General features: G+C 42.1%; 4 protein-coding genes across 5 annotated transcripts; 2 read left to right on the top strand and 2 right to left on the bottom strand.

Moving 5' to 3' along the window:
- Positions 1 to 42891: 42891 nt before the first annotated feature.
- On the bottom strand, positions 42892 to 45327 carry LOC306962437 (uncharacterized protein). Its single transcript, XM_079555562.1, has 2 exons — positions 44869 to 45327; positions 42892 to 43030 (listed from the first exon to the last, which is right to left on the bottom strand). The coding sequence occupies exons 1-2, from the start codon at positions 45308 to 45310 to the stop codon at positions 42933 to 42935; spliced, it is 540 nt and encodes a 179-aa protein (XP_079411688.1). The 5' UTR covers positions 45311 to 45327; the 3' UTR covers positions 42892 to 42932.
- A 10398-nt stretch (positions 45328 to 55725) lies between these two features.
- trpm5 (transient receptor potential cation channel, subfamily M, member 5) lies at positions 55726 to 102973 on the top strand. The gene is made up of 24 exons (XM_079554674.1): positions 55726 to 55810; positions 55973 to 56153; positions 59637 to 59803; positions 62785 to 62962; positions 65697 to 65761; positions 67701 to 67886; positions 74983 to 75082; positions 75624 to 75742; positions 76681 to 77022; positions 77161 to 77307; positions 82574 to 82697; positions 87221 to 87366; positions 88851 to 88963; positions 89046 to 89144; positions 90663 to 90921; positions 91171 to 91289; positions 93703 to 93835; positions 94887 to 95061; positions 96415 to 96583; positions 98796 to 98974; positions 99252 to 99384; positions 100700 to 100772; positions 100857 to 100947; positions 102817 to 102973. The coding sequence occupies exons 2-24, from the start codon at positions 56018 to 56020 to the stop codon at positions 102930 to 102932; spliced, it is 3369 nt and encodes a 1122-aa protein (XP_079410800.1). The 5' UTR covers positions 55726 to 55810; positions 55973 to 56017; the 3' UTR covers positions 102933 to 102973.
- A 3758-nt stretch (positions 102974 to 106731) lies between these two features.
- Positions 106732 to 121143, bottom strand: traf6 (TNF receptor-associated factor 6). Of its 2 annotated transcripts, none has more exons than XM_079554715.1 (9): positions 121107 to 121143; positions 113335 to 113669; positions 112757 to 112907; positions 110188 to 110346; positions 110043 to 110114; positions 109094 to 109171; positions 108217 to 108522; positions 106784 to 108118; positions 106732 to 106753 (listed from the first exon to the last, which is right to left on the bottom strand). In XM_079554715.1, the coding sequence occupies exons 2-8, from the start codon at positions 113664 to 113666 to the stop codon at positions 107516 to 107518; spliced, it is 1701 nt and encodes a 566-aa protein (XP_079410841.1). In that variant the 5' UTR covers positions 113667 to 113669; positions 121107 to 121143; the 3' UTR covers positions 106732 to 106753; positions 106784 to 107515. The 2 variants fall into 2 exon arrangements, with proteins under 2 accessions (XP_079410841.1, XP_079410840.1); XM_079554714.1 differs by lacking the exon at positions 121107 to 121143 and adding an exon at positions 120904 to 121078 and having other exon boundaries at positions 113335 to 113666.
- A 2271-nt stretch (positions 121144 to 123414) lies between these two features.
- ttc17 (tetratricopeptide repeat domain 17) lies at positions 123415 to 143887 on the top strand. Its single transcript, XM_079554672.1, has 25 exons — positions 123415 to 123607; positions 125097 to 125186; positions 125289 to 125458; positions 127056 to 127167; positions 127256 to 127387; positions 128324 to 128433; positions 128516 to 128663; positions 128862 to 129001; positions 130007 to 130167; positions 130267 to 130379; positions 130662 to 130811; positions 131176 to 131291; positions 131378 to 131531; positions 131743 to 131814; positions 132061 to 132285; positions 133628 to 133847; positions 136432 to 136551; positions 137202 to 137485; positions 138555 to 138708; positions 138780 to 138900; positions 139149 to 139308; positions 141535 to 141618; positions 141725 to 141844; positions 141974 to 142117; positions 143621 to 143887. Exons 1-25 carry the CDS (start codon positions 123434 to 123436, stop codon positions 143750 to 143752), a joined length of 3606 nt encoding a protein of 1201 aa, XP_079410798.1. The 5' UTR covers positions 123415 to 123433; the 3' UTR covers positions 143753 to 143887.
- The last annotated feature ends 292 nt before the right edge of the window (positions 143888 to 144179 follow it).

The following is a 144179-nucleotide window of genomic DNA, read 5'->3' as shown; positions in this document are numbered from 1 at the left end:
GCCAAAACAGGTGAGCACTTGGATAAATACGACAAACGTTTGTGCATTTAAAGAGATTATACAGAGTTTAAAAATGTTAAAATTATGTATTTTCCTCCCCCTACATCAGGGGTAGGCAACTTCAGGCCCGGGGGCCCAAATCCGGCCCTTCTGCTAAGAACCTGTGGCCTTCAGGATGTTTTTTTTTATGATTTTGAAGATGATATTATGACACAAATGAGAGATCAAATGCCTGTGAATACTCTTAAAATGTGTGAAATACAGTCAATTCTTTATAAAGTCTTCAAACAGAACCTGAATGATACTTTTTTCGATGCCTATACAAAAATATCCGTTGTTTCAAAACAGAAAACGAACAATAATGTTTGGAAGATTTGCAAATTTACAATATCGGGTTCATCTCCAATGGCAATAAATGTATAAAAACTGGGAATAATTTGGGCCAAAATGTGGCTCAAAATAAGGAAAAATTGTGTGAAGAAATGGGGCAAAAATAAATGGGGAATAGATTGGGGAAATATAGAAAATATAGTAATCAAAAAATTGGGGAAAACAACTAAGTCACTTCCTTTAATGCTGTCCCTTGACCAACAACATCAAAACAGTACCCCCCCCCCCCCCCCCCCCCGGTAACTAAATTTAGATACCAATAGAACCTAATCTTTTTTCCCTATACCAGACTATCGTTTTATGGTAGCCCTAATCGTGTACATACAACGCTGGCATTTGTAGAAAATGGTGCTTTACATTGGGTTAAAATTGGCAGGTCCGGCCCTTGGTCTTTTTACAATGAAGAAAATCGGCCCTCCACCAAGCAAACTTGCCTATCCCTGCCCTACATGTTCCAGCCGTGTAGAATGAGCCCAGGCCTGTTCACCACAACTGCCTCTAAAATCCTGCACTGTCACTCAGAAAGTTGTTACTTCGGGTTCGAATTGCCGTCATGCACGAGCTTAATATAGAACCTGCAGTTACATGTATGACCTGAGGTGGCAGTAGTGAGTATAAAATGGCCAACTTGCATCTAATCTCTTTAAGCTCGAGTGTGCATTCTCCCTCCTCCAAATCATAGTGTCGTTGGCGCACCCCCCCTTCGTCCTCGAGGTTGGAGCGCTTTTGACCGCCCTTTAGGCTGTCAAAACACCCCCAAAACGCTGTATAGAAACCCAGCTCACGTGGCGGTATCTGGGCCAGATGAATGATGAAGATGTGGACAATAATGGCCCGATTCCACCAGCTCTATACCCTCCTCTGCTCCACTTGGTTTGTCCCTACTCTACTTCGCTTGGTTGTGTTTCCATTACTCTGTAGAATCTGGTACTGTATCCATGCATGGCTGTATCCATGGAAACAGTACCTGCTTGGCCTGGTTGGAGCCAAGGTAAAGTAGGTACTAAAATAAGTACCATTTAACGGTAATGTGGGCCGAAACACTTCAAACACAGGTAGAGCAGATTGTAGGGTAGAGCTGTGCTTCCCAACCAGGAGTTAGATTTAATTATGTTTTTGCAGTAAAAGGTTTGACTTTGAGAATATTTTAGCCAAGGCCGTGGGAACCCAGGGTGATGAGGGCGCTACAGCACCCCCTGGTGGATCGTCTATGCATTACAAGCAATATTAAATAAATTGGAAATAAGCAAAGAAATAGCATTTTTTGGGGCAATCTTGTCTCTCAGCACCCCCTAGCCAAAATATCTTCCCACGGCCCTGATTTTAGGGACATTTTGAACATAACACTGTACTAAACACTGAATAATTTATGTTTAGTTGCTCATGTTGTTAAAATGTTGGCAGGATCCTCGAGTTAGGGGTACTCGGATATCACTGGGGTGGAGTATAGTAGGGTAGGTGGAACGAGCCTCTAAAAGCTGTCTTTTTTTTTGCCTTCCTCCTCCATTTCTCCATCTTTTCTGCCCCCTGCCTTTGTCACACCTGTCTTTGTTTCTTCTCTCTCTTCTGTTCCCTTTTTCTTTCATTTACTCCTCTCTACCTCTCTCTCCCTTCCTCTTTCTTCTTTGTTTTTTTTTTCTGATTTGTCCTACATAACGTCCTTGCAAATGTTGTATTAAAACAGAGTCTCCTCTCTCCTGTCCCCTTCAGCAAGGCTTCTGACAGTGAAAGGACGCGGTGAGCTGCTGTTAGTGTCCACACATCCGCCTGTGTTTTCCCCTCTCACCTCATTATCCCACGCCCATGTGCACCTCCTCCTGTGTGCCCCCATTCAATGCACCGGTCACTACACAACACCTCCTCAGCATTCAAAATGTACTATAGCCTTTCACTAACCTGTTCATAAGACAGGTTTTAATCCTTTTGTCGTTATCATTATGGATAACATCTGTTGTAAGTAATAATGAGAGTTTTATTATTATTTTGTGCGTCATACAAGGGGGCGTGGCCTAGCCGAGGGAAAGAAATCACGATGTTTTACAATCTTTAGCTGTTTTCTGGCAGACTATGAATATCTTTATCACACACAAGTAAAGTCAAGTCAATTGTCTAGTAGAAGTGGGGGAAAAACCTGGCACTTAAGCTAGCATTAGCATATGTAGCGTAAAGCTAATGTCAGCCTCCTGGTTTATCATTGTCCGTTTTTTAAGTATTTATGGGCTGTTGAACCACCTTGCTCCATGTTTTTTGTATCTTTGTTTGTTGACCTCTTAACCCCCACCTGAACCGAGTGCATCTTCTCCAGTTTGGCTTTACCCAAGCTCTAAAAATTTCTTGAAAAAAACGTCAAAATAGCGAAGAAAACAAGGTGCAAACGAGAATGAAAAAGCACAGCACAAAAGCCTCAAAAAGTAAAAAAATGGGACAAAAGTGTTATAAAATACTCAAGGACAAAATGTAGATTGTAGCTTTCAAATGAGGCTTTACATTGGCCTGAAGTCTGTAAGCTCCAGTCGAGAAGCTTTAAATTTGCATAAAGCCGAACTGGAGAAAAGGCACTTGGTTAAGGCGGGGGTTAACAGGTTAAGCAATGGTGGAGAAATGGGAAAAAGTTTAGTGTTTTTTCATCTTTGTTTCCCCCATTTGGCCGCTTCAAGCATGACCATGTATGGGCAGTTCCAAAGATGTCGTCTGAAGGAAAGTTCCACAGAATTCTGACTCACTCATTTCTCATTAGAGTAAAAAAAAAATGTTTACCTCTGTGTTTGCCACTTCCTGTCTGTCCAAAAAGGAAGTGAAAACAGAAAACTGGGTAAAATATTTAGCAAAATCTTTGTGTTAACTATGTTCTAGCAAAAATGTCCAACTGCACTTTATACATCCGTTTCCAATGACATCAGGCATGGTTCCATTTTGAATACCGAAGTAGAATTATGCAGTACTACAACATGTAACAATATCTCTACTCAGGAAATAAAAGAAAGACAGCTGATTGACAGTGGCATTTTTATGTACTTGTAATCATTGCTCAAGAAGACAACAGTTAAAAGACGGCTTCCAAAGAGCGCACGTTTATGTGAAATAAGGTGGCACAGCAGGATTTACTAAAGATCTGCTTCACTCCTCAGACTAAATAGACACATCAAAGAGGAAACAGAAAACCTTTCTCTGTGATTTTTACCGTTTGTCATGTCAACAGAGTCTCAGTCTGAGTCCGTTTTTAAGCTGCTCAAGACAATAGCATGCTACCGGCTAGCAACTGCCAACCATTGACCGTCGATTCAATCAACTGCCAATGGCTTCAACACGATAAACACGTGTGTGGCTCAGATCTACGAACACTGAGGAAATACAACAGTAACAGCTCAGCTCTGACCTCAGTCACATGTTGTAGCCAAGGCCAGATGTTTGGAGTGTGGTTCAGGGCTTTCTCTTGCAGAGGCTTATCGTGTTGAAGCTAAATGCTAACCAGTAGCATGCTAACGTCTTAAGCAGCTTAAACACTGACTGACTGGTGTCTCTGGGGCCGTGTTTTTTATGATTACATAAAAATGCCACTGTCAATCAGTTGTCTTTCATTTATATCTTGACTAGAGATATTGTTGCATGTTGTAGTACTGCATGATTCTACTTTGGTATTCAGAATGGCCGCCATTACAACAAAAGTGACATGACTGAAAGGCATGTATAGGAACTATAGGCGCTATAAACAGTGAACAGTGTTTATAGCGCCTATTTATTATTCTATTTGTGCTATTTAATAGAATAATAAACAAGCATTTACTTGTTCAGCAGTGGGGTTTTTTTTGGTGAAAAGTAACTCTAAAAACATGTCTCATAATTGGAGATGCTGCTGCTTTGCTTTGACTTGTTTTGACATTAGATTCTCCTCATCTCATTGCAAAATAGCATTGCATTAACTAGCTCATCCTTAGGAGCATGTTTGTATCGCTGGCATGTGTGTTTATGTTTTGAGTTAATGTCACAGTGTAAAACCTCGAATGTTCTGCAGGTTTTAACTTTAATAACTCAATCATATTTTGCACAAAGGGAAAATACATTTCTGAATGTGACTTGCTACACAGTAACTATTGTAACCATAGATTTCCACATATATGAAGTTGATATTATAACTTAACTAAATTACATTAGAAAGATATATTATTGTTTTGCTCACATGTTATTTCTAATTTTTCACAAATCCCCTGTGTTTGGTCGTCGTGGTACTTCGGTCTTGCCTCGAGCTGTGCAGCTGTAACCCATATTTATCATGTGTCCAGAGCCGGAGCAGTCGTGGCCCTCACTCGGCTCTGTGCAGTTCAACATATCAGGTAATGGCTCCTCCAAGGACACACATGTACTGCAAACTACACCAACATACAAAAAATACACGAGCTCAGCAAAAACAAAGCCTTACGGGGGCTCATCTCTCACCTCCGCATCATCAAACAGACCTGTTATAAAGTCGTTTTCTTGCACAAAAGAAATAAATGGCCCTCACTCGGTGTTTTTGAAGTCCATAATTCATCACCAGACCTGGTCTGAGGCGTTTTGCGCTCAATGTGTGTTCATCACGGCGCCATCAATTTATTAGCAAGGTTTGACAATGAGCAAAACGTCCAAGGCAGATTTTTGTTTCTGCAAGTCCCTATTTGTAGCATACAATTTTGCTAAAATTATTTCTTATTTTAACACTTGACCAAGTGACTGATCATCATCATCATTATTTATTTATTGAAACAGGGACAATGTACAGAACCATTAGTCGATGATATTCATGATTTTCATGGTCGTTATTGTAATTCATACATTTTGTTTTTAGAATCAAGTTGTGAAAGTGTAATGCTGTTAATAGGAAAAATGGCTCCTGCCCACTGGGTTCGGTGACATCATCACATTCTAGAACCTGCAACCCAGCAAATTTGTAAACATTCTGAGCTTAGCTGGAGCTTAGCTGGAGCTAGATTCCCGTCTATTTCATTGTAGCTGTTGTCATAGTAACGATAAACAAATGTCTAACTGTTGTTGGACTTTTGTCCGATAAATCTTATTTTATCGTCTCAAATGTCATTCCTCTTGTTCATGATCACTTCCTGTCTCCAGCTGATGTCACGGATGATGTAAGCAGCGAAAGGGTCTATTGTTGCGTTCATGGGGTGCTCGGGAACTCGGGCGAATGACTTCCCCAGTTGGGGAATTCACGTGAACGCTCGCTGGGGAACTCGGGTCAAGACGAGCTTCTCGACTTCCGCACCTGACTGCAGAATTCAGCTGATTTGTTCTTTTATGGTCTAATGTGAGCGTTTCACTTAAACACTGCTACTTTTTTGAGCTGTCGTCATCCTCGTAGTAACAAATCAACATTAGTAGAAAGTAAATGTAAGTGTTTGTTTTTTTTAAACAAACAATCTAATGTTTAGCTTTTGAGATGATAACACATTTAAATGATTATCTCAGCTCAGCGCTAATCAATGATAAAAGACTGAGATTTGATGACATCAAAATCCACACTTTCCCCACATAAAAACCACATGAACACAAACCAACTGGGGACAATGACGTCACATCTCCCAGTCCACATGAACGCACCATATATCACTCCACTGCAGCTGTTTCCATAGTAACGATAAACAATTGAGCTGGAACTAGCTTCCGGTAAAACTGATTAAAAAGTGAAATGACTCCTGCCCGAGACAAACAGGCCCCCAAAGAACAGACCCTGGTATTCTGATAATGGACACCTCGTTGTGCATATCCCTAATTTAGCGTATACTAAAGCTGAAACTGAACTCCACTACAAAAAGCAGTAAAAGTAAAAATCATTTTGTAACGATGGACAATGATCATAGCACAGTCTAAGACATTTTTTAAATGAAATGCAGTTAAAGTTAGGTTGTGCTGTAGGGCTAATGAACTTTACTTCTGCAGCATTTCAGATCATGTTAATAGATTTCACTACAAAAACCCTATCAAACCAGAACACAAGTTAATTGAACCAAAAGTTCCATACCAAAATGTTCCATTAAAACCACGTGTACCGTTACTCCCGTAATGGACATCGAAGTGATGTCTAAGTCAAAATAAATTCACGCATCCACTGTGGGCTACCCTGGGTGTGGAGTGCTACAAAAGCAGAACTTAACCAAGGTCTAAGCCAGTACAAACCCACAGCTAAGAACTGGTCCAAGCACCAAAAACTGTCAAGGAAAAAAAAATCGAAGTCGAACTGAAGAGGACAACCAAACTTTGTAAAACCGGGTGTAAATTGCACAATTTTGGCCAAAGATTTCAAACAGGACCAAAGACGAGCTGCCGACATCAGGCAGTGATATTTTGAAACGTTGGTCGCAGAGTGAACCATCCTCTCGCTGTGACTAGATTTCTGTCAAGTGTGAATATCAACAAAAATCCAACATCAGCACACCACTAGTCACAAGCTTTCTGGAGCCTGATAGTCGATCCACTTTCTGAACCATCGCAGGGAGGAGAAAAGTGCAGGCTCGAAATGTAACAATCCTCTCCTCCTGCAAAAAGTCTTATCAGACGAACAAAAATCATGCAGTTTACTCTGGGATTTAGACACTCCTCCAATGATGAGTTGATGTTATATTCACAGAAAATGTTCATGTTTTCAGGGAAGAAGACCCCCAGGCTGCTGGAGGTCCCGCCCCCGGACACGCCTCTGCAGAGGAACGGCAGTTTTGCAGATGATCTGGACGTGGAGCCAGCGAGAGACCCTGGCCTGGTCCCGGCGTCCACCGTCTCACAGTGAGTGGACATGGGCATGACATACTTTACAATGATGGACATCTCAGACACAGACTATTACAGTGATGGACAGTGCAGACACAATACAGATACAGCGACTGGGGGCTGAAACACTCACGGATGGGCCACTCCGAACACACTGTGGAGTTAGATTTTCTGTGTGTGGGGAGTTTTGATTTTCTCACAAGAGCCAGAACCGTTTTAGAGAAAAAAGTAAATGTTATTTTTTCTGACTGGTTTTGTGACTAGATTTGTGTATAAACTAGATGTTTTCCAAAGTCTGGAGCATCACAGCCTCTTATCAATTCTGAGATCACACGCTCCCCCAGCAATAGTACAAAATATAGTTTTAAAGGGGCTATACAGAGTTTAAAAATATTACAATTATATATTTTCTTCCCCCTACATCAGGGGTAGGCAAGTTTGCATCACGGAGGGCACAATTGTAGCCTAAAGTTAAGAACCATTTTCTGCCAATGCCAATGTTTTACATCAGTGGTTCTAAAGTGGTCCGGCTCCGAGACCTGCCATTACCTTAATGACAAGGTGCGACTCAAATAAAACTATAATTTGTCATATATCGTATAAAACACCACTCATGTTTTTTATTGAACAAGAAGAGCATTAATTCATAAGTATGTCAAAAAAATAGTCTCAAGCCCATTCCTGTGCGGAGTTATGATTTTTTTTTAAATTACCAGAATGCTCACTCCAGCCACTAGGGGGCAGATTAAATAAGAATAAAAGGAAATAATTCCACAGGTGTCCAGCAGAGGGCACTGACATAAAAAGAAATCAGGATATAAACAACACATTGTGTGACTTGCAAGTGGGAAATGGACAGTGCCCCTGGGCAGCTGTGGCTACAATAGTAGCTTTCTACCACTGAGTGTGGAGTGAATGAATATTGACTACAATGTAGCAGAGACTTGAGACACAGGCTTGTAAAGTGCAATAAGTGTGAGCCGTTTTCATGAGGCTACAGTCCATGGCTCTTTATTATTCATTTATTGAAAAAAAAGTCCACATTTTTTATTTTGGAGCTTTTGTTTATGGACCCCGGCGATACACTCCCCATATACAGTATTATACTTATATCCCGATATAAGTTTGAGTTACTGTTGGCGCGGCTCCAACTCAATTCAGGCTTCTCATGTGGCCCCTTATGAAAATTAATTGCCCACCCCTGCTTTAAATCGTTAGCCACATAGCATAATTGCCTAAGTCATTTTGTATTGTTAAAATGGCAATAAGAGAAAAACAATGTGTTTCCTATAAAACGTCTTTTTACAAGTTTTCAAAAATCAAAACAAAAATGAGTTAGGCAATTATGCTATGTGGCTAACGAAATGCTTCTTTGTATTTTCCTGCATTTTAACTTATTTTCGTGGCGCTTTGAGGTCTGTGTGATCAATTCAAACACTTCAAACACAATAGCGGTGTGATTTATTTTGAGAATGATCTTTCTAAATAAGTTTGTGTCGGCTAAACTGTGTGAATAAACAAGTCTGACAGTAAAATTGGTTCTGGCTTTACACAGTCTTGCAGGAAAAAGGAAGCTGAAGAACTGTGTCGCTAAAGTAAAGTGTGATTCATTTTGATTCATGTTTTTAATCTCACTAAACCTTATGTAATTAAGTAATAGGAATTAATTGAAAAAAGTCCCTGCCCTAATAATGTATATACATATCGTATCAGCAACTTAGTATCGTGATACGTTTTGGATTGCGACAAATATGTATCGTCCCAGCCCTAATAATCATATTGTTATGATATGTGTTGTATCTTGTACCAGCCCCATAAGTAACTGTTTGCACTGATTCAAATTATGCATTGAATTTCATTGCGAGTAATGATATAACTCAAGTTTCTCGTCATCCGTTACAACAACATCAACATTGACTTGGCAGTTTTCATGATAAGGAGCTCCTTATTTAAAACATTGCTCAAGATCTAAGACTCGGGTCAAGTTTGCAGAAAGAGCTCCATCAAATGCAGAGATGGGTAGAGTAGTCAAGAGTAGCTTTGTTTGTCTGAGGGGAACGACCTGGAGAACCGGTCGGTGATCATGGACTTTGTGGACTGGCGCGACCACCTGTGCTTGAACACCAGTAAGACGAAGGAGATGGTGATTGATTTCACAAGGAAGACACTACTGCACACACTGCTGAACATCCAGGGGGAGGACATTGAGGAGGTGGACAGTTTCAAGTTCACCTCAACAATAAACTGGACTGGTCCCACAACACCAAGAAGGTCTCCACTACGCTGCCGTGTGCTGGGCCCCGGGCAGCACAGAGCGGGACAAGAACAGACTGAACAAGCTGGTCAGGAGGGCCAGTTCCGTCCTGGGCTGCCCCCTGGACTCTGTGGAGGAGGTGAGGGACAGGACGGTGTTAGTCAAGCTCACCTCCATCATGGACAACACCTCCCACCCTCTGGACGGGACTGTAGAGGAGCTGAGCAGCTCTTCCAGTGGCAGACTGAGACACCCTCAGTGCAAGATAGAGCAGGGCCTTCATCCTCACTGCTGTCAGACTGAACAACAAGACTGTGAAGTAACATGTGCAATAGCCACTATGTGCAATAATCACTGCATCAGCGCCACTTTATTTTCTGTATTAGCATCACTTATTGACAACCTGCACTAGGATTGTAACTTTGCACTGTCAATGCTGACCTTGATATCTACTTTTCATCGTCTATTCTAATCTTATTGTATTTTTTTTTTAATTCTATATGTTTTAGATTTTCTTATTGTTTATATTCCTGCCCCTTAAGATTGTTGCTCCGGCTCATTGTACATAATACCTTCTATGCTACTATTTGCACATTTCCTGTCTTTTTGCACACTCATTGTGAGATCAATAAAGGATTATCTTATCTTAAAATAATTTACTCAAGTAGAAGTACATATTTAGAAGAAGAACAGTTGCTTCCAAAAGTTAATCAAGTGCATGATTCTGGGTAAATGGAATATGACCTGCCTCTGAAGACTTTCCTTTCTCTACATTAACCCAGCTCAAAGTCTTGTGCGAGTTCTCCTTTCCTCTCTTTGAACCTCGACGTTTGCCTTTGCTACTTTGTATACGCTCTCCGTCCCACTGGCAGATGTGCTGACAGTGCCCCCGGTGGCCTGGCTGTATCCTCTTGGCGCAGGGTCGTGAGTGTTTTGATGTGGACAGTTTGTCATCAGAGCGCGGTTCACAGATGGGAGCGCGTTTCCTCAGAACTTCCACCACCTGCTGAGGTCACCCACTGTCTGCTGCTCACATCTGCTGTGAGCGAGGGCTGCCCGAGTGGAGCCGCGGCGCTGCCTGCTGAGAGCGCAGAGCGGAAAGTTTGCAAGAGTGAAATGTAAAAACATGGTAATATGAAATTCAGCGCTGTGCTGTTATTGTACATGACAGTTCATCTTCATCAGTTCATCCCTGCTGTGTGAGCCCTCGCCTGGGATTGGGGGACTCATTTCAGCCTCTTTCCTGATTGGCTGCTGCTTCCCTTTACTCAGCTTGCTCTACTTCCTCTAGTGAGCCCCTTTCGTGTTGGGCTTCATGTCGCAGTTTAAGCGTTTGAGGCAATTACGCACCCGTGTCTGGCAGAGCTTGTTCTGTGGTTGGTGGTCACGTCTGTGAATCGCTCTGTACTTAAATAGAGTTTAATTAATTTCACTCACATTGCCTCAGAATTGACCTGATGAGAAATAGCTAATTCGGCCAAAGAGGTTAAAAACTGCTGCCTCATCATTGTCATCGTGGCCTATTATACTTTTAGGATGTGGACTCACATTATCTGAGTTCATTCTGTCTCTGAAGGTTGCATGTGCACACAGTCTTCTGATATGAGCAAAGATATTCAAGGTGCCTCAATAAAAAAAACATGCTGAGAGAGCAATTGAGTTATGAAACCAATATGTCTACTTGTGCAGTCGCGTACCACTGCATTTTCAAACCGAAATGTCCACACAGTGTTCGTTACATAAATCCCTCTGGGTTTTTTCCACATCTCCTATTGCATCTGACGTCCTGATAACATAAAATGCCTGTGCCCAATTAAACAGGTCTCTAGTGTCTGCTCACCCTGAAGTTCGGATAAAGAGTAAAACAATAGTTAGTCGCATTTTGGCCTGAGCCCATTTATTTAGGATCATTTTGCATATACTGTAGGCTGTTTAAAGTCTATGCAGAGCAAGATTCTTTACAGACTTTTTATTCTTAAATTATTTATTTGTCCATCCTATCACAGTGTAGGATGTGCACGCAATGTCATAGCATTCCTTTGTGGCAATATTGAGTTATGAGAGTTGTGATAATCAGTGGTGTTGTTTTCAATGTTTTTATGATGTTGCTGAAATTCCATTAGAAAAGAAGAAACAGAAGTGCCCAATGATATTAACTATGTGTTTCTCTTTTGAAGGTTAACAATTGAATTTCCTCATGGGACAGTGATTTTAAAACCGGTGAGACCGCCCTATCCCGACATCAGGGTCATACATAGGTCTGTACTTTTTTAATTGTTCAGGGCAGCTGTTTTTAAAGGCGCACAGTGTAACATTTTGGATTCGACTGTTGCCAATACAAAACATGCTCCTATGACCAGCTACTTTTTGGAGCTTTTAGCCATGTTGTTGTGCTATTTCCTTCTTGTTTTTTGGCTTCATTCATGCAGTTCTCAGCAATCCTCCTCCTGTTTGCACCAAAAGTTATGAAGAAGGAGCTCTTTCTAACCTACTTTGGACACCTTCGATAATGTCATGGACAAAAGCGCGTTTGGCTACGAGGACTTTATTCAACCATACTAAAGAAGAGGCCACTCGACAGAAGTTGGAATTTCTTTTCAGGATTCACCGACTATCAGCCAAAACAGTGTTTGTCTGTGACTGTCTCTTGATGGATGTTTGGTGAACCTTCACCAGAATCAAAGTGGATTCACTTTTAGTCTCATAACGTAAACATCCGATGGACCAGAGCGGCGAGTCAATCAAAACGTGTGTTAGCTTGTGTGTTAGCCATTTAGCCATTTATGAAGCTGTGTTGCAAATGTCAACTCCTACTGCATCGTGAAGTAACTTCATTTTTCACTGGTATTATATTTCTACTACTGCTGAAGTTGTTTGAGCTGTATGAGAGAGGGGGGCCGGAGTTAACTGAATCCAAGTGTTTTGTCTTCGAGGTTTGAATAAGTGCTCCATAGTGGTTGTGGTACAATATATCACATAAATGCCTATACTTTACTTTGGAATGGCTAAAATAGCATGATACAGATCCTTTAAAGTTCAGTCCATGTCGACCGGGAATCAGTCTGGAAACAGGACCTAATCGCTTACATCCCTGGATCTTCACCTGGTGTCTCTCTAAGGCACTACTTTTCGCAGATTATTGGACATTTTATTTGTCCATTGCGGTCAGATGGGAACACATTACGCGGCGCCTATGAAGGAGAGATTGTCATTGTTGCACGCTCATCAAACACCTGTTAATAAAAGTCAACACTTCTTCAGGTGTGCCTTTGCCAAACAGCGCGGTTAAAGTTCCAAAATAGTCCCATTAGCAGTAGGTGAGCTCTGTGCAAGAGAGAGTGCGGAGAGAGGAGCGGTGCAGACAGGTAATGCTCGGGGGGAATGAGTCTGGAGTTACTGTGGAAGACGGTGTTGAGCGGTAAGTGAAACAAATGGAGCGACAGGAGCACCCGTGGGACCTCCGTGCACACATACTGGGGTAATGAAGCGGGGGGGAGTTAGCATGCAGCTGTGCGCTAACAGTGAGCCAAAACACTTTCAGTTCTGTTCACGCGGGGAGTAAGGCACGTCACGACTGTTTTATTCATGACGGCACTTCTGAGAGTCGACAAAACATGACTGGAGGCTTCAGTGTAATATTAGCTCTGTACTAGTTTGTTTCCAGTGAGGGTCGGGGGAGATGGAGACCTGATGATGGATGGAACGAGGGTGGAAGTGGGTTTTTGTAAAAAGATTTTACCTTTCTCAAATGACACGATGATGGAAGAGGAGAACATTTTAGTTTTTATTTGACCTTTTTTTCCACAATGAAAGTCTCCTTTGATGCTTCTGAAGTTACAGTTTTCTCAATTGATTTAGCCCTAAATGTCAGTGACTGTGCCAAGCCACCAACTCATGGGCATTTTTGATTATGAGGATGTTTTGTATTGTTTAGATAGCTGTGTTGGTACTTCTCCGCTGTATAACCTGCCTCCAGCACTTTCCACTGCTCTGGCGTTTCAGATTGTTCGTTCTGCATCTAAAAATTCCTCACCAAATCTCTATGGAGTTTTGAAAAATTCAATAGCAAGAGTTTAAAGGCATGCCAGAGGCAAACCAGCGATATGTAGTTACTACTGACAGTAGTGTGGGTATTGTACGAGAGAGAAAATACCAAATCAAATCTTTTTATAAGTTTTGGGTAAATCTTGAATTTATGATTCATTTCATTTATTTGATAAGTTAAAGGGACTATGTGGCGTTTAAAAATGTGAAAATGATGTATTTTCCTCCCCCTACATGTTCCAGCCATGTCCTAGTGTGTAGAATGAGCTCAGACCTGTTCACCACAACTACCTCTAAAGTCCTGCACTGTCACACTGTTTTACTTCGGGTCCGAATTGCCGTCATGCATGCTTAATATAAAAGGTGCAGTTACTTGTATGACGCTTTAGTTTTCTTTTTAGATTCCCCAGATCTAAGTCCTGTTTCTGTTCATCCACAGTTTACCTGGACAGACAGGCCTCAGAAAACCAGTCACTATCTGGTGTTTAAAGGAATAGGCCACCGTTTTCACATATTGAACTTATACGACTTGATGTGTACCTGTTTGGTCTTTGTGCGCTCAGTTACGCAAATATTGTTAGCATTTAGCCTCTCCCAGCAAAGGTATAGCTCCAAACTGGGGTGAGTTAGAAGCTACCAACCTGTTCCACGTTTTCCCTCTTTAAACACACCTACGTGGGCCTTTACACGATCCAAGTCTTGTTACACAAAATTAAACATGTCGATTTTCTAAGCGGATAAAAAGGGGAACTATAGTGTGAGGCGTAATAACACCTGTAGTACTTTGACGATATTACAGCGCGGATGTCGAAGTACTTCAGTAATAGAAAAAAACATTGAACAAGAATAACTGGACTCTTCTGCACTAAATGTATGACCGGCTATTTAGGATACATTAATATAAACCACTCACACAAATTGATCTGATCCTTACAATTTGTGCTAAATGTCTTCAGATATTCCTCAACAGCATTTCATAAACTAAAAACACTTGGCCACTGACTCCAGTGTTTATTTTATTAGGCTACGTTAGGTGATCCAACCATGGTTTCTGTCCCAGCCTTGATTAGTTACTGTTAGCACTAGCATGCTCCCGCTAGCTTTAGCATAGTGTTGCTAGCCACGGCTGTCAAATATAACAAAACTAACTTGCATGTCCATATTCACTTAGATTTAGTTAGTGAAAGTTGTGTTTTTAAAGCGGTGAGAGCCAAAACAAATCGGTTCAGTGTCAGATATTTGTAGATACCCGATATTGTATTTTTCCGGGTATTGGCTCCCTCGGTGTGACCACCATTAGTTTTAAAACTTGGACCTGTCTCTTTGCCACATTTAAACCCATATAAGGCAAGACAGTGGCTTGTTACAAAGAAACTCAAGAGTGGCCAACTTCTGCAGACGGATCCCCAAACTCATTTTCTGTGCTGTTCTTGTCAATAAATCAACTCTTGGACAAGCGCTTTGGAGTTTTTACGTCTACTGTGAGTGTTCCCCTCCTTCAGCTGCCCAAGAACAAATATCGGCCAATAAACCGGGCCTGATCGCTGCGGAAATCAGATCGCAGGAATAATCATTTCCCCGCTTGTCTTGCATTGAGCCTCCTCGTGGAAGTTTGACATTACTGCTCTGAAACATTGAGTTTGCAAAGTCGGCCGCTAAAGCCATGCAATAAAGCCTCAGTAAGTGCCAGAGTCAAACAAATAGATCAAATCTGTGCTAACAAGAACAATGCGATGTGACTGGACACTCTACCCTGTCGTTTATTGATTTAAACAAATCCCGTACAAGCGTCGAAGATGAAATATGACAGACAGTACATTTATCCCACAATGTCGTTCTTGTGTGGCATTTATAAAGCTCGTAAACCCGGTGCTCACAAACAGATCTAGACAGATTTGTGAACAATATTTGAGCGAAATGGGTCTGTAGAAAATGAAACGCTTATAAAATGGGAGCAAAAACAAAAGCGTTTACATTTTTGTTCAGTGTTGAATGTCTATGAGTTCCCACTTACAGTTCATTAGTGAGAATTCAATCCCCTTGACCTTTTCTACATTGTGTTATATTACAGCCTTACTCATAAGTACATACTGCAAGTAAGTCAACCCAAGCTTGGCTCATCTGCATTTGGGTTATTTTTCCCATTCTTCTCAGCAGATCCTCTAAAGTTCTGTCATGTCAGATAGGGGGCGCAGCTGCACAGTGAATAGGTGTGTTTAAGATGAGCCAGGCTCTGCAGGGGAGGGGTCAATACGTGCACAAACAGCTGACTCTGTTTTGATCAGAAACGAGTGGCCCCGACGCTCGGCTGCTCCTCCTCCTCTTATCTGAACAGACATCTTCTTTGCCGAGGCTGTTTTTGTCCAACACATAATTTTAAACAAGTTGTTTGAGCAGAGTTTTATTATCAATTTCGATCTTGAGCCTGAGGGGCTGTTTATTCTTTGCACAGATGATGAGACGAATGTCTGGTGTGTGGGAGAAACAGAAATGTGTTCACAAACTTTTAAAACAGTTTAGAGACCAGTCATAGTTAGAGAGCTTTTATAGACAGGTCTGTGCCTTTCCAAATCAAGTCCAATCAACTGAACTGTATAGGAACATCTCAAGGATGATTATTGGAAACAGGATGTAACCGAGCTCCGTGTTGTTATAGCAATTATAGCATTATAGCAAAGGGAGAGAAAACTTATGTACATGTGATATTTCAGCCTTTGATTTTTATTACATTTATTTTAAAAAAAACAATCTTTGTCCTGAGGCTATGAGGTATTGTGGATTATAGATTCTTACTCAAACTTTCTTAAAAAATGTTTACACATAAAACAAAATGCATGTTTTTTTTTAAACATGTTTTACATATATATGACTAAAACCCATCCATCCAATGCCTTAATGTTCGGCACAGCCCAGTGAGGCAACTCCTGTTGTGATATTGGGCTATACAAACCATTGATTGATTGATTGATTGACTGATTGACTGATTGACTGATCGATCCATCCATCCATCTTCCACTTTTCCGTTCCCGGCATTGCACCAGCCCCTATGGCTCCTCCTGCAGGTGGTGGGTCCACAGAAGGCCAGCCTCACGATTCTAACCGGGCCTGTTGGTCTCTCATAAGGAGCTTCCGAACCGCTCTTTGTCTGACCCGTCACCTAGGACCTGCTTGTCCTGGGAAACCCTACCAGGGGCACCAAGCCCCCCACAAAAGAGCTTCCAGGATCATTTCGGTGCTCAAACCCCTCCACCACGATAAGGTGGCGGGTTCTAGGGGGGGATGACTTAAACCATGCATTTTTCTGTAGGGTTCTGTACATGCAAAGTGCCATTAAAAAGTATGTTGTGATTTAACATGAAGGAAAAATAATCCTTGCATTATTGACCCAGATAGAGAAAATATGATTTTTTCGTTTTTGGTTCCTACCACTACGCCACTCACTTTGCAACACGGCTGTGACTCCACATGCCCAAGAACTGGGATGTTCAGAATTTGTTCAGAAAGTTTTGACCACAATTAACAATTTCAACTCAAAGAACTTTGAGTTATACCGGACATTTTCAAGTTGTAGATTAAGGTGTGTTTTGTCCTTCATATATTGTAACGACAGATATTTGTGAGAAAAAAGACTGATCATGAAGCCTTTTTATCGATGGTGAAGTTGCAGCTCTCTTTATCATGGGAAAATGTGGGTACAGCCTTTTTAAACGCGGAGTGTAGGACGGTTGTGAAGCCGTAAATGAAATATGCCATTTCATTTAAACACAGCATTAATCCCACAGCATGCTAGACAGTAATCAAGCTGCGTTTGAATTTTCACCAAAAGCCTGAAGATGCGCTTAATACCCGGTTTTAACTGCGTAGCCACATTCCAAAGTAGACGTTCTCCGGCTAACTATGTGATGGAAAATGGCTCCTAATGTCTTTCTGTCCATCTCGGCGTTGACGTCCCAGCATGTTGTTTTGGTAAATTGCAGAAGATTGAGGTAATAGCCAGGATGGTCCTCTCTGGCCCAACACAAACAGAGCCATGCGCCGGTGTGGGGAGATTGGCTCTGCCTTCAGCCCTAATGCATTTCAGCATGGCATCTATCAAAGCGGCGGGAGGCAGTCTGTGGTGAAGATATGCACCAGCTGCTCAGCGCAAACACGTCCACGGAAGCTTTGCTGACGCTGTAGTTCTTCAGACCATCCATTAGCCAAAATATTATTCGGACATGCATCCCAAAGTAAAGTATAGGCATTTATATGATATATTGTACCTCTGCCACCAGGGAGTACTCATTTTTGTGAGAAATATAAGCATTTTTTGGGGATGTTTTTCAAACCTTGAAGACAAGACGCTTTGATTCAGTTAACTCCGCCCCCTCTCTCCACTCATGCAACTTTAGCATTAGTAGAAATATAAATGTCACAACAATAAGTGAAGTTACTTCACAATGTAGTTAAAAGGAGTTAACATTTGCTACACAGCTTCATAAATGGCTAACACACAAGCTTACACATGTTTTGATTGACTCACCGCTCTGTCCCGGCCGCTCCACTTATCGCTCGGTAAGGAAAAGAACAGGTGTCCAGAGTAGGTTAGAAAGAGCTCCTGCTTCTTCACAGCTTTCGGTTTCCTCTTCCTGTTGACACTATGAGGTCAAACAGGAACGGCACGGTAGTACAGCGTTAGAGCTCATGCTTCACAGAAGGTCCGGGTTTGATTCCCACCAAGGACGGGGCCTTTCTGTGTGGAGTTTGCATGTTCTCCCCGTGTCTGTGTAGGTTTCCTCCAGGTACTCCGGTTTCCCCTACTACTAAAAACATGTACAATAGGCCAGGATTAGTGAGTGTGTTTGAGAGTGCATTCCGGTGTGGCTTGTTCATTAACTTGCACTGTCCCGACCAAATAAACCAATAAACTAAATGTAAAAAACGTCATTGCTTAGATTGCTTAGAAATGCGTGAATGAAGCCACAAATCACTCTGGGGGTGTTTTTGATAAGAAAAGCGCATTGCAACAAGGCTAAAAGCTCCAGAAAGTCGATTATGCAATATATAGGACCTTTAAAGCCCATAGACCTGCTCAGAATGGGCATCTGTCATATGTCCATGTTAAATCATTTCCATTTTATTTTGTAACATGCTCAAATTTGAATCTTAATTTGTTTCCTAAAAATCTAATATCTGTGCTGCAGTTATACATTCAGTAGCAAATACATGTATTATAAACAACCTAAACTTTAAACCTATTCCATTGCTCTTTGTCATATTTGTGCTGTTTTTAACATTCAACCACTGTGATAAAGTTTTCACTGGCACATAGGCCTCTCCAGACTACTACCCTCTAGAGATCTGCTCCCACATCAATCCTGAATAAAACTTGAAATTGATTTGTTTTGATTTGTATTTTAATGAGAGAGTACTTTATGTATGCGTTCCTCCTATTTAAAAGTTGTGTCACGTCCCGCATTAGCCCAAGTTCCTGACCCACAGCTCTGTTATCATTTTGTCCCATTATCAGCTCAAACGTCGCCTGTAAAATCGGACGTGAAATAAACAACTTTCCCCTCACCTCTTAGTTTACTCCACCTCCACCCGAGAATCTCATGACAAGCTCTATTTTGTTGTGTTTTTCTATTTTCTTTGTTGTCTTTGCTGCGTCCCGAGTCTCGAGAGAGTCCAGCTGCTGTGAACAGCCGAGTGTGACTGCCGTGAGACGGTTCTGAGGCCCCGCGTTTTCACAGGAGCTCAATTCTAACGTACCGCAGAACAAAGCTTTTACAGAGCGGGGAGCAGGGGAGACGAGTGCAGGTGCTTCTTTTCCGATACCAGGCTGTTCAAATAGACCCATTTTTTGCCATCTGACTTCCACATTGTATTCAACAAAGAAAAGAACTGCTTTACTGGTGCGTCTTCTGACCGGGAAGTTTATGGGTCGATCCGGTGTTCGGCATCTTTGAGTTTGACTTTTTTAAACCAACTGGAGAAAGCGACACTGGTACCTGTTCATTTTTATTTTTATGAGTGGAAGCAACTGAGCGATGCCTTTTCCCAATCCAAAAGCATGTATTTTGGGCCATTTGCTCATCTTGCACTGGAAGATTTTATTGTCTGCGTTTTCAGTCTCAAAACCCCAAACTGATTTGTTTGGGCTCAGGGGAAATCAAAGGAATAAGTAATCAGGTTTCTTTTAAAAACACATCTGAAGAAATGTGTAATCAGTCAAAAAAAAAAAAGTCCTGACTTAATGTTTCTATGCTAATTGTAATGCACCTGATTTGTTGTTTTCTTGGGTCTTATCTCAATTATTCAATTCAATGTGGAACTATGTCATATTTTTATAATGAGAATGGACTCCAGGAAGAGTAGTCCTTGCTTTGGGTAAAGACTTAAAGGGCCTATATCATACAAAATCGACTTTTTGGAGCTTTTAGCCATGTTGTTATGCTATTTCCTTATCAAAAACACCCCAGAGTGCATGTTTTTGGCTTCATTCAGGCAGTTCTCAGCAATCCTCCTGAATCCTGCTCTCTGAGTTGTGACACTCAGAGCACCCCCTGAGCGTCTGAAAAGATGATGAAGGACGTCTGTTCTTTTTTCTTACCAAACGATAATGTCACCGAGAAAACAAAGCGCGTTTGGCTACGAGGACTTTATTCAACCTTCGCCAGAATCAAAGTGGATTAAAGGAATAGGCCACCGTTTTTACATACTGAGATATGTTCTTACCTAACCTTAGCCGAGTTAATATATACCCGTCTGGTCTTTGTCCGTGCGCTCTGTCACGCAAACGGAGCACATACGCAGCCTCTCCCACATGTCATATAGCTCCAAAAAAGCTCACGATAGAAGCTACCAAGCTCTTCCACGTGTTCCCTATTTAAATAAAGTTACGTGAAGTGTTTTTTATGCAAAGTATATTTACACAGAAATGTAGCATGTCGGTTTTATAAGCAGATAAAAGGGGTAGTATAAAAAGAGGCGTAATGATACGAGGAGCATAACGTCCGCGCAGTAACTCCTAAAGACTTCCCCCGCTCACTTCCGTCAATAGAAGCTGCGTGACTTGTAGAGAGCCTTTTACAACAAGCAGAAAATATATTTCCGTAAAGTGCTTGCGCATTCCTACCTCATGGTGGAGGTCCTGAGTCCTGTGTCGTCGTCCGGGGTGAGTTGGAAATCTGTGAAACATTACTACACTATATACTTTCTGCTTGTTATCACAGCCCGGCACGATGCACGTTGCAAGTTATCGACGCTTCTTCAACTGTTCTCTGCTAGCTCTCTACAAGTCACGCAGCTTCTATTGACGGAAGTGAGCGGGGGAGTCTTTAGGAGTTACTGCGCGGACATTTTGCTCCTCGTATCATTACGCCTCACAATATAGTACCCCTTTTTATCTGCTTATAAAATCAACATGCTACATTTCTGTGTAAATATACTTTGCATGAAAACACTTCACATAACTTTATTTAAATAGGGAACTCGTGGAAGAGCTTGGTAGCTTCTATCATGAGCTTTTTTGGAGCTATATGACATGTGGGAGAGGCTGCGTATGTGCTCCGTTTGCGTGACAGAGCGCACGGACAAAGACCAGACGGATATATATTAACTTGGCTAAGGTTAGGTAAGAACATGTCTCAGTATGTAAAAACGGTGGCCTATTCCTTTAACTTTTATAACCAACGCGAGTCCCATAATGTAAACAGCTGATGGAGCGGCCAGGACAGAGCGGTGAGTCAATCAAAACGTGTGTTAGCCATTTATGAAGCTGTGTTGCAGCTTCAACAGCCAAGTGTGGAAGCAAAAGTGTGCTTTCGTTTATGGACCCCAGCGATACACATATACTTTTGGCCCCCAGCGAAAATTACGTGGAGTCCCCTGATGTAGGGGGATGAAAATACTTTGTTTTAAACTCTGTATAGTCCCTTTAAGTTAACACCATCCTCTGTTGCCGGGCAGGCTGACTGAGTCCCACCGCAGAGCCATCCGCGTGGTGCAGAAGATGCGCTATTTCGTGGCCAAGAGAAATTTTCAGGTGAGGATTAAAAGCGAAGCCAGTTCTTTTTTTTCTTTTTTTTTTCAATTATTGCGCCTGACCCTCCGATAATGGATTTTGTTTGGATAACTGACAACGCAATTTCATTTTCTCCCTAAACATGATGAAACCAGCAAGCCCGTAAGCCGTACGACGTGCGGGATGTGATCGAGCAGTACTCCCAGGGTCACCTCAACCTCATGGTGCGAATCAAGGAGCTCCAGAGACGGTATTGTGCCCCTAAAAAGTCCAAAAAGCTCATTCGCACATGCAGGCTATTCTAATGACGAGTAATGCTGTGGCGTGTGTGTGTTTCTGCAGCCTGGACCAGTCTCTGGGAAAGATCTCGCTGTTCCAAAGCAGCTCAGGTAAGAACTAATAGGTGGGGATGACACATTAGAACGGATTGTAATTTCAGATGGAGGGAAGGGGATATAAGCAGGGTTCCACATTATCAGGGGTTGGTAACTTAGACCAGATCATAATTTAGTCACTTTATAAATGTCTGAGAGTATCTTAAAAGAAGGCGTTTAATGCCAGTACTTAACAATATTTGATATCAAATTATTCATTTGCATAATGCAGTACTAATGAATATAAGACAATGATGTTTTTGTTTTAACTTTGTCATGTCGAAAGAGGATCCGCACAGCAGTCGGAGCTCCCAATGTTTTATTCACAACATATCAAAATTGTGCCGCATGCTCTTCATCAGATGTGAAAAAGTGATAGAGACACACCTGTATTTAGCGCCGAACGCTGGGCGGATCTGTTCATTTTTGGATCCAGCTCACAGCTTTATTCGGATGTGCGTGTTCAGTTCTACTGAACTATTTGTTTTAACTTTACCCATCTCTAAAAAGGGGTAGAGAAGGTTATACGAGCTGTTGTTCTTAAAGCAGGGACAGTTTTGTTTGTTTTATACGGTAGCATTATGGTAGAAGTTTGCAAAAAGATGGTGAACAGTCAAACATCTGACCGACCTGCTCTGATGCAGCTGAAATGTCCGTTTGTTTAATAATCCAACATCTGCAGGAGCTGTCAGGTCTTTTCTGCTCATGATTACAGCAGCACCGAGAGGCTGTGAGCGTGAGTCGTTCAGTTCTGGACTGTAAACTTAGTTTTAAAGTTGCAGTTTAGCAAATAAACGTAAGTCTCAAAATGTTTACTTTGCTACATATCTTATTTATGCTGATTAATGTGTGTTTCACACAAGATTAATGAGATTTCCGTATCTCACTGAATGCAATCAGCGCAGCTTGTGGTCTATGGTGGAGGGGAGTGAGGGGTGAGGGGGGAGAGCCAGGTGAGGGGAGGGGGGTGCTGGTGGAGCAGAGCAGGATGGTTCACTATTCCACCTGCTGATGAAAAAAGGTCAAATAGACATCGCTTAAGGCAGCTTTAAGTTGTCCTTTAGTTTGTCTTCTGCATTTGACCCATCCTTCGATGCCACTGGGGCAAACCTTCAGGAGCCGTGGGCGACCGCAGGGCAGCGCCCGGAGCACCATCTCCAGATGTGGAGATTGAGGCTAGTGGTCACAATCACCTGGTTGGAGAATTAAGCTATTGTGCATGTTTTTGGTTGATGGGGAAACCAGAGCACCCAGAGGAAACCCATCCAAACTCCACAAAACGCCTGCACGGTCCGGGAATGCAACCCGGGAACTTCTAAAGCACTAACCACTCAGCCACCATGCTGCCAATATATAAACTTAAACATATAAAAAATGTATTAAAAATAGTGAGAAAAAGTTAAATTCAACAGCTGTAAAACAAGCAAAGCTGTGTGAGATATCTCTGATAAGTGATCATTTCACTTATCAGATGTGTTGAATTGACTTAAGATTTTACCCACGCAATAGTGAATAAAGTAATGATGAAAACTCATCTTTAATCATGAAACTGAAGTCTTGACAGTGTGTTTTTGCATGTGCTTGATCTCATGCCTAAACATCACTGTTTTTGAGAGAAATGACTGAAAAAAAAAGAAAAATGAACAAACACATTTAATTTTCTTGGTGAAAGGTCTACACTTTTCGCTTTGATCTTGAGGCTTCTCGTGAGACATTTTAACTGACAGCAAACGTGCCCGTGGGATTGATTATTACCACTTTTTAATTGGAAAAGAAACATTAACGAGAAAGTGTGTAAAAAATAAATCTCTGTTTTGAAAGTTAGCATAATTTCTTTTCCTTCAGTTCCACAAATGCCGGCTCTTGCTTCTCTCCCCAAAGGAACATGTTCCAGGTGATATTGTTATTCGCTTTTAGGTATTTAATAAAGTCAAGCTCAGTCTCGATGAAAGGTGAATCTTCCACCCACTTTGTAAGATCAGCCTGAAAAGCTCAAACTACGGTACTTTACCTGAGATCTTATCATGGAAACAATGATCATCATAAAGGGCACTGTGTTGTACATATCCTGTTATTACTCGTGTGCTTATGTCTGTCTTCAGAGCGGACAATGGACAAAGGCAGTAACTCCATCGGCTCCCGGCTGCACAGGATGGAAGAACGGGTGAGAAAACACACCGTCATTTCTATAAGCCGGTACTTTGTTCACACGCTTTGAACCTTGCAACGATGCGGCTAATGTATAGATTTTTACTCAAGATAAGCCGAATGCCCATCTTGGGTCGCCTGTTGCATTATGGGTAATGGAATTTCTTTTGGCTACCAAACAATATTGATAGGTAGCGTAAAGCAACGAAGAAAGCTCTGATTTGGACCGTTTTAACCGCTGGAAAGTTGGTGATTTAAAGAGACTAGATGCAAGTTAGCCATTTTATACTCACTACTGCCACCTCAGGTCATACATGTAACTGCACCTTCTATATTAAGCTTGGGCATGACGGCACTTCAGACCTGACAGTGCTGGATTTCAGAGGCAGTTGTGATGAATATGCCTGGGCTCATTCTACACATTAGGACATTGTTGGAACATGTAGGGGGAGGAAAATACATCATTTTAACATTTTTAAACTCCCTTTAAAGTGCTTTTGTCGTCACTGTGGAGCTTTTACAATATTAGCTTAAAGTCTATTTTTACAACCTCGGCTGCGTACGGAGACAGACAGAAAGAACTGAACGGCCGTTCATATGTAGAGATGCTTCAAAAGTGACGTCCAGTCCTTGTTCACATAGTTGTAATAACGATGTGAGAAAAATATTTCTGACCCTTGAAGGCGACTGTTGGACAAAGTCCAGGGTCTGAAACTGTGGCCTCATGTTGCTGACATTCAGCACATTTAAACTGGAATGAGAAATAAAAACATAGAATCCTTCTTTTTTTTGTCAATAAGGAGGTGGACAGTAAATGAAATCGTTGATTCAATTGTGACCAGAGATCCACATACAAACATAGGCTATGCCATCTAAATGTACTTTATTTGTTTGTTTGTTTTTACGAGTGATCTGATGGTACAACAGAGCTAATCGATCGCTAATTTGACAGACGGAAATTTACCCACTATATTTAATATGGTCCGCTATGATCCGCTATGATCCGCTATGATCCGCTATGATCCGCTATGGTCCGCTATGGTCCGCTATGATCCGCTATGATCCGCTATGATCCGCTATGATCCGCTATGGTCCCCTATGATCTGCTATGGTCCGCTATGATCCGCTATGATCCGCTATGATCCCCTATGATCTGCTATGGTCCGCTATGATCCGCTATGATCCGCTATGATCCCCTATGATCTGCTATGGTCCGCTATGATCCGCTATGATCCGCTATGATCCCCTATGATCTGCTATGATCCGCTATGATCTGCTATGGTCCGCTATGATCTGCTATGATCCGCTATGATCCGCTATGCTCTGCTATGGTCCGCTATGATCCGTTATGGTCCGCTATGGTCCGCTATGATCTGCTATGGTCCGCTATGATCCGCTATGATCCGCTATGATCCGCTATGATCTGCTATGATCCGCTATGATCTGCTATGGTCCGCTATGATCTGCTATGATCCGCTATGATCCGCTATGATCCGCTATGGTCCGCTATGGTCCGCTATGGTCCGCTATGATCCGCTATGATCCGCTATGATCCGCTATGATCCGCTATGATCCGCTATGGTCCGCTATGGTCCGCCATGATCCGCCATGATCCGCCATGATCCGCCATGAACCGCCATGATCCGCTATGATCCGCTATGATCCGCTATGGTCCGTTATGGTCCGCTATGGTCCGCTATGATCCGCTATGATCCGCTATGATCCGCTATGGTCCGCTATGGTCCGCTATGGTCCGCTATGATCCGCTATGATCCGCTATGATCCGCTATGATCCGCTATGGTCCGCTATGGTCCGCTATGATCCGCTATGATCCGCTATGATCCGTTATGGTCCGTTATGGTCCGCTATGGTCCGCTATGATCCGCTATGGTCCGCTATGAACCGCTATGATCCGCTATGGTCCGCTATGGTCCGCTATGATCCGCTATGATTCGTTATGATCCGCTATGATCCGCTATGATCCGCTATGATCCGCTATGATCCGCTATGATCCGTTATGGTCCGCTATGATCCGCTATGGTCCGCTATGGTCCGCTATGGTCCGCTATGGTCCGCTATGTTCCGCTATGGTCCGCTATAGTCCACTCCTGCCTACGGAGCCTCCGTCCTGACTTTTCCCTCGTTTTCAAGATATTGACAACATAAATATTTGCAAGAAATGTCACTTGAGACTTAAAGTCTTTAAACCGTAATAACCGTAAGTCTTATAGTTCACAGTTATGACTCAATACACTTCAGTGTTCTCGCTCCGCCACCTGAACTCGCTCACACATTTCAATGGCGGAGTGGTTTGTTTGGGCTGAAATGAGGAGCCTGATTGACCCACGCATGCACAGTCGAGATGGGCATTGAGCTTATTGTGTCATGTTGTCAATAACAATGCACCTGGGTCCAAAAACACGCGGCTATTTCTAATGAAAGAGCTCCACGAGGTATCTTTTAGACGTGCCCAACTTATCTGCAAAATAACTCACCCTATCGCTGTCTTCCCCAAGGCTCTGCCCGCGGGGTTTACAGCACACCGGGCCGGGAGCAGCAGGATGCCCTCTCGCATCTGTAACATGGATTCAACCTCTCTCTTCTCTGAAATATTATGGAGGGACAAAGCAGAGTGCAGGCTAAATTCATCAAAAGTCAGCCTCGAGCGATTCACCGCGGACCAGGCTCGGTGAATAATACAATTGAATTGATAAACTTTAACACACTTATACAAAAGTAAATGTACCTGTAGGCCACTGTTCTCTTGGAATATTTCACTATACACAAAGAGAAACGTCCTGTATTTCCAACAACGTGGACACCTGGGGCTTATATTCAGAAAAATGATGGTATATGGATAAAGCAGAGCAGAGTTTTAACCCTCAAGCATTTTTAGTTTGTCGTTTCAATTCTAATTTAACAGAGCAAAAGTGTGCGGATGTGCTGCAGTGACCATCAGGTGGCGTTGGTGATATAGCCCACGTGAGTGATAAATGAGCGGTGTCCAGGCCTAAATGAGCTGCACACAGTCACTGCCTTGAGCTAATGACCACTGCCTCCTCATTAACCTCAGCGGCCACTTTCGCTCGTAGACATTTGTAGACATGTGATAACATCGTGCCGTCTCCATCTATCAACAATCTCCAACTTCCAATCAGGGGAATTGAAATGAAATGACCTAAATGTCGAATAAATGGAGCGGGAGTGACTCCACTACATTGTAATGAAATGTCCTTCCCACTTAACCTATGTGAGAACACACTGCGTGCACAATTATTAGGCAAGGGAGGTTCATTGTACCATAATGTTATTTTTCCAAAGAGTTTAAAACTGAAAGGCTGTAATATGCTGTTTATATCCAGATCTCTTGTTGTTATGTTGGTGCCCTCTGCTGGACACGTGTGATATTCTTTCCTTTTATTAATTTAAGCTGCCCTCTAGTGGCTGGAGTGAGCAAACTGTTTTTCTTTAAAAATCCATAACTCTGCACAGGAATGTGCTAGATACTTACTTTTTTTTTTGACATGCTCAGGAATTCATGCTCCTCAAAGGGCCACATTAAATCATCTCATCATGTGGCCCACAAGCCTTCACCTTGACACATGTGTTTTAAAAGAACAGGACACCGTTTTTACATACTGAGATATGTTCTTACCTGAGCTTGGACAAATTGATACAAACCTGTCTGGTCTTTGTGCCCGTGGAAGAGCTTGGCCGCTTCTAACTTATAGGAATACATTGGGAGAGGCCAAATGCTAACAACATCTTTGGTCTTTTTGCATGACTAAGGGCACACACACAGACCAGACAGGTACACATCAACTCGTCTAAGCTCAGGTAAGAACTTATCTCAGTATGGAAAAACAGTGGCCTGTTCCTATAAACCATTCATGACCCAGTCTAAACATTTTAGCTTATGATCAATAGTGGTTGTGTTTACACTTTTCTCACATTGGCGATGTCTGAGCACTGCACTTCTGGATTCTTCAGGTCAGTTACAGCTTCTCAAAATGGTAGCACTAGTAGATAATGGATTCCTTGGTGGTTTCACGCTCGATTTTTCTTCTCTCTTTGAAAGCTACTTTGCGTCTTTTAAGGGTCTATCTCACCGGAGGAGAGTTGCGGAGACGTTATCGATGCAATGTCTCCGCAACTCGGACTGATTGTGCATATTCGAAGGGCTTACCTCACTGGTCTGGAGACTAGTTGGAGACTAGAGTCGCCGCTAGTCACGGAGACACATCCAAGAGGTCTTGGCAGTCTCAAGCAGCTGGCAACACTATTTGTGAGACTTTCAAGATGCCCCTGCAATGTCTCCCGTACCTGTCGGAACCTGTTTGTTTCCACCGAGACTACCTGGAGACTCGCCTTATCTCCAGGGTCTTGGAGACGTCTCCATGACCAGCGGCAACTCGAGTCTCCAAGTAATCTCCAGGTTCAGATTGTCCCTTTACTGTCAACTCACTTCTTGAGCCTGTTAGTGATTGGCAACAAAACATCTGATGGTTCTGTGTCCCGTCCCAATATTTTTGGACATTTCGAAAGGGCTGCACCAGCTTTTAACAATTAGTGACTTTTCAGAGTTTTTCAGATGTTTTTTCCCGTTGTGTGAGGAGAAGCTGCATAACAATTCTGCACTTGATTCAGAGCTTGGACCTGCTCTGGCCACACTTCCTCTCATTACAAACATCGTCATCACCGGGGAAGCGTCAATCCAACAGCCTCTCAGTTTTACACCGAGTTTGAAAATAGCAATATAGTTAAAAAAAAAAAAAAAAAACTCACAGCATGGCACCAGAATAATTGAGTTTCTGTTTAGAATGAAAATGACGTGAGTGCGAACCCTCTATTGTAAGTTCAGTTTTATTGCTGATTAGTCTGAGGACGTTTGAGGTGAGGCAGGATTTTATTTCATGCCGGCAGCTAGTTAGGATGGTGTGGAGGTGGGAAAGCTGTAAATGTAGAGCTTGGTGTCATCCGCGCAGCAGTGAAAGTGGATGTGATGTTTTAAGCCATGCTTCGTAGCTCACCACAAACTCAAAAGAAACAAACCGCTCAGGAAGTTTCTGTCAAAGCCTTGATTAGGTCGCTTTATTTGTACCCATAGGTGAATTTGTCTTGCAATTCTTGTCAAGCATTCATCAACACCACATTATACACAAATAATAAAATAAACATCAGCGCTCCAGACACTAAGATTATGTGCCTTTGCTAAAGATACCATCAAATTTTAAACTGTTAGATCATAGTAATAAAGATAAAAAGCCGCCCCAAGGACGATTAGATCCTGGGTTGTTCATCAGGGAAATGGCAGCAGAAATGATTCCTATGACATATGGGCATAAAAAACCTGTGCCCAGAAGGAAGCAATAGCTCGGTTCTGTAAGGAAGAATCTCTTTGGTAATAAGGGAACACAAACTTGAGGCAAAAGTAAAATCCAAAGTAGTAGCTTAACCACAATGTCTCGCAAACTTTTTGGAGGTGCAGCAAATGTTTTTATGGAAAAGATGCCTCAGCAGAGCACTAGCATAAACATTACCAAGTACCACCATGTTTATACAGGTTAATGCAGAGTGAGAACTGCTTTCTGCTTTTCGCTAAGTTGTTTGTGTTCATTTCACACCTCTCCCCCTCTATAATACATTGTAACAACTGATAAGGCGATGCGATGGATTTTACTGTGTTCGATTCTGTCAAAATTCTCAAGGAACTCCAACCCAAAACAGAAAACAGCTATTGTGAAACTAGCTTTGTTTTGCTAACCAACGTAGCTCAACATGAAGTTGCCATTCTTACGGAACACGACACTGATCGCAAAAACATGTCAGCACTAAGTTCCATCCGTCTTCTTCCACTTGTCTGTTGCAAGGTCGTGGAAATCACATTGCACCAGCCCCTCATGGCTCCTCCTGCAGGTGGTGGGTCCACAGAAGGACAGCCTCATGGTTCTAACCGGGCCTGTTGGTCTCTCATAAGGGGCTTCTGAACCGCTCTTTGTCTGACCCGTCACCAAGGACCTATTTGCCATGGGAGGCACGAAGCCCCCGACAACAGAGCTCCCAGGATCATTTGGGTGCTCAAACCCCTCCACCACGTTAAGGTAGTGGTTCCAGGAGGGGCAGCATTAAGTTAAATGATAAATGTGTGTTATGCTCAAGTGCAGTCTCCCTGGACCCCCTTACACTGGTCCAAAAGCAAACTGCGGCCGATCCAAGGGCTGAAGGAGTCTGCGTTTGGGGCGGTTAGGACCCTGTTTTAGGGCCGGAGTGGTTCACTTTTGGCTGTGGAAACAAACCTCAGTCTTGGCCTGTTCTTGTCGAAATGGGGCTGTAGGGCGCTCCTTGTGTCTGTGCCAGTCATTAAATTAGTCAGTGATGCTTGGTTAAGTTACTTTTTTGATTCATATTATTCAACTGAGAGACGCAGTCGACTGAAAGTGGAAAAGGCGCATCTGACAATAATCCATGAAACTCAGCGTCAGAGCTCCATGTCTCTGATCCCATCTTTGTCGTGTCCAGATGTCCCGCATGGAGCAGTCCCTCGGTGGGATCTGCGACTCTCTGCGCCTCCTGTTGGACCAGAACGGCATTCCCGTGACCACAGGGGGGTCCCCAGAAGCCCGCCGCCATGACAGCCTACCTTCATACGAACAGCTGAACGTGGGCCCCTCTGCCCCCACTAATGAGGACTTCTTGAAGTAGTTGGTCGGCAGACAGAATGCAGCCCTTTTTATGAAAACTACTAACAAGTGATCATTATTGTTGATGTAATCTCCATTCAGTATATTTTTGTACTAACAATACCCACTAGATATATAACATACATGTATTAAATATTGAATTTTATACCCATGCTGGACACCTACAGAGTTTGGTATTAAATGTTGTTGTATATTTGTGTGTGAATATGCTTATGTTTAATGATGTGGAAAAGTGCAGTTATACTTGAGGCCAGCAGAGGGAACACTTTCTTCTTTCGTGCACCAGAAACCAGGACAACATGCTAATCATTGTGGGAAAGAGAGTGCAGCCTCAGAACAAGTTTGGTGAAAGTGTCTAGACCAGTGTTTTTCACCCGTTTTCTTCTTTCCATCCATCCATCCATCCATTTTCTTCCACTTGTCCGTTGCCGGGTCGTGGTGCCCAAATCACACTGCACCAGCCTCTTATGGCTCCTCCTGCAGGTGGTGGGTCCACCACCTACCAGTCTTGTTGGTTTCTCATAAGGGTCTTCTGAACCACTCTTTGTCTGACCCGTCACCTAGGACCAGTTTGCCATGGGAGACCCTACCAGGGGCCCGAAGCCCCCGACAACAGAGCCCCCAAGATCATTCGGGTGCTCAAACCCCTCCACCGCGTTAAGGTATAGCGAGTGGTTCCAGGAGGGGACAATTAGTGCAAATTGATAATAAAAAAAATGGTAATAAAGTGCAGACTTGTACAATGTGATGGGTGGGAATGAAAGAAAATGTAAAGCGGTTGCTTTTACATCTGCTGGCTCTGTATCGCCTCCCCGAGGGCAACAGGTCATACTCTGAAAATAAAACATGAGATGGATCAGCCGGGATTTTAGAGGTTTGCTTGACAACGACCTCCTCATACAAAGACTGAACAGGCTAAAAGTCTGGTTTTCCCTCTCGCTCCAGTGCTGCTGTTACCATTCTGTGCAGCTTGGTCTTACTCTGTCCTTTTTTTTGGTCTTTTCTTTTTTTGCAAAAGGGAACATAATTACAACATGGATAAAAGCTAAACTAAAAGAGTTAATTCAAAATAGACCCTTAGCCAGTGTTTAGACGTAGGACACTATCCCTATGCATTTTTTTAATTATTATAATAAAACTGACTAAATAGAGATGACTGTGGGGACGCCTGCAGAGATGTTATTGTACTAACTGGTTATTTACATGTGCACTATATTCTATTCTAGAAGACAAATGTCTATTTTTACTGATGTGTATTGATTGGACTTAAAATGAATGTATAGCCATTTCATTTACAATTGTGCCTTGATAATCCGATGTTCACATTGTACTGAACTTTACATGAAATGAACAGCGTCTTGTCTGTATTTGAAGTTCCATGTCAATTGTGCTGTGGCTTAAGCGGATCAGGCCGCGCTGACAGAGACGAGATCGTTTTCTATCATCATTCTATCATTCTTTCCTGTCCTAAAGGCAAAGAAAATTAATAAAAAGGACACAAAAAGTCAAAGTCGTCTCCTGCTCTGATTGATTCTCCTCAGTAAGTGTGATTTTATCAGCCAACAACCAGAGACGCCTACAGATGATGGACAGGGAGTGATTAACCGAGGGGAAACGGGTAGCAAAGGTCAGAGGTCAGGGTGTGGGAAAGACACGAGACGTTGCTGCATCCACAATTATTAGGAAGGAATAGGCCACCGTAGTCCGGCGTCCACACAATAAAGTGAAGATATTACCGGGCAAATTTCGAACTACTCCTGGTGTCTGCGTAAGCTCTCGGTCGTATAGGAGTTGTCCATCTTTTGGATGAGAGGCGAAGCGTTCGAGACTCCAACCACTGAGTACAGAAGACGACTCGAATACCTTCATTGAAGAACTACTCCTGGTATTATTACGCCTTACAATATAGTTCCCCTTTTTTATCCACTTAGAAAATCCACATTGTTTAATTTTGTGCAATCATACTTTGTAGTGTAACACTTCACATATATTTAAGTAGGGAAAATGTGGAAGTGCTTGGTAGCTTCTATCTTGACCTCCTTTGGAGCTATAGAGGAGAGGAGGAGAGGCTAAATGCTAACGCCGTCTGTGCTGTGCTTACGTGACTGAGGGCACACGTGAAGACCAGACAGGTACAAATGAACTCAGGCTCAGGTTAGAACATATCTCAGTATGTAAAAATGGTGGCCTATTCCTTTAATGTTTGGCTTTATTTATGTATTCATGTATTTGATTGGGACAATGCATGTTAATGAACGAACATGAAATCCATGTTAACGTGCTTGATTGTCGCCAAAGGCTAATTTCCGTCTGTGGTCCCACGGGTCACACAGGTCACGGTCACACAGGTCATATAATACAGTGCAGAATTAAATTTACATCAAATTACATAATTAATTATCAAAAAACCCATTTACAATAATCAGAGCACACTAGACCTTCACAAACTCTTTCACCTTCACATTCAGTCGAAATCTCGGACATCGGGGTGAGGCAAATATACTTCTAGCTGGGAGAGACATCTGATTTCCTTTTTTTTAGCATTAAATAAAAATATATTTTTTTTTTCATTCCAGTTTAACCTCTTAACTCCCGCCTGAACCGAGAGGACCTCACGTCATCAGATTTTTTTCCCATCATTTTTTTGTTGGGTATTCAACTAATTTTTGTAACTTTTTGGTCATTTTTTTGTCATTTTTTGTCACATTTTTGTCATTTTTTCCCGTCAATTTTTTGTCACATTTTTATCACATTTGTCATTTTTTTTGTCATTCTTTGTCAAATTTTTGTGATTTTTTTTGTCACATTTTTTTCAGTTTTGTAATTTTTTTTGGTCACATTTTTGGTATTTTTTCGTCAATTTTTCGTCACTTTTTTGTCAATGTTTTCTCACTTTTTTGTCGCATTTCCATCATTGTTTTCGTCTCAGTTTTGTTGCTATTTTCACAGCTTTTTTCCAGAAGCTTCTGGACTGGGGTAAAGCCAGACTGGAGAAAATGTGCTCAGTTCAGGTGGGAGTTAAGGGGTTAATGGGCTCATTTAATGCCATCATTCTTGGTATTTACGCTACACATACTGTATCACAAACTAAATTCTTATATTGCGTTGCACTTGGTCCTGACACCAAACCCGTTGAGAGCCACTGCCTTAGGCCACTTAAGACTCACACTCAGGCTTGTGGTCAGCAACAAAAAAAACACAGCTACATCAGCAACAGCACAACTTCCCAATGTCCAGTTGGAAAGACAAGGCCTGGAAGGAAAAAGCACAGCTCCTTTGTTTATATATTTGAGTGCTTTCTTTAGCTGTATGTAGAATAGGGCTAATCACTCACCCCTGTCCCATTCGGTCCGGAGCAGCGGTGGAGACCCCCCATGACCCGAGCCACACTTCAGGAGCGAGGGGTCCATTGTGCGGGGGCCGGGTGGGCAGATGGTCAGTAGCACCGATGTAAAGGAATGCCCCGAGACAAGTGGAGGGGGGTGGAGGGGGTGGGAGGGTCGCCAGCTGTCCCCCCGAAAGGTCAACAGTCACGCCACAGTGAGGAGCACTTCTACAATGTGGGGCCCGGACAGATCGTCACACAGGGACGTCGGTGTATAGGACAATGGTCACTGTGACTACGATGTTTTCTAAGGAGAGAATGGACAGAAAGCCTAAACCGTGTTTCCAACGCGTGCTGAGGCCCAACAAATAAATACGTCAGCTAAGAGTGGTGTTCAGTCTTAAAAACTTTGTTGAATATAAACTTCACTGTAGCAGCTTCTACTTTTCAGCTTTCACTTAATGTGGTTTTAAGGCCCATATACGGTCATGTTCGAAGCAGCCAGAGTGGAAAAACAACCTTAATCACCATCACTTGCCAAAGTAATACCTATTTTTAAAAGTGGAGAAAAGCAACAGTTTACCAATTACAGACCGATCTCATTACTCTCGCAGTTTTCAAAAATATTAGAAAAGCTATTTGTCAGACGACTTGATAGCTTTGTAGACAAGCATAACCTGTTAAGTGAACATCAGTATGGTTTTAGATCCAATAGGTCCACTTCAATGGCAGTCACCGAACTAGTAGAAAAGATATCAACATCTATTGAGAACAGGGAGTATGCTGTTGGAGTCTTTATTGACCTCAGCAAGGCCTTTGACACAATAGACCATTCATTGCTTTTAAATAAACTTGAAAGGTATGGTGTCAGGGGCCTAGCTCACACTTGGCTAAAAAGTTATCTAAGTGATCGAAATCAGTACGTACATATTAATAACATCAACTCAAAGGAGGAAAAAATAACCTAAACTATTTATCATGTACATTAATGAAATCGCTGAAGTCCTCAACAAATTACAATGTATCCTATTTGCTGATGATGCCAGTCTGTTCTGTTCTGGAAAAGATCTTGAGCTGCTTTTGAATACAGTAGGAACTGAGCTTAAGATACTAAAAAAATGGTTTGATATAAATAAACTTTCCATAAATCTGCATAAAACTAAATATATTGTATTTGGAAACAAGGAAGTAAACAAACCGTGTCAACTCAAAATTGGGGAGGTAGAAATCGAAAGGGTGTATGTAACAAAGTTTTTGGGAATCAATATTGATGATAAGTTAAATTGGAAAGCGCACATAAATACACTAAAGACTAAAATTTCTAAAATTATTGCCATACTATGTAAAATTAAAACCTCTGTGAATCAAAATGCATTATATATACTGTACAATTCCCTCATCCTTCCATACCTTAGCTATTGTGTGGAAATATGGGGGAATACCTATAAAACTAACATACAACCTATCTTTTTATTGCAAAAGAAAGCAATTAGAGTGATCAGCCATGCAGAATACTTGGCTCCAACAAATCCCCTTTTTATCAGACTAAATATCTTAAAATTGCATGATCTTGTTGATGTTTACACAGCAGTGGTGATGTACAAAGCTCACAATCTCATGCTCCCTCAGTGTTTACAGGAGATGTTTCAAACTAGAGAATCTATATACAACCTTAGAGGAACTGATCTGCTACAAACACCTATGGCGCACAGTAATACTAAGAGGAGGTGTTTATCAGTTAAAGGCGTTGATCTATGGAACGGTTTATCTATTCAACTTAAGGGCTCCAAAAGTCATTAAAGCATTTAAGAAAATGTATAAGTCAAACATGATAGAGAAGTATAGAACACTTGAATGAAGACCATTAGAAGAGAAGTCGATCGAGGATACATAGCATAATTTTTGTTTGTTGAAGTTTAAGTTTTGTGCTTAAGTGTTACCATCGTTGGTATTAGAGAAAGTGTATATTGTGTCATCTTTGGACACAGAGTCACAGTTGTAAAAGGGGTTAGGCAGAATAAGTCTTGGCTTCAGCCTAAACCCCTTCGGTCAGGCATCATTTAGATTTAATTCTTAATGTATGTGTTTTCTTATTGTATAATGTCTTAGATCTTTGGAAAACATGTGACTTGTGATTTAAATGTTCATAATGACCGAAGAAAATTAATTAACTAACTAACTTTGACAAAATTAATGCTGAATTATGAATATATGTTTCTGTTAAATAAAGACACAGAGAAATGGAGAGGAGCAAAGTGGTTCAACAGCCCATAAATTCTTAAAAAATGGACAATGCATGCTAACCAGGAAGGAATCTCAGCTAGCTTCATGCTACATATGCTAACGTAAGCTACAAGTGCTGGTTTTCGCTTCTACTGAACAATTTGCTGTGGGAAAAAACATCCATATGGCTTGACTTTATTGGTCTGTGATAAATATGTTAATGACTATGCCACGCCCCCTTGTAGCTATAGCTGGGTTTCAGGTGACATCACAGCGTTCTAAAGGCCTATAATATTATATAGAGATACAATTATTTTGTGTTTGACGAAACGGTCTTGGTCTTGTACAGAGAGATCATGGACCCAGTGACTGATAGGAAAAACTGGCTCCGCCCCCCCATTGGGTCCGTGACATCATCACAATCTAGAACCTGCAACCCAGCAATAGATACAGACGGCATCTCTGGAATCGCCCATATATGGTCATGTTTGAAAACAGTTAAGGGGAAAAACAATTTGGAGAAAAATCTAAACTGTCTCTTATTATTCAAAAACTACTTTAACAAATGCCGAATTATGAATATGGTTTTCTGCTAAATAAAGATACAAAGACATGGAGAGGAGTAAACTTGCTCAACAGCCCATAAATACTGTACACAAAAAAACGGAGAACGCTAACATGATGCTACATGTTAGCACCGTGCTAATGCTAACACTAGCTAGCACTTGCTATGACTGCCGTTTTTTTCGCTTCTACTGAACAATCTGCTGTGAATAAACATCCATACGGCCCTGATTTAGACTTGACTTTATTTGTATGTGAAAAATAAGTTTATATTTTGCCACAAAATGGCTAAAAGGAGAGAAAACTATGTTTCCCCAAAGATTATATTTTCCCCCCCTTGGCGAGGCCACGCCCCCTTCTATGACGAGTTGCCGTCTGTATCAATAGGGAGTAGGGCTGGGTACTGTCATACCAGCAAGGGATGTCAAGATTGACAGATTTTACTATAACCACGGTAATAAAAGCTTTTCGGTTAATCATAGGTTAATCACATTCGTGACGGAGGATCACAAATGTGGATGAAATTTGATTATTTGAGGCAGAGGCTTCATGCGCCGTCACAAATTGTTAGGAACTGTTACCATGTTATACGACTAATGGAATAATGTTACGCACGGCCACACATACTGTCTCACACTGTTGAGCGCTAATGCAGGCCATTGGGAACAGTCCCGTCTTATCAGGAATCTGTTAAGAATGTCAAGAATCAGGCAACCTGATTCTACATATTCTACACCAATAAGTGTAGCCTAGATGAATAGAAAAAAAAACGCTCACATTCTCATTTGCAGTTTCTTGTCGGAGTACATTTGGAGTTGCAGTTTTGTTTATAAAACAAAACTACGTAAAGCTGCCTTCGTTTAGGTCACATTGTTACAATGATATTCAAACACTGAGGAACTGTGACTGGTATGACTTTAACTCTGATTTGTCCTGTTTAACCTGCGCCTCTGCTACACACTCCAGCCTGTAGCTGCCCTGTCCATCAGCGCAGTGTGGGTTTCAATTCATTTAGAGCGTATGTGTGAGAGAAAATAATGATTCCTCCACTATGACTGCTGTAAGAAAACTCTCACGATGAATTCCTAGTCACCACTAATCATTACAAAAGGCTCTGTTGCGACCTCAAAAAACGTGACTCAAAAATGTACAATCATGACATCCCGAATACCAGCACTTTCATGATACTTTGTTTACGGCACGGGTGCTTTTTTTCCGATATTTATATTCAACTTTAAACACTGAGCTGAACTATGAATAGGCATAAGCCGGGCCTGGCGTGTTCTTACGAGGAGAAAGCGCTGACCGAGGCCAGGAGGGGGGGCTTTGGGAGGAATCCTTGGGTGGGGGCAGAGGTCAGGAGGGTGGAGGTCCGGGGTGGTTGGGGTCTGATTTGCAGGTGAAATGGCGGCACACTCCCCCTTTGTGCGCTTTGTCCTCAGTCGAGCAGATGGTCGGCTGAATTCCACAGCTAAAGAGAAGAAGAAGAAGAAAAGTGCAGTTTCTAAAGGAGCAAAACAAAAGCACAAGTGAAAGTACCACATGGAAGTGAACACTCTGTCCAAATACCTTCGATGTGTAGGAATATTTTCGATGCCGTTCTATGCCAGTGGGCTGAATTGGCATTGCAAAATAAGTTAAAAGGTAAAATTTTGATTAGATGTTACCTAATTTGAAGACTGTCAAAGTAAATGTATTATTTTTTTACAAAAAAAACATTGATTATATAACACCCTTAAGTAATTCTGTAAATTATAATTACTGCTAACTTCAAATGTCTGAATCCCATTAAATTAATGTATTGTACTTGTTCTGCCCCTAGAATTGGATATGTTATTGTGGAATAAGGTGCAGCATTGATTTCTTGGTTTAGGCCTTTATTTTGAAGGCAGCTGTTGGAAGTTTAGACAGGTAGGCCATCTTGTTTTTTGGTACCTGGGGAAAATGTGCCACAAATCCATCACCATCTGCCCTGTTTTGTCAGCCTTCGACATCACCGTCTGTAAGTTTTGATTTATATGTTTGAATATGACTATTTGTGCCTTATTTGATGAGGATTACCATTGCTTTTGTGAACTTCCGCTATTTTTTATGTTGTGAGCTGTGAGAAGAGCCTTCTCTTTTCTTTTCTGTTTTACAGTTTTACTCTGTTTTGGAGTTGTGCCAAATAAATTGGAGCTTGGGCGCAACACCTGACTCTGCGTACAGTTTCAGAGGGAGTTAGGCAACTGCTAAATTGTGTCACACCTAGTTACACACAAGGAGAGCAGGACAGTACTTGTCTAAACTGACTATGGAATCAAATACTTTGATTTGTAAAAAAACTAAAAGATTTGGTTGTGCATTAAGGTAAACTATTTAAACTATCTGATCTTTATGAATTTTAAAATGTAAATTACAATTAAATCAAATAGTTATATTAGTAAAAAACCCTAAACATGAATAGTTTTATGTTCAACTAAGATACACATTTTAATTAAATGACATTTTTTAATTCGAGTTTGTTAAATTAAAACTTTCGTGACAAACAAATGCGGCACAGTTTGTTAATTTCTTCCAAATTATCCAGGTTTACAGTGTGGTATACAGGTTGTGTATGGCCAAAATGTAAACCAAAGCTCAAAAAACATTGAAACTATTCCACATTGTAGTGTAGGGAAGTGTGGACGGTTCAATCGTGTAAATTATATTTCAGCCAGGTTTGACCAAGATCCTCATCACATTACTTACTGTGAGCAGGGTCTCCAACCTTTTTTACCTGGCACGTTACTTTTACCCAACAGGAACATCAGAGAGCCACTTGTGCTTCAAGAACACTTGTGTAAAATGCAACCTCGAGTTCACACAGAAGAATTACTTGCCCAGATACTATATCAAAGAAAGTGCCATGAGTTAAGTCCTTATGCTTTACAATATTGAACCAACTGTTCACAGATTGTGTTCAGCATGTTCAGAACAAACAGAAAATGCATCGAAAATTTTAATTATCAAATGTGTAGAGATTTAGAAAGTCTTTGGCGAGCTTCTGACATGAAGCTTCAGTGCAAATTCAACCAGGAAGACTGACCTGCAGCCTTCATTCATCGCCTCATCGGCAACCTTCACTAACCATCCAATCACGGCCCCAGCTCAAGCCGCACCTTCACATCAGCCAATCATCGCAGCTGCTTATTCCTGCTTCAGCCATTCCTCTGCCAGGACCCCCTTCTTAAGTTCCCCGGTCAATCACTCGGCCATTTCCCAGCCGTGCTGCGCCCCTCCTCCACTCCTCTTCCGCCTGGCCTCTCCTTAGGCCGCTCATCGGGTCGACCGGCAGCCCTGGGTCTCGTCGAACCACCACCAGTGTCCAGGCTCTGGGGAAGACTCTGGCCATCATCCATCGACTCCACATATTCATATCGTTAATTCAATCTTCCGCCGGGGTCTGAGCCCCAGTCACGATACATGACCAATAAAACCTTTCCAATGCAGTCTGTCTCTGTGAGTCTCTTCAGGTTGAAACCTCCCAAGCTGCTGTCTGAAATAAACTGATTGAAATCGTCATTACAGGGAGACATGAGGGAGGAATCGCGTCTGCATTGCCTCCTGATCCTAACACAACTCATAAACTACAGTATCTTAGTCTCTTGCCCAGAATTAAACTCACAACTCCATTCATTGACCAGTGACCAGTTTCTGGCTTTTGCTCTGCTCCCGTTCACACACACATGACTCACTGAGCTTCAAGACCTCGAGTGACGGGGAAACTTTCAGACACATTCATTGCCAGAGAGGATCTGTGAGCTCTAGCCAAAAGCACGTACTCTACTCTACTCTGCTGAAACAGTGTGCCATCAGCAGACAGTGAATGAAACATGCATGAATGAAACAAAAGTCAGTAATGAGCCCTTTAAAGTAAGTGATTTGTATGTTTTGTAAAGCCTCCCGTGTACAGTGGGCGCCGGCAGCTCGTTCAGGCTCATTGGGCGCAGGGTGAAGGATTATTCTTAAATCGAAGCCTCTTTTCTGAATTACGATCTCCTAATGCAAACTGTATCTGTTTTATGAATCCATCCCGGGGCCGGATTGATTTTTTTTGGGACATTATTATGGGCCTACTCATCCGCGGACGCCGCAGTCAGCAGAAACAATCGAAGAGCGCGTCATAAAAACCTAATCTGCAGAAGCCTTGTTCAAAGTGTAGACACAGATGCTAACTGTAATCACGCTGCGGCGGCTTGTTCTGCGCCGATCCTTTCTAAAGAGATGATGCTGAATGCAGTTTTCATTTGCTATGTGGAATCGATCCACTGCTCCTGCGGATCAAGACAATGGACAATGTGAAATTGCTCGAAACAGATGTTTTTCCCACTGAACTGCAGCAGAGAAAAGAATGTGCATTTACCATAGTTAGCGCAATTATGTCAGGATTTGATATAAAACAGGCTGACTGTGGGGTCGGAGAGGAGGTTTGCGCTCCAGAACCAGGACTGTTCTGCACTCTCCCGTTTTTGAGCTCACTGTATGCACTACATCAGAGAGGGATTTTATGTTTTATTATATTTGGTAAGCCTCAAGGTTCAGAAAATATGCAGGAGTTTGAAATTACTCGTTTGAATTCCTTTTATAGTTGTGGTTTGAAAAGTATGGATTACAATGTAAGTCTGCGAGCTGCTGTGTAAATGAATGGGCTCACAATGGCAATTACATCTGAGTGACTTTGCGACAGAAAGTAGAAATGTTCAAGTGTTCAAATATGTAAAAAGTCATATTATTTTTATATGTATGAAAAGAGGAGAGCTATACCGTCAATGTAAAAGAAAACGTTTTAAAAAACACTGTTTCTTTATTCTTTAACTTGGAAGCAAATCCTTCAGGTCGCCTTTTTGTGGTTTTGGAACATGGACTACATGGCGACAGAGAGTTGGCAATTAACCTCGTAACTCCCGCCTGAACTGAGATCATTTTCTCCAGGTCAGCTTTACCCAAATCCTGTAGGCCAGTGTAACGCCTCATTTGAAAGCTAATATCTACAAAACTCATCTAAATGGATCTTTTTCCTCACGTCATCAGATTTTTTTTCCATCATTTTTTGGGGGGGTTTTCAACTCGTTTTTGTAACTTTTTTGTTCATTTTTTGTCAAATAGTCAAATTTTTGTGACATTTTTGCCACTTTTTCATCACTTTTTCTAAATTTTTTGTCATTTTTTTGTCAATTTTTTGTCCGTTTTTTGTCAGTTTTTGTCACATTTTTGTCATTTTTGTCATATTTTTTTTGGTCAAATTTTTTCATATTTTTTGTCCGTTTTTCTCACTTTATCGTCACATCTTCATCATTGTTTTCGTCTCAGTTCTGTCGCTATTTTCTCACCTTTTTTCCAGAAGCTTTTGGATTGGGGTAAAGCCAAACTGGAGAAAATGTGCTCGTTCAGGTGGGAGTTAAGGGGTTAAAGGGTTAAAATATTTGAAAAGTTATAATATTTATATATGTATGGAAAGAGGAGAGTCAGACCTTCAAAATAAAAATAAAAGTTTTTAAAAATATCAATCCGTCAGTTTTTTATAGCGCTCTAAAGTTTCAACAAAGGGACATTAACGTGAGTATTTTTTTTATGAGTGTTTACAATGGAGTCAAAATCCAAATAACTATTGATGACTATCCAAATGATTATTTTGTGTGATTAAGGGTTGTGTGGGAGGAGCTGCTCTCTCTGACGGAGGGGGCGCTCTCTAAAACCAGGATAATGCAATGTCAGTAAATGAAAAGAGTTTCCCGTTTGAGTTCAATAAAGTGATTCCGATTCATATTTGTTGTTCGGCACAAAACACAGTGAGAAAAGATCAGTTTACATCAGTTTATTCATATACAGCGTCACAATAGTGCTCCATGACCAGCAGCTTAGACACCGTGCAGTGAGGTAGTCGTGTGCTATATGCTACATCAGTACAAAAATACCAAACTTTAAATTAAAGCATAAATAAAATAAATATCCTTCAGTAAAGCATCTCCAAATAAAATAAGACATTCAAAACAACGTTAAAATGGTTTGCTGGTCTGGTGTTTAACAGAAGTTCTTTAAAATAGTTTGTAATCCCAAGATGCCACTCGAAGGTCCAAAAGTGGCCCGTGTCAGGTGTCAGGTGACATGGGTCAGGTGACATGTGTGCTCCTATCGGATGGTCCGGAACAGGGCGTCTGCACTCGGGGAGGCGACGGGGCTCAGGACGCTCTTAGTGTCTGTGCTCCTCCTCCTCTTTGCGAAGAAATCTGGAACAAAAGACATAAGTGGTGAGGTTCGGCTGATGTGAAGGTGAGGATAAATACAGACGGCAGCTTTGGAATTGCCCATATATGGTCATGTTCAAAGCAGCCGTCATTTCTCCACCATTACTATAACAAATGCTGAATAGTGAATATATTTTCCTGCTAAATAAAGATACAGAGACACAGTAAGGAGTGGTTCAACAGCCCATAACTTGGAAAAACGGGCTATGCAAACTAACAGGAAGCTACGCTAGCTTAATGCTGCATATGCTAACCTTAGCAACGAGTGCCGTTTTTCACTTCTACAGAACAATTTGCTATGAAAAAACATCCGTATGGACCAGTGTTAATTTCGTCGACTAAAATATTTAGTCTTAATTTTAGTCAAAGTGATATTTTTGTGATAAAAATTGGACTAAAACTAAATCAAAAGTTTTTCATGAGACTAAAACTATGACTAAAATGTCCAGATATTTTACTAAAATAAGACTAAATAAAAATGAAAAGTATAAGATAATTTTCACCCTCTTGTTTCCATGGAGATTTGCTTTGTTTTTTCACCACAAACAGCCAAACATTAGCTTTTATTTACACAAGGTGCTCCTCCCATGCTCTATTTTTATATCAGCCACAGCAAAAAGAGATTTTTCAATGACAGAGGGTATGCAGATGATGTCACAACACGGCAACTGAAGCAAGAAATTGTCTTTAAAATGTTTTTTTTTATCAATGTAAATGCAACTTGCCTACTTGGAATGTTCCGCAGTGTAGCTTTAAGAAAATTTGTTTCACTTCTTGATTAAAAAAAAACAAAAACTCTTTTTTTAGTTGAATGTTAGTCTGTACTTAATCACTTTTACTCCTTTAGTTTTCATATAGGCCTATCTGTAATATACTCAAGGCGAGAGACACTTCTTCCCCCACTTTACAGGCACCACTTGTAGTAGAACAGAATTGTTTTTTCCTCCTTAAGTAAAGGCTATATTGTAAACTCCGGCATTTGTGGGGAAGAACACTGTCATTTGTTTCAATTTCATGAACTCTCAGGCCATAGTTTTCTTGCATTTATGTGAGAATTACCCTAAAAGGTGACCCTGCAAGTTGTGGAATGTGCCGATATACTCGTCCCGTATACAGGGGCGGACTGGGACTGAAAAACAGCCCTGGACTCTGACCAGCCTGGCCCAAATTAGCGTAAATGTGCACTTCCACAAATACATATTTTAACCTCTTACCACCCGCCTTAACATTAACGGGTGCATTTTCCCCAGTTTGGCTTTTTATTATTATTTTTTTGACTGGTATCATCAGCAAAAAGAACGGGAAAGGTGGTCGTAGAACCAGAAGCAAAATCATTACTATAAATAATAAATAATAATGGTCCCAAAATTGAACCTTGTGGTACACCATACTCCACGGAATTCCTTTTAGATTCATGTTTTTTTTTTTATACTGGGCTTTACCCAAATCTAAAAGCTTCTCGACTGAAGAGCAACAATGTAACGCCTCATTTGAAAGCTAAGACCTACAAAAGTGATGGACACTTTTCGTCACATTATTGTCATATTTTTTTTTTTTTTTTTCTCACGTTTTGCAGGGGTTTTTTTTGTCCGTGTTTTTCTCATGTTTTTGTTGACTTTTCATCCTCTTTTTCTCGCTATTTTGATGCTTTTCTTCATAGCTTTTAGATTTGGGTAAAGCTCGGTTGAGGCGGGACCGGTGGCCCTAGAGCCAGTGGCCATGGCCCTCAACTAATATATTAATTTAGCGGCTTCTTCTTTCATTGTTTGTCATTAAAATTAAAAAAAAAAAATCAAGTACTGGGCCTTTAAGTGTATTACCTGTGATGCGCGTGTTCTGCGGTGCTCTGGCTGCGGACTTGGACCGCGCTCTCTTCCTGCGCGCGGGCGTGAGTTCTGCGGGGCGTTTGGGGGTGTTGGAGACGCGTGGACAGTTCTCCTGGTCACTTGCCCTCTTGTCCTCCTCCTCCTCTTGCTCACACGGCCTCAGCCTCTCCTCTGCCCCCTCGCTCTGCGCGCTCGCACCCCGGTCCTTCTCCTGACCGTAGAAAGCAGCCGTGCGCTCCGCGGGCACCTCCTCCCACTGGAAGCGGCCGGGCAGAGGCGCGTCCCTCTGGAAGTCAAAGTTCCACCGCTGGCTGTCCCGCTCCGTGATGTCCCTGAGACGCTGGCTGAGCTCCCGACGAAGCTGCTCGTGGTTCACCGGGCCGAACAGGCTCCTGCGCGCCGTCCCCATGGCTGTGGTCCTCCCGGCTGGGTTCATGCTCACGGGTTTTTGTTGTTGTTGTTTTTTTGGATGATGTTATGTATTCCGGCTTGTTGTTGTTGTCTGTGTGCGCGTGTTGCGTGCGTTCATTGCTTTTATAGGCGACGAGGCGCACGTTCCCCTTTGTGCGTAAACGCGGCGCCATGATTGGACGCCGGCTCCCAGCGGCGGCTTGAACAGCGGGCGGGAGAAGAAGAGTGCTTTATTTGCGCCACACGGAGACTGACAATGAGCGCTTCAATAAAAGTCTAAATGAGCGCGACTTTACTGCTCCCTTTGTTTCGTTCAGGGGCTTCCATTTACTCTGCATCCGCACAGTTACACAAACGGGCCATTATTCCCCTAACAGCCTATTCTCACGTGCTGTGAATATGACCATAAAGTCACATTCTGCCAGCGGAGAGATGGCGCAGCAGCACAGAGAGAAAAAGCTCTACTTAATTCTTAAGCTTAAAGGGACATTTCAGGATTTTTGACATAGACGTCATCATTTCCTTGTTATCCAGAGTTTTGTTGATTTCTGGAGATGTATATATATATTTTTAATTTATACAGTCCTTATATTTGAAGAGTTTAGTGGTGCTAGGCTAACACATGTCTGTGGTAACTATAGCCTGCATTGAAAACAGTCGGACCCGAGCACAGTGCACCTGAGGAAAATCACTTATAACACTAGAATACCGATTTATAGTGGTATGCTAAGTATGGGCCCCCTTTAACTTTTCTGGTCATTTCCTTTCTGGGAGACCGCCGTGGCTAAAGACAGGAGAAATATAGACACAGGCGTCATCTCTGGAATCGCCCATATGTGGTCATGTTTGAAAACAAGGGAGAATTTAACCCCTTAACACCTGAACCGAGCACATTTTCCTCCAGTTTGGCTTTACCCCAGTCCAAAAGCTTCTGGAAAAAAAGCTGTGAAAATAGCAACAAAACTGAGACGAAAACAATGATGGAAATGTGAGAAAAAAGTGGCAAAAATGTGACAAAAAAAATGACAAAAATGTGATGAACAATTGGCGAAAAAATGACAAAAATGTGACAAAAATTGTCAAAAATGTGAAAAAAAAAATGGAGAAAAAAATTAAAAAAATGTGAAAAAAATGACAAAAATTTGATAAACAATTGGCGAAAAAATGACAAAAATGTGACAAAAAATTGACAAAAATGTGATAAAAAATGGACAAAAAAATTACAAAAATGTGACAAAAAATGACAAAAATTAACAATTGGCGAAAAAATGACAAAAATGTGACAAAAAATGACAAAAATGTGACAAAAAAATGACAAAAATTTGATAAAAAATGGACAAAAAAATTACAAAAATGTGACAAAAAATGACAAAAAAGTTACAAAAATGAGCTGACTACCCAACAAAAAAATTATGGAAAAAAAATCTGATGACGTGAGGAAAAAGATCCTTTCGGTTCAGGTGGGAGTTAAGAGGTTAAACTTTCTCTAATTATTCCAAAACTACTTTAACAAATGAGTTATAGTTTTCTATAAGTTTTCCATAAATACATAATGAAGAATGCTATGATGCTTCATGTTAGCATCGTGCTGCATCGTTTTTGACTTGACTTTATTTGTAAGTGATAAATAAGTTTATATTTCGCCAGGAAATTAGTGAAAAATTGTGTTTCCCAAAAGACTCCATTTTCCCCCTCAGCGAGGCCACGCCCCCTTCTATAACATGACGCCGTCTATATCTATACAAGTGCAGTCCTTTTTCTCCTATGAGGTTTTTTTTTTACACTCTTGCAAAAATATCTCCACTTTAACAACCACGAAACTTTTCAGTCTTGGATTTAATATTTCAAGTTTTTTTATTTTTATCTTATACTACGATTTATATGTATTGCTTTGAAACACAAGAAACAAACTAAGCATGTTTCCACTCATGAATAGCTTATTCAAAAACTAAACGAAATCCAAAACAATCTTCAAAACCAGACATGTGAACCTGGGTCTCTCCATTATTTAGCTTTCGAAAAAAAAATTTACGCATAAAATGACTTATTTTTATATGAAGGAATAAGAAAGAGAAGGAAGGCACTCCAAAAACTATTTCAGCGGTGCAGATGTTGAGGAAAATCTTAAAAATTCAAAAGAGCAGCATCGCACCCTCAAGTAGCCGATGTTCAAAGGTACATTTATTAATTAAAGATTACGTTTCGGGAGGGACTCTCAGATCATTATTTCTTTTTTGAACCATGATCTGAAGAAAGCTCCTGCCGAAACGTAATCTTTAATTAATAAATATACCTTTGGACATCGGCTACTTGAGGGTGCGATGCCGCTCTTTATTTTAACTTTATATGAAAACATGAAATAAGCCAAGCCAAGCGCATTTTCTCCAGTTATGCCTTACCCAAATCTAAATGCTTCTTGTAAAAAGCGTCAAAACAGCAACGAAAACGAGGATGAAAAAAGGAAAAACAAAAAGAGTGGCAAACGAGCAATAAAAGAGTGATGAATAAAAAGATGAAAAAAAGCAACAAAGACGCGACAAAAAGGTGATCACAAAAAAGCAACAATTAAAAAGTTTAGATCAGTTTTTCAAATGGCCTTTAGACTGTAAGCTCCGGTCGCAAAGCTTTTAGATTTGGGTAAAGCCGAACTGGAGAAAGTGGGCTCGGTTAAAGTGGGGGGGGTAAGAGGTTAAAACTGAGGCCAAGGCTGTGTTCTATTTCTTCAGTGCTTCTGGACCTATACAGACGGCATCTCTGGGATCCCCCATATATGGTCATGTTTGAAAACAGTTAAGGGGGAAAACAATTTGGAGAAAAATCTAAACTTACTGTAATTCAAAAACTACTTTAACAAATGAATATAGTTTTCTACTGAATAAAGATACAATGGCATGGAGAGGAGCAAAGGGGCAAAGTCCATATACATAAATAACAGAGAATCGTACTAATGCTAACACTGGCTAACGCTAGCTACAACCGCCGTTTTTTCGCTTCCTCTGAACAATCTGCTGTGAATAAACATCCATATGGACCCGATTTAGACTTGACTTTATTTGTATGTGATAAATAACTTTATATTTCACCAGAAAATGGCTAAAAAGAGTGAAAATTGTGCTTCCCAAACGATTTTGTTTCCCTCCTCATTGAGGCCACGCCCCCTTCTATACAGACGGCATCTCTGGAATCGCCCATATATGGTTATGTTTGAAAACTGTCAATGGGGAAAACAATTTGGAGAAAAATCGAAACTTTCTCTAATTATTCAAAAACTACTTTAACAAATGCTGAATTATTATTATTATTATTATACAAAGACATGGGGGAGGAGCAAAGTGGTTGAACAGCCCATAAATACATAGATAACAGTGAAGAACATCTCTCCTTTCAGGACTAACCTGTGCTCTGAGCCGCCTTCACCAAGCCTTTCGGCAGAGTGTCCCTGTCAATCTGCCGTGAGAAAATATCCATATGGGTCCGATTTAGACTTGACTCTATTTGTGTTTGGCAAATAAGTTCATGTTCCACCAGAAAACGGCTAAAGAGTGAAAGATTGTGTTTCCCAAAGATTCTATTTTCCCCCTTCTATGACACGATGCCATCTGATCTTGCTGGAAAGTTAAGTTGATTTCCAGACCTAGCGTAGTGTAAATGAATTGTATTAGAATTGGACTTATAGGTTTACATACATTATGCTGTTCAGAAATCTTGTTATAATCGCACTTTGGCAACAATACAATACAACCATCCCCTTTTTCCCCCATGTAAAAGTATCGAAAGTCTTCCTTCTTTTCCAAGTGGATTTATGAGCGACATCACTGTCAAGATGCAAAACAACGCCTCGGGGGTTGGACGAAGCTCCGCCCCCACCCTCCTGGCCACACCCCCTGCCTCAGGTAACTCACCTGGGGCAGAGGAGGGCGCATTGATGAGAGCGGAGCTGCAGCCTGGACCATGGATCGGGAGGGCACGCCTCTGGTGAGAAACACACACACTCACGCACTCACTACAGCGGGGAAAAGAGACTAATGACTCACTCGAGGCTCATCTTAGACATAGAGAACTGTTACGAAGGAAATCTCTCAGCAAAGGTGGAAAGCAACCCAATACAAATAATCTATTCCTGGACTAATACAGAATACTTAAAGTCAGGAGTTTGCTTGACGACGTAGTCAAAGTATCGAAATCCTGGTGGTTGTCCAAATTTTGCCACGACAAATCAGAGGAGTAAGTGAGTATGGTGGACTCTCTGTGTGGACGTTTCTGATAAATAGGTTGTCATAATCTGAGATGGAGGGCAGGGGCAATACAGAAGAGAGAGAATCTGTTTTAGAAAGAAATCTACAGTGACAGATATATTAGCAACAAGACACAAAAATAAGCATTTCGACAGTTTCCATTGTTCAATCAATCAAAGTTTGTTTATATAGCACTTTCCAGGGACACAATTTAGAGACACAAAGTTACTACATCCTAGACATACAACGGTTAGCATTAACAGGAATGCCGACGACCCAAAAAGAGTCTGGCACCAGTGGGCTACGGTGTAAATACGCCAGATTAAAGCCAATTCCTGTTGATCTTATTCAAGTAACAAAGAGTGGCAAGCCTCAGCAACAATAAAGAGCTAAAAGTCCTTCCGGGCCTGGTTTTCTATTACCCCCAGTGTGATTTAAAAGTGGTCGGCGTCGGAGTTTCTCCTATTGATAACGAGAAGCGATTCCAGAGAGTCCAAATGCACCTGTGCAAGGACCTCGCAGTCTCCCTGAGCTGATTATAGTAAAAGGCCTTCCGTGTTTTGACGTTAAAGCATTTGTTGTATCTGCATTCGATAAATAGAAATGATTCATGACAAGAACACCAGAAACATCAAAAATACGTTTTCATTTGTTCTCAAAATCTCATAAATGATCGTGGCTAAAAGAACTACCCTGGCTCTGTGTGTTTTCTAGCATTTCCATAAACAGTACGTCCTAATATAATGGTTTCAGGCGGTGACCACTTGTCTCTGAAACCTACATTTACGCCACTTGCTTGTAGAGTGTGCCCCACCAAAGATAAACCTCCGCAGTGGATTTACATGCCTTATACGAACGCACAGGCTCTTTCCTGCACTTAGCATGCAAATCAGGCACTTTGCATATGCGCTCCCTCAGACCAGTCAAATGAGGACTTCCACAGGCTGCTCCGCACGCTGGACAGAAAAGTAGAAAGTAGGTTCACTTCAGGTTCACTTCAGGTTCACTTCAGGTTCACTTCAGGTTCACTTCAGGTTCACTTCAGGTTCACTTCAGGTTCACTTCAGGCACAGCAGGAGCAGTTGTTCTAGTCTTAAAGGAACAGGCCACCGTTTTTCCATACTGAGATATGTTCTTACCTTAGCTTTGACAAGTTCTTTAGGACCTGTCTGATCTTCACCCATGCCTTTAATCACGTAAACACAGCACAGACGGCTTTAGCATTCAGCCTCTCCTCCTCTCCACTATGGCTCCAAACGAGGTGAAGATACCAGGCTCTTCCACGTTTTCCCTATTTAAATATGGTTACGTGAAGTGTTGCACCTTAAAGCAGGGTTCTCCAACCAGTAGCTCGCCACAGACTTGATAACTCAAATTTTAGATGCATTTTCTGTTTGATCCATGCTGAACAAAATCCGTAAACAGTTAGTTCAATATTGTAAAGTACAAGGACTAAACTCTAGTCACGCCATCTTTGCAAGTAATTCTTCTGGGTGAACTCCAGTGTTTTTTGAAGCATAAGTAGCTCTCCGATGTTCATGTCATGTTAAAGAGGCTCGCCAAGTAAAAAAGACTGCTATAAAGTATAATTACACAAAATTGAACAATGTGGATTTTCTAAGCGGATAAAAAGGGGAACTATAATGTAAGGCGTAATAATACCAGGAGTAGTTTGAAATCTGCGCAGTAATATCTTCACTTTACTGTGCAGATGTCGAACTACTACTATGCCTACCTATATAGTTCTCCGTTTGATCCACTTTGAAAATCCACATTGCTCAATTTTGTGTAATTATACTTGTGTAGTGTAACACTTCATGTAACCATATTTAAATAGGGAAAACGTGGAAGAGCTCGGTAGCTTCTATCTTCACCTCGTTTGGAGCTATAGAGGAGGAGAGGCTAAATGCTAACGCCGTCGTGTGCTAATGTGTGCTGTGTTTACGTGACTGAGGGCACGCGTGAAGACCAGACAGGGACAAATGAACTCATCTAAGCTCAGGTAAGAACATTATCAGTATGTAAAAACGGTGGCCTATTCTTTAATATGTATATAGTTAATATATAATTTGTTCTATCATTGATTTGACAAACTAATGAAAGAACACAGTCAATGTATAACCAGCACATTTATTATTACATATCGTTAGCCACATAGCATAATTGCCTAACTCATTTTTGTTTTGATTTTGGAAAACATGTAAAAAGACGTTTTATGGGAAATTGTTTTTCTCTTATTGCCATTTTAACAATACAAAATGGCAGTTATGCTATGTGGCTAACGATATGGTAATTAGCCACATGCTTTTTCAGTTTCCCGACACAGAGCTTTTAAACAATACAGCGGGAAAAGGCAAAAGGTTTGTTTCTTTGGATGTATTAAAATGATTTCAGCAACCAGTGAATAATTTATTCAGCCTTTATTTAACCATCTCTTTTACAAGAGAGACCAGGCCAATAGGCAGCAACAAGTGGAAATCAAAAATGTAAAAACATACAAAGCATTAGTTAAAATTAGGACATCACAAGAGACTTGAAACTATTTAAAGAAATGAGGTCCGTGATTTTGAAGTCTGTCTGCAGTAAGTCCATGTAAATGGAGCTGAATAACTGAAAGCCGTCTTTCCCAATTCAGTCCGCACTTTAGAGACTGCAAGGTATCATTAGAACGAAGACGACTGTGACTCTGCTTCATGTTTAAAAGACCAGATAAATAAGCAGGCAGCCTTCCAAGAGGCGCCTTCTAAATAAAAACATACCAATGAGAGAGTCGACGAGCCTGAAGTCCGACCCAATTTACTTTAGAGTAAACAGTGGTGACTAAGAGGCCGACTGTTGGTTATGAAGTGCAGAGCCCCGTGATCCACACTGTCCAACAACCCAAGACACTAGGTCTGTGCAATTAATCGAAACTCCATTACAATTTCGATTATTGCACTAAACGATTACTAAAATGGCATAATGGACAAAAAATAACCTTTTTTGATATAATGCAAGTCTGCTTATTATTATTTTGCAAAGCAGACTTGCATTACATCATGGAGCTGGGACTATTTTCTCATTTCACGTGCCATGGCTCATGTTATTTTCCTGCCTTTTTTTGTTGTTGTTACAAATCATATACATCACAAAGAAGAAGAAAAAAAGACCATATACAATTTAAGTTAACAGGTACAACATTGTGTTAAAATTATGCTTTTGCCTGACATAAAAACAAACAGTGCAGGTGTGAGGGCCGGCCAGCAGGGGGCAGGTGTGAAACAGAGACCTCTCCTTAATCGAGGCAAACTTGAAATCATTTGTACTTTTATGACTGTTCAGAAAACAGAAAATATTCAGCATCGTTATTGATTAATACATAAAATATTTAGACTTTTTTTTAATGCAATAAATAGTCGTCATTTCAATTATAACTAAAATAACCGTGATTATTATTTTTGCAATAATCGGGCCGCCCTATAAGACACTGTACAGGAACTTCATATACAACACATCACTATAGTCAATAACAGGCAGGAATGTAGCTTCCACCAAGCCTTCTGTGAAAGAGCAGCAAGATTCATTTCCAGCTAAATCCTAGTAAAACTCTCAACTTTTTAATTACATTTTGGATATGCAATTTAAAAGACAATTTAACATCAATTATAAAACACAAATATTTAAAACTTGAATTTTCTGGCAACATTGAAGCAAAACCATCCTACTGTACACTCAGGTAATGTTTCTCAGGCAAAAGCAAGACTCTGTTATACATTGGCCGTGTGTTTGAAGTGACAGCGGGACTGACCAAACACATTCATTCATATTCATCCATCACCGACCTTTGTGTTTGTGGTCGAAGCGCTTTGCCGCTGAGCCGCCCCGAGTTATTGTGACTCGCGGAGGCATTATGTTTTGGGGAGTTTTTCGGTTTATTTCCCTCCCGTTTTAATCATCTTTATGGGACTCCAGCGCCCTATGCAAATGACTGCAGCTAATAAAAGCCTGTTTACTGCAGCAAGTGGATAAACTTCTCAATAATGAATGAGATTTCTGTTTTCTGCGCAGAGCCGTTTATGAAAAAGAATAATTCGGAAATAAACAGAGCGTGGATGTTTTATTGCATAACAATAAATGCGCACACGGCGAAAATCTATGAAAGGGAACAATGGGAAATTCATCTTAATGCCCGAGGCCGTTTTCTGGGGGAAGTCTGCAGGATTCTGGCCTCGTGTATGTACGACTCAAATACTATGGAATTGACTTGCATCAGTCTGAATGTTACTAGCACCAGTTGTTACGAAGTTGATTTCAAACCAAAAGCAAAATGCAAAATAGGATTGGGTGGAAATGCCTTTACATGGGTGAGAGTTGTTGAGAAAATGCCCGGCGTAATGGAGGAGAGGCGGGTTCTGAGAGTTCTGAGAAGCTAATGTCTCTCCTGCTATTCCCTTTTTTATGTCCAGGGGGTGCTGCAGCCACAGACGCGCTGTCTGAGGTGTGGGGATGCGCTGGAGTGGGACGGGGAGCACAGGTGGGTCTTTTTTTGGTTGAATCCTGGTTCAGACTTAGTTTAGTTTAGTTTAAGTGCACACATTTATTTGAGCAATTTTACATTCATCTTATCTTCCAAAATTCATACAGTGTGGATGCTCAAAATGGAGTCGGCTGAAGCAATAAGCTTATAAGTGCCTACCCCATGTTCAATTCAATATTCATTTACATAACATAATCAATTATTAGGTCTAGATCACATTGACCTTTGATACAAGTCCTTCCTGAGCTAAACAGATACAGATTTATAACGATACAAACATCAGTTTTAAGCTTCACACAAAATTTGCCATGAAGAGTATTTAAATACATAGAACAGCAGCTTTGTACATTTGTTACAGATGTTTGTAGAATGAACCAAAAGACTTGGGCCGGAACAATTATTCACCTATGGTAAATCGTGCTGCTTCATGTGCATATACACACACAGAGGGGAAAAAAAGTAACAAGACACAAAACAAACCATGCCCCAAACCATTCTTATTCACGAAGCCCGTGGACGACGAAATACATGATTTTTAAATCTGTTGCACGATTTGCACTTTGGTGACCTAAAGTTATGCCAGAAGGAAGCATCTCAAACTCTCCATCTCAAACGTGCGTCGGCTCATTTACAGGAGCCTCTCTGGCCCGAGGCCTCTCACAGACGCAGGGCAGGGCGTAGACTTGAGGCTTTTCTTTGGTCACACCTGCCTTACTTGGTGTGATCAAAATGTAGCCGCATTGAGCCCTGATTAAGTCCTGGTTAGTCCTGGTATAGACTGTATAGGTGGTTTCCCACATGTAGGCGCGTTTCACCCGCTTTGTCGAGCTTTTTCATAAAGGCCAGGGCCAAACCAGTCGGACCAGGTATACGTTGTGGGACTGACCTCCAGCTGTGGCCAAAGACGTGAACAGACTGCTGGCCTCTGATTGGTTAGCATAACATTTGCATGTAGCTTACCTTCATAGTTGTTCACTTTTGTCTCTGAGTTAGCAATGCTATATATAAATCTACAGCAACGTTATTTATATAGCACTTTAAAAACATTACAGTCTGCACAAGGAGTCACTCTTACAACTTGGGACCTCAGTAGTACCAGTAGTGAAAGATACAGTCTTTGCTGGATCACATTTTGTATTTTTGACCAATATACTGTATTTAAATCTGAGAGATTGCAGTAAATCAAATGAACGTTTGAATCTCTGCAAACCTAATAACACAGAGTAATCTGGAAGTCCAACTGTGCTAATAATTTTAAGAGTTCTGTCTACTTTGCCTGCAATTTACAGAATACATCTCTAGAGTGATGCTATTTTTATTCAGCTTTCACTCCTGAACTTGTGAAAGAGAGCTGTGCTAATTATTTGCTTCAATCCAACAGTCAAATAAATACCTGTATATGTTTACTGTGATCTACTCCTTCAACTCTAAACACCCCAGCTGTTATTTACACGACAAGTCTCCATTCTGCTAATGTATATCTTGCAGTGTAGTCAGCCCTTGATGTTATCCAGTGTTTATTCACAGATATATTTATGTAATTTCTCCACCTGTGAGATCAATAAAGTATTATCTTATCTTATCTTATCTTATTTGAGCTAACTGTGTCTCCTCCTGCGTCAGCGTGCTGCTGGGCTGCTCCTGCTGCTCCACAGTGGATGAAACTCTGGGGAGCACTGAGGGCAGGGGCCACGGCCGGAAAGAGAGGAGCAACTGGGCCGCGGGCCGCGTGGGGGACATCGACTTCATCGGCCCCACCAAAACACGGGCGAAGGTCAGATACTGCAGTGTGACCAGCATGAGAGCTACGTTGTGTGTTGTTTGTTCTCGATCCGATGAATTTTGTAATAACAGTTTGCAAAAATCAGGGTTAAAATATTCTACTATTTGCCCTGAGAGCATCATCTAAACCCCTGTGTGACTGTGCTGTGTGCAGTTTCTGCGGGTGACGAGCAGCACTGACCCGGTGCTCATATACCGCATGCTGACTGAGGACTGGGGTCTGGCCCCTCCTCACCTGGTGGTGGCGCTGGTGGGAGGAGACGAGGTGGCACAGATGAAGCCGTGGCTCAGAGACACTCTGCGGAAAGGCCTGGTGAAGGCGGCTCAGAGCACAGGTCAGTCCTGGAGGAGAGATGTTCTGCACCGTTATCTATGTATTCATGGACCGTTGAACCACTGTTCTCCTCCCCATGTCTTTGTTTCTTTATTTAGTAGAAAACTATGTTCATAATTCAGCATTTGTTAAAGTAGTTTTTGAATAATTAGAGAAAGTTTAGATTTTTCTCAAAGATGCCGTCTAAAATAGAAGGCGTTTTTTTGCCTTGTTGTTTTCTAAGTAAAATTGGCTATTTCTGTGAGCTGCGTTTTCAATACGGGAGGGAGATGGGGCGGTTTCTCATCATCGCAGGAGCACATGGGCTCTGTTAACTAGTAAACAATGTATGTCTTTTCCGCGGTTTTTCAGATATTTTTGGCTGGGTTTGGCTGCCCAGACCTGGCAACCCTGTGTGTAGCCTCGCCCAGGGGGAAAACAGAATCTTTTGGGAGACACAATTTTTCACTCATTTTAGCCATTTTCTGGCGAACTTATTTATCACATACAAATAAAGTCGAGTTTAAATCGGGTCCACATGGATATTTTCTCACAGCAGATTGTTCAGTAGAAGCGAAAAAATGGCAGTCGTAGCTAGCATTAGCGTTAGGATTAGCACGATGCTAAAGTTATTATATCTGTTATTTATGTATTTATGGGCTGTTGAACCACTTTGCTCCTCTCCATGTCTTTGTATCTTTGTTTAGAAGAAAACTATATTCATAATTCAGCGTTTGTTAAAGTGTTTTTTTTAAATAATTAGAGCAAGTTTAGAGTTTTCCCCGTTGACTGTTTTCAAACATGACCATATATGGGCAAATCCAGGGATAAAAGCGGTACAATTCTTTTGTTTTTGAGGCGATTTGTGGTGTTGTACAGAGAGATCATGGGCCCAGTCAATGATATTAATGATATTTTTTGTAATTCATACGTTTTCTATTGAGATATTACTCGTGAAATTAATGCAGCTAATAGGAAAAATGGGCTCCTGACCCCCCCATGATAGCATGACATCATCACATTGCAAAGTATTGGTCATAGAAAGGACTTTCAGCCTAAAGATGAACGTGGCAGGTTTGTGAATCCACTTGAACCCGAGATCTTACCTCACGGTTTGCAGTGCAACCACCAAAATACTTGAACCATCTTCCTCACCCTGTACATTCACAGCTTGTTATGGGAAAAAATGAGATGAAAATTTAAATTCAGGATTTGTTTTGCATAATGAAGCCTGAGGGGACTGCCACACCTGTAGAACCACGAGAGCTGACCACTGTGGCAGCAACAGACTCATTAATTTTCATATGCAAATGTTTGGCATCATTTTCAAATGTTTTGCATGGCCATTGAGCCATATCTCCAGCCGCCTGGCAAGTCTAAGGACCAATTATGGCTTTATTGATAGATGCTGTCAATGGGTATCTAAAAGAACACTGTATAATTAATCATGAGATTGTGTCTCCTTTCTTCTCGCCACAAGATCACCATCTAAGGCCTCATTTGTATTTCGGCATCAGTTGCTTTTGCTTTCAGCCTCTTTTCATAGTAGGGCTGCACAATGAATCGATATCTCAATAATTGTCATGGGACTTTATAATCGACAGGTTTACAGCCATTTCTTTGGCACCAACAGTACCTTGTTCGGTAGTTTGGACGAGACAATGGGAGACTTTTGTGCCTTAAATGAGACTTGATGAAAGCATTCGTTTTTGTTTGAGCTGAGGCTTGACTTATAGATGTATTTCATTTTATGAATCAGCAAGATTTATTTAATTAATTATGAAAAAATGAAATTGAATAAAAAATCGAGATCAATCAATATGAGGAAAATAATCGGGATTATTTTTTTCCTAAATCGCCCAGCCCTATTTCATAGTTATTTGATTTTTCAACATGATCTCTGATGTAGAGACCAGCACGAGAATGGATTTTCGATCCCGCTCCCGACACCCTCCTGCAGGACCCTCCTCCCCTGACCGCCCGAGAGATTCCCACAGGTCCCGACGAGTCCTGAGTTTTTAAAAGGCCAGCGTACTGCAGAACGCTGCCTCACAGCACTTCAAAGGCTTTTCTCAACCCGTGCAGCATTTTAAACACGTGATTTATCAATTTATCAAAGGTCAGTGTTGTAAGAGAAAGGGCAAACATGGCTCTTTTTTGCAGGTTAATAACAAGTGGGCGACAGACACAAGTTTACATTGGAGTGGAGTTCTGATGATGTTTGCAAAGCGTCTTGGTGGGCGTTGGGTTTAATGGCTTTTCCAGAGTGCAGTGCATGGTCTGATTGAGGTTTTGACAAGCTACTAACACATTGAGTGCCAAAAACGGAAAAACTCGACACTCTAATACACCTTATGTGTGATGAACAGAAGTGAAATTAAAAACAATCAAAAACTTGTGAAAAGTCACATCCAGACATTTTATATATTATTGCGTTTCTTTTCTCTTTTTTTTAGTCCGAGGGGGCGTGGTGTTGTGTAGTGAACAGCTGTAAACCTGACAGTTCTTTCTCGCTCTCTGGAGCACGTTTGACAAGGCAGAGCGGCTTCCCATGGAAAGATCGAAACAGTTGAGATTTTAACATTTCTCTGAGTTTTTAAATGGTTAAAATCGGTCCAAGGACGGCTGAGAAACATCCTGATTAAATGGTAAATGGTCTCAACTTATATAGCGCTTTTCCACCTACAGTTGGCACTCAAAGCACTTTACAGCAAGGATCCACTCACCCATTCATACTCTCATTCATACACCAATGTATGCAGACACTGGTGTATGAATGATGATTAAGTCTTCAATCCGAGAACCAGGCTGTTTAAATGCACACGTGATGTTTCAAAACGTGTCAACAATGTTGTTGTTGAAAATTGACTCGAAACGAATATATTTAGGCATTTGCCTCTTCCCATACGTCAGTGTCAATCCAAAGAGGACAGAGTTGGAGAGAGGAGTTCTGACAAGGAAGGAGAGTCTCAGAATCTGGAAAAACATCTGTAATATTGGTCAAATTTAGCCTCTGTTTAGCTTTGTTGGCACTCAACAGCTAAATCCCAAAAACAGCACCCGGCGATAACAGCGGGTTTGAGTGTAGTTCAGCTGTAAGCTCGGTTGGTCAGTGCGTGGGCGAAAGCAGCCAGTAAAGGTGTGTGCTGTGTGGCAGAGCGGGGATCTCGTCTACATCCCTAAGCATCCCGGTGTGTCCACTGGTTTGATGAGTAAAAGGCTGCGCTCATGTCCACGTGTGTCTTACTAATGCCTCCTCTATTTGGCCCGAGGCTGTGTGAATCCCAACCCATCCGGCGAAATTAGTGTCAGGACCTGCAAATCCCACAGGAATTCCCGCCCGTTGCAGGTCTCCACTCTGATGTGCATTAAAGGTGAGATAATGCAGGTGAACAGGCGGAAAAAAAACTGTAGATTACTGACATATATAAATATGAGGGGAAAAAATGTATTGCAAGTGTTCTGTCATTTTAGTCATTTCGTTTCTTTGATTGGCGTTCCACAGGGGCCTGGATTCTGACCAATGGTTTTCGCTTTGGCATCACGAAGCATCTGGGCCAGGCGGTGAGGGACCACTCTCTGGCCAGCACCTCGTCTAAAGTGCGGGTGGTGGCCATCGGCATCGCCCCCTGGAGCATGATCCACAACCGAGAGGCTCTGCTCCAGGCCAAGGTACGTCACTGACGTCACTGAGAAGGTCAGAGCCCCTTTGGGTGAAACAGAAGCTCTCGTCCAGCGAAATGAACGGGTCGAGATTGACTTAGAACTCCTAATTTACGTCTGTTTTATTTGTTTTATGTATTTGTCAAATAAAAGGCTGGGTACGGTCAGACTTTTTTCGATTCCTATACTAAAACATGTGTCACCCAGAACCAGAAAACATAGATAAAATACCATTTCTCTTAAATCTGTATCATTTATTTGAGCTAAAACTTCCTTTAACCTCTTAACTCCCACCTGAACCGAAAGGATCATTTTCCTCACGTCATCAGATTTTTTTTTCATCATTTTTTTGTCGGGTATTCAACTCATTTTTGTAATTTTTTCATCTTTTTTTTTTTTATCACAAATTTGTCATATTTTTGTAATTTCTTTTGTAATTTTTTGGTCAAATTTTTGTCACTTTTTTGTCAATGTTTTCTCACTTTTTTGTCACATTTCCATCATTGTTTTCGTCTCAATTTTGTTGCTATTTTTTTTTAGGGTAAAGCCAAACTGGAGAAAATGTGCTCGGTTCAGGTGGGAGTTAAGGGGTTAATGCTGTCCCTGGACCAACAGCATCAAAATTTGGTCTCTAAAGGTCTTTTTTCGGGACATATTTTTCGTTTGACGGTACCCAGCCCTTGTCAAATATGAGAAAGAAAAGTAAGTGATCTGTTGCTTCAGATGATTCATACAGGAGGTGGTGCACGCTTTTAATATGAGCAGCTGAACCCACAGTGATCGTTACATGTCAGTAACATTTGCTTGTAACTTTTCTGCTTGTTGATTTATAATGTAATTAAAGCTACAGATTTTATTCTGTCTCTTTTATAAAGATATTAAATGGAATTTATCCAGCCGACGATGTAGATTTCGAGACTAGCTGCTATTGCAAACATTAATGTTGTTTTTAGACTCAGAGAATCATTAAGTCGGCCAAATGCTGAGCATCTTTAATAAGCCAGAATATTTACTGATTCGAAAACTCATAAAGGGCATAATACATGGCCACCGTGAGGAGCTGTTTCCCCACTAATGAGACTTGACAGATGGGAGCAATTGATCATCTCGCCCTTATATTTTCCATTTAAAATAAAATTGCTTCTGGCAGTAAATGGTCACAATGATATAGAGGCTTTACATGCTTTAGGCACTCAAAGCGCTTTACATCAAGGAACCACCCACCCATTCACATCTCATTAATACACCAGAGTCAGAACTGAAGGCAAGGTGGTGAAGGTTGTTGCCCGAGGACACACAACGACTCCGATCTCAAGACTATCTGAAACACCGTCACCCCAGTGCAGTGAATTGATGTGTTTCGAACGGAGGAACCCTGCATTCTGGAATCTGAGGACTGGACGGTCTGTAATCTTGGCCCGTCTGCTGAGGGATCCTTCGGCCCTGGGTCTATAGCCTGTCCGTCCATGGGAGTGGATCTCTTCCTCTGTGGTTCTCCCCAAGGTTTCTCTTTTCTCCTGTCGGGTTTTTGAGTTTTTCCTTTCCTTGCTGGAGAGTCTAAAGACGGGGGACACCCGCGCCGCTCGTTGCTACCTGCTGCCGACGCTTATTGGACATTATATTTGCCTGGATAAATCATACACCTGAACTTTAAATTGTCATATTTATTGCTCTGTTTTATTGCCTTGATGTTTTGTGCAGCACTGTGAGGGAACCCACCTCCTGAAAGTGCACACTGTCATTGTGTCCTTGGGCAAGACACTTCACCCACATTGCCTCCAGTGTCTGCGTACATTGTTGTATGAATGAGAGTATGAATGGGTGAGTGGATCCTTGCTGTAAAGCGCTTTGAGTGCCTAATGTAGGTGGAAAAGCGCTGTATAAGTTGAGACCATTTACCATTCTGTTGTGATATTGGGCTATACAAAACCATTAAACTTAAACTTTGTGACCATGAACGGCCCTTTATCTGTGGTTCTGATTAGGTTTTATCCCCAGAATGAGGAAAGATCTAAGATTTCCTCAAATGTCTTTTAACCAATAGAGGACTCAAGAGTGCCCAGTTGTTGCTCCCATCTACCCACTGGTTCTCAATGGTTCAGCTTCAGTTGAACCATTGAGAACCAATCCCGTCAGACTAAGGAAGCTAAGCAGGGAAGGGCCTGGCAGGACTTGGATGGGAGACCGTTTGGGAACACCAAGAAGTCTAGCGAATGTAATGCGTGAGTGAGTGGTTGGTGTTGGTCGGAGGGGCCGATGGCACAGACTGGTTGCCTCGCTTCCGTCAGTCTACCCCAGGGCAGCTGTGACTACAATAGTAGCTTACCACCAGCGAGTATGGAGTGAACGAATAGTGCAATGTAAAGTGTCTTTGAGTGTCCAGAAAAGCGCTATATAAAACCAATGCGTTAGCTTCAGGATCAACCTGTTGAAACGAGCTGTGATTGGATTGAATAATGTTCAATCTGTAATAAAAACTGGTCAGCCAGCCACTCCAGCTGTCTGATTCAAATGCTGGAGTGTCTGCGACCCTGCTCACAGCTAATTCAACTTTAAGAGAGTTTAGTTGTTCAGCTATTGATCTGGCAGAAGCTGTTTCTCAATCTCCAGTGCAATTTGTATTTGTTCTTTTTCATATTTTCACACTCAAGTAAGCCGCCATGTTGAACGGACCGTGTGAGAACATGGCAAGACACTCTGATCCCGATTCATGTCCTCACAATCCCCTCACAGTACACCAGCCTACTTCTTCACAAAGTTTTGTTTGAATCAAGCCTTGATCCTTAGGCGAACTAACAAAATAATTTATCAATGGCTATTTCTGGTAAAGTCCTACAACCAACTGACCTAACCCACTTTTGGATTTTGACCCACTGAAGCCACCAAGAGGGACAGGCTGCACGTTCGAGTCAGCCCATGGGTTGTAGAAACCATGCAGACGCCGGGGCAAGCTGACATCGACTCCTCTTGTTGTGTGTTTTGTCCACCAGGGGGACGAGCCGGCGTCGTACAAGCCCCAGGACCTGCCCCACGGCTCGGTGTACTCTCTGGACAGCAACCACTCCCACTTCGTCCTGGTGGAGGAGGACCCCAACAAGGCGGGGGCCACCAGCGAGATGAGGGTCAAACTGCTCAAGCACATCTCCCTGCAGCGCACTGGATATGGAGGTGTGAGCTGGCACGAGTTACAAGTCCGACATCAGGGGAGCCGTTTCGACCCGTTTCAAGCCAAATTAAAGCTCAGAGGGTCTCGGTAGTTTGATCTGCAAACAGCAAAGCAAAGTTACTATCAAAGGAATCACTCTTTTTTTTATATTACACATCATGCAGAATTATGAGGCAAGAGGTTCTATATATCTACTGTATATTCATATTTCCTACATTTTAGCGGAAATGATGAACTGACTTTACCAAAACAAAAGCTCTCTTACTTCTTTTCGTTAACACTTTAAAGCCTTTCATCCATGGAATCTGACAGTTTCTTGATTTGTTTGCCATCAACTTTTTGCGCCATTGCCACCGCAGCCCCCAGACACTTTTCAGAGAAGATTTTAGTTTTGCTTCGCCGCAATCTGCCATTTAAGAAGAGCTCAGCAGATCCCACTTGGGTTTAGGCCTAGTGAGGAGGGTCATTTTTATGATGAAATTAAAAGAACACACTTGGGCTTGAAAAGCTTATGACTAGCTTTATAGGAATATGTGTGTGTGCTCCTTTGTGCAATCAGAAAGAAAGACTATCAAAGGCTTCACTCTCTTCAATAACTTAAAACGCGGGGTGTCTCTGGTGGAGGAATGTTTAACTTTTATCGCGGCGCTATGGAAAGCATCTTTACTTTGTGATAACTGTCTGGTACAGAAGCCTGACTGCAAAGGGAAAAAGATGCTGAATAGGATTACACGTCCAGCATTCAGAATGATGGGGCGAGCGGTGTCATCTCTGTCTGAAATCTATGAGGATCGACTAAAAAGGAAAGCCTCAAGACTTTAAATGACCGTCTCATCTGCAAACCTGGCTGTCTTTAGTCTCCTGCCTCTGGTGAAAAGCTCTGAAGGATTAAAACAAGGATCCAGGTTCCAAACCTGCACGTTCCTCAGAGCTACTTGCCGTCCCCCTAATCAGGGGCCTCGGGCTATAGGGTCAGGGTTTAGGGATAGGAACGGGAAATGTGATGTAAGTTGTGTTTCACTCACACAGATCTCACACATATTTTAAGAAACTAGGTGTTTGCTTTCAAATGAGCTATCACAGTGGCATACAGGCTGTAAGTCCTCCAGTCAATACGCTTTGTGATTTGGATATGCATGATTGCTAACCCTGACCCTAAGGTGGCAGGTAACAGGTTAAACACCTAAGAACTGGCTCTAGAGCAGTTCGGTTTGGGGGAATTTTGAGCGGGACATAGCTGTGAAAGTGTCGTCTCCAAAGTTTCCAACCATGTGTAACACATGGAAATCTGATCATATTTGGAGAAGATGTGGCAAGTTGAATTTAGAGAGAGGAATCGGCCTCTAAACTGTTGGGCTGTTTTCACCTCTCTCGGAGTGACAATAGGGCTCATTTACATCTCATTTAGAAAAAGCTCCCTCTGTCCTGTCATGTGTGTGGTGTTTCAGATTTCACTCAAACACACATAAACTGATCCACAATAGGCAGATGTATAAAACTGCCTTTTTTGCGTGGCATTTGTCAACAACGCAAACCAAAGTAGCGAAGCGCAAAATCCACCTTAATAAAAAGTGCAGGAAGCTTTTTTTTTAACTCTGAAGCTGAAGTCTGGGGAGCAAAGCAGCGTCTCTGTCTTCATGAGGAAGCGGCGCCACATAATTCGTGATTAATAAATCCACTTCCAAACATGTTCGTTGTAACATCCACAGTTCAGCTCGTCTGCTACAATCTTTGCGACGTCTCCAACACAACCCGGCGTTTACCCAGTATGTAAATACACACAGACAAAGTCACGCCCCGACTGCACGCTCCCAAATCTCCCTAAACAAGCCGGTTTGAACCTAAAAGTTTACACTTTTAAATATACCATTACTGCAGCTTAAACATGGAGAGGCTTCTTTGTGACTTCAACTGAACGATTCTGCAAAAAAAAATCACCAATTTGAATTTTTTCTCAAGACATGGGCTGCCAACTTGTGTCCCTGGTTCTAGTGACTGGGCACTTATGTGAAAAACTATATATTTTAAAAGGAAAATTACACTTATTTGCTCAAATGTACTACTTTAAACCTGTATTAAGCCTACCATCATAAATGTTGCTTTTTATGTAATTTTAGCTGTGAAATGTTTTCAAATTCCTAAGAATAGAGTAAATTATTATTATTAAGGGGGCCGTGATGTCCCGGACTTTGGGAATGGCTGCTCTAGAGTCTATATAGGCAGTCTATATGATCTATTCCATATAGACTGTAATAGATCAGTCTATATGGAATAGACTGATCTATTCCATATAGACTGTAATAGATCAGTCTATATGGAATAGACTGATCTATTACATATACTACAGTATATGGAATGTTTTGCTGTGAATGTGTGAGTTGATTATAACAATGTTTTATTGCACTAACTGGATCACACAAATCCCAAATGACTTGTCATTTGGCAAAAAGTATCGAATTGAATTAAATTTAGCCAAATAAAAATGTTTTAGTGATACCATTTCTACTTATTACACAAAACTAGCTCGATCAAGTTAAGCTTCTCTCTTTACACACTGAAGAGATGGCAACATTTTTCCATTATTGGCTTTCCTTCACTTTTACTGGCAATTCGAGCCGGACATCTGCAACGCTCGTTTTTTTCCCCAACAGCAAGTCAAGTCACCCTACAGAATACATTTCAGAACATGCAATTACTCGATTAGAAAAGCATGAACTAATTACTTCTCTCTCGCAGGCACGGGCAGTTTTGAGATCCCTGTTCTGTGTCTCCTGGTCACTGGAGAACCCCGGATTCTAAAGGTCAGTGTTCTTTATTAATGTGGATATTAGAGATGTCATAAGCACATAATCCCCACATGACTTGAGGAAATAGCGCCGTAGCAGCCAGCAGGTCTAATTAGAGGGAGAAGAATATGTAAAACAGCAGTCAGGGACATTTCGCTTTATTAGTAATGTATCTGTGCATGAGTTGTGCTCCTACATTATGTCCTGGGGCACCTTCCTATAGCCTGCCCTGCTACATCTATTCTTTCTTGTATTGAGGCGCTCCTTCACAAAAATCCTGGGTTGAACTATCTAAGTCTTTTCCATTCTCCTCGAAGTCAATTCTGGCTGGAGTTCCTGCCTGTTTATTTGCATACTGAGAGCTTCAGCCAGAGAGATTATGGAAAACAGCAAGCATTCAAATCTATGAAAAGAGCTCTCCAACGATCCAAACAAACAAGTCACAAATGTTGCACCCCTTTGAGGTTTTGAGAACCGGGAGTGAAAGGCTCCACCGGCGCACTATATTAAAGCCATACTGTGCAACATATCACCCAATAAACAGAAAAATAATATAATGTTTGAGGATTAAATAGAGGTTTGTGAATCCAATCACTTCCAAATAACGATCAGGGAAAACTCTTGGATTGTATATGCCCCTGCTCTGACTGTAGCATTCGATCCCAACGTATGTGGACAGATAGCAAGTCGGCTTTTTAGTGTCCACTAGCCTCCTCAATGTATTTTCCCTATAGCCATTAGCATTAGCCACCAAACATCACAAATTATGAACAATTCATATGTTTTCAGCTGTTACAGTTTGAACCAATCGACCCCATTTTTGTCAAAGCCTCATTAGAAATCCTTAATGAAAGTACAGATCTTTTGAGATTTGACTTATTTAAAGGAACAGGCCCCTGTTTTTCCATTCTGAGATATGTTCTTACCTGAGCTTAGACGAGTTGATACGTATCTGTCTGGTCTTTGTGCCCGTGGAGGAGCATGGTAGATTCCAACATCACTTTGTTTGGAGCTATTGGAATATACTGGGATAGGCCAAATGCTAACAACATCTTTGGTCGTTTTGTGTGACTGAGGGCACACAGTTCTTCCATACTATGATATGTTTTTACCTGAGCTTAGACGAGTTGATCCGTACCTGTCTGGTCTTTGTGCCCGTGGAAGAGCGTGGTAGCTTCCAACTTCATCCCCCTTTGGAGCTATTGGAATATGCGAGGAGAGGCCAAATGCTAATAACATCGTTGGTCTTCGTGTGTGACTGAGCGCACGCACACAGATCAGACAGGTACGCATCACCTCGTCTAAGCTCAGGTAAGAACATATCTGAGTATGGAAAAACAGTGGCCTGTTCCTTTAAAAACTTTGCACATTATGTGAAACTTTTCAGAAGAAGATGATGTTTAGCCTTTAAGCTAAAGGCTAACGTTAATTTGACTAGCATAAGGAAATAATTGCTACAGTCTGTGTACTTTGTAAAGTTTTTTTTTAATTTTTGCTTCTTGGTATATATGGGCAGGAACTAGTCTTTACCCTATACTGGCCAACAAGGAAGTTAGCTAAAAACAGGTGATGTCAGCCTAGAGCTATTAGCTGGTTTCAAGAATCAGAAATACCTTTACTCCCCTTCTCTAGAGGTACCAGAGTAAAAATATGCTACAAGCTTGTGTGTTCACCGTCATTTGAGTTAAGATCGAGAAGAAAACGATTTGATCATAAATATCTCTGCTACATTTGGGACAAGCAAAAGCAAAAGGTAGCTGCTAAAATGCTAACATGACTAGCTCATTGTACATTGCCGGTAATTTGAGCACAGGCACAAATCAAGATGTATTATTGATTGGAGACAACATGGTTAAGCCTCTACAAAATCCAAGTAGTGTCTTGTTTTTTGGGCCAGGAAACACGACAGGTTTGGTAGTAAGAGCATAATCTCTATCCACTTGTTTGTGTGCAGAGGATGTACAAAGGCATCGGTAACTCCACCCCCTGGCTGCTCCTGGCGGGCTCGGGGGGCGTGGCCGACATCCTGGTCACGCTGATGAACCGGGGCAGCTGGGATACGGACACTGTGCTGGAGCTGCTGCTGGACACCTTCCCCCAGGCCCACCACAGCTCCGACATCAACAACTGGGTCAAACTGGTGAGGCTCGACACAATGTTCTGGGAAATCAAACAAAAGTGATACATTAAGACTAGAACTTTGTAAGTGTTTGTCAACTAAACGCTTAAGGGTCTTTTATAAGCCCAGTCAGCCGGATATGACCAATTGGTTGGAGTTAAAGGAGAAATATCATGCACAACCGACTTTGTGACCATGAAACCTTGTTCCCTCATCAAAAATACACCTGGAGAAGAGTTCCCTGGCCTTTTTCAAAGATATGTAGTCTTGGAGTGAGTGTCATCTCAGTGATTTCCCGGTTGGCGTGATTGACAGATGGCATCAACCAATTAGAGCAGAAACAGGCTGTAGGAATCCTTTTCAAAAACATCAATTCGTTTCGAATGCCGTTTCTTGCTCCGGTTTTAGGGATTTCATTTTTTACAAATGTTTTAAAACAGACAAAAGAGCAGAAGAAAACGGTGTATTGGTCGCCACGCTGCCATCTTTAAAGGGGGGGTATTATGCAAAATCGACTTTTTCAAGCTTTACATCACGTTATTATGTCATTCCCTCATTAAAAGCATGCCTGAAGTGTTGCCTTGGCACATTCAAGTATTTTTGAGTAATCTGTAAAAACTCTGATGGCCATTTTAGGGATAGGTTTGCCTGAGTCCCCCTAGGAACGCCCCCACCTCCTGGAGACGCCTCCGAGCTTTCGTCACCAGCCGAGTAACCAACCACTGCTCCTCAGCAGAACCCCCTCCCCACTGATGCCACAGACAGCGTGGGGAGGGGGCGTGTCGGAAAGGGTCAGAGGTTCTTAAAGAGACAGAGGCCTATTTCAAGACATTCGCTACAGCCATTTTGAGAGAGCAATAATTGTATACAAGGCAGTTATTCTAATTTACTGCATTTACAGACCAACAGAAGGTTTCATCATCATTGTAGTGTGCTATAGGCTGGTGCTATGATTGAAAAAAGCATAATACCCCATCTTTAATGTTAATTGGAAGAGTGCGTGGTGGTGACGAGTTACGGCTTCCATCTTATGGTGCTTGTTTGGACAGTTACGGGTAAAATCGTAAAATGATAGGCTGCGAGCATCTGCCCAGATGGTTCTTCTTTTGAACAAAAAGGAGTGTCTGGCATGCGAGGCAAGGAGAAGACTACTATTGCATCTTTGTTAATTCCTCCACATTTTAAAGTTCTTGATCCACAATGGTATCGGTTCTGAGCTAGAAGGCCAAGCTGAAGCTGCTAACCACACTGCAAATCAAAACTGAATGTCAATTTGTGTTATTCCCACAGTGGCCTGCAAGGGGAGCCCCAGGCAAAGTCTTTACCAACTCAAGTGCCTGAATTTCATTGTCACTATTTGATTCTTACAGAGACAGTATTTCAATTTATAAATGTATAAAACATCAGTGCTGTTGCACCCAAAGACATATTTTAACGTGTGCATATGCATGATATTTCCACTTTAACCGATATATCTTTCAGGGAGTTCTGGGTACTATGCTACAAAGCTGGTTGAACTTCTTCGTTAGCATGTCTTACCTGGATAGACTAACACAGTCATGGGTGTCTCTAGATAAGCGGTACTCAGCATTTCATTCGAACAATCTTTGAATATCAGTGATTATAAAAAAACAAAAAGCACAAAGGTCATGATGGATTTATGAATGATGGTTTGTATGTATGCTTGAACTAAGCAGTGCATTAAAGTGGACATGTCATGCATATGGAGCTTAAAAATAGACTTAAACACAATTACTTTGGTGCCTCATCTTTGATATTTCACATTTTACAATTTGAAGATATGACGCTGTAAGAATTAAATGGCAATAATGAAATCCGGGTGAAAGAAATGGTGAAAAGCTTGACCGAGCTCCTCCTACTGGCAGTTAAAAAATGTGATGAACACACGTCGAGCACAGAACGGCTCAGAATGTGAGCTCAGGCCTCAAAAATGTGGAGGACAGTTTTTGGGTTTGAACAATGACGCAATTGTAATCAGGAAGTACAGAGGAAGGCGCTGACACTGTAGAAGAAGAAACAGATCAATTTAACAGCTTTGTACGAGGATTACTCAAAACTCAAAACATTGTGAATGAAATGCTACTGTATTTTCCGGACTATTCGTCGCTCCAGAGTATAAGAAAGCCAAAAAACGCCTAATGAAGAAAAAAAAAAAACGGCTCAATAGGCGTACTGTTTGCTAGCATAAGACATTGATGGTTAGCTACTTGAAGCATAAAAAACAAACTAAATAAGTGTCTGGTATGTTCATTTCAGATAACTATAGCATGAAGAACATACCAAACTCTCCATCTCACTTCAAATCACTAAATCCATTGAAATCTTCATCCTCGGTGTCGCTTCTTTGATGAGGGAACAAAGTTAAAACATGGTTTAAGTTGATTTTGCCACATGCCGTATGTCCACATTTTGATGCCTGTACCATCGAGCAATAATCTACTTTTCGTTCTCATCCCAAACCTGTCTCAGCTACACGAGGTGAAAAGGTTGCAACACAATGTAGCATAAATAATGAATGAATTCTGGAGCGCGTCTCTGCTCTGCCCTCCACTCCATCCACATTATACGGGAAGTTAACCTGGTCTCTGCACTCAAGGCGTGTTACTATAGAGAGTTCCTGCACTTTAAAGTGACCCAGCTTCATAGTACCAAGGTTTACCCCGAAGTTACTTAACCTTACTGAACATTTAGTAGAGATTCATAGCATAACTGGTTAACGACAGGCAGATCTTTGGGCGTGTTTTTAATCTTTCATTTGTGCTGAGACCTGAACCTTTCCCTTGACACCAGTTTATTTTTAATACATTTTCAGCTTTGATTGAGGGGAGGCTTTTGCTCCTTCAATCAAACAAAGAGAGGCCTATTTGTGACTTATCAAAGGCGTTTCATTTTGAGCGATAAGCAGTCCAAACAGACAACAGAAGAGACAAGTTCCAAGCTCCAACCAAACTGATTGTGGATTAGGTTTAGGTTTATTAAATTGGACATAGCGGGAAAGAACAAAATGTTTAACCTGAAATGTGTCAATTACAAGAGAATAAAAACAGCAATATACAAAAAAATGAATAAAAACATCTATAAAACAGATTCGTAAAACAGTGTTAAAGCTCGAGTCATGTTTTTTTGTGTTGCTCTTCTTGGCTGTATATGGTCTTCGGTGCCTGAGCTGGTATCCAATGGTGGGGGCCTGAGTTATGAAGGCGTGCAGAGGAGAGGAACTGTCCTTCAGGATATTCTAGAGGATCTGCAGTGTGGCCATGTCCCGCCTCTCACTCAGAGATTGGATGGAGGATGGTGGGATACCAATAATCCTGCACCACCTTTTTTGCACCTGCTCCAGTTCCCCTGACAGGTTCTTAGAGAGGCCGCCCCACACAGGACTGGCATACTCCAGCACAGGTCTGATGAAAGTCAGATAGATCCTTTTGAGGACATCAGAGGGAAGTCCAGTTCGCCTGGCCACACTCCGGTAGTATATCCTGGGGCGTGGTTTAGAAAGCATGCATCGCACATGAGCATCCCAGGAGAGGTCAGATGATATCTGGACACCAAGCAGTTTGAAGGTGGTGACTCTGCTTACTGCCTGACCACCAACTTCAGGCGGGGGACGGCAGGGGATGCTAGACTCTCTCCTGGCACTGACCAGCATTAGCCTGGCATCCAGACTAATCTCTGATGTTTATTAATGAATAAACAGGAGACTAGTCTGGCGACCCGGTCGTAGAAAAGCTACTGCTTGAGGCGGGACTAATGTGGGACAACCGAAGCGCATAGCAGCCAATGAGAACATAGCAGATATGACGACAGAAACAGCGACAAGAAAGTTGTCGTCATTCGGACATTAACAATGGCGCTCCTGCCACACGGAGTTAAGTAAATGACTTCTTTCGTTTATGTCAGAAAAACTTAAGAATACAAGCATACCGGAGCATTACGTGAAGTGGTTGCTTGTGTTGAAAAACTACAAAACAAAGGCGCAACAACGTGACGCCTGTTCAGGGAGCTGCTCTGATTGGTCGGTAGGCTCCATATCGCTGCGTCACTTCCTTTGAAAGCGCAATGGAGTGTTGCCAGACCCTCTTCTGTAAAGAAGCGGAGTCTGGTTGGCGAGACTATAGCATGTCCTTAGTCTTTGTTCCATTGACTGCCAAGGAAAACTCCTGGGGGACTCATCCACAGAGTCCAGAGCCCTCTGCATCAGACCAGTCAGTGTGAGGTTGTCTGCATACTTCACTGGATGTACTGAGGAAGGAAGGCTTGCATCCAGGCTATTGATACAAATTACAAAAAGTAAAGGTGACAACAGCCGCCCCCTGGAGGACATCCGCTGGAATGACACAAGGTGATGAAAAGCAGCCCCACTGCACTGTTTTCTCTCTGTTGCTCAGGTAGCTCTTTACACTGAGCCATAGGGGGCGCCTCACCTGCATCTCTGCCAGAGCCTTCAATAGCTGATCATGTTTTCATTACACTACATTTTTTTTCCCCATCGAAGAGCCCCTTGGAACATGAACAAACCTGTGTCAGGAAAGACGAGACAGGTTCTTTGTGCATGCGTGAGGTAACCCATAAAGCGGTGCAATTAGTGTAAAATGTTGTTGACTAAATATCGAATGGAACCAAATAGCATTTTAGTTAAAAGATCGAGACGAAATACAAACGTGTTGCCAGAAGGAGCGCTGATGAGGAACGCAGCATGGGGGCTACTTCAGAGGGAGAGAGGGAGAGAGGTTTCAGCTGCAGAGGAGAAGATTGCATGTGATGATGACCCAAATTATGGGTGTGAAACAGGAAGGAAAGAGTGGAGTTATGGTGCGGCATTTGCCCAGTCTTTTTTTTTTTTTACAATTTATTCCATGCCTCACTTTGAAGCTGCTGAATGAATTACACACATTTTGAGATGTCCATGTCCTTCTTGAAAGCAAAGTTTGAAAGACATTTTCTGGATTTAGCTTGGTGAGATGTGACAAAGATCAGGTGCAACTTGTTTTAGATCGACTTGCTCAAAAAGATGGTTGGTTGTGCTGGTTTGGACATGCTTAAGTCCTCGTCTGAGGCTCAGCACACACGATTCGCTCCAAGTCTTCTCGAGACTTGACTAGTGGAAGACAGTCGTGTCTCGTATTGTGGGCGGTCACAACTGGACTCATGTTCGGATCATATAATGTGACAGAAAGACGCGACTAGACTCCAGTCCCAGGAAATCAAACATGTTTGATTTTTAACACCTGAATTTATTTCCAATTATAGAAAAAATATCCTATCAGTGTTTTTAGGTTTAGGTTCATTAAACATTGAAGGAAAGAAAGAAAAATTCAACCTGAAATGTGTCAATTATAATAGAATAAAAACAGCAAAAGAAGAAAAAAACTAAAGCTTGTGGGAAAAACGATATTTCATGTTTTTTTGTGTGTGTTGCTCTTCTTGGCTGCATATGGTCCTCGGTGTCTGAGCTGGTCTCCAATGGAGGGGGTCTGAGTTATGAAGGTGTGTAGAGGAGAGGAACTGTCCTTCAGGATATTCTGGAGGGTCTGCAGTGTGGCCATGTCCCACCTCTCACTCAGAGATTGGATGTGTTTTTGCTTTCAAGCTGATGCTAAATTCTTGCAGGAAGAGGTTTGTCGTAAATTAGCGACACTCAGCGTTAAAGGTGCGTACACACCAAACGCTTTTCAGGCGTCAAAAACGCAGCTAAAGCCCGTAGTTAGCCGCTTGTGCTTACTTGAAGTCAGACGCTTGTCACGTCAGCATGTGTCCATAGCGCTACAACAGTCATCGTCAGCCTCGAGGCCCAAACACATTCCCAGCGCAGATTCAGCCACTGAAATAAGTTTTCTTGTTGCTGCTTTTAATCCTGGATGTTTAGATAAAGAAACACTGAAGTGTGTCGTTGTTAAAGTTCCAGAGCTGCAGTAGCTCCGGTTCACAATGAAGCTAAACCTCTGACTTGTTTTCATTTTATTTATATATTTTTTTCCTTGGCCGGCATAGAATCTGCCCCGGTGGCTCAGCTACAAAGTACGTCACTGTTGGGGAAAGCTCCTGATTGGTCGACACTTGCAAATTTCTCCAAAAAGTTCAACATTTCCCAACTCTAGTGTGGGTTGCGCTGGACGCCCTGGAGGTGCGTCAAAAGCTTACCACGTGCGAAAAGCTTAAAACGCGCCGCACAGAAGGCGAGTGACTCGCCGCAGGATATTTTGATGCTCCCTGAGGCGCGTCCTCCATGTGTTTTCAATGTAAACCTGACGCTTCACCGCGTTTGGTGTGAATGCACTGTTAGGGGTTTGGACGTACAGGAGAAGTGTGGGTGATTTTACCATCCCAGAAATGGACAGAAAAGAGTGGAATACAAGAGAAAAACACCATAGCTCCCTCCCTTTTAATTTCTCTGTCACAACAGCGGCACTAACAGCCCCACGCAGACCACGCCAAACAGCACAACACTATATCACTAAAAGTTCACATGAACCACCTTTTTCAGCTAAATTTCAAACACAGAGTTTAGCGGCACTTCCTGTGTTTGGAGTTGGACTATTCAGCTACTTCTCTCGCTGTCTCCTCCGTCTCAGGGCTGATGTTCACCTCCTTTTCTTATTTAATCCGCTGGAAATTCGTCCCTCTTCTTCGTGTCACCGACTTTTATTTCCATTTGACAGAGCTAACAAGTTCAGGAAGAGAGGACACATAGACACTGCTGTTTTATAATACATCAGCATCAGCTGTAACAGGCTGGTGTAGTGTGTCCGCGCTTATGATTCTGTCGTCATGTGTGATCTCCCAGTCGTTCTATAATCGCACTGCTTTGTTGGCTTATTCAAAGTTTCCCTTGGTTTCTTATTAGCAGGGTTGGGTATCGATTTGGATTTCCCAAATCAATTGGATTCAATTTGATTTATTTTCGATTCGGTTAAGGATATCACGCAGTACCAATTTTACTTGGATATGGAAGACATTCTCAGAAGAACTAATGCTGCAAATAGTAGAAACTAACTCTAACTTGGTGCTTGAATTAAACCCGATGCAGTTACATTAATCATGTACTGAAAAAAGAAATAAATCTACATTTAAATACTGTTCTGTGTAACAAAATCAGATTCGGAAGATCCTGGACAACCAGCACCTCCTGACAGTTCATGACCCTGAGCAGGAGAGCTCTGAGCTGGACACGGTCATCCTCAAGGCCCTGGTCAAAGGTACTGCAAGAAAACTCACGTCCAACACTACTCAAGTAAAGTACCAGTCCAAAAAGAATATACTTAACCACAGTACTTTGCTAAAAGTACTTTATAGCTGACCGGCTCTGGAGAAAACCTTAATATTACTACTAACTTGTCTTGCTACTAACTTGCTTTTCTTAACCCATGCTAAAACTGAGTTCATTTTCTCCAGTTCGGCTTTACCCAAATACAAAAGCTAAAAAAAAAAGCATCAAAATAACGACGAAAACGAGGATGAAAAAGCAACAAAAGCAAAAAGAGACGGAAACACGGCAAAAATGTGACAAAAACGCGGCGACGACTTGGCAACAAAGTTTTGATCACTTTTGTATGTCTTAGCTTTCAAATGAGGCGTTACACTGTTGCTCTCCAGTCGAGAAGCTTTTAGATTTGGGTAAAGTACTGGAGAATATGCGCTCAGTTAAGGCGAGAAAATGCAAGAAGGTGACTAATGCAGTTTTGCTATAAGGCTAACGATACGTTGAGCCCTCTGACCTGCCCTTTGTCCCTGTCTCAGCCTGTAAGAGCCAGAGCCAGGAGGCCCAGGACTTCCTGGACGAGCTGAAGCTGGCTGTGGCCTGGAACAGAGTGGACATCGCCAAGAGCGACATCTTCAACGGGGACGTGGAGTGGAAGGTCAGTCGCCTTTAGCTCTTTAGCTGTGTGCACTTGTCCACCAGTTGTGTGGTTACTTATTAATCCTGTGGAAGAAAAGTAGAATTTTATAGTTGCTGCTATACTTTTGGACTGGTGTGTCAGACTGGGGATCAGTCCCAAACTTTTTCTGACACATTGGTGTTTTTTTGCACCAGATCGTTAATAAATAAATGGACAGCTCCTCTCAGCATATCACGAGTCACGGGAAGCTCATCATCGCTCTGTGGCTCAATAAATGTTATCAGCGCAGTGCGAGCAAAACAAACTTTTAGTCTATCACCCGAGGGAAGCCCATTTGTACTTTTTGTCATGGAAAATTTATAATGGAGGGAGAAACACATTGTGCAATGAGCAGGTTTTTTAGCATTGGCAAAGTGACAAGGATTCAGGTGAATTTTCCTGCTTCTGTTTATGAAGCACAGAGCAAAGAGGAGCAACACTCACCGAAGATAAAAGCAAGTGACTGACTTCAAAAATAAGCAGCTGAATTGTGTGTTGCAAATGAATATTTAAAGGTCATTGCAAAATGCAGTGCTGCACACTTTCATATTACTCCGTCTCTATGTAATCACCAAAGAGTTCCTAGTTTGATTGAAAAGTAGGAGATGAAACGTTCCCAGACCCTGGTGCTCTTGTCCGTAAGCACTTTAAAAGTTGGGCTTCAAAGCAACAACAACTGCACAAAGTCCTTGAAGTGCTACTATCCGTTTGTTAAAAAGATATTTGCCTGATCCTATTTTCCAGTTCCTTTACCCAGAACTTAAGCTCACAGATTGTGGTAGTTTTATATATAGTCTTGACATTAGAGTCTGTTGTTCCGATTCTGACAGAGCTTTTCTATATATAGTAATTCCAAATAATTTGAATCGAATATGCATGAATTCGGTTTAGTCTAAAGGATTATCTATCGTGTGCAGGCGGACGACCTGGAGGAGGTGATGATGGACGCTCTTCTCAACGACAAACCAGACTTTGTGCGTCTCTTTGTGGACAACGGCGTGAACCTGGGCGAGTTCCTGACCTACGGACGCCTGCAGGAGCTGTACTGGTCCATCCCCGAGAAGAGCCTCCTGCACAACCTGCTGCTCAAGAAGTACCAAGAGAAGCAGATCCTCCTGGGGGCGGGCCGAACCAAAGGCCCGCCGGTGCACCATCCGCCCGACCAGACCAAACCCCGCTTCACCCTGCTGGAGGTGGCCAAGGTGCTCAAAGACTTCCTCCACGAGTCCTGCAAGGGGTTCTACCAGAAGGTCCCAACGGTGAGTGACACATAGACTGTTGTGAAAGTAATTGTAGCGTTTCAGTAAAGTTCCATCGAGATTTGAACTAGGCAAGAACCAGAAAGCTTAACTGTTAATAGACATATTATCTTTGAATGTTCCTCATGCTGTGTCCAGGAGAAGCCAGTGAAGGGCAGGCTGTTCCACACTCAGAAGAACCTGATGCTGGAGCTGGAGGAGCGCTCGGAGCACCCCTGGAGAGACCTGTTCCTTTGGGCCGTCCTGCAGAACCGCCAGGACATGGCCAACTACTTCTGGGCCATGGTCAGTCCCTCTACGTCTGCGGTCACCTCCAAATGACAAGCACTATACACTTACTATACTCATCAAGCATTTAAAACTGACCTCTGTCACTGTCGACAACTGTGCAAGAAAATATTGCCATAAACAATGTTATTGGAGACCATTTCAAGCCAAAACTAGAAAATGGAAATCAGTCTCTGGCGCGGTGCCTTCGCAGTTGTCTCGTGTGAAGAAAACATATCTCCTGGGTCTGCCAGTCCCGCTTTAGTCCTTGTTAAGTCCCGGTTTTTCCTCATCTGCTGCTCCTGATGAGCCCATTGCTGCGGCGTGCATCGGCTCATTTATCTCCCATTTCGTCCGTAAAAAGATCTGTGTGTTCCGGGCGTCATTGCCACTTGCCAGATTAAAAAATTGCAAAAGAAAAACCAGCGCAGCCACAGTCTGATACAGGTCTGACACACTGCGAAAAGTAATAAACTAGATTAGTAAAAATGTCTCAGTTTGAGCATAAAAATCCACATTTGAGTTGTTTTGACTAGGTAAGACGTCATTAGTAATTTGTGATACATTATTTCACTTGTTCTGAGATGTTTCTGACTTGTTTCAATACATTTGTCCTTATTTCAAGTACGTTTCTGTGCCAATGGGGTAATAAAATTGGTCTTATCTCATTGGCAATTTTACTTTCTTATTTAAAGAGGGGGTATTATGCTTTTTTCAATCACATAGCACCAGTCTATAGCCCACTACAATGATGACCAAACCTTCTGTTGGTCTGTAAATGCAGTAAATTAAAATAACTGCCTTGTATAAAATTGCTCTCTCAAAATGGCTGTAGTGAATGTCTTGAAATAGGCCTCTGTCTCTTTAAGAACCTCTGACCCTTTCGGACACGCCCCCTCCACACGCTGTCTGTGGCATCAGTGGGGAGGGGGTTCTGCTGAGGAGCAGTGGTTGGTTACTCGGCTGGTGAGGAAAGCTTGGAGGCGTCTCCAGGAGGTGGGGGCGTTCCTCGGAGGACTCAGGCAAACCTATCCCTAAAATGGGATCAGAGTTTTTACACATTACTCAAAAATACGTGAATGTGCCAAGGCAACACTTCAGGCATGTTTTTAATGAGGGAATGACATAATAACATGATGTAAAGCATGAAAAAGTCGATTTTGCATAATACCCCCCCTTTAAAGTGAGATTTACCGTAAAACCGTCCTCAAACTAGCAAAGTAAACTTGGAAAAATTGAGGAAATGTATCTTTTTTTCCTAATCTGACCAAGACATTTAAGCCAATGCTTGATATTTACTTTTTACAGTGTACTGCTCCATTTTGTTAACAAAAGACGGAAGAGGAAGTGGAGTTTTAATCGACCAATCAGAGAAGTGTGTTTCTTGTTTCTTGTTGTTTTTCCTGTAGATGGTTTTGACGCAGCGCCCCCACAGGCGTGTATTTAAAATGATGGTTCGATTCACAAAAAAGAGTTGTGAACGCAAACCACGGCAGTTTGAGAGCTGAAACAATGTTGCAATTTTGGTCCCCGATCAAACCGAGTCCCAGGTGTGAATGCGACCTCATACTCCACAGCTGGAAGGTCCCTGCCTGGAAACCAGACTCACCGCTGTACCAGTGATCGAGTCTGGTGGTGCCGTGGCATCAACTACATTTCCACAGCGGCGCATACGCAAGCAAACAGGAAGTGGCGTAAATCAATCAGCGAAGGGCAGGCGCAGGGCTGGACTGGCCATCGGGAGAATCGGGAGTTTTCCCAGTGGGCCGACGTACTTTTGGGCCAGTTGGACCAGTCAGATCGAGATAAGGCCCGTTATACATTACACCGGCTCACAATTGGCGGGAAAAGCCATTAGAATCTCTATCATTACCTAGTTGCAATTACACAATTCCTCCAATAGAGGGATGTGACACCTTTTATACCCTTCTGGTGGTGCTTTCTTGAGTTGTGGTTCCCAGATAATCTCGTATAATGAGCAATGGGCCTCTCGGACATAACACTCATGCCCCTCACATTGCGAATATAAGAGGAAATGGTTTATTGTAACTCCCTCCAGGACCCACAGAACCTTAGACCTCTATTTTTTATACATTTTAGACAAATGTTTGCAAAGAAGTGCATGCTGGGAGTTGTCAGGTGACTCTGTCTTGCCCCTCGTAGTCAGTGTGCGCAGTTTGGAAATCATCTAATTTCCATTGAAAGGATTTACAATGTTTGGCCTTTTTGGGACTTCTATTCTCACTCCACACCTCCATAACTCCGTGGTGAGTTTTACCGTTTCATCTTCAATCTACAGTGGGATTATTTGGTTGGTTTTGAGAAGTTTATTTGTGTTGCCGTCGCGAGAGGAACTTCATTAACGGAACTCACATTTTAAGATTGTTAAGTAATTTTACAAAAGTTCCTTCAAGTTGTAAATGACACGATTAAAGTGTTGAGTGCTATGAGGTTTTAGCTTGAATTCGGCAGAAACAACATGCAGCTATTGTCCTCGATTCGTAGCTTATACTGTTTTAGTTCAAGCCAAGGGTCATCACCTCGACTATTGCATTGAATATGACTGTGACCCAAAAGTCCCGGGCCGATTTTTTCTGTCAGTCCAGCCCTGGGCGGCCGTCTGCCATTGCCGTGGTGTCATTAGCGGTTCTGTGTCACAAAACTCACCTACTGTTGATGTGTTTTTGTGGTCATTTTCCGCCAATTGGAAACAAGCTCTCTCTCTGTCTCTCTGCTAATTGTTATTGACGGGACTCCCGCGTGAACAACATGTGAAATCTGATTGCACGGGCTCTTTTGACTTCTCTCCTGCCGCCAACGAGGGCGTGGGTCCCAGACTGATATTTTAAGAAGGTCCCCGGTTCAATCCCCACCTGGACCGGGCCTTTCTGCGTGGAGTGTGGAGGCAAGATGATGAAGTGTCTTGCCCCAGGACACAGCAACAACCACTCTACCTGAGTCTTACTGCACACAGAAGTTTATTCACAAAAAGAGTTTTCATGTTCATGGCAGAGCCGCTCTCTGCTGCCCTCTGTTGGATACTCAACTTATTTCCAAATAAAGCAAGCATAATCCCACATTTATAAAAGTCAGATCAAGTTCCAACAATTGTTAACTAAGCCTCGCCGTTCTAATAATATCCAAGATTGAGTTTGAAGTACAAAGAAACACAAAAAACATCTCTTTAATAAAAAAGAACCGAAAGAATATGGCACATTATTGTCATGTCACTCGCCTCTTTTAATAGTCCTTTGTTCTCCTCATCTTCGCTCGTCCCCTCTCATTTCTTCACTGGCCCGTCTCGAACCTTGGAACCAATTAGTGTTATCGTTTCCGCCGCCTCCCTGCTGTGCATATTTCCCACGTCTGATTTCCAACATTATCTCAAATTATGGAAATTGCATTCAGCATGAGCACAGCCCCGGCCGCAGATGGCTCCAGCTCTCCGCAGCGTGTGCATTCCTAATTTGATTGTTTGAAGGATCTCTCTTGGCGGAGCGCAGAAGTAGGAATAATTGTGACAACGGCCGCGTCACTTGATTCCGGATGGCAGGCTTATGTCTGCTGATAGAATATGTACAGACGAGAGCACATAGGCAAATGTATGGGGATTTTGTCACACATAACAAGACAAGTCTACCATATAGTATTAAACCAGTCGCAACACATCTGTTATTTATAGCCTCGCGTGTTCATTATTTAAGATTGAAGCTAATGTCAGACTTCTCTCTTTTGAGGTCAAACTATACCCTTTAAAACCGAGCACATTCTTAACCAGGAATTGAGCCTGTCACGGTGATAATGAAGTTCTGGATTCATGCTATGTTTTCTTCTTCATGTATCCGTTTCTTTGGCCAGTAGGCTTGACAGCACAGTGTGAAATGAGTTGAAAAGTGGTAAAGCCGAGAGGTAGAGATTTTTTTGCTTCGTCAAAAGCTCTGAGTTTGGCCACCTCTCCACTATGGCACAAACTTAAAGCTCTTGACTCCCACCTGTACAGATCCCATCTTCTCCGGTTGGTCTTTACCCTAATCAAAAAGCTTCTTGGGAAAAAGGCACCAAAACAGCCACAAAAAATGAGAAGAAAACAAGGATGTAAACGCAGCAAAAAAGTGACAAAAACTCAACAAAATGAGACAAAAATTCAACAAAGATGTGACAAAAGTTCAACAAAAATGTGACAAAAATTCAACAAAGCTGTGACAAAAATATGACAAAAACTCAACCAAAAAGTGACAAAAATTCAACAAAAATTCAACAAAAATTCAACAAAAATTCAACAAAAATGTGACAAAAATTCAACAAAGATGTGACAAAAATATGACAAAAACTCAACCAAAAAGTGACAAAAATTCAACAAAAATTCAACAAAAAATCAACAAAAATTCAACAAAAATTCAACAAAGATGTGACAAAAATATGACAAAAACTCAACCAAAAAGTGACAAATATTCAACAAAAATTCAACAAAAATTCAACAAAAATTCAACAAAAATTCAACAAAAACTCAACCAAAAATTCAACAAAAATGTGAAAAAAACTCAACAAAGATGTGACAAAAATGTGACAAAAACTCAACCAAAAAGTGACAAAAATTCAACAAAAATGTGACAAAAATTCAACAAAAATGTGAAAAAAATTCAACAAAGATGTGACAAAAATATGACAAAAACTCAACCAAAAAGTGACAAAAATTCAACAAAAATGTGACAAAAACTCAACAAAAATGTGACAAAAATTCAACAAAGATGTGACAAAAATATGACAAAAACTCAACCAAAAAGTGACAAAAATTCAACAAAAATGTGACAAAAATTCAACAAAAATGTGACAAAAACTCAACAAAAAACCACCCACCCACAATTTTACCCAGGCCTGTTGGTCTCTGAACCGCTCTTTGTCTGACCCGTCACCTAGGACCTGGTTGCCATGGGAGATCCTACCAGGGGCACGAAGCCCCCGACAACAGAGCTCTTAGGATCATTCGGGTGCTCAAACCCCTCCACCACGTTAAGGTGACGGTTCCATAGTTTGGCAAAATGTCGAAAAGTTAAAGGGGGACCAATACTTACGTAACCCACTGTATAATCAAAGAAGTCTCCACTTGTTTTCAGCCACATACTGTTTGAATATATGATAATATCTATTTATTTCAACAAAACACGGTTAGCTCTCCACTGGAAATACATTTTAAAAAGCCTATTGTGATACACGTGTGTAAAGCTTGTGTGCCTTGGTTTGCGGGCTGTGCATACGTCTATAACACTTCTCCTCTCTCTCCCAGGGCCCAGAGGCTGTGGCGGCGGCACTCGCGGGCTGTAAGATCCTCAAAGAGATGGCCCGGCTCGAGTCGGAGGCAGAGTCAGCGCGGAGCATGAAGGAGAACAAGTACGAGCAGTTTGCCCTCGGTGAGTCTGCGCACTGGAGTGACAGGAGACACGTCTGTGCCACGATGTGACAGCCATGATGTGACAGCCATTCAGTACCCTATTGGAGACCCACAATCACCCAGGGAATTACACCTTAGACTCAGAAGAACTTGTGCAGAGCTGTTTCTTGTTGTTCTGGCTGTAGGCGATGTTTATGCTGAGGGACTCACAAATGACCAGGGTGCTTTAAGGTGAGAATAAAAGCCTTAAGCAGAATCAGACCGAGTTATGCTGTGTTTCTGCGTAGCACTGTTGCCTGGTTTTATTCGTCTACCCATTACAAATGGACTAGAGCAGCTGTGGGCGGCGCTCCCACGGACGCGCAACAGTAGAATACACATTTTCTGAAGAAACAGCAGAACAGCGATGAAAGTTTTGTGAGCCAGGATGAAAACACTGTGAACAAATACTGCCTTTTGATGGAGGTTATGGTGTTATTCAGAGGAGTAAAGGCATAAAACTAGAGGAAAGACGCAGCACAGAGATGAACTGTGAAGGACATGCAGACGTTATGCTAACACTGTCTTAAAGGAACAGGCCACCGTTTTTCCATACTAAGATATATTCTTGCCTGAGCTTAGACGAGTTGATACGTACCTGTCTGGTCTTTGTGCCGTCTATAGCAGGAAAATTGTTGTTGTCCTTCCAGTGAGCTTTCGCTTTGCAGATTTGGGAAAATGCCATCATTATTAAATTCATAATACTGCGGCGAGAGTGAATCTATTGCAATCTGCCACTGGGAGCCCCGCAACGCATTGTGCCATTGGTATCCGCGACACGGCTTATGCTGGCGGTGGCGCTGCAGCCACACTATGGGGCGACTCATTACATTCTCCCGCAACCCAAAGTCCCACATCAGCATTTCAGCTAAAACGCCAACGTTAACTTACTTGCTATAGAGCTGTGGGAGACGGTCACGCAGGTGAGTCAAGAGGTTCGAAGTATTGCTGCATTTGGAGACACTTTTTCCTGCACGCTCCGCAAACAGGAAAACTGTCTTCTATCAACTGTCCTTCGGCTTTCTTAAAATACCCAAAACATGTCCAGACTTCAGGCTTGGTCTCTGAGGCTGATAGATCCTGCGCGCTGTTGTGTCGGACATGATTCCAGCTTCGAGAAAGTTTTGTTTTGGAGTGTGCCTGCGCAGCAACTTCAGCAGATGAGACGGCGGCTCATAAGGCGCGGTAAAATATTTTTTCAAAAACAAGACTGTAATTAATGTTGTCAACATTTTTACCGGGGTTTACCGCTACACCGGTAACCGTGACATCCCTAGAGAGGTCAAATGCTAACAACATCTTTGGCCGTTTTGCGTGACTGAGCACACGCACAAAGACCAGACAGGTACGCATCAACTCATCTAAGCTCAGGCAAGAACATATCTCAGTATGGAAAAATGGTGACCTGTTCCTTTAAGTTGTGCTAACAGCAGCTAAATGCTAAGGCTGGATATCGTTAAATGATGCTAGCTTGGGATCGGAAAAAAAGTTGGTATAGAAATTTTTTTAATATCGAAAGCAGGTACAGAAAAAAACATGTTATATCTAGATCCAAGTTGTGATGCTGTTGGGTCCAGGGACAGCATTAAAGGAAGTGACTTAGTTGTTTCAAACTAAATAGTTTTCCCCATTTTAAAAAAAAATTTGTTCCCTATTACTCCTCATTAAAATTGTGCCCAATGTTTGCTTTTTTGTCCCAATTTTTCTCATTTTACCAATTTATTGTACATTTTTTATCATTAATATTTTTGCTATTTTCCCCAATTTTCCCCCCAATTATTCCCCATTGTCAAACATTTGATGGAACCGATATTGTAAATTTGCACATCTTCCACACACTATTCTTCAGTTTCCTAGATCTAGATGACATATATTTTAGTATAGATATCGGAAAGGTATCGGTATTGAAACCAAGTATCATTAAAGTACTGAAATGGAAAAAATATATATAACCCAGCCCTACTAAAGCCTATCTTAACCAATTACCCGGCCAATTAACAGCAGTATGAAATATTCAATCTCATAGTCTGTTTTAGTGAGTGCTTTCCTCTCTCCTCTGACCAATCAAAAGCCAGATGTTTTGAGAAGAGATTTTAGAGAGATCTGACTGGTTGTCCCGGTGCAGCCAAGGAAAAGTATTTACTTGCGCCCGTGTGTGTCAGACTTGAGCCCTGGTATGGATACATTCATTTTATATATACATATATTTGCATAGGACGCTCCACGGTGTTATCACAGCGGACGTGACATGAGTTTCCTGTTGTCAAAGTCGCATCATTACACATCACAAGTGACAAACGTGAATATCAAACTAATCAGGTTTGGGCTTTTGGAGGCTGCGACCTGACAAATATTTGGGACACCATTACTACACTGACACACATGGGGAGGGCCATGACAAATAATCACTTGGGAGAAGTGGAAATCAGACAAGAACACAGCCCATACAGTGAGCCGGGATCACATTAAAGGTGTTGGGTATGTGGGATTTTTTAAACATTTTACCTAATGGGTTATGTAAATATGTTGAAATATTTATATATCCTTCATCTTGGTTGGTGTAGTGATATCCTGGCTTTAGTATTACAGTCACCAGTTCACTGTGCAGATCACAGTAACTGAGGATGATCTGACTAAGCTTATTGACTAAGCCTTGTGTCGTGCAGCTCTTGTAAGCTCTAATTCTACACCCGAGGCTGAATTTTAAATGATTACAGCCACTTCTGTGAAATTATACTCAATTCAATCATTTGATCTATACCATTTTCACTCATTTAGGACTTGGATGAGCAGTAAAAACTGCACACAACCGTTTTAAGGATTAGGAAGTGCAGAGGCTGTGAATGTTCTTTCCTCATGGCCAAAAGGTCCTGGGGGTGATTTCTGGAGCCCCCGCTCTGAACCTCCTGTGGAGATGTGCAGAAGGGTTATACACTGCACCAAGATGTACATTTCACTGTTTACGCTGCTGCCCGTGAAGCAACATGTCACTGCAGAAGACAAGGACAAATAGCCAAAACACAGAAAGTAGAAAAATCGCTCCGATGTACCACTGACCCCAGCCTGACAATGGAGCACTTAAAAATGCAGTCACTCACCACAGCGCTGTCCTCAGTCTGTGTTCCAGAGCTGTGTCCTCGACATCAGGGGGGCCCAACCTTAGAGCTGCAGCAATCTCTCCTCATCTCTTACCCTTCCTAACATCGCACTGCAGCCTCATGCACTTCCATTCAGCACTTACATACTTTATACGCTCTCACAGGACACCAAACTGCTTTAGTCCACTGTCCTGAGAGAAAGAGAATTTACCGATGGTCCCACTGCAGCGCTGGGCTCTTTATGCGTCAGAAACGGGACCAATAGCCTAATTCAGGCTGTTTAGGGCAGTAGAGAAGTGGCCTGATGCGCCAGACTATTCTCCTCTGTTTACTCTAAACTGTGTTTATTCTGAACTGAAGATTACTTTATTTCAAACATTTCAAATATAAAGAGGAAGAAGTGTGTTTGGCTCACCAGGCTAGCAGAGACGGTCTTGCTGTCCACTGCTGGACTTGGTGGCCCATTTCTGTGTGCAGTCTGGTTTCCACATGCTTTTCCAATGACCAAATACATGTACACATTATGCTTATAGTTCCTCCTTATCAAGAATTGGAGTTGGGATAAATTTCCCATAGGGACAAAGGAGCTCAACAGTCCTGTGCACTTTGAAACTCACTAAAGGCACAACAGAGGTGATTCAGTTATGCTTCAACTTCTGATCATAGCGCAAATATTTTAAAGATGGTCATCACCAGGTTCCTGTTCTACAGAACCCACAAACAACACGTACATCAGGTCAACAGTTTACATTCAACACGGGCGCACACCAGAGAGGATCGTGCTCGAGTGAGGCCTCTGAGTCTGTCACTGATGGTCGCAGCGAGAGCCGTCGGCCAGGTGTTTTTGAGAAATGGTGACAGACTAGTTTTATGGTCAGGTGGATCCCGGTTCAGGGCCCGGTGAGCTCAGTAAAAGGAGTTTTCACTGTACACCAGGTGTTATTAAAGTGTGGTATTATGGGTGAGAGTCTGTTTGTGGGACCAGAGCAGACAAAGAGACAGATGGGCAGTTGTTCAGCAGAAGGAAGTAGAGTTTGATCCCAAGGCTCAGAGCTTAGTTCTGGAAAGTCAAGACAGTGACAGAGCAGTGCAGTTATGGGTCCATCGTGTACAGTCTCATCACAGGCGCTTCCTTTGTCGCCAGTGATCAAACAGGAAGAAGAAAAAATAATTACTTTAAAAAGATGCAACATGCTTCTTATATATTTTTGTTTTTCAAAGTTTCATATGCTGTAAATATACTGAATATGATTATGCGTTCGATCATAGATTATGGTCCATAATGCGCTTCCCTGCTCAAAAAGTGGGTGGGACTGTTGTTTTCTACATTGGAAACAATGTCCTTGAGGAGTCCCCTGGCGGCTGACGGGCCCCTGGGGCCTGCATGTACTATGTGTGTGTGCAGATTTGTTTGGCGAGTGCTACTCCAACAGTGAGGACCGCGCCTACGCCCTGCTCATCCGGAGGACCCAATGTTGGAGCAAGTCCACGGTGCTCAACCTGGCCACTGAGGCCGACGCCAAGTCCTTCTTCGCCCACGACGGAGTCCAGGTAAGACAGGTCCAACAGTTTGAGGAGCCATTGTTTTATGTTTAGTTCTGTTTGTTGTTATGAAGTTCGATCAACCGGAAATGAACATTTATCAGGCGGAGCTGGTTACTGTGAGTCTCACACGATGTTGCAGCGTTACAATGACTTATTCAGTTTTATATGACATAAAAGTTGTTTGTGTTTACATCTTTTGGTTTCATCCCCTCACTTACTCGCACTGTACTTTACCTACTTTCATTTGCCTGAATCTTCACTTTACTGTAGCCTGTCAGGTATTCCCAAAGTCCAGGACATCACAGCCCCCTTATCGATATGAACATATCTATTGGGGCCCCCCAATAATAATATATTTACTCTTAAAGAACTTTTTATGTTAGAGTTAAAATTACATTTTAAGAAACATACAGGAATAAGTGTGGGTTAAATACTGATTTAAGTACAATGGAGCAAAGAAATGTACATTTCTTAAAAAAACAACAACATATTTTCAGTGTTTTGTAGATGAGCTTTGGAGGGCCCCTGTAGTGCCTCCGAGGCCCCTCAGGTTGGCCCCGGACCCCACTTTGGGAACCACTACATTACATCATGCAATTAATAATATATATCATAGAAGTAGCTTACTTCTGTGATCCCTGCTGTAGAGAACCACTGGATTAAACTGGTACAGAGCCATTGGATCCATCTCCAGATAATTCTAGCACTTAGGCATTATTTTGGATTTGTAGTGGGGTCTGTTCCAGTGTTAATTTCGTCGACTAAAATGTTTAGTCTTAATTTTAGTCAAAGTGATATTTTTGACGACTAAAATTGGACTAAAACTAAATAAAAAGTTGTTCATGAGACTAAAACTATGACTAAAATGTCCAGATATTTTAGTCGACTAAAATAAGACTAAATAAAAATGAAAAGGAGAGACTAAAATCATCCAAACTGCTATTGACAGTCTGAAAGAGCCTCATATCATGTAAATTCACTGCCAAATGAACAGGTCTGAGCTTTATTCATCTGGAAACAGCTCCATGAAGTCGAGGACCTTGATTAAATATGATCAGAATATTACAAATGCAAAGTCGACTAAATTAATCTTAAATTTAGTCGACTAAATTGACATGCAATTTTAGTTGACTAAAACTAGACTAACATTGAAAAGCTTTTTTTGACTAAATCTCGACTAAAATTAAATTACATTTTAGTCAAAAGACTAAGACTAAAACTAAATTAAAATATGTTATCGAAATTAACACTGGTCTGTTCTCAGGACTTGCTTGATTATCTGCCGTCTCCATCTCCTCACGGTGATGGTAAGGCCTGCAGTGCCCTCTAGTGGCAGGCTCACCCCATGTGCTTCTACAGACAAAGATACATGAGTTCTTGTGTGTTTGTAATTTCTCGATCTATATTGAGGGGGTTGTAGCTGTATCTTAATGTTGATTTTTGCAACTCTGTCCCCCTAAACTTCACGTCCTCTGCTGCTGTTTCCCCAGGCTCTGCTGACGAAGATCTGGTGGGGCGCCATGACCACAGACACGGCCATCTCCAAACTGGTCCTGTCCTTCTTCTGCCCTCCGCTCATCTGGACCAACCTCATCAAGTTCAGGTGCTCACTCGTCTGCACTGGCGTTTTCAGACCCTCCTACGGCCCATAGTAGTAAAACATGTTGTTTTTGTGTGTGCGGCAGCGACGAGGAGATGGAGGAGAACAACAAGGGCCAGTTTGTGGAGCTGGACAGTCTGGACACGGAGAAGGCCCTGCTCCTGACTGACGACGACGACCCACTGTGAGTGGGAGGTTCTTAATGGATCTTTTTCCTTGCGTTTTTGTCAGCCCTTTTTCCACTTTTTTTTTTCATCTCAATTTTGCCACTTTTTTCAAGAAGCTTTTAGATTTGGGTAAAGCCAAACTGGAGAAATTGTGCTTGGTTGAGGTGGTGGTTAATAGGTTAATTACGTTAGAATAATAAGACTGTATTATTATCTCTGGAGGGGATTGTAGCGGACTGAAATACTCCAGACTGGATTACATCATTGCAAAATTAGTTATTACATTTATTAACAGACAATGAATTATGTTTTTTTTTCCTCCTGACCCCTACACATCACTCAGGGACCCCCAGAGGCCCATGGACCACTGAGTGACAACGCATGTCTATTTGAAAAACCAAAGTACATTTGGCTCATTGAGACTTTTATTTTTGGGGAGTTATCTGAGAATATTTCTAAGTGGTGTAAATGTAAAAAAAATATTGTGCAACTTTATTATCATTTTATGGCCTTTTTATTTTGGAGTTGTTCTTATCTTTTAGGGTATTTTACTACATTTTTACTTATTTTAAGTGGAGATGTGAGGCCTGTGTGATCATTTCAAACACTTCAAAGACAATAGCAGCTTTATTTATTTTGGAGAATGATCTTTTAGGTTGAGGTAGGTGCTTAAAGAGACTAGATGCAAGTTAGTCCTTTCATGCTCACTGCTGCCACCCCAGGTCTTGTGCGTACCTGCAGCTTCTATATTAAGCTCATGCATGACGGAACTTCGACCCGAAGCAATATCTTTTTGAGCGACAGTGCAGGATTTTAGAGGCAGTTGTGGTGAACAGGTCTGAGCTCATTCTACACATTAGGACATGGCTGGAACATGTAGGGGGATAAAAATACTTAGTTTTAACATTTTTAAACTCCGTATAGTCCCTATAGTGTGAATAAACAAGTTTGTCAAATTGTTTTTGGCTTTACACAGTCTTTTCTTTAGCGGCACGGACACTTTTTCAGTTTACTTTTTCTGTGTAAAGTGTAATTAATATTTTTCATCGCATTAAAGAGACTACACTGAGTTGAAAAAAAACATATATTTTGTATCTTCATCCCCCTACATGTTCTAGCCATTTCCTAATGTGTAGAATGGGCCCAGACCTGTTCATCACAACTGCCTCTAAAATCCTGCACTGTCACTCAAAAAGGTGTTAATTCGGGTCTGAAGTGCCGTCATGCACGAGCTTAATGTAGAAGCTGCAGTTACACGTATGACCTGAGGTGGCAGTAGTGAGCATAAAATGGCCAACTTGCATCTAGTCTCTTTTAAACAAAACCAAAAAAGCAAAAACTTAATTACCTTATGTTGGTAAATATGTTTCCTGAATCTTGACCGAGAAGTAATTAACATTAAATACTAAATTGTCTTCTTTCTGGAGCGTCTATTTTTGTTGACAGTAAACATTACAAGTGCAAAAAGGACCCGACTCTACATCATGTTCTCAGTGAAAACATTACTTACAGTATTTGTATTTGCTGTGTGTCAGGGACCTGCCCCCCGGGGCCCCGGCTGACCAGTCGTGCGCCACTCTCTGGTGGCGTTTCCTGCTGCGGCGCTGGAAGCGGTTCTGGAGCGCCCCGGTCACTGTGTTCCTGGGCAACCTCATCATGTACCTGGCCTTCCTCATCCTCTTCACGTACGTGCTGCTGATAGACTTCAGGCCCCCTCCGCCCCTCGGCCCCGGGGCCCCTGAGATCATGCTGTACTTCTGGGTGTCCACGCTGGTGCTGGAGGAGATACGACAGGTGATATTTGGGATATTCTATCTGTTGTGTTATTTCCTTATTACAAACACACACTTGTTTATTAAAGAGGGTATTACTTTTAAACTACTAACTACCATTACTTTATATACATTTTGTACAACTGTAATTTACTTATTTAGCGCTATAGAAGCTCTTTATCAGCTGCATACTTGTACTGCACCCATGTCGATTGCATTGCCCCTGATAAATAAACATAGATATCTACTACTTTGTTTCTTTCTTGTGCAGAGCTTCTTTACGGACGAAGAGATCAACATCCTGAAGAAGTTTAAGCTGTATGTGGAGGACAACTGGAACAAGTGTGACATGGTGGCCATCTCGCTCTTTGTGGTCGGGGTCGCCTTCAGGTAACCCGTCCAGCTCCATTATATGACAGCGACGTCAGGTCAGGGTTAGGAATGGAGTGAATGTAAAATATCCTCCTGTAAACCATGTCTGTGAGGCGCTACACAAATATAGTCCCTCCTTACGTGCTTCAACAAAGATGGAGATACTTACTCTGGAAAAGGTCAACCAGCTTTGTCGTATCGTAGGGTCCAGTCTTGTAGTATTTTTATGCCAGATAAATAGTCTAGTCACTTCTCCATTTGCCCAAATATTTCGAATTAAAACTCACACACCGCAGTAGTAACAACAATAGTGATATTGATAACAATTATAAGGCAAGACGCTGCAGGTTATATAATAGGTTAACTTCTTAAATTTAGAGAAATCAATTTGAATCTGTTGCTGTAGATTACGTACATATATATGAGGAAAAAATGTATTGAAAGGTTTTTGTCAATTTATTTTTTCATATAAACATAAAGCCTTTTATGCCTGAAAATGCCTAATATTCCCATTTTTTAATCAGATAAAAAATGGGATTTTTATCTGACTGAAAATCCCATTATTCCGATTTTTCGGCGACAAAATCTGAATAATGGATCAAGCCAGGTTTAAATGTATGGTTTTATCTAGTTGACTTTTTAAGGCTCATTCATACTTCAAAAGACGCGAAGTCAAAGTCATTTTTGCCTCGCAAGGTCCATGGAAATGTCTCGTAACCAAATGCATTTCCATGGTTACAAGGCAAAAATGACATCACTTTGTTCTTGCAGCTCTCAGTGTAAGAACAATTTTCTTGCGTCTTATGAAGTATGAATGAACCTTTAGTCACAAAGAGTTATTCTGAGGGGATTTTTGTTTTAAGATAAAATGTTTATTTGTGGAAAAAAGTGTATTAGGGTTTCTGGTAGGTTATCTGGATGGAATGTATACGTAACCATGGACACAGATCCATCAATAGTGACAAACTATCAGAAACCTTATATGTTAAGTGGTGATGTCACAGCTCTACTTCCGGGTCCGCAGTTGTGCGAGAAACTACAAAAAACTCTAATACCACAATCAATATTTCTGAAACTCAACAGAGAGTTACTGAACATACTTATTTATCAGACTCATTAGCCAAAAATGCTTTACCTACTGCTATAAAAGTTATCAAAATCGGTACATTTGAGTTTAGTGGAGAATGCTATCGTCAAGTCGAATAGTAAATATTACTTCTTTAGCAGTAGGTGCGGCATTTTTGGCTAATGAGTCTGAGAAATACAGTGGGGCAAAAAAGTATTTGGTCAGTTCCACATAGACTTCCTATTGGATTTCAATACTTTTTTGCCCCACTGTAAGTAGGTTCAGTAACTCTTTGTTGAGTTTCAGAAATATTGATGGTTGTTTTTAAGAGTTTTTTAATGTTTTTTTTCTCGTATATTTGCCGGTCTGCTAGTACCCGGAAGCGGAAGTTGTGACGTCACACTTAACAAACGTATAGAAAGCATCTTAGAGGCCACTGTGATGGAAAGAAAAGGTGCCATGACGACAACTCATACAGCCGCTGGGTCACTGAAAGGTCAAATATGCACAAATGTCAACTTTTTTTTTTTTCTCCACAAAACGTTGCATAATGTACCTTTTGAGTCCAAAACTGGACAATGTTAAGTTATAGTGCTACTTTTGTGGAGATGTGAGAAAAATGCATTTTGAGAAAATAGGCCTTGAAATTACAATTTCCCATAGAAATATTGAATCAGTGAAATAATAACAACATACGTTGAGAACTTTTTTTTTTCAGTTCATTTGTTCATTATTTTATTATCATCAATTTGTTTTGCCTATATTGTTTGCCCTTAATGGTTAAATATATAACTGTGAATATGAAAGTACTCGTAATCTTTGTGTGTATCACTGTTTTTGTTCGTTTTGTCAGACACTAAGGTTAGAGATGTTAAAGATCTTTTACCTTTACATGTTTCAGCCGCCATCTGCAGGCCGTCATCAGAAGTATCACCGGCGTGCGGTGACGTGTCACTTATCAGCTGTTCTTACTTCCGAGGCGTGACCAGTCTGACGGTCCCAACAGGTCCGACAGACTGGTCACGCCCCCTGCTGTCCCACACCTGGGACACCCTCCTCCAATGATTACGCCCCCTGTCGCCCTGAATCCACCGGGCGGCAGGGGGCGTGACCAGTCTGTCGGACCTGTTGGGACCGTCAGACTGGTCACGCCTCGGAAGTAAGAACAGCTGATAAGTGACACGTCACCGCACGCCGGTGATACTTCTGATGACGGCCTGCAGATGGCGGCTGAAACATGTAAAGGTAAAAGATCTTTAACATCTCTAACCTTAGTGTCTGACAAAACGAACAAAAACAGTGATACTAGAACACAAGTAGACACAATGAACGTTACGAAGTTTATATCTTTGTGTGTGTTGACAGAATGGTGGACGACATGTACGAGGCTGGGAGGACGGTCCTGGCCATAGACTTCATGGTGTTCACTCTGCGCCTCATCCACATCTTCGCCATCCACAAACAGCTGGGCCCCAAGATCATCATTGTGGAGAAAATGGTCAGCGCACGACACATGACACACTGCGCACGGCACACGGCACACGACACACTACACATGACACACGAAACACGACACACGACACACGGCACACGACACACGACACACGGCACACGACACACGACACACGACACACGACACACGGCACACGACACACGACACACGACACACGACACACGGCACACGACACACTACACACGGCACACGACACACGACACACGACACACGACACACGACACACGGCACACGACACACGACACACGACACACGACACACGACACACGGCACACGACACACGACACACGACACACGACACACGGCACACGACACACGACACACTACACACGAAACAGGACACACGAAACAGGACACACGACGCACGACACACGACACACGACACACGGCACACGACACACGGCACACGACACACGAAACATGACACACGACACACGAAACAGGACACACGACGCACGACGCACGGCACACGACACACGGCACACGGCACACGACACACGGCACACGGCACACGACACACGACACACGAAACATGACACACGACACACGAAACAGGACACACGACGCACGACGCACGGCACACGACACACGACACACGGCACACGACACACGGCACACGACACACGACACACGACACACGACACACGAAACAGGACACACGACGCACGGCACACGACACACGACACACGGCACACGGCACACGGCACACGACACACGACACACTGCACACGGCACACGGCACACGACACACGACACACGGCACACGGCACGCGACACACGAAACACGACACACGACACACAATACATGACACGCGATACGTGACACACGATACATGACACGATCAGTTTATCATTCATAACATTTTTATTCAACCTTTTTTTGTAAAGTTGATGAACCCCTGTGTAAGCGATTCATCATTCTTAACACTTGTTTTGTACTTTTTACTTTGAAGTATTTTCTTTAGCAAATACAGTTCTTGGTTTGTCCTGGATCAGTTTCTGCTTCGTCCCCAACACTTGCCTGTATCTGCTGCAGATGAAGGACGTGTTCTTCTTCCTGTTCTTCCTGAGCGTGTGGCTGCTGGCGTACGGCGTGGCGACCCAGGCCCTGCTCCACCCCAACGACCCGCGCATCGACTGGATTTTCCGCCGCGCGTTCTATCGCCCGTACCTGCACATTTTCGGACAGGTCCCTCTGGAGGAGATAGACGGTAATGCACCGAATGCTAGTGTTCCTGAACCCTTTGTCTCTCGAGTACATCCTTTAATTCCTGTTTTACTCTTAAGACCTTCAATATTTGTTAATTATCAACAAACCAACACTTTAATGAGAGAAGAATAGACTTATTTATTCCCAGCAACCAATTTATTAGATTAAAATTCTTTTGCTGCCATTGGCATGAATGGAAAACTCCTGTTTTTCTTTGAAGACCTTGCACTTTAATGCCGTCACTGGACCACCAGACATCAAAAGTTATTCTCTAAAGCAGGGATCTCCAACAGGTAGCTCGCCAGGCCTTTCTATAGGTAGCTCGCCAAAGACTTTCTACATCTCTACACGCTTGATAACTCCAATTTTAGATGCATTTTCTGCTTGTTCTGAACTTGCTGAACACCATCTGCAAACAGTTTGGTCAATTTTGTTAAGTATAAGGACAAAACTAGAGTCATTTTCTTTGAAATACCAATTCTCCAAGGTGAAGTCCACCTAAGTTGCATTTTACACAAGTGTTTTTGAAGCATAAGCAGCTCTCCGACGTTCTTGTTGTGTAAAAGTAGCTCGCCGGGTAAAAAAGGTTGGAGACCCCGTTCTAAAGATATACAATTTTTTCAGTACATGCTTTTGATGCCTTTATTTTTTTCAATACCGGTAGTATCTAAACTTTATATCATACTGGTATGGTTTAATGGTGCCCATCCATCCATCCATCCATCCATTTTCTTCCACTTTTCCGTTTCCGGGTCGTGGGGGCAGCTGTTGGCGCTGCCCAAATCACATTGCACCAGCCCCTTATGGCTCCTCCTGCAGGTGGTGGGTCCGCAGAAGGATGGCCTCACGATTCAAACCGGGCCTGTTGGTCTCTCATAAGGGGCTTACGAACCGCTCTTTGTCAAACCCCTCCACCACGTTAAGGTGGCGGTTCCAGGAGGGGTTAATGGTACCAATATGAATGAATAAAAAACAAATAACAAAAAAACACACAAAACAGGCACTATTTTAAATCTTATTATACAACAAAGTAAAGTGAGCCTTCAGCTTCACAAGTGTCCTCCGCTGAGTTTTTGCAGGAAGCACTTAAAACGTGTTAAGTGATACTTAACAAGCTGTACACCACGAAATTGTAAGAAAATATGCTTATTCGAATAGGTCTAAGATCATTTTAATTAGAAATGAACAGGAAGTACTGGCCTTTACAACTGCATTCATCGGATACAGCCACATCGTAAGCCAATTGTAATAATGTAGCATTTGTACTTTTTCTCAAGTAATGGTTGCACAGTTACTCTGTGTGTTGGCCCTGACTCCTCCGTGACTCACCGCTGTGTGTCCGATTGTCCCACAGCGGCGCGTTTCCCCGAGATGAACTGCACCGACGACACAGCGGAGATCGTCGAGGGCCTGAGACCGCCCTGTCCCAATGTCTACGCCAACTGGCTGGTCATCCTGCTGCTGGTCATCTACCTGCTGGTCACCAACGTCCTGCTGCTCAACCTGCTCATCGCCATGTTCAGGTCGGGTCAAAGGGGGACGGTGAAACCTCTGTGGTTTTCATCACTTTCTCATCACATTTTTGTCACTCTTTCTTTTTGTTGCTTTTTCATCACTCTTTCGGCCCTGTCCACACGTACTTAGATATTTTTATAAACTCAGATATCTGTCTGCGTTTGGGCTTTCATCCAGATAAATGACATCATTATTTTGGATACTTTTGTAAATGCATTGCAAAGTGGAGACTTTTGTAAATGCTGTGTAAACAGAGAAGTATGGACAGAATATCCGGATATGTACAGTACAGGGAAAAAGTTTGGACACACTGTTTGCACTACGGTTCTCATTGCCGCCCTTAATTCTTGGCATTTTCTCCATGAGCTTCATAAGGTCGTCTCTTTAGAATGGCTCTTTAGAATGTTGTGATTTCACATGAACGCAGCCTATTGGGGGTACGGGGACCCAATGCGAGCAGATCTAAAAAGATGGTAAAACTGAACAGTATTGCAATATTATTTTAAAAGAAAACTTAATAATTTGCTGTAAAAGCTTTGCAATTCAGGCTGTTTTTGCTTTATTCTTACTACAATATACAACTAAATACCAATAAATCTTAGTTTAACAGATAATCTTCTAAATAATTGGCCTTAACGGGACTATACGGAGTTTAAAAATGTTAAAATTAAGTATTTTCCTCCCCCCACATGTTCTAACAATGTCCTATTGTGTAGAATGAGCTCAGACCTGTTCACCACAACTGCCTCTAAAATCCTGCACTGTCACTCAAAAAGGTGTCCGAGCTTAATATAGAAGATGCAGTTACACAAATGACCTGAGGTGACGAGTGAGCCCCTTTAAAGTTGAGGGGTGTATGTGTGTATTAAGTGTGTATATGCTGCCTGCCAAGGGACTACAGATGGAAACTAGCATCCCCGCTATAATCTGGCATATTTACAGTGGTCATGTGCAACTGTACATTAATATGCATTTTCCCTATTAAATTAATAAATAAATAAAAAAAGGACTCAAGGGGTACGTGAGACAAAAAAGTAAGATTTTTCTTAAGTAAGAGTTTTCTCCCTTCACATCTTCGTTGTAATGTATGATAAAAAATAAAAAGGTTTGTTGAGTTTTTGTTTGTTTTAGGGGTTTGATATTTTGTTGGCGAGCGTGCCAGAGATATCCAGGAAATAACTACAACATGGCGGCGCTCCCTCATCTTTCCCTCGTGTATTTATTCACAGATAGTTTACAAGCCATGAATTAAAATTTACAAGGAAGCCTTGAGCTTCCTTTGACTTCTCATGAGAATAAGTAACACAGGGAAAAAATATAAAATAATATAACTTTTGCTTGGCACTAGACAATGCCTCCACATTTACAATTCTGTATTCAAACACATTTTTACATGTCTAATGGAAGAATAAGTTAGAAGAGCAGGGCTTGTATTAATAGTCATGTAAGTTTACATTGAGGAGGTGGACTGTTTCAAGTACCTGGGTGTTCACCTCAACAATCAACTGGACTGGTCCCACAACACCAACGCCCAGTACAAGAAGGGCCAAAGTCGCCTCCACCTTCTGAGGAGATTGAGGTCCTTCTGAGTGAGCAGGCCTCTGCTCAGGACTTTTTATGACTGTGGTAGCTTCTGCTCTCCACTACGCTGCCGTGTGCTGGGCCTGGGCGGCACAGAGCGGGACAAGAACAGACTGAACAAGCTGGTCAGGAGGGCCAGCTCCGTCCTGGGCTGCCCCTGGCCCCTGGAGCAGCTCTTTCAGTGGCAGACTGAGACACCCTCAGTGCAAGAAGGAGCGCTACTGCAAGGCCTTCATCCCCACTGCTGTTAGACTGTACAACAAGACTGTAAAGTAACATGTGCAATAACCCCTTTGCAGAAATACATGCAATAATCCCTGTATTTAAATCACTTACCTGCGTCACTTTATCAAACACTTGCACTATGATGTAAACCTGCACTGCTAATACTGACTTTAACACTTTTTGTTACAGTCTATTTACTTAACTATTTACTGTTTATACTTTTGTCCCCACAAAGTCCTTGGTAGCCATTGTACATAAGATACCACTGTTTTACTATTTAATTGTTTTTTCGCACACCCTGAGTGTGAGCTGAATGTAACACATACATTTCTCCATTGTGAGATCAATAAAGGCTATCTTATCTCATATCTTATCTTTACATATTGACAAATCTGTTGTGTTTGCTGTGTGCAGCTACACCTTCCAGCTGGTGCAGGGGAACACAGACATCTTCTGGAAGTTTCAGAGGTACAACCTGATCGTGGAGTACCACAGCCGCCCCGCGCTGGCCCCGCCCTTCATCATCATCAGCCACCTGTCCCAAGTGTTTCTCAGCCTGTGCAAGGAGCCCGAGTCCAAGCTGGAGCTCCTGGGTAAGTGCTGTATGATTCTCAAGCTTTTCAGACTAACTTATAAAATACTTTCTAAATACCGCCGGGACAGGAGTAAATTCGGACTAAACCAGGTCTAAAAAAGAGTAAATAATGCAGTGATGACTCTGCTGTAGATCCACTATGAGCTTCTTGTTTTGCACATGAGGAAACGCTTGGTAAATGAACGCGGATGTCTTTAATTATTTAGTTCAAGGCTTAAACAAAAGTGAAATGAGTTGCTAAAATGATCACTGTGTGCATCTGTGTGGCGCTGCAGAGAAGGAGCTGCCTCCAGGCTTGGACCAGAAGCTGATGACGTGGGAGACGGTGCAGAAGGAGAACTATATGGCCAAACTGGAGCGTCAGCTCTGGGAGAGCAGCGAGGAGCGCCTCAAGAACACTTCCTCCAAGTACGGCTGCGAGATGAATCAACTATTTCAATGGTCACAATAAGCAAAGCGCAATAACAAAAAAGCGCATTCCAACTTCCATGGGGTCTTATTTGTAAAATGTAGATTAACCTTTTCAAAAAGTGGTTCATATGGTCATAAGGTCAAAAGTTAATGTTCCTGGATGTGTTTCATTTTTATTTACGTTATTTGATTTTCAGGCATAAATTGTAAATCTATTGCAATCACAATAGTCATCGGGGCTACAGTTTGCTTCTACCTGCTGTTGCAGACGGAGGGAGGGAGGGAGGGAGGGAGTTCAGCTTCCTGACAGCCTGAAGAAACGTTTATCTTTTGTATGTGATTTTATTTTACCCTCTGCTGTATTTGCTTGACTGTATCCCTGAAGCCTGTTGAGAATGTAAGTCTTGGCTTTAGAAAATACCAATCAAAGTATTTCTTAGGCCCTGTCCATAAGGAGTCAAGCTGAGGACCAAATGCAAAGATATTTTATCAATCCAGTGTATCGTCCATTCGAGCCCGGCGTTTTGAGGGTCTGTAAACGAACATTTTCCACATTAGGTCCCAGGGTGGAAAGATCTCAAAACGCCGTTTACATGTCTCCGTTGTTACGACGTCTCCACAACCTTTACTAAAACGATGACATCACAGCGCCAGAGTGGTGTCTGTTATCCATAATCTGCTGACCTTATAATGAGTTTTACTCATGGATCTATGATGGTTTTACTCCGTTCCTCTTCCACAAGCTACAGGTGACAAGTAGAAAAACACGGCCGAGTCAGTCTGTGTTTTTGGACTGACAGTAAAAGTCACTGACAGGTTTTTCTGCTTTAGTCCCGTTACGTCTGAAGAATAAACTCTCCTCCTCGTCTCTTCTGGACATCGTAAATCCTTGAATCCATTTCATTTTCACTGTTTACATTCCACAAAAGTTCACTGCGCATTCACCCTCTTCATCTTGTCCTATTATCTGTGTTAGCGTCACAGCGCCTCACACAGGCCTGGCAGATGAATTGCGCCGTTTTCACAGACCTGAGTCGACCCATGTGGACGCACACATTTACTAAGCTGGCTTCAGGCTTACAAAGAAAGTTTCTGAAAATGTATGCATTTTGTCTTTGTGTGGATATAGTCTAGATATTAGTAGATATTAAAGTAGAAAGTAAAACTAACGAAACATAACTTCACAGTGAAGTTACTGTTCTGTGTTATTGTAAGACTTTTAAGTAAAAAAAAACACTTAAAAAAATGGGGTAAAAGTAATAGGTTCTCCACTAAAATAGCGCTCAAGTAAAGTACAGATCCTCTTTCCCAGGGTGCAGAGTTTGCTCCGAATCGTTGGCGGCTTCAAGGACCAGGAGAAGCGCCTGGTGTCCGTGGAAGCCCAGGTGAGACTAGAAACACTCCTGCAACTCATTCTAGAGCAAACAAAGTCTTTTCCCTAAGCAGCGGTTGTGGGTTTGACTCCTCAGATCCGGTACTGTGGCGAGGTGCTGTCCTGGATGGCTGAGTGCTTTTCTCTGAGCACCCTCAAATGTGACAAAGACGCCCCCAAAGCTCCACGTGAGTCTCTGTCATTAGAATGCACAATAGGGATAGACACTATTTTAAATATTTTTACTAGTCTCACCAACCTACAACCTGTGATGTTGACCATTTGACGCGGATGGCCACAATCATGCAGTGTGTACCCGGCACAAGATGGTCCAGGATAAGTTGTTTTTTCACTGCTGCTTGGACCGTCTCCATGGTTACACATACATTCTATTCCAAAAATCTACCAGAAATCCTGAAAAAAAAAGAAAATTTATCCTGAAACATTATAGAGGTCACCAGGATGGCGCTGAGCTAACCACTCATGCAGCCATTGAGTCACTGAAAGGTCAAATACACACAAATATCAACTTAAAAGTTGCATAGTGCAAGGGTTCCTAAAGTGGGGGTCGAGACATTGAGGAGTGAAATTAAGCCAAATATCAAACATTATTTAACCAGATTTTAAATGTTGTGCACCTGGATTGAGTATAATAATAATTATATTTACAGTGGGGGGTCCTGAGTTGTTGGTGTTGTGAATGTTGGGGTCACCCCTGAATAGTTTAGGAACCTCAGGCATAATTAGTGCACCTTTAAAACAGTACTAAGTAAGTCTTGCCCCTAGAGGCCGTATGCGCAACTGCAGGTGTCATAGCAAGTTGCGATTTTTTTAACTTATTATTATACGGCTCTTCACAACGTAAGTAGAACGCTCCATTGATTTGAATTGGATTTCCCAACGTTATACCGGTCATTATTTTCTGATAGAGGACCTCTAAAAAAATAATGACCGCTGCCAATGGCAACGGAGTTTGTGCTTTCATATCACTCCGCACGTACGTAGCAGCGGGCACTATCTCTGTCTCCGTCTCTGCGAGAGAAGTTGGGGGAATCGCTCGTGAAGTTAGCGGGAGTCTGACTTTCAACTTACCCAGAGATTCACCACCATTCCTCCTGCACCTTCAACTAAGTAGCTAGGCTAGCTACTAGCCGTGCTGCTTCTAGCCTAGCCAAGCAATGCGCAAACTTTTGGGAACTATTTGCCACAGAATAAACCTTTCGACCTTCATAAAAGTGAAGTGTGTGTTGTGTGTGTTCAGTTGGCAAATGGCCGTATAATAAGCGGGATAATGTATAGAACGCTGGTCATTATCGGGAAAATAAGTACCTTCAGGGCGAAACAAGACGCCCTGTCGGTACTTATTTTCCTGATAATGACCAGCGTTCTATACATTATCCCTTACTTAATTGTCCGTGAGAGTAAATACTACGCTGACATAAAAGGCGAAGGGAGAGAGGGATATTGTACATCCAATTACACAATGGAAATGTTTTTCTTCACTCGAACTTGGCTGTAAATAGTGTTTAAAGTGGCGTTAGCCCGCAGTTAGCTTCTTCTTCTTGATTCCATTAGTGTGTATTGGTGGCTCCGGTCCGGTGGCAGTCTAGTTGCAATTGTGGTTTTCTGCCCAGGGACACCGGGGGGCGATGAAAGACCCTCCAATCATCCCATAAACACTTGTATTACCCCCACAGGGACTGCGATGCACTTGTCATTACTAATGGATTTGGATTTGTTTCCTTTTTGGGCACTCTTATTTGTCCAATAGTTGTTTTGAAAATACTGTATAGGTGTAGTCTGCCTGTGTCCATTTTAAAGTTGTTTTATTATACCAATGTTAATAGTATAAGTATAGAAACAATGGGACTTTTATGACTTGGTCCCAGAGGCTTGTGTGCATCTCTACCAGAGGGTGTGAGCACTGTTAAAATGGCTGCCACATGTGCCTCTAGCTCCTGGGATCTGAAAGTAGGAAAAACTCCAACCTGAACTCTTCATTTTGTAACTTTTTCTTAACTTTTTATGGACTGTACTCATGTCTGTTTCATCCCCAGTGACTTTGACCGCTGCAAAGGAGGCGGTTTCCAAAGAGAAAGACAAGCCCAAAGAGATGGAGGACACGGACCCGGGATACGGCGCAGCCAAGAAGTTCCCTTACATCGACGAGTAACATAGTAACTCCAAGCATATTTATTATAGAACTCCGCAATATTTAAGCGTCAAGTGACTGAACTCTTGGATTATTTAGATTATTATTATTGTGGTAAGAAATGTCTGGATATATTTTTAGTATTTCATCAGCTAATAGTCATGTCAAATGTGATGTACGGTTCCTTTGTGGTATTGACTTTGAACATGTTGATACTGACTGGCCTAAGTGATTAAAAAATAAGCAGTTCCGGAGCTTAGACATTTACTTTCTTACTTCAAATGGTTTGCAAAACTCCGATCGTGATCTCAGCAATGATTGACAGACAGGATAGACCAATTAGAGCAACACCTTTTTCACGAGGAACGCTTCAAACGCTGTTTCTTGCTCCGGTTTTAGGGATTTTGTATTTTCCAAATGATTTAAAACAGACGAAAGAGCAGAAGAAAACAGTGTATCAGTCACTGCGCTGCCATCTTTAATGTGTTAGAAGAGGGCAGGGATTTTCGTCTCTTGGTCCGTGAGTGGTCCAATATTGGCTTCTTTTGAACAGAAAGGCTGGCCAGGCAAACCATAAGAGTGATGAATTTAATAAGAAAGCAATCATTTCAAAAGCACGATTTGTGAGTAAAAATCCTGGACATTCATCCATATAATTTTTTCCGCTTTATCCGGGTCTCAGCAGAGATGCCCAGACTTCCCGATCCACGCACACCTCCTCCAGCTCGGGACCCCGAGGCGACACCAGGAGACATAGTCCCTCCAGCGTGTCCTGGGTCTTCCACAAGGCCTCCTCCCACTAGGACATGCCTGGAACACTTCCCGCGGGAGGCGACCAGGAGGCATCCGGAACAGATGCCCGAGCCACCTCAGGTGCTCCTTTCGACGTGAAGGAGCAGCGACTCTACTCCGAGCTCCTCCCGGGTAACTGAGCTCCTCACCCGATCTCGAAGGGTGCGCCCAGCCACCCTGCGAAGGAAACTCATTTCGGCCGCTTGTATTCGCGATTTTGTCCTTTCGGTCATTACCCAAATCTCATGACCATAGGTGAGAGTGGAAATGTAAATCGAGAGCTTTGCTCCCCGACTCAGCTCCGTCATCCACATCATGGACATAATACAGTAAATCGTAGACTCCTTCTGACTCCTCCCCATTTACGTTAATGACAATCATTCGAGTGGGAGTCCAGGATGGATTTACAGACTCCTCCTACCCTGCTCCACCCGAGTATGCTCCTAAAAAGGGCATATGGGCAGGATCTTCGCTGGAGACTCGGCCCTCGGGGGGCGTGTAGTTTGATGGCAACCGCGCCTTTAGCTCTGATGCTAACATCCTGTCAATCAAAGTCAGGCCCTCATTAATATGCAAGAGTTCTAAACTGTACCTTACGAAAACCCGCCTGGTTTCTTTAATTGTACCAAACCCAGAGTTATCATAGGAGCAATAGCTGTAGAAAGGACATTATTGGGGGCCAGGTTTTACAATTGTTTACAACGTGTGTGATGCTTTCTAATGCAAAATTAGCTTTTTCTGCTTTAACTAGATGGAGGTACTGCAGCAATGGTGGCCAATGGCGGCCCCCTGCATGGTGGTCACAAATGTTGCATTCAAAACAAAGCTAAACTGCCAAAATGAAGTTAGTAGTTCCAAGCACCCCCTCCTAGAGTACCAGGTTGGGAAATGCTGTCTTATACTTTACTGCATACTGTATGGATACAATACTAGGACAGTGATGTTATATGTGCTGCCTGACTCAGCTATTGATCTAATGAAGCAGAAGAATGGAGGGAGTCATTCGAGCACTGCTTCTGATCATGTGACTGCAAACTAAGCCTCAGTTCATTCCCAAATGTATTACAATGAAATGCAATCTCCGCTTCTCTATTGTAGTATTGAGCGCAATGCAATGAGCAGCACCTCAGTCTGACACAACTGACAAAGTGGTTCAACAAATAACAGAACTTTGATGGCATTTAACCTCTTAAGACCCGCCTGAACTGAGCACATTTTCTCCAGTTTGGCTTTACTTAAATCTAAACGCCTATTGGTAAAAAATGTCCAAATAAAGACGAAAGTGAGACGAAAACGAGGAAAATGCAACAAAAGAGGGGCAAAAACATGATGAAAAGTGACAAAAATGTGACAAAAATGCAATGGAATAAAATGGAAACAGCAACAGCGTGGGGAAAAAGATCTGTTTAGATGAGTTTTGTAGGTCTTAGCTTTCGAATGAGGTGTATGGCTTAAGGATTTGGGTAAAGCTGAGCTGGAGAAAATGCACTTGGTTAAGGCGGGGTTAACAGGTTAAATGTTGATATTGAAGGAGGGAAATATTGTGATAAACAATATTACTGAGGAACACTTGATGACACTGAAATTAACTTAAAAAATGGAAATCTCAGTTATTTCTTGCTCTGAAAGTATTCACCTTATACCGAAAGCCTTGCGTGGGCACCGCCATGAATTGTGCCCGCCCCTTTTTTCCTATGTGTTAACATGGGACTGGAGAAGTCCGCATAAAATCAAATCACGAAAACAAAGCCGTTTTTCGGCCGCGCTGATAAACGCTGCAGTGTTGACATGTTTGTGCAAATGAACATTGGCCATTTTACACAAATCAATCGACTAAACATCAGATTTGAGCGGAGAATATTTTCCCTCGTTCTCCAGTTTAAATGAACGGGCTTCGCGCTCGACCGGAAGCGTCTGGACAACGGAAGTGCCGAGACAACGCAAAAAGAGGCAAAAGTGGGCGGGGCGGAATAAGGTGAATAGATACAGATGGCATCTCGTCATAGAAGGGGGCGTGGCCTCGCCAAGGGGGAAAACAATTCTGGTGGAATATAAACTTATTTATCACAAACAAATAAAGTCAAGTCTAAATCAGGACCACATGGATATTTGCTCACAGCAGGTTGTTCAGTAGTAGTGAAAAAACGGCAGTCATAGCAAGCGCTAGCTAACCGTTAGCATTAGCACGCTGCTAACATGTAGCACTGTGTTAGCAGCATTCTCCGTTATTCATGTATTTATTGACTGTTGAACCACTTTGCTCCTCCCCATGTCTTTGTATCTTTATTTAGTAGAAAACTATATTCATAATTCAGCACTTGTTAAAGTAGTTTTTGAATAATTAGAGAAAGTTTAGATTTTTTCTAAATTGTTTTGTTGTATGGAAAAAAAAAATGTCTATTGGCCGAGACATTTCAAAGTTTGCACATTTTTGCACATGCTGCCAGTCACTACCATTGACAGTCTATGGTCACTACGGAACGTTTTTTATGTCCCATGTGCAGATGTGTTGAATGACTCACTGAAACTCAGGCACAGACAGAATAAAGCCAAGGCTTTTGTATCAGTATTGCTCATAATATAAGGTCTAATACCTCTACAGCGCCTTTAAAGACACTGAAACACTTTAAAACAACACAGTGCCTTTGAGGGATATAAACAACAGAGGGACGACTTTAGTTTAATAAAATTGCTCCTGGTTTTGTAAAAGTATTTGTGACTAAAGTACATCCCAGCTCCAGAATTGACACATTGTTTCTAAAGAATGGAGCATGTAATTGTTCACATACAAGTATCATCAAGTCGCACCCCAGCCTTTACCAAAAGTGTTCTCTTAAATTAAATTGACAGAACATCTCAGTGCTTGACAGCTTTAACTTGCCAGAGTCACAGAACACACAAACACATGGCCTGTTCGATGTCTTTTGTTTTATTAAAATACATAAACATAATTATATTAACATGAATATACATAAACTACAACATACGTCCAACGCCCAGAGACTTACTCGTGAAGAAGAAGTCATCGAGAGATTGTCCAGGGAAAGGCACTTGAGGCTATAGGGCGAAATGAGCAACACATTCATCATTCATAAAGAGTGCATTTGTGCGATGGGTGCAGCTCTGTGGAAATATGCGTAACAACCAGTTAATCACCATTATAACATTGTACTATCACTCCTTTATCATTCTATTGTGTGCTGCTGGGTTATAAATTATTTCCAGGACAATATTTGAGTCGAAGCTTCCCCTGGAGGCAGAATGAGGACTTGTGCCGATTCCACACATTTGTGGTCCTCTGTGTTTTTCTTGGCAGAAAGAGAAGCTGTGAAACGAGGCATCTCTAATCCAGGCTTCTCTCCTGGTTGTCCCGACTCTACTGGACTTTGTTCAGCTGTGCCAATGTGGCCACCGACTTTACATTGCTGCTTACATTCATGGAACTGATCCTGACTAATACTGGAATCATTATTAGAGAACTCTTGATTTTCCTATTCGAGATATAGGAACTAAATGTAGTTAAAGTACCTATCAGAGCATTAAAATACTGCGTACTCAAAAGAACTGCAGTACAGAGAATAGTTTCCTTGGTTGTATATTTCTAAAATGATTTTTGAGGCTAGCCCATGATAGGATACTGCTCCTTGACCAGACAGGCCTGGTCAAAGCTGAGCGAAATAAACAAACCAGTGTCTCAGCAGCAGAAGTCATCTTTAACATACAGTGAAGACTTGGGCCCCTACAGTCTGTGTCCAGGCCCCCGGGGCCTCACTGTGGGCCCTCATTACCTCAGGGTGGTAGGTATTATGTCACTAGTCCCTGGTCGCATGGGCCTCAGGGCCCCGGGGCTGCACGGTGGGCCCCTCTTTTGGCCCACAGTCGAAGCGGGGCGTGACCTCACAGCGGATGAGCAGCGTGTCGTCCTTGATGAAGGCTCTCTGGTTCAGCAGGTTGAGGTGCATGAAGGTGACGTAGCCAAAGCCTTTGGGGTTTCTGTGGCTGCTGGGCTTCTGGAAGGCCTGAAGGTCGGGTTTGGTCTCCATCACCTCCATGTGGTGCTGGCCCTCAGGCCCCTGGTCCAGGATGGTCAGGCGGATGGTGCCCTGGAACGGCCAGGACAGCAGGCTGTCGAAGCTGCCCTGCATGGTGTGGACGAAGAGAGAGATATAGTTGGAGCAGCGCGGGGCGTTGGGCGTCTGCAGATGCAGTCGCAGACACAGCTTGTATCCTGGACGTCCTGTGTAGAAGCCGTGGCTGTGCTCCACCACAGCCTGGCCTGCCTCCTGGTTCTTCAGCAGAGTAGAGAAGAAGCGCAGTCTCCACACAAACACCCCATGGCACTGCTGCGCCTCCAGCTCCTTCACCGTGTCCTCCAGGACAGACACCCTGTTGCGCAGCTCGGCCATCTGCACCGCCTGTTCAGGAGATCATGGTCAGTGATCAGCTCAAACTCAATACAGTTCATACATCCACAGTACGTACAGCTGGTAGAAACGCAGGAATCCACACTCACCTGGGTCTCTTTGAGAATGATGAGCTCCCTCATCTGGTGGTCCTGCCTCACCAGCCGCGCGTCCATTTCCCGCAGCCGCTGCATCTCCTCGCTGGGCTGACAGGAGGCCACGTTGGAGCAGCTGGGGACTCGGGGTGCACAGGAGGCAGAGGTCCCCGGCTCTTCCAGAGAGACCGAGGAACAGGGCATTCTGGGAGCTCGAGGCTTGGCGCCGTTAACACTGAGGCCGCGCAGGAACTCGGCCATGAACCTCATGTGCATCTGAGTGAACTCCTGCATGTGCTGAGCCAGGTCGTGCCGCAGCATCTGCAACGCACATAAGAAAAGAACTTAGGCAGGAAATACAGAAGTATACTTTGTGATATAAGCGTGAAATTGACAGTTTACAGTTTCAGTTTGTTTGGGATCTAATCAAAGACCTATGAATAAAGCAGGTCCCAGAGAAGAGGTTTTTGGGTCCTGGGATCAATCGGGGAAGAGTTGACACACATGGAATGAGGTAAACTATAACTTTTACCCATTTACAGCATTAGTAATATTGGAAACCCACTTCGAAAATAGAATCCATATGAAGGTATTTTTCACAAAAGGAACAATTTGACCCCCCATAACAAGTGCTTAATCATCCCCACTTTTATTTAATAAATGCTGTGATTGCAATTAGATTGGAGAGGCCTGCAGAGTGCACATTTTTAACAGAATCAACCTGCAAGAGGAACACTAGGATTCGAACTGCTAAACGAACACGCCAAGAGTCACATACATTTAACACAATTTTCTTTGCAGAACCACTTTGAATAATCTTTCCTGCGTCAAGTGGGACTTCTGTTTAATGATGTTTTCCGAAGAGTATAGAGTCAAGATTGTCCTCACTTACCCTTTCCTTGCAGCCAAAAATACTAAAATTGCACGCTATGGGCGCCTTAGGACAGTCCGTGTCACAGTGAGACTCCAACTGAAAACAAAAAATATTACATTGACATTATTATTTTTATAATTACTGTAAAGTAAATTGATTTCTCTTCATCCTCTGCAAGAATCCGTTAGCAATATAAGTTTGGACCACAGAAATCATAGAAATGCCGTAACCTGTTTCAATTGAACGTTCTATCCCGATGCAAATGAACAGTGAAGCCAGGCCCTGTATTAAAGTATGGCAAGGCAAGTCCGTTTCATGGAATTTACATAATTTCTGTGGTTTTCCTGTCATTAGCATATTAATAAGATGACATTTAGTGGCTATTGGATGTGTGTGACCTCACAAAAAGCAGAAACTTACTGAGAGACCACTTATACTCCAATTCTTATGTAAAGAAAAATGTAAAAAGATCTGTACATTCATTAATGATTTCGGCTTTGACAAATGCAATGGATGTGTTGGCAACAGTGGAAAATTTGGATATTTTATTTTGTGATGTTTGATGGCTAAATGCTAACGGCTAAAGGAGAAATACATTGAGCAGGTAAACGGACGAGATAGCTTAACTGTCCGCAGACGTTTGGACCGAACGATGCTTCTCCTTTTTATTTAAATTGAATTTAAATTTTACAAGTTCCCTCTGTCGGGGTCAAAAAGGAAAAGAAGAAAAGAGGAACAATTTAGTTACAGTGACTTTGTTTAATTCAAAACCCGTATAAAAGATGTGGTTCTCGTTTGTGAATTGGCAGAGATAAAAAAAAAAAGCAGAAGAAATGTGATTCACAGCTTTATGATGAATGTTCATCATATCACTGGAGTAACTGCCAGCTTCTGCAAACCACACTTCCTCCCCTGTGGTCCTGTGGTTGGCACACGTGACCTTAAAAGCTCTGCAAATGGCACTAACCTGGTCTCGGAGCAGGTCCATCTCACAGTACTGACAGGTCACACTGGCAAACGGGCACTGCAGCTCGTGGAGCTGAAACGGAGATCGCTGTTAGAACCAGTGGGTTTTACAGGTGAACGTGGGTGTAGTGGAGATGAGTGAGGACCTGTCTCTCCTCAAAGATGTAGTAGGTGACACAGTCTGAGCAGGACACTGGTCTCCTGGGACACTCCTCTGCAGCGTGCTGCTCCACCGTCGTCTTCCTCACGGCCCTCTGACAGTGGGGGCAGGGCACTGTGGAGAACTCGCACTGGGACAGGTGGTTCTGAGGGACCAACACAGCACCGTTACAGTTGGATTGGTGGGTTTCATCGTCCATACACGATATTTCAGCAATTTCAGTTTACTGTATGTAAGTCCATCAACCTCGTTCTCATTTGGTTCAAACCAACTGATCTGATTCATAGAACTAGAGTTACTTTTGTAGCTCTAGCGTTAAAGGTCCTATATCATGCAAAATCTTTTTAGAGCTTTTAGCCATGTTGTTATGCTATTTCCTTATCAAAAACACCCCCAAGGTGTTTTTTGGCTTCATTCACGCAGTTCTCAGCAATCCTCCTGAATCCTACTGCGCCGCCCTCTCCTGGTGAACAACCGACATGCTCAGTTGTGTCGTCACAGCGGAACGGAAGTGCTCGGCGTCTGTAATGTAATGTCTTAATTCTATGCTTACGGCCTGATTTTAATTTCTAAAACAGCTTTTTCATTATTTCTGTCGTAAGAGAGAAACAAAGAGAGAGAGAAAAAAAAAAAGAAAATAGGATGTGCCCGAGCTGCTTCCAGGTCAGCTGGGGCCAAAACAAACGCATCCCCTGAGCCTCTGAACAGACGTCATGTTTGCGCTGCAGTTGTGAAGATGGAGCTCGTTGTAACTTACTTTGGACACACATGTTCTTTATTCTTACCTAACAATAATGTCACGGAGAAAAAGAAGTGCGTTTGGCTACGAGGACTTAATTCAACCTTCCTAAAGAAGAGACAACTCGTCAGACGTTGTTTTTTTTCTCCGGGATTCAGCGACTTTCACCAAAATAGTGTTTTTCTGTGACTGTCTCTGATGGATGTTTGGTGAACCTTCGCCAGAATCAAAGTGGATTAACTTTTATAACCAACGCGAATCCCATCACGTAAACAGTGATGGACAAGAGTGGTGAGTTTATCAAAACACGTGTTAGCTTGTGTGTTAGCATGTGTGTTAGGCATTTATGAAGCTGTGTTGCAGATGTCAACTCCTTATACCTGCATCGTGATGTAACTTCACTTATTGCTGTTCATTTATATTACGGTAAAGTTGTATGTGCGGAGAGAGGGGGCGGAGTTAACTGAATCGAAGCGTTGTGTCTTCCGGGTTTGAAAAATAACTCCTGAAAACAATTATATTTATCACAAAAATGAGTGCTCCATAGCAATAGAGGTACAATATATCATATAAATGTCTATACTTAACTTTGGAATGGCTAAAACAGCATGATACAGATCCTTTAAAGAGGGGGTATTATGCTTTTTTCAATCACATAGCACCAGTCTATAGCACACTACAATGATGACGAAACCTTCTGTTGGTCTGTAAATGCAGTAAATTAGAATAACTGCCTTGTATAAAAATTAATGGCTTGAAATAGGCCCCTGTCTCTTTAAGACGCCCCTGACCTTTCCACACGCTGTCTGTGGCATCACAACACTCCGCTCGTTGTCTCCACACGTATTCAAACTACGATAGATTTTCGGTGCATTTTCATTTTTTTTGTTGGAAAGGAGCTACGCGTTATCACTTTGTGAACAATGGCCACACAGGATATGATTTGATCCAGCGTCTAATTTGCATTACAATGGGGAATTCACTCATAGGCCAGATTAAAAGTCTTTGAGGGCAAATTTCTTCCATGTTACCTCCATGTTGGACTTTCTTTTGGATTAGTTGATTTTAAACATGGTACTTTATTAAAACAGATCTTATATTTGTAAGATCTGAGCAGCTCTCAGCTGAGGAGAGAAAATAGCAACAAACTGGAGAATTCTTTAGTGGAAATACAATATTCCACATAGAGCTGACTTTATTACAGACTACACGCCCTAAATCAGAGTCTGTGCTGGATTTAACCAGAGCTTAATGTTGTTAGTGCTGCAGCGAGGAGTCTGCAGTGTTTACAAGATACAGGCTAATGTTGCTAACTAGCCACTAACTCGCAGCTAACAGTTCTGGCGATTCTTACGCTGCTTTATGCCCAGGGGCTTATTCATCTATAAAACTAACCCAGAGACTAAAAAGTCCTCCGAAAATGCAGAGCAAAGAGATACAGCATGTCCATATTGAGCGAAATTGAGCTGCAGGAACACAATCACAATGCTGTAGCTACTGGCCAAGTTGCTATAAACACACGAGAAAATCTACACGGAGCTGAAGTAAAGACGATAAGAGACCCTTTAGCTGCAAAAATAAGCAACCATCTCAATGCTGTTGTGAAATAAAAATAGATAAATGAATAAAGCACAAGCATTGAGGAGCTTTTGGACACTAATTACTAACCAATCTGCTGTGAAAAAGTCATTCTATGTCAATTCACTTCAAAAAGTCTTCTACTCGTATCAGTTTTAGAAAAAGTGGTATTGGTGCATCCCTAATTATAACAACATCATTATACAGAAACAGCTCCCTAATGAGTGAACGTCTGTACCTCTAAATGCCGCAGCTCCATCTTGTCGGCGCATCCGGGGTTGGGGCAGCGCACGGTGAGTGACAGGATCTCCCGTTTGGCGAAGTTATCAGGAAACAGCTGGTCCTCACACAGCAGCTCGTTGTCCACTGGGCACTTCTGTCCTGTGTCCCTGTCGACACAAACACTCGAAGTTTAATCATTTTGATATTCTGAAGACATGTTATTACACTGTGCTGTTAATAGTAATTGTAGTGTAGGTCAAATCTTACAACTTGAGTGAGAGCAGCAAAAGCCCCTTTACACCCTGTAACCTTTCTAAATAAACAAACAAAAACCCTAGCCATGACGGTGTGCAAAAAAGAAAAGGTGTATGGGACATTAGCATTAGAAGAAGCTATATTTAGAAGTTTTAAGCGTGCTTGTGTAATAACTGTATTCGCACGAGGAAATAATGGAAACATTTCAAAAAACACAAATAATAAATAACATACCCAAAGTTTGACACTCACTTGGCTTCTCTTGCCAAGTTGTGACATCATCTGCCTACCCTGATGCACATAGCTTTATTAACAAGAATGACGTTGTGTAGAACCAACCGTATAGACTTCTCGATACAGTTCTTGCAGAATCTGTGGCCGCAGGGCGTCTGCATGGCGTTCCTGAGGGCCATGAGGCAGATGGGGCACTCGTACTTGCTCTCCAGAGGGGGGTCGAACTCCACATCGTAGCCCTGCTGTGGGGCGGGGACCGGGAGGCTGCTGCCGCTGCTGCTCAGGAATGTCCCAGGCCCCTCTGCTGGGCTGAGGAGGGACTCGCGCTCCTTCTCCATAATGCCCCGAGCGCAGTCAGACAGATCCCCGGCTCCGCCCACGGGGCCTTCATCATAACTGTCCTCCTCGACGGTCTTACCAGAGTCGTAACACGCCATCTGCTGGTGAAAGGTCAGATAATACATAAAGAGAGGTTCCAAACAATTTATGGACTTGAATTAAGAAAGACTTCCCATTTATTTATAGCATCCCAATATAGTGTCCTCTAGGGCAGTGGTTCCCAAAGTGGGGGATGGGATCCAAACAACAACTACAGAAGAGGCTTTATCAACACCGCAGGGAAAGCACAAGCGGCCCTCAGTCTGCTGTTCAACTCCACCTCAAAGCCACCAGCCACTCAAAGTCAAAGAAGCAGTCCCTCAATGAACAGGAACGGTGGACTTAGATTTCACCTGTCTCCGCAGGTTATGGTAATGAGGCTGAAACTCAGCCCAGGACAGATCAATAAAAAATAGCAGCTATCAGCTGAGAGAAGGGCTGTTCAGACTGAAACTCAGGTGTGAGTTTGGTTGTTATTTTATTCATTTTTATTATTTTAAAAAACAACTATGGACATTTTCTTTGGACAATAAAAACTAATTCTATAAGAGATACCTGCCCCCTGCTGGCCAGCCCTCACACCTGTCCAACAGAGCCGCGCGGCCTGATGACATCATCACACAGCGCTAATGTTTTTATGTCGGACCAAAGCCTGAGCCTTTAGCTCGTGAAATGCGAAGGGAACAGAAACAATCATCTCAGCAGCGTGAAATCATAAGAGTTTGCTTTGAGCTCCATTGAGATCTGCTCCTGAAAAAGAGTTTTAGACTTTTCTACTAAACAAAACCAGTGTCTGGGCAAAGGATATCGAGGCTTCTAAACAGCTGTTCTCCTTTCAGCACAAGGTGAGCTCTTAACAGTGGCGTAATCTCAAGAGTAAGGTATAAAAATATTAGTACAATGTTATTTACAGTTCTGTCACGCTGCGCTGGTATTTAAGCCGATCAGACGCGTCACACAAACCGCACAGGACGGACTTTTTGCGCTTTGGATGGACGAGCGGGAATTTTGTGATCGTCTAGTGTAATAATCGAAATCGTAATCAAATTTCGATTAATTGCACAGCCCTACTTAGAACTACAAAGACAGAACAACAAAGACGTTTACCTACAGGTGAGAGTAGCCGTTAATAGAGGGGAGTGACTGAGCCAAGCTAAACTCCTGCCTGTCGTCTTTATCTGAGCTGAAAATGTGAGTGTAGCTGACGAAGCCTTTTGGATGAAAGGTGAAACGTTCTACACTTCAACTGCAGAGTACAGAAGATGACTCAAGAACCTTCATTGAAGATGGTCAACTCCTGTATGACTGAGAGCCTACACAGACAGTTGGTGGAGTAGCGGACCCTGCTCTGCACCCCTTCCCCCTCACCCAAACTGTGGTCTATTCCTTTAACGGTCTCAACTTATATCACACTTTTCCTCCTCTCCACTCAAAGCGCTTTACAGCAAGGAACCCCTCACCCATTCTCACTCTCATTCTTACACCAATGTACACAGACACTGGAGGCACGGAGGGTGAAGTGTCTTGCCCAAGGGCACAACAACACTGTGCACCTGCAGGAGCGTGTCTGAAACAACCCACTCTACGATCTACGAAGGCATGTGCAGAAAACCTCCAAATTCTACTTATTTGTCTGAAATAAATGCTAATTGTAAATGTAACGCACTTGGAGAGACTGTGGTTTTGGACGGGGGGTCTTGGCCCGTCTAGAGCCTGAGCAGGAGGGGCTTCAGGGAAAAAGGTCGGGAAACACTGCTCCGGGGCTGGAGTAGGAATGGAAGCTGGTTGATTGTTTGCCTTGTCAAAACCACTGGGGTCTTTCTATCAAAGGAATAATAAATAATTGTCATGGCGATGTGAAAACAGGAAGCAACCTCCCGCTCTCCTAGTACAGCTCAATTTTGTACCTTTTTCTGCGAACTGCATTTGTGGTTTCTGTTCCCAATTGTTTTTTCTGGATACTTTTGTACATCTTCCCTGTGCTTTTGTGGAGATTTGGTGGATTTGTTCATTTTGAGAGAGAGGTCCTGAAGAAAGCAGCTTTTTAAAGGTCCTATATCATGCAAAATCGACTTTTTCGAGCTTTTAGCCATGTTGTTATGCTATTTCCTTATCAAAAACACCCCCAGAGTGGTTTGTGGCTTCATTCACGCTGCTCTCAGCAATCCTCCTGAATCGTGCTCTCTGAGCAGCTGCTCCTCCCTCTCCTGGTGAACGACTGAGTGTTCAGTAGTGTCGTAACAGCGGAACGGAAGTGCTCGACGTCTGTAATGTAATGTCTTAATTCTATGCTTACGGCTGGATTTTAATTTGTAAAACAGCGTTTTCATTATTTCTGTCGTAAGAGAGAAACAAAGAGAAAAATAAAATAAAAAAAATTATTAAAAAAATAAAAAAGGATGTGCCCGAGGTGCTTCCAGGTCAGCTGTGGCCAAAACAAACACCCCTGAGCGTCTGAACAGATCAGTCATGTTTGCGCTGCAGCTGAAGATGGAGCTCGTTGTCATCTATTCCGGACACACCTGTTCTTTATTCTTACCTAACGATAATGTCACGGAGAAAAAGAAGCGCGTTTGGCTACGGAGTGTATTCAACCTTTTTCAAGAAGAGGCCACTCAGCTGTTTTTTTCTCCGGGATTCAGCGACTATCACCAAAATATTGTTTTTCTGTGACTGTCTCTGATGGATGTTTGGTGAACCTTCGCCAGAATCAAAGTGGATTAACTTTTATAACCAACGCGAGTCCCATAATGTAAACAGCGATGGAGCAGAGGGTGAGTCAGTCGTGTGTTAGCTTGTGTGTGTTAGCATATTAGCATGTGTGTTAGCCATTTATGAAGCTGTGTTGCAGATGTCAACTCCGTATAACTGCATCGTGAAGCAATTTCACTTATTGCTGTTTATTTATATTACGGTAAAGTATGTGCGGAGAGAGGGGGCGGAGTTAACTGAATCGAAGCGTTGTGTCTTCCGGGTTCGAAAAATACCTCCAGAAAACACTTATATTCATCACAAAAATGAGTGCTCCATAGTGGCAGAGGTACAATATATCATATAAATGCCTATACTTAACTTTGGAATGGCTAAAATAGCATGATATAGATCCTTTAAAGGTGAACAAAATGCTAGCTTATCAGCAAACCCATTTGAGACCTACAAACTTCTTCTTCTGAGACACTACAGTGGAGGCGTCACAAGAGGAGCTACAGGAAACAAAAAAGGGACAAACGAGGACACGGTGAAAGACTGTCGTGGAACAGAGGGAGCTGCAGGAAAAAGAGGAAGGAGGAGGTGGAGCCGACCAGTGCAGGACACCATGCTCGGAAACAGGGACAAACCCAGGAGGCGTTGCACCACGTCAGAGGATCGGAGGGGACAGAGGGCAGCCAGCCAGGTCATGCGAGTCAGGTTGACACACAGTAGCAGCTCGGCTCCGCTGCAGCAGCTCAGGACCGACACCTGAACACTATTTCGTTGTACGCTTGGACAATGAGAATAAAGCACTTACTTACTGATTATAACATTTGGGATTCTGCTGTTCTACTGTACAAAACATGCCCCTAATGGCACACCAACTCTAGTTTTGGATACCTACAGTATTTACATTAAAAATCAAAATTTCCATTGCGATGAGAAGAAAGACGTCCCGCTCCCAGTAAAGGAGATGTGAGCCGCTGACATCAAACACACATGTTTTTTGGGGGGATTTTTGAACAATAAAAAAGTCTGCAAAATATACGCTTGCATTTCATTCTGTTTATTGGGTGAAATGTTACGCGGAGTTCCTCCTTCTAAGCCCCAAATTGTCCAGACATATCAGACTATTCAATTGTTTCTTTATTTTTGAATCATTGCAATTAGGGATGCACCGATACCACTTTTTCTAAAACCGATACGAGTACGAGTACTTGGATTTAAGTACTCGCCGATACCGAATACCGATACGAGTAAAAGGCATTTTCTTCGACATTCTTACTTTTTTCACAGCAGATTGGTTTGTAATTAGTTAATTTACTCATTTGCTACACTTTTAAGAGCAGTTATATTAGAATTGTGCTGATGCCATTTATTTTTTATTTTCATTCAATATAATTTTGAATTTTTATTGCACTGTCCATCATAGACAGAAAAGCCCATGTCCAAAAGCTCCCCAATGCCTGTGCTTTAATCATTTATGTATTTTTATTTAACAATAGTATTGAGATGTTACTTAAATGGTCTCTTTTCGTCTTTACTTCAGCTCCATGAAGATTTTCTCGTGTGTTTTGTAGCAACTTAGCGAGTAGCTACAGCATTTTCACTGTTCTGCTGCAGCTCATTTTCGCTCAATATAAACATGCTGTATGTCTTTATTTTGGATTTTCTGAGGATTTTTAATCGCTGGGTTAGTTTTTCAGATGAATAAACCCCTGGGCATAAAACGGCGTCAGAATGGCCAAAACTGCACTAGCCGCGAGTTAGCAACGTTAGCCTGTATCTTGTAAACACTGCAGACTCCACGCTGCAGCACTAACAACATTAAAGGGACTATAAGGAGTTTAAAAATGTTAAAATTAAGTATTTTCCTCCCCCTACATGTTCCAGCCATGTCCTAATGTGTAGAATGAGCTCAGACCTGTTCACCACAACTGCCTCTAAAATCCTGTACGGTCACTCAAAAATGTGTCACTTCGGCCCGAATTGCCGTCATGCACGAGCTTAATATAGAAGGTGCAGTTACACATATGGCCTGAGGTGGCAGTAGTGAGTATAAAATGGCGAACTTGCTTCCAGCCCCTTTAAAGGTCCTATATCATGCAAAATCGACTTTTTGGAGCTTTTAGCCATGTTGTTATGCTATTTCCTTATCAAAAACACCCCCAGAGTGGTTTGTGGCTTCATTCACGCAGCTCTCAGTAATCGTCCTGAATCCTGCTCTCTGAGCAGCTGCGCCTCCCTCTCCTGGTGAACGGCTGAGTGTTCAGTTGTGTCGTAACAACGGAACGGAAGTGCTCGACGTCTGTAATGTAATGTCTTAATTCTATGCTTACGGCCTGATTTTAATTTGTAAAACAGCTTTTTCATTATTTCTGTCGTAAGAGAGAAACAAAGAGTAAAAAATGAAAAAAAAAAAAAAAAAAAAAAAAAAAGGATGTGCCCGAAGTGCTTCCAGGTCAGCTGAGGCCAAAACAAACACATCGCCTTGAGCGTCTGAACAGATCAGTCATGTTTGCGCTGCAGCTGTGATGATGGAGCTCGTTACCTACTCTGGACACACCTGTTATTTATTCTTAACTAACGATAATGTCACGGACGGAGAAAAAGAAGCGCGTTTGGCTACGAGGACGAGGAGTTTATATTCAACCCTTTTCAGGAAGAGGCCACTCAGCTGTTTTTTTTCTCCGGGATTCAGCGACTATCAGCCAAAATGGTGTTTTTCTGTGATTGTCACTGATGGATGTTTGGGGAACCTTCACCAGAACCAAAGTGGATTAACTTTTATAACCAACGCGAGTCCCATAATGTAAACAGCGATGGAGCAGAGGGTGAGTCAATCCAAACGCGGGTTAGCTTGTGTGTTAGCATATTAGCATGTGTGTTAGCCATTTATGAAGCTGTGTTGCAGATGTCAACTCCATATAACTGCATCGTGAAGTGACTTCACTTATTGTTGTTTATTTATATTACGGTAAAGTTGTATGTGCGGAGAGAGGGGGCGGAGTTAACTGAATCGAAGCGTTGTGTCTTCCGGGTTTGAAAAATACCTCCAGAAAACACTTATATTTATCACAAAAATGAGTGCTCCATAATGGTAGAGGTACAATATATCATATAAATGCCTATACTTAGCTTTGGAATGGCTAAAATAGCATGATATAGCCCCTTTAAAGGAATAGGCCACCGTTTTTACATACTGAGATATGCTCTTACCTCACTTTAGCCGAGTTAATATATCCCCGTCTGGTCTTTGTCCGTGCGCTCTGCCAGGCAAACGGAGCACATACGCAGCCTCTCCCACATGTCACATAGCTCCAAAAAAGCTCACGATAGAAGCTACCAAGCTCTTCCACGTGTTCCCTATTTAAATAAAGTTACGTGAAGTGTTTTCATGCGAAGTATATTTACACAGAAATGCAGCATGTCGATTTTATAAGCAGATAAAAAGGGGGACTATATTGTGAGGCGTAATGATACGAGGAGCAAAACGTCCGCGCAGTAACTCCTAAAGACTTCCCCCGCTCACTTCCGTCAATAACCTTTTGGAGCTATATGACATGTGGGAGAGGCTGCGTATGTGCTCCGTTTGCCTGGCAGAGCGCACGGACAAAGACCAGACGGGGATATATTAACTCGACTACGGTTAGGTAAGAACATATCTTAGTATGTAAAAACGGTGGCCTATTCCTTTAAGCTCTGGTTAAATCCAGCACAGACTCTGATTTAGAGAGCGCAGTCTGTAGTAAAGTCAGCTCTATGTGGATTATTGTATTTCCACTAAACAATTCTCCAGTTTGTTGCTATTTTCTCTCCTCAGCTGAGAGGTGCGCCTCGTAGGTGCGCTGGACACACGTCAAATGGTATCGGTTTCTGGTATCGGGACCTCATGAACGAGTATGAGTACAAGCATGTGGTATCGGCCCGATACCCGATACTGGCATCGGTGCATCCCTAATTGCAATCTGCCAACAGACAAGGAAATGAGAAGTGAAGCATTTGATACATGACAGGAAGGCTACACCATATTGATAAAAAAAAAAAAAAACTTGTTGTGATAAGCAGGGTGTGCAATACTGCGATAACAATATTTTTACTGAACCGTTTCTACACAGTGCGCTTCATTCAATTCAAACACATAATCTAAGCAATTAGTTGTTCAGGAACTTGTGTCTAACCAAGACACTACAACAGTGTAATTGATCAGGAGTTACATGGGAAATCCTCTGATTCGAAGGCACACACCTATCTCTACACTCCAAGGATATAACATTAAAACAAAATATACAGAACATCTATAATCTATAAACATCTGTAATTACATTAACATCACATTGTGCAACTGTTTCCTGCTTATACAGACTATTCATTATTCTAAATTATTATTTGTATTATTTTTGCTTCAAAGATTTGGAGCTTTATCAATACATTTCTCCATTAAATAATATAATTTCAATGTAGAAGCACCAGATTAGTCCACCCTCATATATAACTAACCCTAAAGTTACTTGTTTTTCAGAATGCTCCGTTCATCCGATCAGACACCAATGCTGTTCTGTTGATCATGTCTAATAACAGAGTACTGCACTGTTTATACTTCACCTCGTATGTTCGCAGTGCAGGGTGCAGCTATATCCTCATGCGGAACTCCACTTCTGATCCAAAACGAGCGATTTCATGAAAGCAAAGCTCACTCATTTAAAACATCGAGCCTCGAAGCATGAGGTCGAGCACCGGCTAAAGCGATATAACGGGGGAACGCGTGAAACGAAAGCGCTTAACAGCATTATATGAGCCATACCTACCTCGAAAGTTAGACGTTTTTGGGTGAGTTTCCTGATTTCTTTTCTCCAAACGTCATCGTCACGTGTTCTTCTTTTGGCGCGGTGTAGGACACGCGCAGCTGGACGGTGTGACCGCCCCCTGCTGTTCATTCTTTGAACTTTGAGATTCTGTTTTGTCCAGTGATGTCATGTTTTTCTTGTTTTTGTTTTGTTTTTTTACATCAATGCAAAGCCACACTCAAAACTGCAACGTGCTCATGTTCAAGTAAACAATCCATAACACAAAACTACAAAAACAAGAAGAAGACTGATGGATTTAATTAGTTTTTTTATTATTTACATTCATTTTCTCAAGCGAGGCCAAATAAATGTTCAAATTCTATAAAATGGGACCATGAGGGTATTTTTTCCACACCATTTCATTTTGTGGATGTAATATTTTGCTAGTATTATAATTACATTTATTCTAAATGTTTCATCTGAAGCGAAGGTGGTATCATCAAAGGTCAGTAAAATGTGAATTTGTGTCAGTGTCACACTCTTACCAATTATTCTTGTGAGGTAGTTCTGTACATCAGACCAAAAAGTGCAAACAAAAGGACATTCCACAAATAAAAATAAATATTTTCACCTTCACAAAAGGAGAAATTGTTACTGACATCTTTTTAAAAAAGACAAATATAATCTTTTACTGAGTAATAGCTGTATAATTTAAAATAAGCGCCCTTTGACCTTGTTATAAGGTAGCTGAAAAACTGTACTCCATTGTTTTCTACTCGTGGGAATCCATTTTTGTTTACATACAGGATTTGCAAAATCGTCAAAATGAGCTCTAATAAACGTATTTGTACATTTCTTCTCAGTGAGACGTATTCCCTCGACAGTGGTGGGTCGTTCGCTTGTGTCATGTTTCTCTTGTCTTATTTATTAAAATGTAAATCAATGTATGATCTGGGACAGAACAAGTCATTCATTTAGAGGACTTTTAACCATAGATATTTTTTTAAATGCTATATCGTTCCTCATCGTCTAATAAGAGGTTGGCGGTTTGAATCCTCGCTCCTGCAGGTGCAGATTGTCGTTGTTGTGTCTTTGAGCAAGACACTTCACCCATCGCCTGTATGAATGTAGTGTGTGAGTGGTCGATGTTGGTCAGAGATTGCTTCAGTCAGTCAATCCCAGGGTAGTTTGTAGCTTTCCAAATGCAGCATAAGATTATGAAACAGGCTTGAAAAACACAATACAAGAGAAAGCCATTAATTATGACGATTGAATACATATTTAATAAGAAAAAAATAGAGCAGGGACAACATTGTTCTGCTATATATCGAAATGCAGCTTTGTTGTGATATTGTATTGATAAACTATGCAGCCTATTGCAATAGCCTACTTTAACAAATAATGACGTTATGCATATTTTATGGTTGCCCTGCTTTCACAGCCAATAGTGGACATGAATGAGCATAGAGCAACATCAAAGTACTTGAACTGATCTGTGATACAGTGATACAATGATAAAATTCAAAATGTTACTGCTATGTTATGTTGTTATGGTATGTGAACATTGGGCCAAGAAGGCTAAACATTGTATTTACAACTCAAATCATATAAAGGCACGCAGCCTTTAAGTGTGTCTTTAAGATAATGTTTTGTATTACAGTTGCAGCAAAACGAAACATTCTCCAAATGACCAGTTCAACACAGTCTTCAAAGACCTGAATTTGGATGAAAACTTAACAGGAGCATTGAGTTGTCTTCTGTATGAAATGTGCGGTATAAATAAAGTTGCCTTGTCCGAACTTGTTTAAATCTCATATGTGGCTGCCTTTAGTCAACATCTCCATGGAGACAAGCCGGAGATGTCCCTGTTCTCAGTTAAGTTAGAGTCAGATCTTGGGAGATCAAGCAAACATACATAAAAAAAACACTTGAAAAAACACCTTTTTCAAGTTTTATTTATATATTTTTTAATAAAATATTTGAAATAAATTAAATGCCTTTATTTTATTTTGTCAATGGGTGAAACATTATGCAGGGTGGCTTTACTGTGCCTTTGCAGTTACATACAGACTGATTTTATAGTTTATAACTTTAGGAAACTTGACTCTAGCGCATGTAATACATTTAAATTCAACTTTTTTTAATTCAATGTGTGCACTTAATTCGTAGAAAGCTGTAAAACGGTTTGTTATGCCATATTGATTGAAAATAAAGTAAAAAAATAAAAATAAAAAAAGGTTTAGCAGCTGCTTCTGCGTCCTCGGCGTGCCTGAACCGGCCCTGGAGCGCCCTCGTGCGTCCGGAAGCGGCCGTTGACGTTTTTCCACAGCAATAATACTCAAACAAAGATGGCGGCGGCGCTCAGGAAGATCTCTCCTGACTCGGCGCCCTGCAATATCATCTGTTCGCGCAAAACACCGCTGCCCTGGAGGCTCTTCATCCTCGTGTGTGCCCTGGCCGTGGACTCCGGGGGGGCCACGACTCACTGGGTGGTCACGGAGGACGGTAAAATCCAGCAGCAGGTATGACAGCTGGCTAGCTCCCAGCGTTAGTTAGCATTCCCCTTGCGCTAACTGTGTTACCTAGCAGATCTGTGATATTACTCATGTGAAGATATTCGTGCTCACAGATTTGCTGGCTTGTTTGGATTAAAAATGTAGGTTTATTAGCGGGTTGAATGGGAGGAAAATGATAAACGGCACGATCATACGTTTACATGCGTGTGTGTGTTAGCTACGGGGGTATAAAACTAATGTCATCGTGTACCAAACGCTTATCAGTCATTACCTTTCAAGCAAATCTCTTATAAACCAGAGGCTACTTAGGTTTAGTTCACGGTGGAAGGCATGCGAAATCAAAAATGTATGGGTAGAATTAGCTGTCAAAGATTAAAAATGCGTATGTATGTGTTTAGTCTATGGTTAATATCTCTGTAATTACTGGGCCTATCCGTGGATCAAAATCTGGCACAAAGTTCAACTTTTAACCTCTTACCACCCGCCTAAACCAAATGCATTCTGTCCTCTTTGGCTATTATATAGGCCTGTGTAACACCTCAATTGAAAGCTAAAACCCACAAAACTGATCTTTTTGCTCGCATTGTTGCTGTGTTGTGTCACCTTTTGTATGTTTTTTTTTTCTTTTCTTTTTTTCTTTCATTTTTGTGACATTTTTGTTGAATTTTTATCACATCTTTGTTAAATTTTTGTGACATTTTTGTTGAATTTTTATCACATTTTTGTTAAATTTTTGTCACATTTTTGTTGAATTTTTGTCACATTTTTGTTGAATTTTTGTCACATTTTTGTTGAATTTTTGTCACATTTTTTTTACATTTTCGTCACATTTTTGTTGAATTTTCGTCACATTTTTGTTGAATTTTTGTCACATTTTTGTTGAATTTTTGTCACTCTTTGGTTGAGTTTTTGTCACATTTTTGTTGAATTTTTGTCACATTTTTGTCGCGCTTACGTCCTTGTTTTCTTCTCATTTTTTGTGGCTATTTTGGTGCTTTCTTTTTCCCAAGAAGCTTTTTGATTAAGGTAAAGCCAAACTGGAGAAAATGGGATCCGCTCAGGTGGGAGTTAAGAGGTTAACGTTTTGTCAATTCAACAAAAAATCTCCATAGCAATCGTAAAAAGCGATTGCCTTATGTCTTCGGACACAAAATAACATACATAAAAATAAATTTACATCAGCATGAATGGAAATATGTTTTATTGTAAAAGCTGCGATTCATGGAGAAAAAAAGGAGACGTATAAATGTGACGTTTTATCCTTTTTATCCTATTTCCAAAGCCTTTTTATCATCGCGAACTAGCAGATAGTTTTTGTTTTTGTTTACATTACCGTGTGTTGCTCCATGAAAGTTTTGAAATGTGCTTATAAGGTTTTGACCACAACGTCCCGTCTGATTTTGACATCAAATATTGTAATGGGAAAGGCTTTGCGTCCATGTGTTCCGGTGATTGTTCCGTTTTTGTCTGTTGCTTAGTTTCATGTTTTCTCCAGGTGGACTCTCCTTTGAACCTCAAGCACCCTCATGACGTGGTGATCTTCATGAGACAAGAGGCTCGTGTCAACTACCTCAAAAAACTAGAGGCAAGTTGTCTACTTTTGTGCAGAAACTTATCCAAAGGTATTATCGAAATGTGAAGTCTGTACCTTTGAGAGCCTGCACTGACGGGTTGTATTGTGTTACAGAAGCAGCTGGTGGCTCAGAAGATCCACATCGAGGAGAATGAGGACCGAGACACGGGGCTGGAGCAGAGACACTATAAGGAGGACGCAGACTGTGTCCTGGCCAAGGTCCCTCTGGGAGACCTGGACCTCTATGACGGGACGTACATCTCTCTGGAGAGCAAGCACATCAGGTCTGCGCTCACTCTCTCTCAGCTCATGTGGGAAATGATTCACTGCTCATGGTTCGGTTGTTTTGGTGGAGTAGCGTCACAGCGTCGCTCATTGTCTTACAGGTTTATCCACATTTATCCACATTTGTTACAGACTGATTAGTTCGGGCTTAAGGCGACAATATGCTGAATTGTGAAATCGGGTCAGCACTGCACAGCCAATTCTGCAGCTTTTCAGACTGCTCCATAGCGATAGTTTACAGCATAAGAGCAGAATAACAGCAGCGATGACCCAGCGACTTTCTGACGACCCTTTGCTACTTTACAAAAGCCATGTGTTGTGTTTACGAGCGTATGGCACTTTATTCGGCAAAAATAGCGCTTGTTCTGGCCAAAATCATCAGCTGCTGTCCTTCCCTGACAGCACCACACTAAACTCCGCCCCCTTACCCCGGAGTCTGTCAGTCTCCATGGAAACGGCTGTCAATTAAGGTCAGCAGTGTGCGAGTATGTTATGGCCACTCACACTCTTATAATGATAATGTTTATTCTAAACTTTTATTATAAAGAAATTGGTTTTCTAAGGACTTTTAAGGGAAATGACCCCCATGCAATCACAGCACGGAATAGCATGATAATTACTGTATCGTCTGTACATTTATTAGCATTTCCCCCTTCGTAAAACTTTGATTTTTAACTGAAGCAATTTGAGTTTAATTATATTTCTTGTTTATTGCACGTTGTGTGGTATTTCAGGATATGATTATGCACTTTTAGAACAAAGCTTTACTGCCATTTTCATGCCTGAGAGTTGACAGTATCCAGTATTGTTAGAGTCAATAATATTGTTTATGGCAGTACTTTCCTGCCTCATTATATTGAACTTCAAATTTGTTATGGTGACAGGCCTAATTGCAAGGGTTGACTTGAGATCACTGTGGAGCTGCTATTTACTATTAGTAAAACAACTGTAATGCATTGGCCTAAATGGATGGAATAGAATTGATGGCGTCAGTGTTTCCTGTTATTATCGAATAAAAGTGAATTTTAATAATCATCAGAAATCATCCAAATTAGGGGAAAAAAAGGCATTTTGTCTTTTGGTCAAATCGCTCAGCGCTAGACTTTTGCCAAAACATCACCATCGGAAAAAAAAAAATAAATATACATATATTCATTACTGTCAATATCCATCAGCACTGCTCTGTAATGGAAATTGGACAGTTTCTCAGGGTGGAGTTATGTGCTCAAGCTTCGTCTCATGCATGTGTCAGATGAACTGGTGAGTCTTCTTGCTCCTATAGCAGGATAACGTAAAAGTGAATCTTTTTCCAGGAGTCGGTGTAACAAGCTGGTCACTAACGCAGGGTTTCTGTAAGGCAATGAGCTGCATTAACAGCGTTATTCCACACATTCATTAAAAGAACGGAATTATGTGGAATAAAACACATTCACGTACATGTTTTGAATTATTTATACTTTCTCTGTTGGTCCAGTTTGTGTGTCCTGTCAGCAAATCTTTACAAATGATAAATATAGATCTGTTGCGGTTGTGGCGTAAAGATATTGTATCTGAACATTGAAATGAATCATGGATTGAACTTTCCCCGCTCCTCAGTCCTGAAGATTACGTGGACTTGCGGTCCGCTCTGCCTCCGGACCTGGAACGACCCGACTGCACCAAAGCCTTCGAGCTCCCGTACAGCATCCACGCATTCCAGCATTTAAGAGTGAGTATTCACGGAGGAAAAAACGAAACGACCGGCGCTTTTACCTTTCAGAATAGTTTCTCAATGCGACGTTTTATTCGTATTCCAGGGGGTCCAGGAGAGAGCGAACCTCACCTCGCCTCTGCTTTCGAAAGATGATCCCATTTTTCACTCTTTATCTCAAAAACTGGGCCGCAGTCTAAATGAAGTGGGCCATCGCATCCATCTCGCGCTGCAGAGGGTGAGTCCTGCCTGCACGGGGGAACCAAGTTATCACCTGGAGTAGAAGCAAATGAGCTGGACCTATTTATGTCTGAGATGTTGACAATGGAGCGCTCGAACATCCATGTATATGAGTTAACAATGAAAAAACCCTTATCCCCCAGACATAAACCTTATTTAACCTCTTAACTCCCGCCTGAACCGAGAGGATATTTTTCCTCACGTCATCAAATTTTTTTCCATCATTTTTTTGTTGGGTATTCAACTCATTTTTGTAACTTTTTTGTAACTTTTTTGGTCATTTCTGTAATTTTTTCGTAATTTTTTGGTCATTTCTGTAATTTTTTCGTAATTTTTTTTCATCACATTTTTGTCTTTTTTTTTGTCATTTTTTTGTCATTTTTTGTCACATTTTTTGTCATTTTTTTGTCATTTTTTTGTAGCATTTTGTCACATTTTTGTCTTTTTTTTCAGTCATTTTTTGTCACATTTTTGTGATTTTTTTATCCATTTTTTTGTCACATTTTGTCACATTTTTGTCATTTTTTTGTCATTTTTTTGGTCATTTTTTTATCACATTTTTGACATTTTTTTATCCATTTTTTTTTTTTTGTCATTTTTTGTCACATTTTGTCACATTTTTGTCATTTTTTCGTCAATTTCTTGTCACATTTTTGCCACTTTTTCATAAATTTTTCGTCACTTTTTTGTCAATGTTTTCTTACTTTTTTGTCACATTTCCATCATTGTTTTCGTCTCAGTTTTGTTGCTCTTTTCACAGCTTTTTTCCCAGAAGCTTTTGGACTGGGTTAAAGCCAAACTGGAGAAAATGTGCTTGGTTCAGGTGGGAGTTAAGGGGTTTATTAGAACCATATGAAGTGAAGAAGCGTAATCCATTGCCAGAACAAAGTAGTTGTTATCCTATAATGTGACCCATTTGCTGTTTGTTTTTCAGAATTCGTCCTCGTGGGTGCTGTATAACATGGCCTCGTTCTTCTGGAGGATAAAGAACGAGCCTCAGAAGGCGGTGGACTGCGTGGTCCGAGCGCTGCATTTCTCTCCCAGGTAAACGACCCGCACCTGAAGGCACCGCGCTGTCCCGTATCTGTAATGTTGACACGGGTTTCTCTGTGTGCTCTTCTCGCAGGCAAAACAAGGACGTGGCTTTGGTAAACATGGCGAACATCCTGCACCGCGCCCATTACTCTGCCGACGCTGCTATACTGGCTCACGCCGCCCTGGACCTGACCTCTGACCTCTTCACCAGCCACTACACCCTGGGGAATATCTACGCTGTCAGTGGCTTTATTGTCCTACATAAAGATAACGTTTTTGTTTTGCCAAAGGGTTGAATGATATTAGGAATAAAAGAATCCTGACATTTTAGATACAGTATCATTGTATAAAATGTTCTACACTTGCCATTCTAAATCCTACAGTTTGTGAGTAGAGTTCCTTTCGTGTTGTCTAACGCTCGTCTTGCTGTGCGTCAGATGTTGGGCGAGTACAACCACTCGGTGCTGTGTTACGAGCAGGCTCTGCAGACGCTGCCGGACTTCGAGCCGGCCATCAGGAGGAAGCACGCCGTCCTGTGTCAGCAGAAACTGGAGCAGCGCCTGGAGGCTCAGCACCGGTACTACACCACTTATACTTCCACTACTACACCACAGTTACTTCCACGACTGCACCACAGATACTTCCACTTTTACACCACTGATGCTTCCACTACTACACCACAGATAGTAATACTGTTATTAGTTCTTTTATAATGAAACATCAAACAATTGTCCAAATGATTACTTTCATTTCGATCGGTCTCATAGATTATGATTACTTCTCTAAAGCTGAGCTTTATTAAAACCACACCCTAAAACATTTCTCCCAATAGATAGAATAGAATACAACCATTTATTCTATTACAGAGATTTCTATTGTTGAAAAATACCTAAAAAGTGACCAAAAAACGTCTCCTCAGACCTGATCAACTACTGGGAGCAGGGCGTCTCCAGCTCATGGAGATGTTGACTAAAGGCAGCCAAATGTGAGATTTAAATAGGCAAGGTCCTCATTCCAATCCATTCTTTAATTAACCCACCTCTGAAATAAACTTTTCTGGTTATTTTTGCTGGCATCAGTAGAATCCAAATGTTACACAGTGTGACTTTAAAACGAGCTCTCTGATTATAAAGTTGTTTGTTATTTTCAATTTTTTTTTGTCATTCAGATATTTTTTTAAAGCTAAAATCTTCTGATTGTCCTTGAAGTTAAAAAGGTAAATTGTGACATCTTCACCTCTGATTTTGATATCAGTTAATGCTGACATTAGGGCTGAAAGAAATATCGTTATCGAGATATGAACATTCCAAATATTAAAATCTAAAAAGTAAAACTGCTTGTAGTTTTAACCATTCCCAACAAACAGGGAGTCACTCTCCTGGCCTCCACCTTATGTTTAAGAGGAGCACGTTGCTGCACGGTTAAGGAGCAGAGGTCAGTCAAAGCAGGTAAAACAAGCACACAGATGTTACCATGTTCGATGGCTCAGGGCGACGGGTGCATCAGTAGTATCACGCCGAGGACCTGCACAGTGTGAGTATATTTGGGAATGCCTTCATCGTTTTTGTGCTTTTATCCCCAGATCTTTGCAGCGAACCCTAAACGAGTTAAAGGAGTATCAGAAGCAGCATGACCATTACCTCCGCCAGCAGGAGGCGTTAGACAAACACAAACTTCTGCAGGAAGAACAGATTCTGCGCAATATAATCCATGAGACACAGATGGCCAAGGAAGCCCAGCTCGGTATGAGTTCAGAGGACACTCACCCTGATGATGATAGAATACAGCTAAAATTGACAGTTTTTGTCCTTGTGATGATCTGAAATGCCGACTGTTCCACAGGAAACCATCAGATGTGTGGTCTGGGTCCGCAGCAGCGCAGCCTCAACTGTCCATTCGACCTGCCTGTGCGCTACCACAGAGGAGACCTGTTCGAGCATGTGCAGTTTGTACAAGTGAGTCCTACGCAAATGCAAAGGCATCACTCTGAACAAGAATGAACAGTCCTCACACAAAGAATTTAATTTAAAGAGCAACAATACTACAAAGCAGTATTGCTCAAATATAACCTCTTTTATAGAATTTATGAACAGCATTTTTCGGTTTTAGAGGTTTAGGTCCCTTATAGCAGCGGGAAGTTCTGGAGAAATAAGCAAAAGGTTAACAAATGTTTACAAATAAAGTGTCTTGTAGCTCACCTTAGACACCCCTGTGACCCGTGTATTTTGTGTCCTCAGTTTGGGGAGGAGGTGTCTGTGGCGTCCAGTGTGGCCCTGGTGTCTGAACACAGCTCTAACCAGAGCGCTCCCTCTGCCTGGCTCCACCGCTCGGTCACCAAAGAGCAGGACCCGGCGGCCGCGCTGTGGGGAAGCCTTCAACACACACAGGTGCGCGAGGAGACGCATGGACAAATGTGGGAGTATGGGAGGCACTCTTTAGACCTATGAAGCCTGAGATACTTCTATTCATCTAGTAGTTAAGGGGAGACAGGTGAAATAGATTTTTCTTGCAGTGGTCAATGGAAAAAAACAACAGAAAATCCCGCCTTTGTTGGTTGAAACACAACATTGTCACTGTATATATTGGCAATTTGGGAAAATCTCTAAATTAGTTTTGCGTATTTAGCTGCAGTGTCTCGCATTAATTTATCCAGTTGAATCAGTTGATAAATCAATAAAATCTACCCTCAGTTGTAGCAACAGTATAATCGTGTTACTCTGCTCTCAAATGTTAATTTTCTGTTTCCACCAGGACATCGAGAAAACGCTGTGGCCGCAGCGGTCCGACTGCGCCTCTAAATACCCCAGTGTGCCCCCTGCTGGGCAACTGCCCACCTACTACATTCCTCCTGAAACGCACGGCCTCAGGTTCCCCACACTTTGTTTATCACGAGCATTTTGACGTCGAATACTCGATATCTGTGTCCACATGTCTGGGCTTTTCCTCCCTACAGCCCAGTGGCGAGTTTCCTGTACGAAGGCAGTCCCCCTCAGACCAATGCTGTTCCCGACTGTGGGCCGGTGTTCCAGCCGTACCCCTCACACCTCCCCGCCTCTCTGGACTGGCCCCTGGAGGGGAACCAGCTGCCAGATCCTTTTGCTGCACAGGTGAACTGATGTATAACGGTGTTTATTTATCTTTTGGTTTAGTAAAATCATTTGAGTAAGCAACTTTTACTTTTATTGGAGTAAGATTTGACTAGCATAATCTGTACTTTCACTCAACTAAAGAAACAATGTACTTTGACCACCACTGAGAGCTACAAACAAATCAGAGCTGCAGTTAAGAGATTTAGAACCTTTTCTTTGTTCTTTACAGATATTGGATTTGCGTAGTGGGGGATGGACTCTGGAGCAGGTCGGCAGCAGAATCGCCCAAGCTTTAAAAGAAGTGAGAATACATTTTTATTTCCTTGTATAATTCAATGCAGTATTCCTTTCTAAATTTACCTTTGAGTAGTTACATATCGTACACATGTTGTTATAATTTTACCCTGAATGAATTGGAAAAGAAAGCCCCAGATAGGGATTAAAAGCTGAATAAATCAGGCCTTCTTTCTCCTTCTCACACTAGAACTCCTCAGTAAACCATATTTTCCTCTAGAATGTCTTACCACTGTGTTTTCTGATGCCGCAGTCGTCCGTGCCGCGCTGGCTGCTCCTGAACGAGGCGGCGCTGTTCTGGCGAGCTAAGGGTAACGGCAGCCGGGCGCTGCAGTGCCTGAGGAGGGTGTTGAGCTCGGCCCCTCCGTCACACCGCTCCCTGCCCCTCACCAACGCAGCTAACCTGCTGCTGCACCACGGACTCCACTCCAACGCGTACGCTCTCCTGGAGCAGTCGCTGGCTCTCAACGCGTCAGAGGTATCGGAGAAATAACTGCAGTCTTTGTGAATAATTAGCTGTTTTGAACTCTAATAATTCAAATAATTTCATTTGACTGGGATTGATTGTTACTAATATTGGGTCAAATTCTTGCTCAGGACATAAAGGTTTATTTTGTTAGCTTTAAAAGTAGAGCCAATTGCACAAAAATGCCATGCTAGTTTTACCAAGTTTTTACCAACCCTGATTTCCTTTTCTGCCACAGACAAACAGTGTGCAAGGCTTGTAAAGGCTATAGAGATGGGCAAGTTTGTCTTAAAGCAGTGGTTCTCAATCTTTCCTCAAAAGCACCAAGTACCACCTCATACAATCTCTGCCTTTCCAAGTACCACCAGGCCTAGATCAGGGTCAAACCAGGTCTTTAATTTACTTAAATTGTATTTTCAAGGGACTATACCTAATTTTAAACCTTTTTAGGCAAAATGTGAGGAAATGGGTATTTCTACTGTCATGAGTCAGTCCTACGGAGTCACTATGTGTAAATAACATCCCCCTTTTCATCACATATTGGGTTGACCATTCACAAAATCAACAAATCATAATACCGCGCAAACTTCACGCAAAAAAATATCAGGTGTAGCTCCTTAAAATATGTAATTTTAAACATAGACCGTAAAAAATAATAGACAACTCCTCCTCACTCCTTCCCGTTTGCCATAATGACCACGTTCGAAGGGGAAATCATGGCGGATTTACAGACTACTCCTCCTCCCCAGCTCTCACGAAGCATGTTCCTAAAAAGGGCATAAGGGCGTTATCTTCACTGCCCTTGTGTGACGTGTAGTTCGCGCAGCTCTAATGCTAACCGTCCGACCCTCATTAAAAATGGTTATTACCAAAACCAGCCTGGTTTTTTATCACAGGAGGTATATCTAGCAATAGAAAGTTGAGGAAAATTAGAAACCAGGCTTTAAAGTTGTTTTTAACGTGTCTAAAGTGCAATGCATTCCAAGGGGGTCGGCTATATAGAGATACTACAGCAATGGAGGCCCCTGGTGTCGTCATCACAAAGCAGAGCAGCCTGCGGCCATTGATTTTAAACCATGTCTTAACTCGAAAACACACCCAACTGAAATCGATTACTAAACCACTGTCTTAAAGCTAATGGAGAACGTTAATGTGATCCATGATAAATATTTAAATAGTGTTGCAGTTTGAACATTGAAAACAGAGAAGTTACAATGTTAAATCTGATGAATGATAGGCAGAAATGTCATTGCATCAACACCAAACTTATTTGCTGATGCTTTGAAACCGAACACTTGACACTTGTGGCTCGTCTTCATTTGCTGTAATCTTGTGGCGTTCTCGTTGTGCACAGCCTCACTCCCTCCTGAGCCTGGTGAGCGTACACGTGGCCCAGGGGAACATCACTGGAGCTCTGGACGTGTTCCGCTCCGTCCTGGACACCGCCCTCTCCTCCTCCGCGGCCGCCTCCTCCTTCTCGTCCTGTGGGCAGTGTTTGTCCAGTCTGCCCCTGCTGCGCTGCCTTCAATTCTACCCCTTCCTCTACAACCTGTCCCACCGCCAGGCCTGCTCACGTGAGAAGCTGAACACATGCTTTTTCCCAATCATGTCATCCAGAAACTTGTCATGAGGCCAGAGTTCACTGCTTTCACAGATGGTTTCCATGTTGACATTCTTGGAGATCAACCCACTAGGAAGCGCGACGATAACGCTTACTTGGAAGGCTAGCATATTTGTGTTCCTGCACTGTCTGAAGCACTGTTTTCTCAAGTTAAACTAAATTCTGGGCTTTGATTTGACATTTTCACAACAGCAAGAAGTCAGCAACACCACAGTGGGCAGATTGTGAGCACAAGCGAGTGTCGGCCAACTAGAGTTTGTGTCTTTCATTTAGTCACGCTCTCCTTCTATGTTGGAAAAAACAAAGAACAGGACACAGAGGCTTTGATGGTTGACAGTTCCCTCAGATTTGAAACAGACGGCAACACGTCACACAAGAGAGAAAGGAAATCTGTTATGTGAATCACACTATTTTACTCTTTTTTTAGACAAACTATAACAATATTTAGCACACACAAAGAAAGGCATCTCGCATAAATAATAAAAATGAAGCTTCTCTGTTGCTTCAGTAGATTATCTTTGCGAGAAGAGGACTCTGGCTTTGTGTTTTAGATTAACTCCGATGTAGCATAGCCTTCTAGCGTTCCTTAGCATGGTGCTAACAACAGCACAGCAAAGAAAAACACTATATAAAAGTGGTTAAAAGCTAATATCCCTTTCTTCTGTGGCATCTTCATCCCGATCCCACGTACATCTCAAGTCTCAATAGCCGTGACTGATCACAATGGAGGAGAAATAAAGCAGTCAAACACGTGTCACAAAGCCATTTAAAAAAAGTATAAAATAGCTTTAAATTACTTTTCCCCATATTTTGTCTGGTCTGGTTTTACCGTCAGATATATCCTGATCATGATCTTTCTCTTTTATATCTACCATGAAATGTGTCTACTGGACCAAACTCTGCCAGGACAGGAGAGGGCAGCATCGTACCCCTATATTTAGGCACTTAACAACACCTCACCCAATGTTGGATATTAAATATTTTTGAAAACTTTTCCCACTCCATACTAATAACAATATTGAATTGCAATTCCTCTAATGTGTCATGTGTCACAAACTATTTAAATTCCAACTTCCTCATCCCCATGGGGTTATTTATCCTCTGCATTTGACCCATGTGCCTCTATGAATCATGTTAGATATTGTATCAAGAGTTGCAGCACAAGTATATACACTACGATGCTCATTTCAAATAGGCAGTCATTTTAGACCTATGCTCTTGTATAAAACTTTCCTGAGCCTCTTAGACCCTGCTCTGGTGAGGCCTTTTCTGTTTGTTTCACTCGCAGAGAAAAGTGCATTCAAGTGAGGGAATGTTGCCCCTCAATAATTCATAATGCAAAAAATAGCGGTGCCCAATTTAGCCGTCTATTTTGCTCCTCAAAGCTAAATATTGCTGCCATAAACTATTCTGAGAGTGCAGCGTCTCGCTCAGGCACTAATCGCCCCGGATACGGCGGTGCGCTGGAGTCGTAGAGTCACAGCAGTCCTTCCGCTCTGAAAGGTTAATGTTTACACAGCACAGAAAGTTCGGGTAAAACTTTCTATCCGTGAGCTGCTTGAGATTAGCTTATGGACATGTTCTAGTCTTGTCTCACCAATAACATACCTGGAGTTGTTTAAAGGATGAGAGGGGAAACATCCGCAACACTTGACTACCAGTGACGGGTTAAGAACTTTTGTCAACACCATTCTTTCTAGGTCTTTGCTTCACATTCTGAGCAGTCAAGCCCACTTTTACAACTCTCCATTAGTTGTTAAGTTGTATTACTTGTTGAGTTTGAGTCTGTGCCCCTTCACCAAAGTGAAATTTCCCGCACTGTGCTTCTTTTTTTTTTTTTACTGAAAACTGATCTGAAACAGTAAGCCAGTGCTGGTTAGACCAATGCCAGGTGTTTTGAAAGCTAAGACACTCAAGCCACTTTTCCACTGGCAGACTCTGCACAGGCCAGTGCCTGGTCAACCTGGTTGGGAGAGCTTTTTTGACTGTCGAGGCCAGGGCCAAACCAGCCTGACCAGGTATAAGTTTTGGCACCGACCTCTGGCTGTGGCCAAAGCGCTAAACCGTGACTAGCTTGACGTGACGCTGCCGTCTGATTGGCAACGAGAGAGAGGACAGCCCTCACTATTGACACGAAGGTCATACTGATTTAATAATTCACATCATACAGCTGATGTTAGCATTTAGCCAATGTCAGTGCAACATTAGCTTGCTTATCTTCATAGTTGTCTTTTAGCTGCTTCTTCCTCTACTATTTCCCTTGGCACCTGTGAATGAGTCCATAACCCCCACCAGAAGGCAGCATTTGTCCACATTTGTTCTCAACACGGCTTACAAAACTTTTAATGACATTATGAGGCACATCTGCGGGGGCGCCGCCACAACAACTGTGGGTGGGCCGTGTAGTGGAAAAACAAGCATGTACTGGGTAGAGTCGATATGTGACAAGGCGAGTCCGTTGATCGTGGCGTGCGCGGTAGAACCGTGTTCACTGGAAAGGTGGCTTAAACTAGTGCTTTGTGGCTTGTCTCTCACAGAGGGAGGAGTGTGCCTGGCCGAGGAGGAGCTGGGGATCCACCTGGAGGAGTGGGAGTCCAGCGAGGAGAAGTTGGACACACAGACGGCTGCTGAGCTCGACGACTCACTGCTGTTTGAAAGTATGACGATTTTGTAAAGTCTACTTTCTTTCTTTTTTTCAAAACATTTCATTTTTTTTGTTTCATCAAATTAAAAAAAATGTTTCCCACTTCATACTGGGATGTTGTATCACAATTTCCACTCCTAATCCAAAGTTAGGATTGTTCTAGTCACATTTTTCCAATCTGATGCAGATACTTGAACTCGGGATAGCTGCCAATTCTGCATAGCACCAGTCCCGTACCACATTATGTGAATAAAAAGAAGAGCGAGACCTGTATAAAGATGCTAAACCTTAGCCAGCACATAGATAATTATGGATAATGCACAGAAGACATGAAAGAGATAACATTTCTTCGTTCTGTTATTATAGGCCCTGTGTGCTAACTTGCTGCAGTGACTGTTTGCTGTCTATGATTTATTCCTTTGGAGAGTTTGGCCATTGTTGAAAAAAATAAATGAAAAGCAATAGACTTTTATTTAGAGGTGCATTATGCAAAAAGTTAAGATCTGTGCGTACAAAAGATGATCAATCAGAGAAATTCCCAGCAATAAAACGAGGAAACACACAAATGTCTCTTAGCTTCCTTTATCGGCAAGGAAAAAGCAGAGCCTTATGGAGAATCCTAAACATATACACCCCCCCACGCCCCCCTCCCTCATTCTGCAGAGGTCATCATGGACAGTAACGGCTCAGAGGAGGTGGGGGCCCCGCAGCAGAAACCGTCTCCAGGGCTGGGGGCCGTCCCCATGGGCGCGCTCTCCTCGGACGGGGAGGAGGACTGGCAGCTGAAGGAGGACCTGATGGGGGCCTTTGAGGGGGCTCTGGACGTGGGCGGCAAACGGGGCGACCTGCGGGGCATCCGGGTGCTCAAGAACGAGCGGGTGATGGGGTCCCGGGCGGGGGGAGGACCCTGCTTCGGAAACTGCGAGGACGATGAGGGAGCGGAGTGGGTGAGTGGCTCTGTGACACCCGGCAAAAAGACATCATCATACTTTAGGTAGTTTGAGTAGGGCTGACTTTTTCCATTTTCTGTATCATATTTACAACATGTAAGGTGTGTATCGTTGTTTGACAGACGCACATCAATGACAAAAAGCTACATAATATTAAATACAAATCTTTGGTATCAACAAGAAGTTGCTAACATGATGCTAACATTTAGCATCATGTTAGCGTTCTCCATTATTTATGTATTTATGGCTCTTGAGCGGCACTAACAGATACAACCACATAACCCCATTCTTAGCCTCCCTGCATTGGTTACCAGTAACATTCAGAATTGATTATTGATTTTTGATTAGGTAGAAATCTATATCAATAATTCAGCTTTTGTTAAAGTAGTTTTTGAATAATTAGAGAAAGTTTAGATTTTTCTCCAACTTTTTTTCCCCCTTAACTGTTTTCAAACATGACCATAATGGGCGATTCCGGAGATGCCGCCTGTATCTGTTGTAACTATTGTTTTAGTATCATTGTCCAGCATTGTTTGCCCCTTCAGTACGTTCAAAGTAACAAAAACAAAACTAAAACACATTTCATTGCTGACATTTTTGTCATTTACACTCATTAACTCAGAGGTTCACATTTTTTCCACAATGCTTATGTTAAATTCAATGCATAATGTTTAATGCACATCTTTTAAAATAATACATGCATAGATATTTAAAAATGTGTTTGTGGCATTAAAAAATTTGTATTTTGGGCATGGAAATAGCGTTAAAAGCATTAAATTTGACATTTTCAATATACTGATGGATTTTATTTCACTACTGGTAAAAGAATTTGAGTGCAGGACCTTTAACCAATCAATGCTTGTATCAACAGAACTCTTATCAATGTATGTTAATATTATATTACACAACGAGATCAAACTTAAATCTTGTATGTTCAAATTCATGTTTCTATTTGGGCTGTGGCTTGTCAGAATGGACTGAAAGTTGGCCCAAAAACCGAGTAAGTCGGGACACTACAGCGAGGCGAGAGTCACATGTACTTACATGATGAAGTGTGTGTTTTCAGATCACCTTCCAGGTAAAGCGGGTGAAGAAGGCGAGGGCCGAGGGCGCAGAGAGCCTGGGCAGCGGTGACGAGGGTCAGATCACAGAGGGTCTACCAGGAGGACACTCTGTTTTAGAGATCAGCGGGCCCACCATCCCCTCTCCGGGACCCTCAGGTCGACTGCACGCTCAAGTGACACTAACAGTTCTGTTTGAAACCCTGCTGAACCTCCCCTGATGTGCGCAGGCCGCTGGAGGGACTACCACAGTCTGGGCTGGCCCGGACCAGAGGAGTGCCAGAGGACCCGCAGAGTGGACCTCACCACTGTGGCAAGCACCTGGCTCGCTGTGTCCGCCAAAAACATAGAGTGAGTAAAAGTGGAGTGGGACAAAGCAATCTAAATTAAGATGTTTTTGCATATTTTTGCAAATTTCTTATTATTTGCCAAAATGTCACATCTTCATGATTATCGAGAAAGTCCACAGATAATGAGATATTTATTTTTGCCCATATATTGTTCAAAATGTTTCTTAGATTCAGATTCCCAGGCCTATATTTGATTAACTTCATTTATAAAAACAATCCCTTCTCTCTCGCTCTCCTTCTCCTCCTCAGTATCACGGAGCACATAGACTTTGCCACCCCGCTCCAGGAGCCTGCCGCCGAGCCCCTGTGTAACGCTAACCTGGCTGCGAGCATGCACACCCTGGACCATCTGGGAGGCGTGGCCAACCGCGCCGCTATCCACTACACCGGGGAGAGCCAGCTGAAAGAGGTGACCGGGGAGACCCACACACTCACTCACACACGTCAGAGCCTCTAAGAACCTTCGAAAATTGTGTAAACCCCCTAAAGTAGCCCGAAGCGTCTATAACCAAACAAACTTGGCGATTATGGTAATATGGGGATTCCCTCCCGTCTCTGTGCTGGAGGAGCCCGGGTACTTATGTGAACGCAGCTGCGGAAACTCCACACTGACTGTTCAAAAGCCAATTCATAGTCACACTTCAATCCGAGAAACTAACATTTAGTCCAATTAGCAGACACTGACACCTACAATTATCCAGTTATGCTTTCACCACAGAAGTGAATTAAGTCTGAATCTCATTGAATCGTGCAAACGACAAGTGCTCCTTAAGAATTAAGGCTTTCATCTCCTAGTTCTATCTCATAAACAAAGGCTTGTCAACGTTTTAAAGCCACTTCACCCAAGTTGCTTATTTTAAGATTAAAGGATACATTATGCAAATTCAACTTTTTTTTAGCTTTGAACCATGTTATAAAGTTGTTCCCTCGTCCAAAATCACACACAAAGTATTTCCATGATTTTTATATGAAATTGACTTGGAAGTCAATTTCTTGGAACACTTGGAACACTCTAAAAATAGAGGCTTGCACTTTGTTTTCAGCATGTTTGATCCTCCAACTGCCAGCAGAGGGAGCTCCAACCAAACTTTGATATGCACACAGCCTTTGGTGATAAAATCCAGCAGTGGTCAAAGTACTTGAAAGATTTTACTGGTCGAATATTATTCCAACACAAGTAGTTGTTCAGTCAATTTTTCACTGAAAGTACTGAAGTATTTTCTGTAGAAGATACTAAGTAATAAGTAGAAAGTACAAATCGGTTTTAATAAGTGGTATGAATAACTTTGCAGCTTCAAAAACAAAAAAAATCGCGCCCAAATTCACCTCGCGGGGACAAGCCTTCTTCCTTGTTGTGAGTCAGTGGCATTTGACTCTACGTCCGCACAGCGCCACCTACAGTTCTGGAGTGTGCATAGTTAGGCTTTGTAAAACGAACAAAACGTATGGCCAAAGTTACTTTTTACTTTGTTGCATTTCTTTGGTAAAGAAAAAATAAACACTTCTCAAAAACTCTACACAAGAACAGTATATTAGTAAATTTACTCTGTTAATGACCACTTCTGATAAAGTCTCTTTTCCGAACATCAGAAATATTTTTTGCGACAGGTAAAATAAGTGCTGCCATCCCCAAAATCATGTGTATGAGCCTCAACTTCTTATTTTGCTAGATTGGCTATTCAGAACTTTTTTTTGCATCACCTCACTGGTCAGCAGTATACATCTTCACACAATTGATTATCAGGAGGTTTTTTTTTTTAATTAAGGAGGTGGTTTAAAGTGCATTTGACAAGTTTTGTAATTTTGACTTAGTTTGAGGGTTAACATCTGTTGTAAGCAATAATCAGTTTCATTTCAGTGAAACAGCAATTTAATGACGAAAAGTTAATGACACAGTTAGAGGTAAAATTCCATAGTATTCTGACTCACTCATTTCTCATTGACATAATATACTTGGTATGACAACAGATCAGACGGCATCTCGTCATAGAAATGGGCGTGGCTTTGCCAAAGGGGAATATAGAATCTTTAGAGAAACACAATTTTCCACTCTTTTTAGCCATTTGGTGGAATATGAACTTATTTATCACATATAAATAAAGTCAAGTGTAAATCGGGTCAATATGGATATTTTCTCACAGCAGATTGTTCAGTAGAAGTGAAAAAAAAACGGCAGTCGTAGCTAGCGCTAGCTAACCGTTAGCATTAGCATAAATACATAAATAACATAAATAGCGGAGAATGCTAACATGATGCTACATGTTAGCATTCTCCGTTTTTTTATGTCTTTGTATCTTTATTTAGTAGAAACTATATTCATAATTCAGCATTTGTTGAATAATTAGAAAAAGTTGAGATTTTTCTCCAAATTGTTTTCCTCCTTCACTGTTTTTAAACATGACCATATATGGGCGATTCCAGAGACGCTGTCTGTATCTATCTGTGCCACTTCCTGTCAGTGTCCAAAAAGGAAGTGAATTAATAAACGTTACAAAAAATGTTAAACAAAAACAGGGTTAATTTATTTTGATTTATTTTTAGATTTATATTGATTAATTTTTTTAGCAAAATCTTAAGCATAGTGTCGTCTAATGTGTCATATGCACTTTAACTTTTGTGTTGTCTGGTTGCACAGGTGCTTCAGAACTTGGGTAAAGATAAGTTCCCTCCTCAGTCCTTTGAGCAGGTGGGCACCCGCATCGCGAAAGTCCTGGAGAAGGTGAGGCCCGTTGTAAACACGTAGATAAAACCCTACACTTGTAACAAACTGTAAAGGCTCATTTCACAGCACATTGTTTTATAATGGCGTTGCTTCGCTTGTGCAGAACCAGACCTCGTGGGTGCTGTCCAGTATGGCCGCTCTGTACTGGAGGGTGAAAGGCCAAGGCAAAAGAGCGATAGACTGTCTGCGACAAGCCCTCAACTCCGCCCCACACCACATGAAGGTACGCCTCTCCTTGTGCAGTTCACAAACATGTTTCGAATGGAAAAGTCTAAAACTAGATGACCCATAGCCCTATTGTCTTGTTCCGCTATTGTCCCCCACACTTGACTAACCTGTCCGCCTGTCCCAGGACGTGCCGCTGATCAGCCTGGCCAACATCTTCCAGAACGCTCGTCTGTGGGAGGACGCCCTGACCGTGGCTCGCATGGCCGTGGAGATCGCCCCGCACTTTGTGGTCAACCATTTCACACTCGCCAACGTCTATATAGCAATGGTAAACCTCCTCATGTATCCTACTGTTCGGACTTAAACCAAAATTGACAAGAGATAGCTCAAGTGGGATCAGCTGGAAAATGCTAAAAGAAAAATATTATTTCATTAATTGTGCTAAAAATCAGGTCTTAATTCGAGACACAACAGTTGAAAATATCGATCCATGTTGAGATTTTTGGCAATTTTTTTGTCCCTTAACATATTCGCTTGAAAAACGAACCCTTTACGATGCTTATTTTATGAGGTTTTGTTCCGCTTGCGAGCCGGAGATATATCCAGAAAATAACTACAACAGCAAGGCACTTTCTCATCTTTATTCAGAGTTTATTCTGAAATATTGACATGTTTGGTATCCATGTGGAGCAAGAAAAGTGACCGAGATGACGCTGTAAACCAAGTAATGTTATTTCCATTCGGGGAGATATTTTCCGAGCCTGATCTATTGAGCTTTATGCTCATATATAAAAAGCCAGGTGAAATTGGAATTTTTGCAGATTTATTTTTACTGCAGATTATTTAAAAAGTAAAGAAGGTCCAAAAATATCTTTGTAGCCAATATAACAACAGAATTAATCCTTAAATACACTTTGTTCTATCTCTTATTTAGATTTTGTCGCTTAAAACAAAGGCAATTTTGGTCATTTTTATTCATAAAAGGACTTTTTTTTTTTACAAGAAAACACAAAATGCTTTTTGCAGTGATCTACAGCAAAAGTTTCACATTTTTATCTGTAAATTATTATTCTTTTAATCATACTCACCTGCGTCGTCTCGCCTTAAAGGTGCACTTTGCAAGTTAATTTTAGTGCGTATTTGAGTGACCCAGTGGCTGTATGAGTGGTTAGCTGTGCACCTTCGCTTTACATTCCGGTGGCTCCAATGATGCTTCAGGATCAATTTATTTCAGGTTTGTTAGGGTTTCTGGTAGGTTTTCGGAATGGAATGTATGCGTAACCGTGGATACAGTTCAATCAGCAGTCAAAACCTAAATAACAATCAATCCCAGGCCGTCGGGATGGTAAGTAAAGGTGCTATGGTAACTACCCAAGCATCACCAAGAGTCACTGAAAGGTCAAATAGTATTCGCACCCAAAGGAACAGTCCACCGTTTTTCCGTACTGAGATATGTTCTCACTTGAGCTTAGTCGAGTTGAACCGTACCTGTCTGGTCTTTGTGCCCGTGGAAGAGCTTGGTAGTTTCCAACTTCACCCCCGTTTGGAGCTATAGGAATACATTGGAAGAGGCTAACAACATCTTAGGTCGCACAAAGACCAGACAGGTACGCATCAACTCGTCCAAGCTCGGGTAAGAACATATCTCAGTATGGAAAAAACTGTGGCCTGTTCCTTTTAAATGTAATTAGAAAACACATCTCATATTCCAACAGGCATTGAATCTAACTTTCTTCAGAAACGGTCACATTGCACATTGAGTATTGTCACTACATAAAAACACCTGAAGTAAACGTATAGACCTGCTCCTCCGCCTTGTGTTCGTGTCCAGGAGGAGTTCGAGAAGGCCATGCTCTGGTACGAGTCCACTCTGAAGCTGCAGCCCGAGTTCGCTCCCGCCAAAGACCGCCTGAGGACCATCCAGTGTTACCTGCTCACCAAGAGGGAGCGCCGGCAGCCCTGACCACGCCACCTCCACTACATTCGCCAAACCAGACACCATTCATCTGTATAGTCCATATGGCGCCATTTAAAGCTCCCATCGAAAGCACTCTTCGAATACGTCTGTGGAACAAGTCTCTGTGTAAGCCCGGCTGTCGTGAGAGAAGTGACGGCCCACGGGTTTTAAGTTTGGTGGGGTTTGTTATTTAAAACGGACTGGGGGACCTAGTGTTTGGAAACCGCGTCAAGTGTGTGTGCATTTGATGGCGATTGTGGAGCGGCTTGTGAGAGAAATAAGTCCATTCTGTGGTTAAGATGCGCTGCTGATCAATAGCATTAGCCGCTATTTGCAATACATTTCCTTGGCTGTGTTTCGTGCCACTCGGGCTTCTTCTTCTATGACTATTCTTAGTGCCGGCCGTAACTGCTTCTAGTATCAGGAAATGCTT

This window comes from Gobius niger, assembly GCF_951799975.1.
Source record: "Gobius niger genome assembly, chromosome: 4".
NCBI classification, from domain to species: domain Eukaryota; kingdom Metazoa; phylum Chordata; class Actinopteri; order Gobiiformes; family Gobiidae; genus Gobius; species Gobius niger.
The sequence above is the reverse complement of the archived record's forward strand: the minus strand, read 5'-3'. Positions and strand labels throughout refer to the sequence as shown.

What these genes read in the sequence shown, in the direction of transcription:
- LOC306962437 (XM_079555562.1), bottom strand. Translation starts at nt 45,310, where the DNA reads ATGAACCCAGCCGGGAGGACCACAGCCATGGGGACGGCGCGCAGGAGC. An exon ending in GCAGAACACGCGCATCACAG is followed by an intron (nt 43,031 to 44,868) that starts GTAATACACTTA and finishes CTTTTGTTCCAG; the next exon opens with ATTTCTTCGCAAAGAGGAGG.
- traf6 (XM_079554715.1), bottom strand. Translation starts at nt 113,666, where the DNA reads ATGGCGTGTTACGACTCTGGTAAGACCGTCGAGGAGGACAGTTATGAT. An exon ending in TGGACCTGCTCCGAGACCAG is followed by an intron (nt 109,172 to 110,042) that starts GTTAGTGCCATT and finishes TTTTGTTTTCAG; the next exon opens with TTGGAGTCTCACTGTGACAC. An exon ending in TCATTCTCAAAGAGACCCAG is followed by an intron (nt 108,119 to 108,216) that starts GTGAGTGTGGAT and finishes TCTCCTGAACAG; the next exon opens with GCGGTGCAGATGGCCGAGCT.
- trpm5 (XM_079554674.1), top strand. Translation starts at nt 56,018, where the DNA reads ATGCTGACTGAGGACTGGGGTCTGGCCCCTCCTCACCTGGTGGTGGCG. An exon ending in GAGAACCCCGGATTCTAAAG is followed by an intron (nt 65,762 to 67,700) that starts GTCAGTGTTCTT and finishes GTTTGTGTGCAG; the next exon opens with AGGATGTACAAAGGCATCGG. An exon ending in TCTACCAGAAGGTCCCAACG is followed by an intron (nt 77,023 to 77,160) that starts GTGAGTGACACA and finishes TGCTGTGTCCAG; the next exon opens with GAGAAGCCAGTGAAGGGCAG.
- ttc17 (XM_079554672.1), top strand. Translation starts at nt 123,434, where the DNA reads ATGGCGGCGGCGCTCAGGAAGATCTCTCCTGACTCGGCGCCCTGCAAT. An exon ending in CAGATCCTTTTGCTGCACAG is followed by an intron (nt 131,532 to 131,742) that starts GTGAACTGATGT and finishes TGTTCTTTACAG; the next exon opens with ATATTGGATTTGCGTAGTGG. An exon ending in CCAACGTCTATATAGCAATG is followed by an intron (nt 142,118 to 143,620) that starts GTAAACCTCCTC and finishes GTTCGTGTCCAG; the next exon opens with GAGGAGTTCGAGAAGGCCAT.